A 138,752-nucleotide genomic window follows, 5' to 3' on the forward strand; every position below is an offset into this window, starting at 1 on the left:
CTGAGATGTGTGAGGGTTATGGTGTTTGTGAGGGCTGTGGGGTCTCTGAGGATTGTGGGGTCTGTAAGGGTTGTCAGGGTTATGGGGGCTGTGGGGTCTCTGAGAGAGCTGTTGGGGCTGAAAAGGTTTTGGGGGCTGAGAGGACTGTGGAGGCTTAAAAGGTTTTGTGGGCTGTGAGGGCTATGGGGTCTGTGAGAGTTGTGGGGTCCATGAGGGTTATAAGGTCTGTGAGGATTCTTGAGATTTGTGAGGGCTATGGGTGCTGTGAGAGTTGTGGGGTCCATGAGGGCTATAAGATCTGTGAGGGCTGAGAGGGGCTCTTGGGACTTAGAGAGTTATGAGGGCTGTGGGGTCTGTGAGGGCTCTGGGGCCCCTCACGCGCAGGATCCTGGGCACTGAGGATCATTCCTGGGTAGGTATAAGCAACATGCTCCTGGTGAGATGGTGGTGGTTCCTATTTTCTCCTCACAACCTGGTCATGGTTTAGCAAGGAGGCTTGAATCAAGGTTTCTGTCCTCCCAAGGGATGAGTGGGGCTCGTGACACGCCTGACCTCACTTGGAGAATTGCTCGTCATTACAGGTGATCTGCAGTGGCTTCTCAGGAAAAAAGGGATTTGCCCCCCAGAATGCTGAAGGGTTTATGCAGCCAGTTTCAGTGGCTGCAGAAATCCTCCCAGCTCTTCTGTTTTGTTTTGTGGGTTTTTTTGTTTGTTTGTTGTTGTTTGTTTTGGGTTTTGGTTTCCGGTTTTTTGTTTGGGGTTTTGTTGTTTTTGGTGTTTTGTTTTGTTTTCAAAAAAAGGAAATTTCAGTCCCTTCATTACCCATCAGAAGGGTTTTTTGTTTCAGAGATTTTTACAGAGAAGATTGTGGCCTCCTGTGCCTTTTTAAGGGAAGAGTTTGGGTTTCCCCCATCCCAGCTGTGATGGCTTGCACAAAATGAGTTCTCCAAGAGACCGGGAAATGCTGGTTTTAAAGTGAAATGTGGATGCTGGAAGAAAGGGTCACTTTTCTGAAATGATCTGATCTTGCTGTGGAGAAATGAGAAACTGAAAAATAGGGAGCAGAAAGGGAAAGCAAATGCTTCATGGATTTACATTTCAAAGCCAATTACTTTATTTTTTTTTCCTAGAGGATCTTAGATAGAGGTAGTTTGAATCCTCTTTCTTCATGATTTGGAAGCACAGTGTTCTCTCTGTAAGGAAATACACATTTGACAATCTGTGTTTTACTGGTTTCCCTTCTCTCAGCTTTGCTCCTACAGTGGATCCATTGATCCTGAGTGGCTTTAGACGTTTTTTCTTGTTGAAAATGAAAATCCTGTTATGTTTGCAGTCCCTGGTTATGCCTGGGAAGGTCACAGACTGGTGGTGTGTGGCAGCAGTGATGGGTAGAAGCCATTTTTCAGCAGGAAAAATATTTCAGAGAAAACGTGAGTTTCCTTAGTGTCATTTAGCACAAAATGGCTGGGGGGAAGAAGTTGGAGGACTCCTGGCTTTGGGAAAGAGGATGATCTGTGGGAACCTCTCATCTCATGAGAAGGAAACTTGGCATGTTATGATGTCACACCAGCACAGACTGATGTCCAGGGCCAGGCTGTCCAGGCATGGCAGGACAAGGACCTCAAGGAAGTAATTTTCTGGGTCTGCATACATTTAACAACTGTGCCTGCTTTCAAATCCCACATTTCCTCCCACACTCCAACATGGAGTATAATTTCAGGGATGCCCTGAGCCTCCAGCCATGACTGCTGTTGCTTCCCAGGCTCCATTTTTCCTTCCAGCCTGTAGAGTTCTATCTCAGCCATCAGAGGTTAATGAGGAGGTGCATGAGCATCCTGCCCCTGCCAGGACAGCTTTTCCTTGGAGGCTTTATTTTCCAGGCTAGGTGCTCCAGTGTGGCTGCTTTGGGGTAAGCATCGTGCCTCATCCACCCTCTGTAGGGGGGAAAGCAGTTCACATTTCCATAGGCACAGGGATTTACCAAGCCTTTAAGCACTTCACCTGAGGCCTTTGCAGTCCTGGAAGTCCCTTTTCTGCACCCAAAAGCTTGTTGCTTCTGCAGTCCTGAGCCAGGGTGTGTGGACACGGGCACATCACGGGGGGGAGAAGGGGAACTGTGGGTCCCCATAACCTCATGGAGCAGTCTTTTGAAAAGGAAAACAGTTTAAAATATTCCCCCAAACACTTTTTGAGCTGCCATCAAACTTTCCTTTTCCTCCTCCACCCCCACCAGCAGGTGGTTTGTCCTTTCTGGAGTTACAGAGGCCTTTTCCTCAGCTCCCTGCGTTCCGTGGGGTGAGGCTGGCAGGACACACCATCCGTGTGCCAGTTCATTAAAACTCCACTTCCTTGCTTTTCATCCCTGTCCCAGGAACTTTCCTATGACAGCAGAGCAGTTGCTCCATGGTTTTGTCAAATGAGGCTCTTCCCTTAGCTCCAAGGCTAATTTGGGACACAATTTGGGAAGCCCCGGTGACTCAAGGATCCCCAGCAGCACAGTGGTGGCCAGGAGTATCTGTCACCCCACATGGCAGAGCAGGCTGGTTCTCCACCGGTGGCAGGGGCAAGCAGCTTCCCTGGGAATTGCGGGGAGGAGATAAGGTATCAGTAAATCCTGCTTCTCCCAAGCAGCCAGTCCAAAAATCAGCGAGTCAAAGGGCGATCCCGAACATGACCCTGAATTGATGACGCAGGCCGCAGGCCGTGCTCGGCACCAGCTGGAATGTTAACCCTTGGTTTAGGGGTGCACGAAGGAAAAGGGGATGAAAGAGGAAAACTGAAACTCCTGAGATGGGAAGGAAAACGTCAGAGGTGATCCCAGCCTTAAATTCCCAACAAAGTGTGTGGATGCTGGAGGGAGACAGGGGTATGGCTAGTTGGATCTTTCTTCTCCCTTGCTACCACATCTAAGGGATGGGGTGGGTCCTGTAATATTTGGGAGGAGCAAACTGTCCAAACCCTCTGGATTAGGCATGCTTTAGCAGCTGGTGAATTTATCCAGACCCATCTGGGACTTGATGGAAAAGGCTTGGGTTTAACAAATAAAGCTTTTAATAAGTAAAAATACTATTTTATGCTTAAAATACAATCCTGTTCTCAAGTTCTTCTTCTAGCAGAGTTTGGAAACCCTGAGGAGCAGCCTTCTGTGAGGATTAGGAGCCATGGCCAGACTGGGAAGCAGCCATCATTCCCCAGGCTGTGGAATTCCATCAAGCCGTGATGAAGCAAAGAGGAGGAAAAGAGTCCTGTTCCCGAATTCCTCGTGCAGCAGAGCCGATCAGTGCAATCCCAGAAAGGTTATTTTAGAGAGGCAGGTGCTGGCCCTCAGGCAACCTAAACACGCCAGGGAAAAAAAAAAAAATTCTCTCACCTCTTTGTGGGGCAGAAATTACTGATTGGTTTCTTCTTATCTCGTGCAGTGCTTGACTCACGGGGTTATACAGCAACAATTGCCAAGCTCTGCTTTCCAGCTTGGGACGGGTCTGGAGGTGGGAGACGTTCCTCGGGCCGCTGGAACAGGTGAGGGAACTCAGGTAGGTCTGCACGAGGTCCCACTGGGATTCCATAGGAGGAATGCTGATTTCTCTCAGTGTTCTTTGGGTTGAGTCAGTGGGATAATGGACGCTGTCAATGTGTGTCGTGCTGATGGGGTCCAGGCCGGTGCTGTGAGCATCCAAGAGTGGCTGCCAGTGCCACGCTTGGAGAATAAACAAGGGAGGAAGGAAACCTGCAGTGTTAGCTTTGCTACCACTCGAATATCTGCTGTGTGAAATCCAGCCCTGATCACGACTGCTGTGGCTCACCAGGGCAAAAGAAGCTGATAAAGAAAGGTCACCTGGAGCAAGTCTAGGCGACCACTTGGCTGTCTGGGGATGTTGTTTCTCACTGCAGCCTTCCCAAGCCCACAAACCCCCGTTTCAGCAGTTGTTTTCTGCAGGTTCATTGTTTCCAGGGCACATTCCGATGAGGAATAACCTGAGGGCAGGAGCTTTCCCAAGCCCCCTGACAGACTCACCCTAAGGCAAATTGTTACCCCTAGGAGAATCAGAGGCTCTGCCTCACTCTTCCCTTCCTAATCACAGAATCACCACAGACTCACAGGCTGGTTTGGGTTGGGAGGGACCTTAAAGACCACCTTGTTCCACCCCCTGCCACGGGGGTGGATTTGTGGATTGGGTCACAGGCAGAGCGATGGGATCAGCAATAAATTCTATCTGCTAAGATATCTATGGAAACATCCAAAGCTGTTTTAAAGGTTAATTTCTACCTCACACAGGTGTTTACAGGAAAGGCAAAAGGCACACCTTAGCTCCAAGTGTCACTTCCCACTGGGCAAGACTGAATTTTTGGGTGAAATTTTGAGCTGCCAGAGCAGGACAAGTCAGAGAGGGAAACAGCATATTTTTCCCATAGCTGTAGTTTGCATCATTTTTCTTGTGGATCTTTGACCCAAAATAAACCTCTGTTTTTAACCCAAAATAAACCTCCCTTCTTTATAGAAGAAGGAAGAAAAATATCCCAAAGCAAGCTTTTTTATATGCTGAAGAAATCCAGCATCTACACAGGGGCTCTTATCTTGGAAAGCTGTCACAGCCAGCACTTTTTCCAGCCAGGAGAGATTTGCACTTGGACCTGCAATGGGCTGTGCTCTTCTCATGCTGAGGTTCCTAAACTGACCTTTATTATGGTGACAATATCGTTCTTTGACATGCTCTGGGCATGTGAGCAACTGAAAAGCTGTGAGGCTTCAGGCTGCAGCACCTCCTTCAGGCACTCAGTGAATGTGGGGTCTGGTGGAGGATCGTGGAGTTGATTTGAAAGATTCCTTGGGAAGGGCGAGCAAAGTGCTCTGGGAAACGTGGGGTCAGTGATTTGGGTGCTCACCCTGTCCTATCAAGCCTCGTGACAGGGAGTGATTGCTGCTCCCAGGAGATATATTTCTGCTGCCTTAAGCAGATTGAAAAGCCAATCTCCCCTTCCCATCCTTATCTCTGCTGCTCTGACACTGGGATGGGGGACACAAACCCTCAGCAGCTCTTGGAGGGCGCGCTGTGCCCAGCACTGGGGCTGTCCCATCTGTCCCTCTCTGCTCTCACAGGGCTCCCACCATGTCTGGGAAGAGGTCCAAGTGCTCCTTCTCCCGCCTGGAGGTGATCCTCATCGTCTGCCTGGTGCTGATGATCACGTTGACCGTGGTGCTGCTCGTCCTCCACTTCCTCACCAAAGACAGCGATGGCAAGTGGAAGCTCTTTCAGCCCCACCATCACACGCTGCTCCAGTGTATTGTGTCCAGTGCAGCCACTTCAATTAAAGAGACACAGTCAGAGGGTCACTGCTGAGCCTTCACCATCACCTCTGTGCATGGGCCTTTTGCCCAACCTCTGCAGCAGGAGCAGGGTGGTCAATCCCAGCAGGAGCACCTGCAGGGCTGCACAGCCCTGGGCACGGTGGGGCTGCAGGGACCCACACATCCTCCCTTTCCTGGCCCTACACAGCCCCTCCCTCCTGGCACTGCCCCAAGGGGTTTCGCAGCTCCTGCAATCCCATCACGGCCCATTCACGTTTCCAACCCCCTCGCCAGGTGCTGGGAGCTGCCCCGAGTCAACTCTGCCCCTGGGCTGGGCATCACCCCACGTGCCATCAGTGGGACCTTCCAATTTCTAGATTTTGATCTCAAACTGGATGCAGTTCACACTTCCTTTGTGGTTTTAGGTGGTAACACGTGAGAGTTTTGCACAAGTGATTCTCCTCTGTGTTACAGCGGGAGGAGGGGGAGGAAGGGTAGTTTTAATGGGTGGCGTGGTTCACTGATGATGATTTAAATCACAGAAATGGCCAGTCTGTGGCCAGTGTGAGGGTTTCACTTCTCTGGTTTCAGTGACAGCCTAGGAAAGGCCAGACTGGGAAGACCAAGCATCCCCTTATCCCAGTGTCCTGCCTTGAGAGGCAGCAGCTGCCTGGGGAAGGCTGTGAGAACAGAAACATTCAATATTTTCCCCCAGTATTTATCTCAGTCTCCAGTGATCTGTGGCTCTGAGATTTCCTGAGATGCAGATAACCTTTTTAATTTATTATTATTATTATTATTATTGTTTCATAACCCTCAATGGCTTTTCTCCCATGACTTTATCCATCCTGTAAGGATTTCTGCACCTTCATGATGGCTGGGGTGAGACACAACCTCCTTTGGGAGTACTTTGCCTCGTGCCTGGTCCACCCTTTACCCCCCCAAATGCCTCAACAGCCTCAGCACTCCTGGACCACATCGACAGCCCATTGGAAAACCCAAGCAGAGGACTCAGCTAGACCCCCTTGTCCAGGGGTCTGCTGAGTCCTCTGGGGATGTTGAGCAGGTTTCAGTGTGGATTCTCGTGAGCAAAGCTGGGCTGCCTCTTTTTATCTCCAAACCTGCTCCCTCGTGTGTCCACTGATCCACCGATTATTGTTCTTACAGATTCCATCAACGTATTGGAAACAGCAAACTACTTACTGGGCGTAGGTCGAGCTGACTGCACAGGACCAGTGGCACAAGTTCCCCTGGTAAGCTGGGGGGATCGAACATGGGGGCTGGCAAAGTACTGATTGTTCATCATCTAATGGGATTTTTTGCAGGATTTCTGGTTCAGAGCCTCGACAAGCGCGCGTCGTCCGCAAACATTCAGTGACGTTTCTCTCAGGCTTGGGGCAACCTGGTCTAGTGCGAGGTGTCCCTGTGGCACGGGGGTTGGAATGAGATGGGCTTTGAGGTCCCTCCCCACCCAAACCATTCAGATGATTCTTGCAATCACAGGGCAGGACAGGGTTGCAGCTCTGAGTGTTTGTGTTGGACGAGCCCCCCCTGACGCTCTGGCAAACCCACCCGGGGAAGTTCACGCGGATGAACACGTCACTCAGTGTCTTGGCTGCGTGGACGTGACGGAGCTCTTCCCTTCCAGATGGGATATGCCAACCCGGAGCAGGTGGCTGGTGGGCTTCTCACCCGCCTCTACAGCCGGGCCTTCATCGTGGCGGACCGCGATGACTCCCGGCGGGTGGTGTTCGTCAGCGCCGACATAGGAATGGTGTCCCAGAGAGTGAGGCTGGAGGTACGTGGCTGGAAAGGAGTGGCTGCCACAGGGTGGGCTGTTGCTGGTGTTTGCATGAGGGTTGTAGTTTCCATAGTGTGTTAATAGCTTACATATGTGTTAATAGTCATAGCTAAGTAACATTGAGCTCGGCAGCGTATCGGCCCTTCACTTTGGCGTTTGGAGGAGGATGAATGGTTGGTGTTTTTTTTTTTTGCAAGGGCTGGCACAAATCTCTATAGATTTTAGGCATGGAAAAGGGCTTTTTAGGACCACCTCCTTCCTCGTAGGTGCTCGAGAGGCTGAAGAGCAAGTACGGTGACCGGTACCGACAGGACAACGTCATCCTCAGCGGCACCCACACGCACTCGGGGCCCGGGGGGTACTTCCAGTACACCCTCTTCTGGATCACGAGCAAAGGGCTCATCAGACCGTCCCTCAACTCTATCGTGAATGGCATCGTGAAGGTCGGTGTCACCTGGTTTGGCTTGTCTGTGACTAACAGAGCTCTGGCTGTGGTGGTTGTGGCAGCACCTCTGAATGCACTTGGAGATGGGTTTATGTTTGCCAGAGAAACCAGATCAAAAAGCCATGAAATTCTTTCTTTAGAGACAATTGTGAGTAGCTTCAAAATATTACCATAGTTTTTTAGAATTTTAGACTGCTTAAGGAAAAAAAAAAAATCAAAGAAGCACCCCCAAACTCCCAAGTAAGGGTTGGGGACAGATAGGAAGGGTAAAAAAGAGAGAGGTTTTTCTGGATAATCTCATGCATGCCTTACAGACATGGACTAATATTCCCTGTCTTCCTGCTTTCCAGAGCATAGACATAGCACATGAGAACATGAAGAGAGGAAGGCTTTTTATAAACAGAGGCACTGTGGAAAACAGCCAGATCAACCGAAGCCCTTTCTCCTACCTTGCCAATCCAGCATCCGAGCGGAGCAGGTAAAAGCTCCTCAAGCAGGAGGGAAACAGAGCCCTGAAGGGAATCCTTCAGCTGGGACCATCTTGCAGTTGGTGTTTCTGGTCTTTCGTGGGAAGGTTGAAAATGTGGGGTCAAGATGTGGCAGAATGACGGTGCTGCCGTCCTGGGCTCCTGATTGTGTCCCCCATTTTGCATTTGGAGAGAGCTGCTCTCTCCGTCCCCTGGAGAAGCAGCACCTGAGGAAAACCATAACCCTTCCCTTCCCTTCACAGCTGTTTTCAGATGCTTCTCTAAGGCCTCACTGTGCTCTGGTAATACGTGGAATAACCTTTTAATTTCCTTGTCTAGCCCAGTGGAGCTATAACATGTTAGAGCCATGAGTGTGACTACAGCTCTGGTGCTAATGAGATTTCCCTGCTTTGTTCTCCTTTAGGTATTCATCCAACACAGATAAAGAAATGGTGATTCTGAAGATGGTGGATGAGGATGGACAAGATCTAGGCCTTATCAGGTACTGTCCACTAAATTAGCAAGTTTTCCTTCATATCCTCGTTCTTTTTGTAAGAATGGTGTTCCTTTTTTCCCCCCTTTTTTACATTGTTGACTCCTCCTTTTTTCTTTGATGTAAGAAAATAAAAAACCCCTTCAGAACATAATTCTCTGGATTAGTAAAAGAGTCAGTCTAGGTCTGAACTGCCAAATTCTTGTGGCCTCAAGACCTGGACCGTCACAGCCATGCACCCTGGAGAGGATGGGAATACTCTGCCCTTGTTAATCCATCCCTAAGTAGCTGGGGTCTGTGTTTGTATTCCTCCCAAAGAAAATTCCATAGGTCAACTGCAAACATATAGATTGAACAGATCAACTGCCAGCACACACAGCCTGAACAACGAGTGTCTTGTGACTTCCCCCTCAGCTGGTTTGCTGTGCACCCCGTCAGCATGAACAACACAAACCATCTCGTGAACAGCGACAACGTGGGCTACGCGTCCTACCTGTTCGAGCAGGACAGGAACAAGGGAATGCTTCCTGGAGAGGTGGGAGTGCTTCCAGGCTGCTGGAAACAGCGGGTGGAAAAGGGCTGCAGCACGGAGAGGGGGTAGTTGGTGCTTTGCAAGGACCAAAGCAGGTTCTTTCAAACAGTGGGACAGACAGAAAAAGGAGGGCAACACTGAGCTCTCGTGATTTAGTTACTTTCTTCCTCCAGAAAAGAGATGGAAGATGTTTTCTTGACTTTCCAAACTAGGAATCAGTGGTATTTATTTAGACTTAAGTAATAAACCACATTTGTTTTGATTAGACTACTGGAAATTGGAGAGGTTGTGGCTCTCCCACTCCTGCCAGAGTTCAAAGCTGGGTTGGATGGGGCACTGAAAAACCTGGTCTAGTTGAAGATGTCCCTGCCCATGGCAGGGGGGTTCGAACTGGATGAGCTTCAGCTCCAACCCAACCTGTTCCAGGATTCTTTACTAGCAAGACATGTGTGGGATCCTTGATCCAGAGGGATCCATTTATTGCATCTGTGGGGTGGCATCAAGCCTGTGCTCAGCCCCACTTCTTTCTCATGGCTTCCAGCCACTTCTGCCTTGTGATTTGCTTTTACCCAGAAGATTTGCCATCCTCAGAATGCAAACACAGCTCCTTTAAAAACCATTGTTTCCCCTGAAATGTGACTGTGGACACGAGCCCATCTCAGAGGTACTTTGAGTCATGAATTGATTAAGAGGCTGTCCTGGGTGTATCTCCAGCATGTACCTAGGAAGCTGTTGCTCAGTTTCTCTTTTAATACTCCGGGAACACGTGTGGTTCACAGCAAAAAATGGAAATTAGAGGAAGTCTGCCTAATTCCTGCTTGCAACTATTGCTTTTTGTAGTGGATTATCTAAAAAGCTTTTTACAAGACTCAGTTCTAGTGCACTGTTATAGGTGGAAGTTGACATGCTAACAAGTGTTTGCAGGATTCAATAATTGGCTGTATGGTCTGCTGGGCACATTGTATCTAAGAGCCTTACAAGAAAATGAGTTAAGGAATGATAATATATCGAAATAGTTGAGGTTGACATGTCCCAACTCTAAAAAATGGGGGGGGGAAATGAGATATCTGCAAGAGCTTGAATTCAGCCAGTGCTCAGTGTGCAACCAGCTTTGCTTCTGACTTGTACTACTTGATGTTAACTCCTGCAGATCCAGTAGCTCTCACCCTGTAAATCAGCCATGGTGAAAGCCTGGCAGGAAAAAAAATTTCTGTGCAAGGTGGTACAATGATCCCTTGACGTCTGATCAGTAACACGAGAAACTGGGGACATGGAGGGAAGAGCTGCCCCTGAGACTCGAGTAGGAGATGGAGAAACACTGTCTGGATACCAAAGCAGACTGAAGGCCACCCTGAGATGGCAATTGCTTCCTGTGTGTCCGGTTCTCCCTTGCTCTCCCTGCCCCTAACCCTTGGGATATGCCTAAATCCCCTCTCCAGTCCTCCCAGTCACTTGGGAAACGATAAGCAGCGCCACGCGCTCACCACAGCTCCAGGGAAAGCTGCAGGCGGTGTTTGCACCTCACTGCAAGGCTCCCAAGTCCCTCTGACCACCTCTGGGTTTCGGGCAGGGCTCTTTTGTTGCCGCCTTCGCCTCCTCCAACCTGGGAGACGTGTCGCCCAACACCGGAGGCCCGACCTGCGCCAACACGGGCGAGTCGTGCGACAACCCCCAGAGCAGCTGTCCCGTCGGAGGGGTGAGTGTGCCTCGCCTGCTCTGCCTCAGACACCCTTTTTCCCTGGTTGTTCAGCCCAAGTTTCAGGTTGTCTTGCTGGCCTGGGTAGTAACCCAGTGCCTAATTTTGGCACTGGAAGCCGTCGGTTCCCACAGCCCCCTGTGAGCTGTTCCCCTTGGCAGTGCCGCCTGTTCTCCGTGGTAACTGATCGCTGCCTCTTTCCACAAATTTCTCAACAGGCAGCCATGTGCATGGCCAAGGGTCCCGGGAACGATATGTTCGAGAGTACCAGGATTATAGGGCACAATATCTACTCAAAAGCAAAGGTAAGTGATATTTTGCTCTCCAAGTGTGTGTGTGTGAGTGCTTGTTATGACAGGAATGCATGTTCATTTAAACAACTCAGTGATCCCTTCCAGCTCAGGGTATTCTTATATTCTATATTCTGTCTATCTTTTGTGAATGTTTGTAGATGCAAATTACTCCAAAGTCCACATTGATATGCTTAAGGAAAAGTTTCTTGATTTTTAAAATTTTTTTAATGGGTAAATGAGGTTTTATTGATCTTTCTGGTCATCCAGAAGACCTCAGAGCCTGGAATTTGTTAAGTTTAGGACAGTGTATGAAATCATAATGGTAGTGAAAAACTTCTTCTGGTGTAACATATCTGACTAGACACCTAAATTTAGAGCAGAAAGCACACACTGAGATACATCAGCACACGTTCAAATACATTTTGGCAATGTTTCAGGGACAACAGCTTGTGGGACCTGGAATGTGTCCAACAGGGGAGTAAGAGCAGGAGGCTTGGTGGCGGTGGCATCCTTTAATCACCTTTTCAGATCGTTGCCCCGAAGTCACTCCAGGCTGATCGTGACTTGCAAGTGAAAGATTGTCCCAGTCAGAGTGTCCTGGTGTGTATAAAACACAGAGGGGAAACACTGCAGTTGTTGTCAACACCTCAGACTCCTGGCCTTCAAAGGCTGCGCCCTCAATTCCTTCCAGGAAAGTCATTAAACTGTACAACTCCTGGCAGCACTTTCTGTGTCCCAACTCGAGGCACCTGGGGTGGGAAACCAGTCCCTGAAGAGCTGACTGGCTTAGCTGTCAGCTGTGTGCTAAAGACATGGTAAAGTCCAGGCACTTCTGAGCAGTGAATACAGCTCAGAATAAAGTGCTGCTTTCTCGTGGAAAACGCTCCTTCTGGTTGGTCTAAGCTGCAAGAAATGCCAAAAGGTGGCACCCAGGAACAAGGAGCTGCCATCCTTGTGGAATAGGTGCCTGTTTCAGCTGTGAAAGAAAGGCATGGGTAAAACTGCTGACCACAGAGTGTCCTCCCTCCCTGAGACAGGGAGAGCTTGCAAGGCTCAGGTTGAGCACAATAAGGCTCAGGTTGAGCACAATGTAGAGATGGGGTGATGGAAACACCTCGTGAGCTTGAGAAATAGGCCTGGAAGAGGCCATGGGAAGGCATCAACAGAATGAAGAAATAATCCACGTGGCTGTATCCCAGCGGGGCTGGCTCCCTGACTGCTTCTCCCTCAAGGATTTCCACCTTCTGTGTCCCTTAGGAGCTGTATGAAAAGGCTTCCCAGGAGGTCACAGGGCCCCTGAGCTCAGCCCACCAGTGGGTGAACATGAGTGACGTGTCGGTGGAGCTCAACGCCACGCACACGGTGAGAATGGGAGCTGCCTGGACACGGGAACTGTGCAGGGAGAAATGTCACAGCCCTGCAGCAGGACCTGGCACGCTGAGGGGAGCTGGGTTTTATCCCTTTTTCCTTTTTTTTCTCCCTGCCTGATTTAGGTCAAAACGTGTAAACCAGCCTTAGGCCACAGCTTTGCCGCGGGGACGATTGATGGAGCGGGCGCTTTCAACTTCACACAAGGTAATTTGGGGAGCAGGTGCCGAGGTGGCTCTGTACAAATGGGGAGGATGTGGGGCACCCCCCAGACAGATTCAGCTGCTTGTTGAGCCACAGTCTCCAGAGGAATGTTTTTTAGGAAAGTGTGACCTTACAAACCCTTTACAGGTTTGTCTGTGTTGGTCAGAAAGCTTCTGGGGAAGGATACTGGCCATGCCCTGAAGGAAGGAGAGCACTGGATGGGGAGTGGGGAAAAGAAAGACCTGGATTTGGGACACTCTTTCTCATTTGTTCTCGTTGCCTGAAGCCTGCCAAGACGAAGCTCAGCTGAGCTAAAGCTCAGCTTTTCAAACCACCCCAGGAAAGGGAGTTGGTCAGAATCCACTGAGGAATATCCCAGCCCACCTAAGCAGGGAGGGGGTAGTGTCTGTCTGAGAGCTGCTGGGGCAGCTGATGAACAAGATATTTCCCCCTCAAGGCTCAGTAGAAGGTGACCCGTTTTGGGATCAAATCCGGGACCAGCTGCTGGGAGAGCCATCCAATGAAACAAAAGCCTGCCACAAACCCAAGCCCATCCTCTTCAGCACGGGAGAGGTAAGGACACACCGGTGTGTGCCCTGGGAAGTGCAGAGATTGCTGATCTGAGCCGGGATCAGCACTCCTTCACAGACCCACATTTCTGACAGATTCCTTAGGGAGCTGCAGGAGATGTCTGTGCCAGCCCACACAGTGAAGAACACGGAGGGAGAACGAGCTGCATGGGCTTTGAAGGAATGAAAATAGAAAGCAAGAATAAGTGTTGTCATTAGTTTGCATCGGGGTGAGAGAGGTGGAAGTTTTCTTCTCTCAGAGCATCTTTTCCACGTATCTCAGGAGGAGAGACCACACTTCCTGCCCTCATTAGGGCCAAAAAAATCTGATGTCTCTGCTCTCCTGTCACGTTTGTGCAAGTGTCTGATATTTCTGTGAGCTGCAACATGGACTGATGCCAGACTTGCTCATCCATGGGTAGAATCACACCAGGCTCAGGCTGGAAGTGCCCTTGGAGTGAGGTTGCCCAGCATGATCCCGCTCCCAGCAGGACCAACACTGCAGCTGCAGCAGGTTGCTCAGGACCCTGTCCAGAAGAGTTGGGGCAATCAGCAAGGATGGAGAGCCCTCATTGTTTGGGTCCCTATCCCAGGGGTGCCCTGCTCACACAGGGAAGGGTTATTTTTTAGGGCCAGTCTCTGCTGGTTGCTCTGTTGGTCCCAGCCCATCCCCACGCTCAGGGCTGCTCCATCCTGGGCAGGACTTGGTGTTTGTTCTTACTGAGTCCCTCCCAAAATCCTGCTTACAGCTTTAAACGAAAACTGATGCCCCATTTCCCACCTGATGTTCCCTTGGCATTAAGACAAATGCACTGTAGTGGAGCGGGATCATGTCCAAGGTCCTTTAGAGCACTTACAGGATGCCATCTGGATGATTGTTATCCCTTTCACCAGTCTCCTTAAAAGCTTTCCTTCTGTCGCTTTGTGTTCAATCAGCTCCTCACCTCATCTCCCCAAAAAGAGGTCCCAGCTCCTCCCACCCGCCTCCTCCATCTACAACTGTGTCACTGAGAGGAAATTACACTTTTTTTCTTACAACTTCATCACATTTGATGGGTGCTCTGGCAGACCTCCTGCTTCTGATGTGAGGTTTTTGTCATTCATGCTTTGACCCCAGTAAATTGCTCCTCAAAAAAAAAAAAAAAGAAAATCTTTTTGGCTCACTGCAGTGGGATTTTGCATTTCATTTGCTGGAGCTGTGCCAACTTCGAGCTCCTGTTCCTGCTTTCCTTTCCACAGGCTTTTCCATTTCTATCTAACTGGTTTTTTGCCATTGTTTTCAGATGAAATGGTGCTCTGTGTGTGTGTGTTTTGGCTGCTGCAACAATGCTGAGTCTGAGCACGGTCCCTGCTAAAGGGGCAGCTGGGAGTCAGGGTTAGGTTGAGGGTTCCCCCTCTGCGAGACCATGTAGTGACAGGATGAGGGGGAATGGCTTCAAACTGATAGAGAGGAGGTTGAGATTGGAAATTTGGAAGAAATCCTTCCCTGTGAGGGTGGGGAGGCCCTGGCACAGGTTGACCCAGAGAAGCTGTGGCTGCCCCTGGATCCCTGGAAGTGTCCAAGGCCAGGTTGAACGGGGCTTGGAGCAACTTGGGCTAGTGGAAGGTGTCCCTGCATGCCACATGGGATCCCAGGGATGGAATGAGATGGTCTTCAGGGTCTCTTCCAACCCAAACCATTCTGGGATTCTGATGAAGAGGGGACTCCCCTTTCCCATCACCATCAGGATCTCTGACTTCACTCGTTTGCTTTCGCTCTCCTGATCAGATCTTCAACCTTTTCAATCCCAGCTCTATCCTTTTTCTGTGCAGGTGAGGGGTTTATAGGTGCTACCCGACCTTATTTCACCCACTTTGCTTTAAGCTGTCCCCCTGGCAACACCCTGCTTGTTTTTCCAAACAAAGTATTTCCACGTGCCCTGTGTGACTGTGACAGTCAGACAACTTGCTGCGCACGTGGAACTAAAACACCTTCTCGTGTGTTTTACAAATGAATTTAATTTAATTTTCATGACTGGAGGAAGGAAAACACTCCAGCTATCATTTTTTCCCCGCTATCCTGAAGTTGTTGTATCCACTTTTTGTGCCCCTGCAGATGACTTGGCCCCACCCGTGGCACCCGGACGTCGTGGACGTGCAGATCGCCGCCATCGGCTCGCTGGCAATCGTTGCTGTTCCCGGAGAGTTCACGTGGGTATTCCCTCAGGAAAGAGATTTATTTAGTTATTCATTTATTGCAGCCAACAGCATTTCATTCAAACCCCCTGCAATAGTTCAATTGTGGGCAGGCAGAAAGGGAGAGTGAGATAAAAATTGTCCCCAAAATATAGATATAGATATATAAACTCACTGTGGGAATGAACAAGATGTAAACAGGCTTCCCAAATAATTTTAAGTGTTCATTGCAAAATTGCAGTTTCACTGAAGCAAAAGGAACTTGTTAACTCTGATTTGGTTTTTGATAATGAACTGCACTGACTGTTGATGGTACAATGGTGAGAAATGATTTACCCCCAGCACCTTTATTTGTGCCCCCTCCTGGGGTGTCTCCAGCCTCACCCAGGCTGTGATGACGAGTGAGAAATCTTTTGAGGTGCTTTGGTTGAGCTTATCTCAGGGGGTCCTTAAGGGATGCTGAGCAGTGCTGGAGGTGCTGTGGGAGTTTCTGGTGGGGTGCTGCAAATCCAGCCAGCGATTCCCGCTGTAGCTCCCTGCTCTCTGCAACTCCCTGACAGGACAGGGGAGCCGGGGGGGTCGGGCTCTGCTCCTGGGGAACAGGGACAGGAGGAGAGGGAACGGCCTCCAGCTGTGCCAGGGGAGGGTCAGGTTGGACATCAGGAGGAATTTCTCCCTGGAAAGGGTGGTCAGGCCTTGGCAGGGGCTGCCCAGGGAGGTTTGGAGTGCCCAGCCCTGGAGGTGTCCCAGGCAGGCCTGGCTGTGGCACTCAGTGCTCTGGGCTGGGGGACAAGGTGGGCATCGGGCACAGGGGGGATCCATGGGCTGGGAGGGCTTTTCCAGCCTAAATGATTCTGGGATTTTATGGTTTCTGGAGCCTGATGTTGTTCCCTCCACGCCCTAGGACCATGTCTGGCCGCAGGCTGCGGGAAGCTGTTAGAAGTGTAAGCTGCTGAGGAAGAGGTTTCTCCAGAGCGTGGCATGTCTGCAACTCCACATTTCCTGAGCCTTCTGCTTTTGCCCTTGTCTCCTCCTCCCAGCTGGGCTCATGGGTCTCATGTCTCACAGATGCCTCCTTCTCACAGCTGCTTCAGACAGACTTTGCACGTGCCTCCTGACATGCAGGAGAAATGAATATCTCCCCAAAAGATGCAAACCCATCGAGTTTCAATCCATTAGCCAGTACAAGCAGTACATTTAACGTACTGGAATGGGAGGTCACGTGTCCACTTTCCCTTTGGGAAGTGGATATGAGGTGTTAATAAAGGCAAATTGCATTTGCAGGTTTACCTTCCTGAGCATCCAGCCCTCTCCCCACCATAACTTTGTATTCTAGCCTGGTAAATAATCATAATAACAACAGTAACGATAATAATATACTAGCCACCATAACAATAATAACAACATTGTTTCAATAATAATAACAACAATAGCAATAACAACAGTATATTTGTGCATTAAGCAGTTGTTTCAAGGTAAGTGTTTTCTTTCCTTTCTTAGGAATTTGATTCCCATGGGACACCAAGGATGAACGTGGTAATTGCAGGCCTGTGCAATGTCTACACCCACTACATCACCACCTATGAAGAATACCAGGTAAATGTTAAATCTGTGGACTGAACGTGCTTAATCCAGTTCAGCTTTTGGCTGTATGGGGTGATAATTCATGGGAAATTATGTGTGTTTAGAGCACTTTGCCACAAAAACTAAAAGATTTGGAGCAGGAGGGCTGTAAGATGACCATGGAATTGCAGTGCCCCTTGCTGTGGAAAGGCTGACATGGTTTTGAGTCTCCACAGGGCAAAGTAGATGTTGTGCTTTGAAGAGGATGTGGACCATTGCTTGGACTACTTGAGTTTAGAAACCCTAAACTGGGAGGGGAGGTTGGAAGAACTGGGATTGTCCAGCCCAAAAAGTTGAAGCACCATGAGCCTTTAAAAGAATATGATCTTGTGATAACTGGGAGAGCAAACAGGTCCTCCCTGGAGAATGAAGAGTCACCTGAAACTGCAGCAGAAATATTTTGGCAAATTGTTGGGCAGTAAATAAACCCTGATACAGCGCTGATCTTGTCAGTGCAGTAGAATGGGCTGTTTAAACCACTCAAGAGTCCCTCAGAACCTCCTTTTCCCAATTTGTCCTTTGCCAGGTTCAACGATATGAGGCTGCATCGACTATTTATGGGCCACACACCCTCTCTGCCTACATCCAGCTCTACAGAGGACTTGCAAAGGCCATTGCCACGGTAATCAAACTTTTCTGCATGCCAGATGCTGCTGGAGACGCTTAAACCCTATATTTGTTCCTCAGTCAGGCCAAATGATTGCTGCCCTCTCCTCTCTTGAGAAACACTCATGTGATATGAAAATAGTCCCTGTAATGGGGGTCTCATACCACTTGAGAAATTCGAGGGGATTTTCAGTTCAAAGTTTGGGAGATAAGTACCTCCAACCTTTCAGCATGGCCTGAAGTTGCTGCTTTTTTTACTTAAAGGGAAAAAAAAAAATTCTTCTACATTTTGGCTGGCAACCTCCATGATCATTGTGATCATGTGGATGTGCAGGACTGGTGGGCAGTCCTGGGATATCCTGGTGGATGGGTTTGAGGGGACCCCAGCAACAGGGTGCCCTGCAGGGATTGCTCCTGCCTGAAGAGCGTGGGTGAAGATCCTCCAGTTCGGTTTTAGGCTCACTTTATTATTCCTAAAGTCTGTCTGAGTGGGGGTGTGGGATATAGAGCCACAGCAGGGATGTGATTCATCAGGGACACGCTGGTTATGCCTGTGTGTGTCAAACAAGCACATCTTCCTTCTCCCAGAACACCACTCAGGACTTGCCCCGTGGCCCAGAGCCCCCGTTCTTCAACGTAAGCAACCTGACCTTGCTGCCCTCTCTCGGCGTCGAGCGCGCGCCGGCGAACAAGACGTTTGGGGATGTGCTGCAAGAAGTGAGACAACGGTATCGAGAGGTGAGAGCTGCAGGGGTTTGCTAAAACCACCTTTAGGTTCTTACCCCTGTCCCAAAAGGGCTGTGCTCCCCAAAGGGTCGTGGTGCCCTCAGACCAAACGTTTCTGTTGGTGGCCATGGTTGAGAAGGCAGAGAACCGAGTGTTTTCATGCCAGTGTCACAGCACTGAATGTGATTCTAAGGGGTGAATCAAGAGGAAAATAAAAGCTCTTTATTCACCATCGAGTAGATTTCATCCTCTGCTTCAAAATAAAATACCGGTTGATTAAGTAGGCAAATATTGCACAGTGATTTCTCTACAAGGAGAAATCAGGTCACCTTTGATGCCTCTGCTATGGAATGTAAATGAAATGAAATTAAAATGTTGGAAATGGTTCTGTTTTCAATGCTCAAAATTTAGATAAGCTGTTCAGAGCAAGGACTTTCATCTCACTGCTGTCTCCAGCAGTAAGGCAGGGAGGCATTCTGAAGAATCTCACTTGTTTGCTCCCTCCTTTATGTGGAGTTTATCCAGTTTTATGGTGGAGTTTATCCAGCAAGTAGGACAAGCGGAATGGCAAGGCACAGAATTACCACCTCAAAGCATAAATTGTCCATTGCTGCTGCAACAAGTGAAATCATAAATAATTTCAAACAACAGCAAACCAAACACGCCAAGACGGCACAAAAACAACCAACCCCCTAAAAACCTCAAAGGATGTTCTTAATGTGCAGTGTGATAGTACAAATAATACAAATCTCAATTCCCCCCCCACCCAGGGAGAAGTTGCTGAAGTGATTTTCGTGGGAGCAAACCCCCGGAACTCTGCAGAGAACGCGGTAAATATGATGCAGCCACACCAGAATTGGGGATGTTTGGGGATTAGTGAATGTTTAACCAGTGCTTTTTCCTTTGCTGGGGGTTCAGAAGGAGGTGTGTGCTTTGGGAATTCCCACCGCCAGAGTGAGTGCTTTTGGGGCAGAGGACTGAATGTGGCCGTGTTGGGCCGTTCGTGAACTCTTCACACTGTTGAGGTCAGAGTCAGCCACGTCGTGTGTTAGGCCAGATGGCACTCTCAGTGCCATCCAGGCACAGCAAACATGGTCTTTAGTCTCCATCCTATCAGCCTGGTGCATTATTTTAATAAAGCAAAGAAAATTAGGAAAGCACTTCCTTTTGTCCAGTCAGTCCTCTTGCGTAGACACTGCTAGCAAACACCTCACCTGTCTGTTTTCTTTTTAATGGTAAGTTCTTTACCTCATTTATGTGGGATTTGGCAGTGAAACAGAAGTAAGTACCACGTTTGCCAGTGAAGCATGCACCTTAAAGTGACACAGGAGGTCGGGGCATGCCTGTACCTTCAGCATCTGGCTGACTCTGCTGTTTTTATTCCAGACTGAGCACAACTTCCTGACGGTGGAGAGATACATCAACACTTCAGGCTCCTGGCAAGTGGTGCAGAACGACGCCTCCTGGGACACCAGGTGGGTGCCCTAAGCAGATTTCACTGTCCCACAGACCCCTGGGAGTAACTTAAATTTATCCTCAAGGCCTTAACTTCAGAGCTCCCCGGTTTCAGAGTCTTGACCCTGCAGATGGTGCTTCCTGGGGACTGATCAGTCCATATTTGGGTGGTTAACTTGTCAAGACCACAAAAACTGGTGTTCCCCTTGGCTCGGGCATCTGCAACAAAGGCTTAGAAGTTTGGGGAATGTAGAAGGAAGGGCAAGAATTACAGAAGGGTTGGGGTCCAGCTTGTTCATAGCCTGTATCCATCCATCTGGCACACCATGTGGATGAATAGAATGCCAAATGGAGAATAGAAGAGACTCAGAGGATTTTCATCAGGAAAAGCTGTCTGGGTTTGTTGTACATCACAAAGGAGACACAGACAACAATTTAAAAGGTTTGCAAGAAAGAAAAGTTGAGGTTGGGGATGTCAGTTTTCAGCGAAAACACCCACTGAGCAACAAAGGTGGTGTCACCTTGCAGAGCTGCACAGTTTTTCATCCAGTCATGTTTGTAAATATTTATCTCAATCTCAGTAAGATAGGTATGAGAAAAAAAAATTGTTCAAGATGTTCTGTTCAGCTCCTTCCTTTAATTAAGCTCCTGAAATGGGGCTGCTTATCTCGCTTCTAGTGAATGTTCCTTCTCTCTGTTCAGCATTCCCCCTGCACAGGGAGGACTGAGCTGATGAATGTTGCTCACAGAGGTGATGTCATACAAGGGTGGTGACGTGGAGTTGGAAATGGAAGGACACGTGGGTAGAAATATTCTTCACCCACAGAAAGGACCCCTGACTTGTATTCCCATGTTTCCAGCTATTTTTCAGCCCTGCTGGGTTTTGGCTTGGCTAGTTGGCTGCTGCTCTGGTGGCCTAAATACATGAGGAAAGGTCAAAAAAGCTCTTAAAATGTACTTAACTGGAGTGCTTTCATCTCATTCCGCTTAGTGAGCTCTTGAGTCGTTGGAACAGGTGAAGAGTGGGTTTTCCTGCTGACTGCAGGGTTCTTGGCTTGTTTGCTAGGTTATACTGGACCAAAGGATCCCTGAATCAGAGCAATGTGACCATCCAGTGGCACATCCCTCGTGGCACAGAGCTGGGCATCTACCGGATACGCTACTCCGGGCACTACAAGAAAAGGCTGTCCATCATTCGCACCATCACTGTCCCATTCGAAGGCTCATCCTCAGCCTTTGAAGTCACAGCTCCATAGGTGATCTCAGACATTAAAGGAATTGTTTCCCTCCAGCAGCAGGTTTGATATCCTGGGAGTTTCTGTGCAGGGCCGGGAGTTGGACGTGGATGATCCTTGTGGGTCCCTTCCAGCTCAGGATATTCTGTGATTCTGTGATGTTCTGGAAGGGTTTTTTTTTTTTTTGTGGCACACGTGGCTCTGTACATCATTGCTGTCCCTTGAGCGCTGCTGGTCATCCTTTGCTTTGCAAAGCTCAGCTTCCTGCAAAGTTTTGACTCTCAGCTGCAGTTCAGTCTCCTCATGTATTCTCATTCAGGTGGTTCCTGTCCTGGCCAGATCTCGTTGCAGTTGATTCTTACTGTAATAAAAGATGTAACTTTCTCTTCAGTCATTAAACAAGTGCATACTGATGTTGAATAGGATCTTTCTGAGGGAATTAGTGCATATTGGGAGCTACTCCAGACCATAAAATAGTCCATAAAATTGAACCCAGTCCATAAAACTGGTAAGAACTCACAAGGCATCAGAAGAGAAGCCTCCTCAAGCGTGCTTGAAGTTCAAAGCTGACCTGTTAGGACAGCAAAGGGTTAAACAGAGTAGATATTCATCAGGAAGCTTGGAATACAACTTCATTTAATCCTTTGGAGGATTGCAACGGCAGCATGTGAACAGAATTGCCTGTAGCTCTCCATAAATGAGCGGTCCCAGTTTCAGAGGTGCCTGCTGAGAGTGGCTGTGTGGGCTCCTACCTCTGAGGCCTCAAGCGAGGAGAGGAAGTTCAATCACTCACGAAATTTGAAGCAGTTGGTATTTTTTTTTTTTTTCCACTTCTGGACTGTGTTATTCTCTTTCACCAGTGTCACTTCTGAAGTGACCTGCGTGCCGGGTGGGCTTAGCGCTTGCCCACCACGTGTGGGTTCTGTAACTTCAACTTGTTGGTCACCTCTGTGGTGTAATGTTAGGTAGAAGTAGTAGAGATGGAACAAGATCGAGTTTTGTCCATCTCTAAAGGGGGGGGAACTGATGCCTCAGAGCTTTATTTTTAAATTTTGTGTAGATTTTAGAAATAGATGTGAACGTATTTTGGAGGGGAAGGGCTTTCTTTCCTGCTTGGAAATGCATTCATTCGCTTGCAGAACCCCTGCGCTGGAATTGTCAGCCTGAGTTCCAAAACTGAATCCGGACTAAGATCCCTCAGAGGGAAAAGGTGCCAGCAGAGGAAGCTCGGTGTGTGCACGGAGTGCCAGGAGTTCCTCACTGTGGTGACTCAAGGGTACTACAAGGACACAGTTCAGCTCTGTTTGAGCGGGGGCAAACTGAATCCCGAGTTTTTTCATCACACGTAAGCGCTTCAACTTATACTCGGTGGAGGGATATACAGACTGCAGGGCGAGGGGAATGCTTTCCATCGCACAGCTGCACATTTTTCAAACCATTCAAACTCCTCACGAACCCATTTGCAACATGCTTGTTACCATCAGGTAACTGCCCCATCTATAGTCCCTACATGGAACTAACAGAAACAGTGGTTTTGTTCCAGAATTGCTTCTGGTCTCTCTGGTTTCATTTTGGCAGGGTTACAACTTCTTTTTCCTCTCTTGCTAAATCTCCGAGGTAGCCTGCTGAATTCCATGGTTATCTCTGGGGCCCCTCGCTGCACACCTGCTCCTACAGCCCACCAAGTGCACGTGGGAGATGGAGGGTAAGGGCTTTCCTTCTTCCCTGGGTGGGTTTGCTTCTCGCAGCCCTGCGCTGGAATTCTCAGTCCGAGTCCCAAAACTGAATACGGATGAAGATTCCTCCCAGACCAAAGATGCCAGCAGAGGAAGCTCTGTGTGGCCATGGAATGCCAAGAGTGGCCCAGTGTTGGGATCTAAACTCAGCTACCAGCAGAGAAAGAACTGACAGGATTAAGCAGCAAACCGTGGGCGGCCGGGAGGAACTCCTTGATCTGAGAGCCAAAAGCCTCACCACAAGAGATACCACGAAGAATGTACCTGTTAACATTTAACTCTGTTTGATGGCTCTGTCTCCCCTCAGCAAGATATGAAAAGGCTTTGTAGTGACGTTGCAAGACGGTGTAGAAGCCCCTTTTGTTGCTCTCCCTGTGTGGCCCTGTGCTACTGAGCAATCCTAACCAGCTTGTGTCATCTTAGCAGAGAATTGTTTAGTCATTAGTTAACATCACCCATCCTCTAATTAACATCACCCATCCTCTAGTTAACCTAAGGCTGCAGGAGGAAGGCAGAGCAATGTGAAAAATCCCCCCCCACCCCGCCTTGCCTGTGGGTGTGGGTACAGAAGTGGATACAGCTGGAGCAGGAGAGGCTTTGCTGACCCAAAATCTTGGATCTTCCCATGCAACTGGTCCCCTGCTGGGCAGAGGGATGGCTTGGTCCAGAAAACCTTCGCTGGCAGGAGCATCCCTGGCTTCCATCTGCTGTGCCTGTGCTGACTGCTTGGAAGGCTCTTTGAAATTCCTTTCCAAAGCAATTCCTAGTAAGGCTCAGGTGTTACTGACATCACACGGGCAGCCTCTGGACCGAGCCACGCTTCGAAAAAAGCTGATAAATTTGCCAATTTTTGAGTCTTTAGGTAAATGGTGGAGCTAGGGACACAGCAGGAGCGTAGCAAAACATGGATAAGTGCCTGTGACCTCTGCTAAAAGCTTTGGCTGCCTCTACAGCGAGCAAATGCTATTTACCTCCCCACAACCTCAGGCTCTCCCACTAACCCAGCTTGCCATCAGCACAGGGAATGCTTTTAAGCCAGCAGAGAGCTGGAGACCAGCCCAGCAGTTGTGAGACACTTTGTTCCCCAAAACACGGGCCCAGGTGTGGGAGGGGGCACATTTTAGGCACCTCCCTCCATGGTGTGCTGCAAGGAGGCTGTGAGCAAGGCTAGGAGAGGTGGCACCCACAGGCCCAGGCTGAGCTTACCTGTGTCCTTCCCCATCAGCTTCTGAAGATAAGAGGGGTCCCCAGTGCCACTTTATTGAAGATTGTGGGGGGCAAAGACAAACTGGTGGCACTTACATGGAGGGAAGGGCGGGTTAGGAGACGACAACAACACTGCTTTGCTCTCAGGGAGTGTGGAAGCTGCTGTGAAGCCATGCTCATGGAAAATGGGCGCTTCCTGTGGAAACTTCATAGATGTGGTGGTGGTGGTGGTGATTGATGCTGCTGTAATCCCTCAAATAATGCTTTATTTTCCTCTTTCCCGCTTTACTCCCTTTTAAGTGTCTCCTGCAGGCCTCTGGTGCTCACAGTGGTGGTGGGATCGCTGCAGAAATTTACTCGGTCCTTCCCCTTGTGTTTTTAGTGGTCCCTCTTGAAAAGTTGAACCCCAAACCCTACCACGTCACTCCTTAAAATACAGCCCCGCTGCATTCCTCTGGATCTTTGCAGTACTTGTTTAACAATTTACATTGTTAAACACTTGTTTTTATAACTGATTGCAAATTGCATATCACGAAAGTTATCCAACGGGAAATAATTTGAGTTGTATGTAGCTTTTCCGACTGGCTACAGTGACCACACACCACATCCTAATTAACCTTGTGTCACCATTAAGAGCAAAAGTACATAATATTAAACTCCCCGTTTTCAAGTGCTTTGAAAACCCTGCTTGATTATGAGGCTGCAACAGCCAAAATATTTGGGCGAACAAGACTTTTTGGCTTTAAAAGGGGTAGGAAAGACTTTGAGGATTGCAACTGGTGTGGTTGTGGTCAGTGGGTTTCTTGCTGGGCCAGGCTGGACAGGGCCTGAAACAAACCTGGTTGTGGTGGAAGGTGTCCTGACCGTGGCAGGGGGGTGGAACGAGGCGAGCACAAAGGTCCCTTTCAAACCAAACCATTCTGTGATTCTTTGATTCTATGAGATGGGCCAGGGCAGGTGTTTGTCCCCGTGTCACCCTTCCACACGGAATTGGGACTCTGGCTCTCTCTTCAAACACTGCTAACATCTGTTTTCCTATAGAAGGGAAAATACTCACACTCTTGGCCAAGATGGAGTGGGTAGAACAATTTTCTAGGAAAAGATCAGCTTTTTTTTATTCCCATGGGTTTTGGTGCTGGTGTGCCAGAGGGCTTTATCCCAGTCCTGGAGACTTGTTAGCTCGAGCTCAGCCAGTTCCCAGGCTCCCTGCCTGACTCACCAGCCCTGGCCCTGAGCTTTCTCCCCCCAGCTTTTCCTGCAGGGATAACCTCATGGCACAGCTGCTGTGGTTTGCCCAGCTGTGTCCCATTGCAGCTTCACAGCTTTTTTCCCCTCCATCCCTGACGGCTGGGCAGGTTATAACAGCAACCCTGCCCACTGCTGCTCCTTGGATGCTCCACTGCTTACCCACAGTCTGCTCCAGAGTGACTCCAGCGTGCCGTGGCTCCAGGATAGGTGTCCCTGTGCTTTCAGGAAAGCCTTGCAGGTTGATGTGCACGGCCCAGGGCAGCTGCAAGCTCTCCAGCAGGGGCTCGGGATGTGCAGCTGCAGCTCTGCGTGAGGTTTGCTGTTTGACCCAGTTCGGGGCTGGGATTTACCCCCCAGCTTTGGTGAGTTCCAAACCACTTTTTCTTTTGATTTTTCCTGGAGTCTGGGAAGTCACTGGGGCCCAGCAGTGAGGAAATACAATCTTTTAATTACAAATCTGCCGAGGAAGGAGAGAGCAGTGGCTTGATCAGAGTTCTGCCCCGGCGCTTTAGACCCGGCTCCCAGTGAGAGCCGGTGCCTGCCCGCGGTTTAGCCCCTCGCACGCTTTTGTGCTCTCTTTCTCGTGATAGTTTTGTCTCTGGAGCCAGCTGGGATAGACGGGCAGATAATGTTCTATCGCCCCGTTTGACGAGCGGTGTCCGTGCGGTCTCCCGAGGGCTGTGCGAGGCGTCCCGGGAATGGTGTGGCTTGCTGGGGAGAAGAAAACACGGGAAATCGGCTGTGATGGCAAAGGCTGGAGGCCGGGAGAGGATGGCATTGCCACCCAGAACGCAGCTCAGGGCGGTGAAGGGCTGCCAGGGGTCAGCCCTGATCCATCACAAATGTCCCACGCCCCTGTGTGCCGACTGTGGGACACAGGGTGGGATCGGAGAGGAATCCTGGCGTATCCATTGGATTCGGCTGCAGCCACTGGAGGTCACTGCCGCTCCTGGAGAGGCGGCAGGAGCCCTGCTCCAGCTCCTGGCTCTGGGATGCTCTGCCTCTCGCCCCTTGCAAGGTCCCAGGCAGCTGGGGTAGTGGCTGTCCTGGGGGATCTCCAGCAGGAATCAGATCCGGCACCCCACCCCTCCCTGTATATCCCTTTCATGGGATGGAAGGACCGTCTGGGGAGGTTGAGGGAGATGGGGATGTTTATCCTGGAGAAAAGGAGGCTGGGGGGGTGGGGTGGGGTGGTGGATTTTCTTACCCCCTACAACTTCCTGACAGGAGGGTGGAGTCGTGGGGGGATCGGGCTCTACTCCTGGGGAGCCAGTGACAGGATGAGAGGAAACAGCCAGGGGAAGTTCCAGCAGCAATGCAAGGTAGTAAAATCTCTCTTGAAATGTCCTCACCATTCCCAGCTCCAATCCCAGCTATAGGACCTGGCCCCTCTGGCAGGACAAGACTAGAAGTTCAAAAATTTAGGGTAAATCTCAACTGAATGACAAATTTGCCTCTCTGCATCTCATTCAGAGAAGGAGAAAGGGGAAAGAGAGCAATGGAAAAAAGGTCCCAAATGGCAGGATGGTGCTTCTTGGCTTTGTCTGAGGCAGCCCCTTGTGGGAACCCACTCATGGTCAGCCCTAAGGGTGCTCTGGGGTTGGTTCTAGGAGCAGAGGAGCCCTCACACCCCTGTTTTGGAGCCCTGATGGGGCATTTAGCCACATGTCTCTGGAGCACCCTAAATGCAGACCTAGAAAGTCCCTGGAGAGCTTTGGCCACGCTGTTCCTGCTGGAAGTGCTTCTCCCTTCTTCCCATCCGTGTGTCCAGACAAGTTATAAGAGTCGAACAGAGGAAATGTAAAAGCACATGGCATTTATTTCTGTACATAACCAAAGCACTGGTAATTAGTGTCCCCAGATGGAAAACCAAACAATTTTCCTCCCCCTAAACCAGGAGACTCAGTGTTGCACTGTCAGGCTCACAATTTAAACAATATACTCGATGTCCCTCTCTTTTTCACATAAAAAACATATTTTATAGCACAAAACAAAGGGCTAAAAATATTTCAAATGCAAACTTTTATCAGGGAGGAATGAAGAAATACTGCTCTTTCTTCCTGAGCCTCCCTCCAGCGCTGGAGAGGTGTTGGGTGGTGGTGGCTGATAACAATCCAGCTTGAGAGCAGAATGCAGAGCAGGAGAACAATATTTTCTCAAAGCTAATTGTGATTTTCATAAATGGTCACCCAAAAGAGCCCAAATATCCGCAGAAAAGGGAAGCTGCTGTATCTCTTTGTGGCTGGAACGCTGCCTTCCCCCATGCAGGGTGGAGGAAATCTCATCTCCATCTGCTGCCTCGATTAAAAGAGTAGGGGAACTGCTGTTCAGGAGATAAGAGAGGCCAGAGGCTTCTCCATTAATATGTAAACTTTGGATCAGAAATGAAGATGAGAGGCTGCAGGCAGAATTCACCTCTGGATTGATAGGTTTTGAGTCTGCAGGCACCAGCAGAAGGCACATCTAGTCTGTGCTGGCCTTGATAAAGAGGAGGAAGAGGATGGAGGTGTGATCCCACTATTTAACTTGCACAGTTTGGGCTGAATTATGTCCACCCTGAAGGATGTTTACTTGAAGTAACAGCTTTGTAATGTTTGTCCAAGCTCTTCTGTGATAGATTCTCACAATCCAGGAGGGACCGTGTCAGCCAAACAGGATCTTTTGCCCTCTGTGGCAGCCACATCTGCATTAGCCCCATAGGACGGGCTGCACCACCTGCACTCATTAAAAAAGTAATAATACCCAAAGGTTGGAGAACTTTTAAAACACCTTGGCAGCTTTGAAAGCATCTGGTTGCCCAGCTGAGTGTGGCTGACTTCAGATCCAGCTCTGTGTGCCACCTGTTAGAGCTGTAATTTCTCCACTTTCAGTGTTTTCACCCCATCCTGGGAGTCTTTGATAATCTCAAAACACCTTTTCAATCCACTCTTTGCAAACACTAAAATGCTTGTGCCCTTGTGGGTATTAATTACAAGGTGTTTTTAATAACCTCAGGTGGCTCTTGCAGCCCTGCCTATCCTAGAAGGAAAAAAAAAAATGTGGAAAAAGTCAGGTGCAGACATTGGAGCAGGAAGCCACCACCAACCACATCCCTGGCAACAGAGAGCAAAGTTCCCCCAGGATGAAGAGGATGGCACCAAGCTGTGAGGGGGGAGCTGGGTTGCCTTTGCATGCAAATAAATGCAAACACTTTCATGTAAGCCAGAAAGTAAAAACACACAACATGTTGTCTTGCTTCTCTGCCTCTCTCCCTGAGGATTATTCTGAGGTGTCTCTGAGGTTGCATTAACAAAAAGTTAAAACCCATCACTCTTCCTCCTGAGATGTTTTTTAAGGTGTTCCTGGATGATTTGGCAGCCAGAAAAGCTGAGTGTTCAAGGAGGGTCATCCACTCCCTCCCCTGGGGAACTTCCTCCCAGCTGGCTGCAGATGTGCTCCCTCCTGGCTGCTTTGGTAAATGGGGAGAAAAGGGGGCATTTTGGACTGTGGGCTTGTGGGTGTAGCTTCTTGGGCTCTGAGGAATCACGGTCCTGTTTTTCACAAGGATCAGCCAGCAAGGCCTTCCCCACGAAGGGGAAGAGTCCAGGTGGGAGAAATCTCAGCCTTTGGGGCGTGAGGGCAGGTTTGGCTCCTCCAGCCCCAAGCAAGGGGTGCCTCTGGCTGCTCTGCAGCACTTCCTTTTGTGGCCTCTTCTGATGTCCTTATTGCAGCACTTTTCTGATTCAAAGGTCCTTGTGGAGGGGTTGTGTGGCAGAGACAGGGCACTTCTGCAGTCCTGTAGTGCTCTGACTCACCTATTTCTTTTCCTGTGTCAGCAGGAGGTTGCAGACCTCAGAGTTGGTTTGGTGCAAGGCAAGTTCCTTCCCGGGCAGGGTGCCACGCCTGCCTTTCCGAGCGGTGCTGCTCCAGCTCCCGGCGGACTTGGAAACTGTGAAGATCTCTCTGTGGGATGAGGTGACAGCAAGATGGTCAGGAGGCCGTGGTGCTGGTGGTGGACCTCATCCATACTCACCATCTGGTCTAGGGATGGTGCTTCCACCCCTGTTGTCATGGACTTGCACTGTCCTTCCCCCATTCCCACCAGTTTCGACCCGCCCTGCTCAGTAAGTGCACAGCCATTAATTCCCAGCTCCTCCCAAGAGGAGCACATCGTAATGTTTCTCCAGCATCTGACTGTACCCAGGGACTCACCTGTATGGGGCCTGCTCCTGTCTCAGCTGCAGGCACATGAGCACGGGGCTGCTGGAAAACCTCAGCGTGGTGTCAAAGTGGATTGAGGTCTCCAGCTCTGCCTGGCTCCTCAGGGTGGCCTGGAGGAAAGGGGAATCTAGTTCTGCCTGGAAATCCATGGAGAGGCTTCCCCTGTGAGGAAGAAGCACATGGGCCTGGTCACCGAAGAATGGCCCAACAACTCCATCAACACCTTAATCTGAGGTCTGGCCATGGAAAAGTGTAACCAGGGCCTGCCAGGAGAAGAGCTGGGGGCTGTGGAAAGCCACCCTGGTGCTGGGTGCTGAGACCCCGGGTACCCCCATCCCCACAGCCAAGCAGGTCCCCACCCGCTCACCTCGCGTTGATGCCGGTTTTGAGTTCCTGCTCCCAAATGCCCACGTCCAGGTCAGCTGAAATGTCAAGCCCCAGCCCACCCTGGAGTTTGATGGTCACCTGGAGGCCAGACTGCAGAGGAATGACCTGGGAGAGGGAGAAGGCAGAGCTTGCTGTGACTGGGCACTGCCCTTGTGTGAGTGGTTGATACCGGCAGTGACTTGTGGCTGCCGGAACAATTCATCCCGAACCTGCAGCAGGGTTTGCAAGGGAGCAACTCCAGCCATGCCACTTATGTCCCATGGCAAAGCCATCCATCCACCCATCCATCCTGCTGTTTACCAAGGCCCAGACAGATCCAGCAGTGCCACCTCGCCCTTGGATCTGTATCTGCGGTGAGTAACAACCACCGGCTCACTTTGTGGGATTCACTAGGATTTGTCATGGAGACAGGTCACTGCTTCCCCCCCAGCCAGTACCTGGTGATGGTCCATCAGCAGGAGGTTCCCTCTGACCACGCTTGTGGGCTCTCCACTGCTCAGGAGGACCTTGGCCATGAGGTCAGTGTATCCCTGGAAGAAGACGACCGGCCGCAGCTGAACGTCGAAGAAGGTGACAGACATCCCGGCCATGAGCTCTGGCTCCTCTTCCCCATCCGAGACGGTCTCTCCCATCATCGACTCCATCCCCTGTGCTTCAAAGGTGACCTAGAACATGGAGGTAGACACATGCAACTGGTGCAGAGTGAAGCTGGAGAGTGCTTTGAGTCCCACAGCACTGTTTGAGTTGCTGTGCTTATCCAACCCTTGGGTGGGCACCCTCAGGATTGGGAGATCAGCCGTGGAGTGGGCTGGATGAGGCATCCAACCTGAGCACCCTGAGGTATCGGTGTCACATCCTCTGTTTTTTGGGGGAGAGGGGGGACTCCTTTTTTCAGAGCAGGCGTGCCCGGCTTCACACTGGTGATCTGGGTATGAATTTACCTATTTCTGAGGATCTCTGTGCACTGAGCGCAGAGGGGAGGTCAGGCACCCTAAGAAGGCTAGCAGGGGACACACAGACAGGGCAGTGGCACCACGGGGTTGGTGCTGTCACCCCCCAGCCCCTCTCCCAGCAGCTCACCTGAGCCGCGCGGAGCCGCCGGCTGCGGCTGAGCAGCGAGAACTCAGAGACGCTCTTCCTCAGGAATCCTCCCTCCAAAAACAGCAGGTCCAGCCCGAAGGTGGAAAGCAGGTCCTGGGTGACTGAAAGGCAGAGAGGTGCCCATAAGGATCCCTGGGCAGCACCTGGCACACCCGGTCTGGTGGAAGGTGTCCCTGCCCACGACAGAGGGGTCGGAACTCAATGAGCTTTAAGGTCCCTTCTAACCCGAACCGTTCCACCATTGTATGATCTCTTTTTGCTCATGAGTGGTGGTGAACCACAAATGCTCTGGGAGCAGCAGCAGGGGTGCAGGCTGACGTGGAAACACAGAGGCTGTGGGTGGGATGTGCAAGGCTGGGATCCCGGTGAGTGCATCCCCCGCGCCCGCTGTCACCACGTCAGTGCTCGGCAGGACAGGGTGGCTTCTTGGAAAAGCTCCTCCAGAATGATTGCAGGAACTGGGAGGTCACTAAAAGCAGGGTGCTGGTGGCTCCTTGGTCATTTGTAAGCTTTCTCAATAGAGGGTATGGCTGGTACTGTAGGAATGGATCTCCTGTGCTGGCCATTCAATATCTGATGAAGCTTCATGATCCAGAGGGGAAAACTGTGCACCTTCTCCTCCCATTCTTGCAATATTTGAAGGATTTAGCATTGCAAGGTTGTTTTTTATTTCCCCAGTGTTGGCTATTCCACCCTCACTAACCCCCACAAAGCTAGACTGAGCTAATTTGAAGAGGGACAGAAATGAGAGCTGGGGGATGAAGAATTAAGCAGATAATTTAGCAAGTGTTGCTTGTTGCAGTCTCTCTGAAGTTTGATTATTTTGTTGTTGTTGTTGTTTCTTAATCTCAGTATCAGGTTTCTCCTTTTTGAAGAGCTTATTAAAAATACCAAAGGAACTGAGGAATGGAGTGAAATATCTTGACTCCCACCTACTATTTATCATTGGTTTCAGGTCCAGCTGAAGCTCCTCTTTCAAATTAGCAGGATTTGGGAAAAGTATGTGGCACAGCCCAGCCCTCCTGCTCTAGGGGTGTTAGAGAAGGGTATGTATGTTTGTATCTCAGGTGACGGCAACCAGCTGGTGCTGGGGGACGTGCTCAGAAACCTCACACAGAGATTTTGGGGCATTCTATAGCGCTCAAGCCTTTCCTGGGAGCTGCCTTTCCCTGCCAGCCCCTCCTTTAGCCCTCTTAGGATCAGTGTCCTCTGTGCTGTCACCTGTCAGAGGTCCTGAGAAAGAAGAGGAGGCGCCAACTTTCGAGAAGAAGTTGTAGTTATTTATCTGTGGGTCTCTCATGATGTCTTTCATCATCTCCCTGGAAGCAAGAGGGAAAGGGTGTGTGAGCTCTGGGAGGGGAGGAAGGGAAAATGTCAGTGGTCATTACAGAGGGCTGTGCAAAGGAGGAAATATAAATTTCCAAGGTATTTCTCTTGGCTGCTGACTGACTGCCCAGAGCAAAAAAATGAAATGAGCAGGCGTGGGCTACCCTGGAATTCCCCTCTCCTCCGGTTTGTTAGGATAAACCAGTCAGATATCATAGCCCAGCTCTTGCTTAGCCCTGACAAATGTGAGTGCTTGGTTGGTTTTGTGCAGGTAGGGAGAGGGATGCAGAGCACCCTGATACACCAGGATGCAAATTGTGCAGTGCCCTGGCAGCTGGAGCTTTGGCCTCCGAGGCCTCTGCTAAGACCACGAGCCTGGGTCCCGCTGTCCCGGGGCAGGATGAGGAAGGATGCTGGGTTTTGGCTGGCTGGGGGGCACCTGCATCCCTTTTCTTCCCCCAGGAATTTCTAGGCAGCCCCTGTGCCAGCCCCAAGAAGTGGGGGTGGCACATTTTAAAGGCGCTCTGGTCAAAAACTACAGATGGAGTAGTTACAGGGGGGGAAAACAGAACCTTCCCCTCCAGACCCACCTTGCTGGGTGGTGGTGGGAGTGCAGGCTGTTCTGGACCTTCAGCAGCAGGAATTTTGCCATCTCTGTCTCCATCTCCTGGGTGGCCAGCAGGATGTTGATGACATCCATGGGTGAGGGGTGGTTATCCAGGAGTATCTCCGCAGCGGCCAGGCGACAGGTTTTCTCGTAGCTCTTCCTCTTCTCGTGGAAGATCCTCCTCATTGCTCGTTTCACCTGGTGCAGGAGGGAAAGTGAAAAGGGTGCTGTGATGTGCAAAAGCTCCCCAACAGCTCGGGGTTTGGGTGTGAAGAGGACACCAAGCCTCGCCAGCTGCGCTTCCTACCTTGCTGGAGATGTGCCGAGCGGGGAATCGCCGCAGGGCGGAGATGGCCGTGGTGGTGACAGCAGCAGGACCTTCCTCAGCGTGCTCCAGGAGGGTGGGGATGGTTCCAGGGAGCATCGCATTCCCCAGGGCCAGCAGGTAAATGACCACCTCATGCTCCTCCTCGGCACCTCTCAGCCCCCTGAGGATGGTTTCCACCCCACGCTCCACCTCCTGCTCGGGAGGGCAGAAGAGGTGAGGAGAAGGAGACATTCCAGGCACACCTGGAGTTGGGGGGTTGTCTGGAAAAGCCAACCCGTGAGGGTTTGCAGAGGACCCACCTGCAGCCCACACAGCTTCTGCTGGCACAGCCTGCCCACCAGAGAGCCCACGGCGACCATCCCCATCTCCCAGGTCTCAGGGGCCAGTTGCTTCCCAGCCAGCTTGTCCTGGGCATCAGGAAAAGGGGTGTTATTATGTAGGGAAAAAAAGAAAAGGGGGGGAGGAAAAGAGAGAGGAGGAATGTGTTTGACCTCTTATCTCAGAACGTTCATCACAAAAGTAAGGAAGAACTTGCTCTTACCTATCATAAAGGAGGCCATGCAAGGTTTGATTGGATAAACCACTGATTTTTCACAGTGGCTTTAATTAAGGTTTTATTATGTGCAATGTACTGCTAGGAAGTATCAGCTCCCATTACCAGTGTCCCATTAAATGCACATAAAATAACCCCCTAAGCAGGAAATTTTTTACTACAGAAAACATATTTTCCTTTTTCAGGAAAACATGCTTGGTCTTCCATCCTGCCTGAAATGGGTGAGGATCCATCCCAGGTGCAGGACCCTCAGGGAGGAAAAGAGATGTCCATACTTACTAAGACCAGGTGGAGGAGCTCTCCCGAAGGCCGGGCTGAGAAAGCTGCTGCATAGAGGAACTTCTCCAGGAGGGGCTTGGACTCCTCCTTGCCGAAATCCAGGAATTCTGAGAGAGCTGCCAAGGAAGCCACTGAATGTGCGGCCACTGCTGCCTCCATGATGAAGGGGCTGGAGCAAGAAGAGGGAGGTCATCAGTGGAATGACCCCCAAAAACCATGCAGGGCATCAAGGAAAAGCAGAGGACGTTGGCACCCTGTGGCTGCCTGGAGCAGGGATGGGGTAATGGAGCAGCACCAAATGACTCCAGTTGTCCCAGCTAGGAATGACTCTTCGTGCCAGGGTTCTGCATGCAGAGAATCTTGGCAAGAAAGCTCCTGGCTGTCTCACCATGTCTCCTCAGGTGCTCTCCTCAGCAGCTCCAGCACATCTCTCTTCTTGGCACTGCGCAGCATCCGGATGAACCTCTGGAACTGCCGGGCCGTCGCCACCTTCGAGGGGTCAGTTTTGACTCCCCGTCTATCAAGAGCCTTCAGGTGGGCTCTCAGCTGCAAAGGTGAGGCTTGTTAGGTGGGGTTTAGCCTCTTTTTCCCCCCCCCATTGTCATGGGATATTTTTTACACCAGGGAAATATTTAGGAATGGGAAGGGCCCACGGGGGGAGTCATGCAACTGCCTGCAGGCACCGACTGCAGCCTCACAGCCCCACTGCTGAGGACTTGTGCTGAAGCCCATACGCCCCAATTTGTGGTGAGTTCCAGGAAAGGAGCAGGAGCAACTGTGAGCATCGTTTTGGTGCAATTCCAAATTTCCTAAGTGAAAAACCTGGAGGATCTGGGGAGGCAGAAATAATCCCTGGTTTGTCCTCTCCAGCCTGGCCTGCAGCAGGAATATTTGCTGGCCTCAGAACTGTGATGAGTTCAACCCAGCTTTGTGTGCTCCTGCCCCTCCAAAGTACCACTGTGGTTTAACCCCCAAATCCTACAAGTGTCCAGGTTGTGGGGAGAGCATGGGGTGAGTTTTGGGGGTCAGTAGCATCACTGACCGACGGGCAGTCGGTGCAGACCCTCCTGAAGGGCAGGCTGGCCATGCCCAGGGGCTGGTGCCGTCCCTCTGTGCCAGCCAGCACATCCTCAAGGCTTTGTCCAGACTCCTCTGCTGCACCAGGCATTGGAGGAGACAGGAGCTCGAGCTGCTGCCTGTGGAAGGAGAAGAAACCATGGGGAAGTGCTTTGTGATTTACACCCTCTGTGGCTCCTGGCTGGGGGCATCACTCACCTTGAAGTGATCTTGATGCCAGAGCTGGACCTCAGGGCTGGAGCCAGCACATGGCTTTCCTCTGCCAGGGCCGACTGCAGGAGGTTGTCTTTCACCACATACTGGCTTCTGCTGCTGGGCTGCCACTCGACTCCAAAAACCTTGGAGGAGAAGAAAGGAGGAAAAAACGCAACCTTTTCTCTCTTCCCCTCTCCTCGGGGAGATTCCTCTCCTCTCCATCAGCAGCAAAAGAACTTTCCGGCCCACAGAGTCACCTGCTTGGCTTGCAAAATGTAGGAAAGGGAAATCCAGAAGAGCTCAGCTTCTTCCCAGGTGTGGGAGAAGGCAGCACCGGGAGAGGACCATGGCAAGGGGCATGCTCTTGCCTGTGGCTGATGTGGGGAGACAGCCTGGTGACACCACGTGGACTTTCATTATAGGGTGGTGTCACCTGGGCTCAGCCACAGCAGAGGGAGCAGAAGGTGCTCCTGCCTGGTGTGGGTGATGCCTGGAGACTGCAAACTGGGAGTGAATGCCTCCCAAAGCATTGCTCTTCCTCCAAGCCCATTCAACAGCGTCAGCTCCCACACAGCTGCACGGCATGGGAAGAGGAGTGGCCCTCAATGCCCATTCCCAGGGAGCATCAGCAAGGACACTCCCCAGGCAAAAGGGAAAGCAACAGCAATTTCCACCAAGCCGATGCCAAAAAATGCTCAACTTCCTCTCCCTGCTGTGTGGTGACCCTGGGGAAGCTCCCTGGATTTCCTCCTTCCAGAAGGAATGATGCACTTGCTTTAAACAAAACAAACAGAGGCCTTTGGTCCTGTCAATCTAATCCTCAATCCAACGAGTCTGAAGTCCAGAAAACATCAACTGGGGGATGGCCCTGATGCACTTGACATGAGCTGAGCCCACCACAGGGAGAGCAAAGGACTTGCTTTGTTTACAGAGGTGAATCCAGAGCTTGGCTTTGTGCAGCTGAGGAGATCTTTGGTCTTGGTGATGGAGTGGTTGGACATGGCATAGGTGACTTGGCAGCTCCCAGAGGCGTCCTCCTGAAACACAGATGTGAGAGAGCAGGGTGGGTAAGGGCGACCGGCTTTGATCACGCTCAGTAAAACAATCCGTGGAGAGGACAGGCACAAAGGACAACCTAACAAATAGAAAAATCACCAAAAAGCTGGGAAAGTGGGCTGGATTTGGGGGGATGTGGGATAGCTCCAGTTCCATCTGGGCATCTTTGCATTTCAGGCTGACACCATCAGCAGCATCTTTGTGCCTGCATTTTGGGTGCTGAGGTTACTCCACACTGTTCGCAGGTCACTCCAGCCTCGGTTGAGCTCCGGAGGGAGGGATTTCCCTGCCATTTGCTGGCTGCTGGCAAAGCAAATCCTGCTTGGCAGGAATGCTTGCAGAGGTTTTTTTTCTCCACTTTTCCTACTGTCCAGGGAAAAAACCATTATCTTAAGTGTGCCCATTCCTGAAAATCATCTGGAGATTATTTTAAGTCGTCTGCCTTTCCAATAGTCATCCTTGCTCAGTGCCCAGTTAAGCAACAAAGCCCGTGCTGTTTTATCCTGAATTTTGCCTCCTCTGCTGAAGCAACCTGGGCTGCCTGTGCTCCAGGGCCAGCTCTCCTGGTCCCTGGCTTTTGGGCAGGGTCTGGCCCCAGCTCTGCACGTACCTCCACTGTGGTGCCGGCGTGGGGCTGGAGCTGGAGCAGACTGATGATGCCTCGCTTCAGGTTGGAGACCAGGATGCTTTCTGCTTCATTCCCATACAAAGCTTTCACCTGTGGGGAGAAAGAGGTGGTACTTGGCTGAGGGGACATCTCTGAGGAGTCCATGCAGGCTCTCTGCTGCCAAAAGGCCTCTTCCCTGCAACCCGAGCAACACCCTGTAAACACCTGAAGAGTTTTCTCATGGAGGATTGTACCCCTCAATAGCAGGAGCTTTGTGGATGCACGTCCACAAAATTTCCCTTTCCTCCCCACCCTGGTTTTCCAAAGCCTTAGAGGAGAAGGTCAGAAAGGAGCTTGCATCCCATGGTTAGGACTGAAGAGCTTTTAACATGGGATGCTGCAGCCCCTTTGGAGGATGGGGCTCCATCTAGGGACATATGGCAGACCAGACAGCAAGAGTTCCCACAGGCTTCATAGCTGGGAAAATTTGGGGTGCATGCAGGAACGCTTTGCAGAGGGCACGGGCAAGCCCAGGAGGCGTCCAGCTGACCTTCCCGCTGTTCCAGGAGATGAACACCGGCTTCTGGAGCTCTGCCTTTGCCTCCTGGCTCAGCTCAATCTCTGCAGGGGGACCTCCAGGGCTATCCTGGCTCCTCTCCTCGTGTTGGGCTTTCAGGTCACGGATCTACGACAGCAGAAGATGGCAGAGAGCAGTGACCAAGCGTGTCACACTAAGGCTGGTGGGTATTTTTACCTGCAGGCAACGGGTTTTGGTCAGAGAGCTCGTTTTTCAGATGACTTGGGCTAGAAAGGGAAGGGGGCTACACCTGCTGGGGTGCTGTGATGGCTTTCCCAGCCCACACACCTGCACCTGGAGCAGCTCTTCCCCGCCCTGCTCCCTCCAGAGCCGGTGCACGTGGACCGACGCCTGAGCCCGCAGCCAGGCTCCCCCAGGGCCTGGGGGGGCCGTGTGGTGCAGCTGGACATCCAGGGTGTAGTGGTACTGATACAGTGTCCCGGGCTGGAAGGAAAGCGGCTGCAAATCCCCTGTGGAAAGATGTAAACGTTGAAGGGAAGCCGTCACGAAACTCAATCCCTCCCCTTGCTGCACCCGGCAACCTCCATCCTAGGGGGGCCCCAGAGCTGCAGGGGTGCTTGAGCCCTGCGTCACTCTGCCCCCAGAGGGGCCGCTCCTGTGCTGATGTGGAAGTGTAGCCCACGGGAAGGTTCCCATGGGAAATGATTTGTGCCTGGGTTTGGATATTTGGGTGACACCTCAGGCTTCCAGTCCTGCCTCAGAAGTGATGGCCAGAGAGGGAGCTCTGCTTGGGCACTTTCAGAGAGTGCCAGAGAAACACACTTTATTGCTGAAGTCAAGGTTCCTGAGCGTGCCCACAGATGAGAGGGATATCTCACAGTGCCTGCTCAGCATTAACTGGGGCACAAACAACATTTTTAGGGGAGGAGAGAGGCCATGTTCTTCATACTGTGTGTTACCCATGAGAACTTAATTAAATCACTGACTTAATGATAAGGCAAAGTGAAGTTGATGGGGCAGCTTTAGATCCAAGCTCTCTGCTTTAAACTTATTTATCTAGAATTATTTGGAGTCCCTTCTCTTGTTCATATACAAATATGGTTGTAGTCTGTGTAAGGGGGGTGTTGCCTCTGCCAGGACAAAGCCAGTCAAATCTATTTTCTGAAGTCACTTGAAATTCTCCTGCAAATCTGATGCACTTGCTGTGCTTCTGAAATGTTTGCTTTTGTTATAACAACAAAAGACAGGAATCAATGGAAATCCAGCTTGCTCCCTGGGGCTTTCCTCAGTGAGACAGACTGAAGAGTTTTTATAGTTTTGCACTGTGTGCAGTTTAAACAGTTCCAGCTCTCTGGTTTTCCTCATCCCCCAGGGAGGACTTCCAGGATCCCCAAAATTCCCCTGCCTCGGGAGATGCTCAGGCCGTTTGCAGTTTGGCAATCACTCCTCCCTGCCCAGCTGGAGACTGGGGAGATGTTGGATTATGTGGAGCCAGGGAGGCTCTTTGTGCCCTGGGATGAGCATCTCGTCCCCGTGGGCATCCAAACCCTGTCCTGCCCCTGGACCCAAATCAGCCCAAAGTCTCTTACCTTTTGCTGTGCCCGTGAAGGAAAAACAAAGCAGGCAAAAGCATCCCAAGACTGCCCGAGGATTCATGGCAGGCTCTGGGAGCTGGGCGGGATAGACAGGGAAGGAAGGGGGGTGGGAGAGGGACTGTACAACAAAAGTGGGCAAGATCAGCAGTGTCAGGCGATGGGGCCCGAGCGTCTCCCTATCCCCGCCTTACACACCCAAGGAAAAGCCAATAATTAAACCTTTGTACCAACCCCCCAGCAGCCATGGAGGGTTTGGAAATCAGCTGAGCTTTGCCAAAGGCCGGCAAGGGGAGGGGAGGAAAGCTGGAAAAAAGAGCTGCCAGAAGCGGTGTGTGGGGTGGGGAAACTGCCAGTTTGCCTTGATATGGGAGGGGAATGCTCAGAAAGCTGCTCTGTCCCTCAGTGATCCATGTCTTCCCACCACAAGTGAAAGGGGAAGAGACAGCTGCTTTCAAAAGCAAAAAAAAAAAGACCCAGAAGGGGGAAGGGGGGAAATGCTTTTCCATCCTCGCAGTTCGAGACTGGGATTTGCAGCCCGAAGGCTCAAGTTACTTAAAGGGCCAGGCTGGAGGGAATGGGGAGAGCCTGGGGGGGATTTGTACCATGGAGCATCCTTAGCCCCAAAAACAAGGTGGGAAAGGGATGAGCTGTGGAGCTCCCACAAGAAATCTGCATGTGGGGCTGTCTTGCTGTCGCTGTGTGATCTCTGTTCTAATCTCATCCTCATGACAGGATAGCAAAGGGCAGGGAAAGTCACCTGGGATGGGATTTATCTCTAGGTTCCCACATCAGGCCTCTAGACTAAACCAGCCATCTCAGATCCTTCTACAGGCAGCAGAAAGGGAGAGGGTGTCTTTGGAGGATGCCACGTGCCCCTGAGCTTGGGCACTGCCTTACTGTGCCCCTAATCTCCTTCTGATGGTATTTATTTCACTCCATCAGTTATGTAGGAAATTTAATACCTAACTCAGACTTTGATGTGTCACTTTGAAATGAATCCTATTCTTTGACGTGCAGCTTTCTCAGACAACTGTGTCAGTTTTCTCTGCCCTGAGAGAAAACTCCTGGGGGTTTGTTAGAGCTGGAGGGGAGACCAGGAGGCACAAGGAGTTCCAGTGCCTGTTTTCATCGAGTTTCTCTTCCACCAAACCTGGTTCTTGCTTTTGTCTGGGAGAATCTGTGAAAGAGTAAAGTCAGAGGGAGTTACAAAACGTTGTGAAGCATTCTTCCCAAACCCACCTGCCATGCTCTTGGAAAGATGCCTTATGGAACTTTGAAAACCTATGGACAGATGCACGGTCCTAAAATCGGTGCTGCTGGAATCTTGGGTGCTCCTCCAGCACCTTGTGTATCCCCCAAGGGACACGAGACCTCCCACTGGCACAACCTGCCGGCGCAAATCCGTAAATTAAAATCTTGTAAATTAAATCAATGTGATACGGTCAGAGATCATCACTTTCTTATTTGGACACTGTGCTGCTGATTGCCTTGGAAATGACTTGGTGGGAAGCTTTACAGACAGAACTGGGGTGCTGATCCCTCCCCCCTTCATGTTCCAGGTGGTCCCTGTCCCTCTGGTAGCTGCTGGATCCCCACTGGAGTCTCTGGCTGCGGGACCTGACGTGGCAGCTGCAGGATCCGTGGGCACAGCAGGGTGGTCAGCGTAACCAGGTCACCGTGCCCAGGTCAGGGAGGCACACGGGGACCTTGCCACCGAGCTGTGACGTCAGGGTGGACTTTGGCAGAGGGTGGTCAACGTGCCCACGGCTGAACCCCAGATGGAAGCGGGATGATGTTGCATCAAAGCCTGCAAGCCTCAAGCCGTGGGTGTTTTCGGGGCATTTTCACGTCCAGATTGTCATCAGAAATGTCTAGTGGAAATAATGAGACCCAAACACTCCTTAGCCAGGGCAATACCAGTGCCAGTGGCCAGTCTCTAAGCTTGGAGGCTGTTGCACCATCTCAGGGTTTAGCCAGCACTGCTCCTGGCTAGCTGGGGAATTTCCAGTATCTGATCACCTTGGGGCAGATGGGAGGGTGGAAGGAAAAGCTCCCTAGGGGTTCTGTTGCTTTTTTTTTTTTTGGGTACTCTTTAGTTAAACACCCACTCCAGCCTTTTATTATTCAAGAGTTTTTAGGAAAGACCTGGAAGCAAGTAGAAAAAAAACCCTCACTGATTAAACATGCAGCCAGAGGGGGAAGCAGGAGATAACTGAGTGCATAGCAGGCCCTGAGGGGGTAAATCTTTACGGGGGTGACTCAGTGAAAAAGAGCAAAGGCAAAGTAGCAAAGGAAAATAAAGGAAAGAGTCATTTTCCCAAGGGACACTGCAAACAGGACAGTTGGCAGCAGGTCCTCTTAGAAGTGAGGATGATTCACCACGGAGCAAACTGCCAAGGGAATCAGGGGATGCTCCATCCTTCGCTAACCTCAAAGCCAGGAGGATGGCTTTGCTGGAAGACATTCAACAACACGAAACAACCAGTTGAAACTCTCCAGCTCTGCTAAACACAGCAGATGATGCTTTATAATAACCTACAGTGGCTTTACATTCTGTTCAGTGCCACCCATCTTTTCTAATATGAACCAGAAGCTCGTGAAAGCAGGTCTGCCTGTCTGTCTGTCACAGCCACCTCAGCTCCAGCTCCATGGTCCTCTTTGCCTTTCATCTGCAGCTGCTGATGGATGCTGGTCCAGTCTCTGGGCTGTTGGAGTCAGGACTGTGTCAGCTCCGCTGTGTGCTGAGGCAGGACTGGGCTTGGGAGCCAAGAAGGGGGAAACGGCTGCTGGTCAAACCAGTTCTTGGTTTGGCCCCAGCCCCTTGGTTTGTGCTGCTGGAGGCTTTGAGTGGTGCAGGCAGGTTTCCAGGGCCACAGGGAAGGGTTTCACAGGCTCTGGAGTGTACAGGTCTGTACATGATACAGGGATGCATCCTCTGACTGAATTGAATTGACGTGTTTTCTCCTCTGTTACTTTCTTCCCCTCCAAGTGACCTTCAGCTGCAAAGCCTGCCTATCAGTCATGCCCCCCCGCCCCCAGCATCTTTGCCATCTCTCTTTGTGCCATTTCAGTGGCAGGGAAAGCACTGACTCTGCCAACAAGCTGCATCAATCCTTCCCTCCAAGAGAAAACCTAAAGGGACGTGAGCAGTTCCCACATAACTGTACTGGTGGCACTCAGAAGTCTCCAAAATCCCTGAGGGGAGAGATCTCCCCTCGTTTTTCAACCTTCTGCCTTTGCTGTCCTCCAGATTTTATTTCAAGCTTTATCAGAGCAATTAGAGGTGAATACAACCATGCAAGGGTTTTTGTCTTTGTTCACGTGCGCCTGATGGGTCCTTCATCAGCGCTCTTCTAATTCTTGTGTTTTCAAACGTGTGCAGGCTCTCTTCCTGCTAAAATCCACACTTTTGTGCAGAGGGAGACTTCTTTCTAGTCTCTGTTAGATGGGTAGGAACAGTATGTCCAGGTGCCCTGGGGTTGTGTGGGACATACCGGTCAAGGGGACCCAGGTGTGGCCAATGTCGACCCAAGGGCCCTAAAGGGCTTTAAGGGCCCTAAGGAGCCTCACCTGTGGTCTTCACCCACACCCTTGGGCTCAGGAGCATATTTAAGCTCAGCCTCCAGGTTAGGTGGCTTTTTCAGCCTTGGTGTCTCCTCTGTTTGCTCCTGGATGGATCCAAAGCTCTTTTGTGCCACTGCTGAGCTGGAGGATGCTGGTGGAGCCTTTTGCAGGTACCCAGCCTCAAATACTTCTGGAGAGACCCTGGTGGTGAGGACACTGCCTGTGCTGGCTCACCCTAACTCGTCCCCCTGCGCTGTGTGGGACCATGGATCATCCAAGGAGCTCTTCCCATTCCCAAAACGTCTGCCTCTTCCCCCTGCTGTGTCTCTGAGGTAGGTGGGATGTATTCTGTGACTCTTTGCTGTGCAATATTTTTTGCTGGGGAGGTGCCTCGAGCACCTGTGCTTTGACTCTGCCCCTAGAGCTCGTTGTATAAATGTCATGAGATAACAGGAGTAATACTTTGCAAATATTCTTTTTTTTTTTTCTGTAGAGCAAACAGCTTAGGGAGATGACACATATTCCTGCAAAGCAGCCTATCACCAGGGAAGTAGGTGGTGCTTTTGTTCAAAAAAACAGACAATATAAAGAAAAAGGTTGAATATGCTCAGTGAATATTGGGCTTTGAAAGGGTTGGAGCTATTTTATTGGTGAGTGTTATTTTTTTTTAATACACAGCCCTTTTAAAGATAGCTCACCTAAGCTGGGTTTGGCAACCAGAAATGCTCTTTCCCAGCCTGTTTTTTAGGCAATTTCTTAGGAATTTGCTACGAAAACACAGAGACTGTGCTGTCTGTGTGGAGGAAAACGGTGCACACCAGGGATGAGATGTGTAAAAAGAGCTACTCCCCACCAGCCCTTCGGAGAGGCTCACGAGCCCCCCATTTGCAAGATGCTGTCTGTGCCTTTTGTGTTTCATTGTGTGGAGGTTGCCAGGCTGCATTTTCCAGGACAGCAGCAGAGCCAGCCTCCTTTTTGTCTTCCTTTTTTCCCCTCCTCCTTGCTTGAAACGGGCTGTGAAATAACCCCATGGCTTGGAGAGTGGTCGGTTGCTCACCATAGCCACGTCTCTGGGGGAACTCGATGGTCGAGGGGAGAGTCTGAGCACAGCTAAGTGCTACAAGCTGGGTTTACATCTCAATCTGAGGTCTCTCAAGGCCTGGTAAGCTGAGGGAAAGCCTTTGCTGTGTTAATGCACCGTGACATTTTGTGCAAGTGTTGGAAAATAGGGCTGGGATCCACTTGGAGAAGTTGCCTGGCCCAATTCCCTGGGGCTGGCTTTGCTGTGAGGGGTGGTATCTGAGCTCTTTGCAAGGGGATGCTGACAGAGATTTCTCAGTTTCTGTAGTGAATTTGCCCCAGCACTTTAATGTTATAAAGAAGTCTCCTCTCGCTGCAGTTTCCCCCATTATTTCTAAATCTCCTCCTAGCTGACATGGAAAGCTGTTTGTTCATGAGAGGAATTTGAAGATGCCTCAGCTGCCCTTCTATTTCCTTCTCTCACCTTTCAGGTCCTGTTTTCCAGACCCTGTTGTTTCCCTAGAAACCCTTGGTAACCAGATCCCCAGTTAATGCTTTGTCATATCCTTGTTTTTCTACCTTCTGAGTGCTGTGGATGAAGGGTCTGGCTGTGGGGGAGCCCATCCTGCTCCCTGTGCTCAAGAAACCATCCCTGCAGTTATTTCAATCTCCCTCTGCTGCTGTTGTTGTTTTGGACTTTGAGGGCTTCCTTAGGCACTTGCTGTAATGAAAAAAATATCCAGGAAGCTTTTCCTTTTTTAAGGCTAGAATGGTCTCTGCAGGTCCTTGAGATGTTACCATATTTGTTAAAAAACCAACAAATTTCACGTGCAAATTCACACAGGTTTCCCTCCCCTGACCCCCCTGTGCTCTGTCTGCTCTCTCCACACTTCATTAGTTTGTAACCTCAACAATTGCTAAGGAAACCTTTCTAAACCTGTCAATTGGCAATGCAACTGCTTTTTAATTTAGTTTTAAAATAGTTTTTGAATGCTATTGATTTGAATTCTTGATCAGGTTGCTGCTTAGCAAGCTCTTTGCTGCTTTAAAGCCTTTCGCCGAGGGTCGAAGAATGACATTTAAGGGAGGGAAGGAGTGTTGCCCAGTAGCTGTTTTTTAAATGTAGTTCATTAAACTAGGTTTCTTTAAAAGCAGTTTTGACTTTTAAAGTGAAATTAGGGCACGTGAATTATATATGTACACATATATATCCTCCACTCAATTTTTGTGGCCGCTTTTCATCATTAGTGTGCTTTACACTTGGTTGGCATCAGAGGGTTTTCCTGAACTGAGGTCCCTTGAAGTGGTCAAGCTTGCAGAAACTCAAGAGCCTTGTTCTGTCTGTGAAAAATTGGTTTTGTTTTGGTTTTTGTTTAGGTTGGTTTTTGGTTGTTTGGTTTTGTTTGGTTTTTTGTGGGTTTTTTTATGATAAGGTTATATGTTTTAGAAAATCTTTAGGACATCGTGCACCTTTCCAGCTCTGGGAGGGAGGGGATGGTCACTTCTTGCTCTGATTGATGTCAGGGGAACAGACTGCCCACAGTGAGATCTGCTGGGAGCTCCTCTGCTCTGTGGGTGCCTTTCTGCAAATGCTGGGAGAAGTGTTATGTAGGATCTATGAAATATATCTTATGTATGTTTAATAATGCATATGTGTATTTAATAATGGTTTTAAACTGATGAGGTTTAGAAGTTCTTGACTGTGAGAGTGATGAGACACTAGCACAGGGTTGTCCCATCCCTGGAAGTGTCCAAGGCCAGGCTGGACAGGGCTTGGAGCAACCTGGGCTAGAGGAAAGTGTCCCTGCCTGTGGCAGGGGGTGGGGCTGGATGATTTTTAAGGCCAGTTCCAACCCAAACCATTCTATGATGTAGCCCCTGAAACTCAGTGACTGGGCTTGCACAAGCAGGAGTATCCAGAGGATGTGCAAAGCTTTGTCTCAGTGTTCATTCAGGTCCCGTTTGGCCATCAATTTTTCAACACACACACGATCCCATCAGCAGTGTCTCTGTTTACGTGCTGGGATGTAACTACCAGGTTCCCCTTTGTGCTGGCTATCCTGTTACTTGGCTGAGCGTCCTGATGTTGAAAGCAAGATATTGCATTGACCAGGGTGATCAGAGCTGGCTGGAAATGGGGACAGGCCCCACAAACAAACACCAAAAATGGCCAGAAAAGCCAGTGCTGGGATCATCTTCCAGTTGCTCCCAATCTGTGCTGTCACCAGGAGCATCACTGTCTCGCATAGTGAAGACAGAGAACAAAATCATGGGTGGTTCCAGGGGGTCTTGCTCTTTAACTGGTATTTAAATTGATATTCCTCAGGTGTAAGGGAATCACGGAGGCTTTCCTGACTCTGACATGTGTGTCTTGTTATCCATCAAACCACTGGTTGCGGCTCTGAGAGAGCCAGCACTTGCTTAGAATTAAAACGATGTTTTACAAGCCTCAAGTGCAGCTGAAGAATCTCTTGTTTCTCTCTTTGGAAGAGATATGTGAGTCCCGAGGCATTAGGCCAATGCTTGCTGCATTTTATTAACATTTTTACAATTAAACAAGGGGTTGATAAGATTGACAAGGAAGATATGACTCAAGAGCTTGTTAGACAGCAGCCTCTAAACTCTTTGGGCGATGCAAAGAGCAGTAGGGTATGAAGAGTGTTTTCCAGTGTGAGATTAATCAATAACAACATGCTCACTGACACAAAAGTCACTTCCGTAAAAGCAATTTATTATTCATTGAAATGCAGGAGGTAGAGTGTTTGACAAAGCCTCAGCAGAATGATGGAGAATATTCCTGCCTGATTTCTCCTTCTCTTGTTGTGCCAGCAAGAGCAATCAATCATCTTTAGGTTGTTTGTTTTTTTTTTTTTTTCCCCTCTATGATTATCTGTAGTTTAGGGGGAAAACAGTATCCAGGAGTGTTAATTATTTAATCTGCATTGCCTTTTTCCTCTGTGTGGGAGGTCTGGGTACTGTGCTGGGAAGTGGGGCCGATAGAATTTCTGGGAGTCGGAGCTTGAGCGCACTCTATTTTCCTTTTTAGAGGTTGACACTGGAGACTCAGCTCCCTCTATGGTCAAAAGAGGGGGAGACACCTGCCTGCAGGATGTCTTTGTAGAGGATGCTCTCCCAGAGTTGGGGTATCCTCTGTTTAGTAGCTGAAGTCTTGCCTCTCCCTAAAACCGTGGTGTAGATCCCACTTGAGGTGGGAAATCTCTCAAGTGTATGAGTTTGGGCCTACACACCTGCTGAGGTGTGAAAGGGTTTGTAAACGAGTTTTGAACCATCAGAATCACGCAATCATTTAGGCTGGAAAAGACCTCCAAGACTGAGTCCAACCTGTGACTGATCCCCACCCTGTCAACCAGACCAGAGCACTGAGTGCAGAGGGGTGTGGAGGTGGGATTTTGGGTTTGCATCCCCACCTGCTGGGCACACGTGGTGGGTTTGGATGCTCCTTAGCAGAGCTGTGAGGTGTAACACGGGCAGCAGCTCCTCCTCTGTTGCTTTGGGGGCTTAAATTGAAACCCTCAGAAGCTCCATCACCTCTGAGCTGCAGAGAGCAGTTGGTTGTCGACAGAACCAGGTCCCTTGTGAGGCTTGGAGATAGTAAATTGATACGTGTGAGGACATGCAGAAGATGACAGAATATGGTTCTCCAAGATGGGATCTTAGCTGTATTCCAGGCACCCATCTGGCAATCAGCTTTCTCAGGGGGTTTCCCCCATGCTGAAGCTCCATTTACTGTGCAATTTGGGATAGCCAGTATTTTATTGCCCTGTTCCTGAATGTGTTTGGTGTCAGCCTGCGAGGAAAAAAGAAACAAAGATGGAAATGCTCTGGCATTTACATGACATTGGAGAGGATTTGGGGCCTGCTTGGTAACAAGCAAGACTTTTAATTTCTGCTTGCTGCCTTGCTGTGCCGTGGGGTTTCTGTTTTGAAGGGAGAGGTTATTGCCTCCCTCTCCTGCCTCCAGAGGGGAGCTAGAAAGTTCTTCACTGACAAGCAGCTCTGAAGAAATCACTGGGAAAGCAATTGCAACACTGGAGGAGTTGAAATTGCAGACATTGCTACAGCCACTCTGAAGGCAGCAGCACGAGGTACTTGTTGCAGTAATCCAAATCCTGTTGGAAAGGTGCCTCTGGCAGGGAGCGGTGCTTCTACCTAGTCCTTGGCAAGCAGGATTTTCTCCTTGAATTCGAACAGCTTCAGCTGGAAAGGTGTTAGGAGCTGTCTGGGTTGTGGTCTAAATGTTTGGTAACAGCTTGCATTGCTTTCCAACCTGGACTGAGCTGATGGAGTGGTAAGAAGCTTGCATCCAACTCTTTGCATATGTAGTGGGCTGCTGCAGTCCAATGGTAGAACCATTGCCATTACACTGGGAATTGCCATCTTCTTGATTTTACAAGTCTGGCTTAATTTTTAAAGTCTATTTTGCAACTCCCAGGAGGATCACCTGATGCAATATTGAAAAACAAACAAACAGACCACCCCAAGGTATTCTGGAGTGATGCTGGTCTGCCTGTTGGGATGGCTGACCAAAACCACCATGCAGCAGGACGTGATAATTCACGGAATTGCTCCAAACTGGAGTTGGATCTTGGTACTCAGGGTGGTGAAACACTGTCAGAATACTTGTGCAGGCAGGAAAAGGAAAGCTGCAAATGTGTGAGGATCTCATCCAAACCTCCTCTGACGTGCCTTTGCATGCAGCATGTGCTATGCAGTGAAACCAGAACGTGACCCACTGGATTCCCTTAAGCTATTTTAGGGTCCCAGTGCTGGAAAGCATCTCACAGGTGACTTAAGCCAGACCTCTGAGCTCTTGCAGCTGTGGAAGAAAGTCCAGGGCCAAAACCTGTGCTCTGCCAGCTCCTGGGTGCCTATAACCTGTTACCCAGTGAGCCAGGGGAGGAGGAGAAGAGGGGATTTGTTAGGGGAGATCGCCAGGTGTCTTTTGGTTCTGTGGATGGATGTCTCAGGTCCCATTGCTGCCTCAAAAGAGTGGCACTAAGAAAGTAATAAACAACTCCCTTGCTTTGAGTGGGGACTCAGTGTGCTGCACCCAGAGCATCCTCAATGAAAAGGGCAGCAGTGTGGCACCTGAGGGCATCTGGGAGTGCCAGGACCTGCCTCCCACCTTAGATTTGTTTGGTACCTCTCTGGGCATGTCTAGAGGCTTTCCTGGGGAGGCAGAGGTGGGGCTGGATGGTAAAACCCCATGCACACAGATGCCCTGGGAAGACAGTGCTTACACTGATGCAGCTTGGTCCATCTTGTCCTTTTACGTCACTGGTCTGTAATAAATCTGGTGACTTTAGAAAGAAATGTGTGTTTTGAGCAGGGTAATTGCCAGACCTGTAGAGATCACAGGGATGTGAAACCAGACATGGAACCTGCCCAGGAACAAGGGCAGAGTCCCAGAGCAATGGTGTTAATGGGAGGGGCAGACTGGGGGGACCAGTGTGGCACTGGAGCAGATCTGAAACGCTGCAAGGAGTTGTCACCTCCCAGCTGGCCCTTAAGCACCTCCTGTGGGTGCTCACTGGGACAGGACTCAGGGTCCTTTGAGCAGGACTGTTCCCTGGAAAGGAAAGCTCGAATGTTCTTGCCATAAACATTGTCAGAAACATCCGGTGTGGGGTCAGCACGGGCAGGAAGCCCTCAGGATGCCCAGGAAATGTCGGTGTTGCAATCTGCTCCTCGGCATCCTGGGTAGCTCAAGGAGCTGAAAGCCTTCTGTTTTCAGCTCCTGGTAGATGGTGTCTAACGCAAACAGCTCATTTTTTTTCTTGAAAGGCAACAAGTTCTTCTGAGGAGCCTCACGTGGGCTGTAAAAAACTGGACAGGAAAGAGGAAAAATAATCCCCTGTATCTGTTTTTCTTCTAGAGAACTTCTGTTCTTTGACTGCTTTGCCATCTCCCAGTCTTGGGCTGCAGTCATTAAGCTAAGCCACTTCTGAAGTTTCTAGGAGAAAAATGTTGAAAATGTATTATGCTGTGTCCTTTAACTTCTGTAGAGTTTATATAAAACCAGATCTCTGTAGTTCTTTAATATGTACACAAGATGTACAGCGTAAATATTTATTTTCAAGGGCTCATATTTCAGCACTTTGAGTAGCTTCTGTCCTGAACAACTTGGAAATAAGAAATGAAATCAGATTCCTTTTAATTCCCTCCAATTTCAGGGCAATTTTCTGTAAGACAAGAACTTCTGCCGCCTGCCAAGTAGGAATAGTGTAGAGTTGTCAGGAGCTGAGCTCATATGTGCACAATACAAAGTTGCACGGATGAGATTGCAGGAGAGAACTTGCTCGTGTAGAAAACAGCTCCTGTTTTTGAGCTGTTTAGTTACAAATCAAATCCACTGGGAAATTCTGGGCTAACCATGCATCTGGGCTTGCACGTGCCACGGCCCCCTGCCTGATGTGAGCCGTGGAGCAGTGGAAGGGAAAGGGAGAAGAAAATGTTCTCCTTTACCATCAAATCTCTCTTGGCCTCTGCTCCCTCCAGACTTGCACAGAACCACACTAACAAAGCTAAATGACAGAAGCAGTGTGGCTTGGGCTGTGTTAACATCACAGGTGCTTGGATGGAAAATATAGGTCTTGATCCTCACAAATCACTTGTGGGGAACACTAAACTTACTTAGTTTTCCTGCTGCTTCTTTTTGTTCCTAGATAGCAGTCAGATTATTTTCTGAAAATGATTCAATTATGTCCCCAGGTTTTGGGGATTAACTGCTTGACTGATGAATTTCTTAGTCCCATCTGCACCACACTAGTTATGGATGCTTTTGAGGATTCTCAGTGTGATGTAACCTGTAGTTTCCAGGGTCATCCTTCTTACCCTTCTTGAAAATCAGGACAGTCTTTGCCAGCTTCCAGTCAGCTGGGACCTCTCCAGATTCCCAAGACAGCTCAAAAATCAAGAGAGGCCTTGCAATGACATCAACCAGCTCCTTACGTATTCTCAGATAAAACCATATTTTGTGGAGGGTGGCTCTGGCTTTTGAGGCTTGTAGGCTGGTTACTGCTCTCATGGCTACAAACCCTCTTGCAATTCTCAGGCTAACTGGGTTCAGGGCCAACCTGCACCCATTTGTTCTCGTGCCACCATTGTCCTCTCACTCAAATGGCTTCTCTCTCCCCCTGGGGTGGCTCTTCCTCTCCCACCCACATATTTACAGTGAGATACTGCCTTCTACCTGTGTTTTAGCCACATTAAACAAACCAAGCTCTCTGTTTCCTGGTATTATGTCAAGGTGTACGTGAAGATTAGCAAAGCTTGCAGTGATGCATCTAAAGAGAGGCTCTTTTCGGGGCTGAAGGAACAAACAAGATTTCCTCTCAGCCTCTCGAGACCAACATATTACTTAGACATAAATGTGTTTTTAAAAGATGTTTCCCAAACAGCAACATTTTTCTGGAAGACTGGGGTCCTCGGTGTTTGCACAGGTTTTTATAATCAGAAAACACAGCTCTTTTGGGGTTGTCTCGAAGAGATGTTTTCTGTCTTGCCAAACACGCAGGAAGAAGACTTACTTTGCGAGACTGATAGCGCGTTGCTAACAGATCTGTTTGTTCCCTTTTCTGCTAAAAAGAACATCTGATATCTAGGAATACTTCTAAAAACAACCCCACGAGGGCAGTTTGCTTGAGATAAAAGTTCTGTCTGGAGGCTTGTGCGAGATGCCATCTTCTGTGAGGAGACAGCTTGGGTGGCACGGTGACAGCAGACAAACAGTTACTGCTTGCGACGCAGCAAACTACGAGTGCCAAGAGCTGGTGCTTGTACATCTGCCTCAAACCAGGGTAAAAACAAAAGCGAGGGAGGTTAAGAGGAAAAATTTTTAAATGCTGCACCTGAATGCGTGTAAAAGAATGTACAGGTTTATAAATTCTAAAGCCAGGGTGTGTTGTGCAGATTAACCAGAAATGCTCAATTTTAGTTTTAATGAACCCAATGTCTTAATGTGGGTGCTTGCTCCTGTGGCCACCTCCCAGGAGATGGGCAGTTGCTCCAGGTAGTGTGTCAGGCAGGTGGCAGAGGCAGCACCCCATAACAGAGTAAACTTTAGTTGCTGTGTGTTAACTTTTGGGAAACGAACCAAATGCTGCTGTGGTGTTTGTTGAGTTCACACTTACTGGACAATGGTCTTAATAACGTGCTTCAGCTTTTGGTCAGCCCTGAAGTGCTCAGGCAGTTCTACTAGATGATGGTGTAGGTTCTCTTCTAGCTCTAACTATTCTGCAGCGCAATTGCTTCAAAATGTTCCTTTCCACCATGAAAATGCTCTTTGGATATTTGTCAGGTGGTGTTTGCCCTGGAAATCACTGTGCTTGTAGGAGGCTGGTCCCAAGCAATATTTTACTTACTGTGTTTGAAACCCGGCACCCATATTTTGTCTCATGAGGGTCCCACCTGATCCACCCAGAGCAGAGTGGATTTTAATCCACGGATTAACGGTCTGGAGTTTAATGCTATATCAACCAGTAGCTCCTGCCTTGTATTTTGCACAGAACAAAAACTCGCCTCAAAAAAAATTAGAGAATGGTTTGGGTTGGAAGAGACTTTAAATGATTGTCCCATTTCACGCCCTGCCATGGGCAGGAACACCTTCCACTAGCCCAGGTTGCTCCAAGCCCCTTCCAGCCTGGCCTTGGACACTTCCAGGGATGGGGCAGCCACAGCTTCTCTGGGAACACGTGGCAGGGCCTCACCACCCTCACAGGGAAAAATTTCTTCCCAATATCCCACCTAACCTGCCCTCTGTCAGCGTGAAGCCATTCCCCTTTGTTCTGTCTCTCCATCGCTTGTCCCAAGTCCCTCTCCAGCTCTCCGGGAGTAGCCCTGGGATTAAACTGTGTTATCAGCTATAGCTGATCTTGCACTGACCGAGCATTCCTCATGCACGAGGGTGTCAGTGCAGAGCTCTGGAATCAAGGGGTCCCTCCTTATGTTTAGCACTCAGACAGGGATCATTAACAAATCAGGACGGGCTCACAAGCGGCTTTTGTTTGTTTGTTTGTTTTTGTTTTGTTTTGGTTTTTGGTGAGGGTTTTTGTTTGTTTGGTTTTTTGTGTGTTTTTTTGGGGGATGTATTTTAACAATAACCGCCCCCCTCCTTTACCGTGAGGGAGCGGCTTCCCCGCCGCCCCTCCCCGGGGGCGGGAGCGGCCGCCAGGGGGCGGTAACCGCGGGGCGGGGCGGCCGCGCCGGGACCCGGGAGGAGGAGGAGGAGGAAGGAGGGAGGAAGGAAAGAGAGGGAAGGAAAGAAGAAGAAGGCGGCGGCGGCAGCAGGAGCGATGGTGAGCGGGGAGTGCGCGGGGACAGAGGCACAGCGGTGTCCCGGCGCGGCCCGTGAGGCTGCGAGGCCGGGGCCTTGTCCGGTGCGGTGGCCTGGGGGGGGTCCCGGTCGGGCCTCGGTGAGGCCCTTGCCTCTCCTCTAAACCTGGATGTGTCCCTCTTATCCAAGCACTGCTTCCCTTATTTCCCAGAGGTATCTAGTTTCAGGGCGGCGGGGGGGTGGTTAGAAAGGGCGTTTTCCCCTGTCTCTCTGTATTTGTTTCACGCAGCTGGTGTAGAAATCGTGTTTTCCTCTGGAATTTTGGTGAAAGTGCCTGTCTGGCTGATAGACATCCTGTTTGCTTATTGATTATTATATTTTTAGAGACCCTGTTTGCTTACTGACTCCTATTTTTTAGACACCCTGTTTGCTTATTGACTATCATTTATTTTTTTTTTAGCTAGAAGCAAACTTCAGGATTGCTTGGAATACAACCAGCTCTGGCATGCTGTGGCATGGCATGTATCTTCCAATTCCTCAAACCTGGAAGGGCCGCTAGGTGTTTTGGTTTTTGTTTTGTTTTGGATCCGTCAGGGGGGGTACCTTGAAATCACAGCTGCTGCTGGGTGATAGATGAAACAGCATTATCTGTGTCCTGCTGCTTTTTCCCCCGCTTGGTCACGGTCACTCCGTTCCCAAACACTCAAGTGCTGCTGCTTCTTCCCACTCTGGCGTGGAGCTGTGCCTGGGACAGCACGGCTTGTGTTCGGGTTGGTTTCAGCTGCCAGAATTTGGAACTTGGGTAAATGCGGCGCATCTTGTGCTCGGGGTGGTCCAGGCTGGCCTGGGGTTGCTGGAGCCGTGCTGTGTGCTCAGGCTGTTCTCCTTAGTTCCCTCCGTGCCAAGGCTTTGCAGGGAGAGCTGCTGCTTATTGCACCTGGAAGACCTGCTCGGGTCTGCTCTTTTATTCATTAGGCTGGGCAGTAGCTATTGCACGGGATTCCTGGTTTCTGGAAAGATAGGGAAGTTGGCTTTGTACTCAGGGGCCGAGTGTTTCCTCTGGAGAAACACTGACTCTTAACTTTTTTTCCTAAACTGTGGTTTTACTCAGCGATCCTTCCCCGACCTTAGCATAAGGGAGCACGAGGCACTGGAAGTGTTCTTACCTAGGTGGAGAAAAATGTTGCTTCTCCCATGTGCTGCTCACTTCCAGCCCCCTCGGAGTTTCCCACCCTCTTACTCCCCTCGGAATTCCAAGCTGAACTGCTGACCCGAGCGAGGCGGGGGTGGGGAGGGTCTGCTGAGGTGATTGACGCCTTGCTCCCTGCCCCGGATTTCTCCAGCGCTGTTCGGTGGTGTGGAGATAACCCCAATCACAGCGCTTGTTGTGTGTGGTTTGCCTGCCGTGGCAGCGATCACAGCCTTGCTGTGACTCCCGTGGTAAAAGGGATTCAGCAGAGCCCCTCTCTGTGTGAGGAGTTTGAGGTGCTGCTCCTCTCTTCTTCCAAGCACACAGTTCTGGCCATAAAAAGGTGTAGCTTTTACCTGGTCTCCTCCTGCACTGGCTGCTCCCACCACAGGCACCCCCGGCACGCACTGGGGGTTGTCTCAGAAGGCCTGATCTGTTCATAACACCGTTTTTGGAAATGGAGTGATGTGGTTTTTTACCTAGAAGTGCTGAGAAGGACTTTGAGGTGCTGGTGGGTGAGAGCTGGACATGCCCCAGCCATGTGTGCTGGCACCCAGAACCCCCCTGTGCCCTGGGCTGATCCCACAGCGTGGGCAGCAGGAGAGGGGGGGATTCTCTCCCTCAGGGGAGACCTCCCCACCCCTGCAGAGCTGCCTCCAGCCCTGGGGAACAGCACAGCGAGGACATGGAGATGATGGAGAGAGTCCAGAGGAGGAACCAAAATGAGAGGGATGGAGCAGCTCCACTGGGAGAGCTGGGATTGTTCAGCCTGGAGAGGAGAAGCTTTGGGGTACCTGATTGTGGCCTTCCAGGACCTGAAGGGGCTGACAAGAAAGATGGAGAGAGACTATTTCCAAGGGCCTGGAGTGCCAGGACAAGGGGGAATGGCTTCCCTCTGACAGAGGGCAGGGTTAGATGAGATATTGGGACAGAATTTTTGCCTGGGAGGGTGGTGAGACCCTGGCCCAGCTTGCCCAGAGAAGCTGTGGCTGCCCCTGGATCCCTGGAAGTGTCCAAGGCCAGGTTGGATGGGGCTTGGAGCAACCTGGGCTGGTGGAAGGGTGTGGAATAGTAGGGGGTGGAATGGGATGAGCTTTAAGGTCCATTCCAACCCAAACCAGCCTGCGATTCTACGATTCTGTTGCTCCCATTCCTTGCATCCCAGGCAGTCCAAGACAATTCCCTTTCACGTGTCAGCAGAACTTCCTCCTGGAGTGTTTAGTACTGAAATCTTTATATGCTGACACATGACTGTGGCCTGTACTGGTTGGTGGAGTGAGAGGGCATTTGGGGTATGTCTTAGTGCTGTCCTTAGAGCGTGGTGTGGACTGAGATTTAGGATTCTGTCCCTTGATCCAGTAGCAGGTGTGCTGGTCTCTTTGCTGTCGTTATTGTGGCACAGTCGTTGTTCCTTAAGGAAGATTTGTGTTTCCTGGGAATTCTCAGGTAAGAGCTGCTTGGAATCATTTGTGTTCTGAGAATTTCCTCTGCCTCTCCTGAGATCCACCTGTGCCACGTGAGGAAGGGCACGGGACGAGGTGTCACGGGGTCGAAGGGTTCTGCGCGTTGGTGTTTGATAAGATAATTTCTGAGGATCCTGCCCCGTGGACAGACTCGCCCAGGAGCAGGGCCCTCGATGTATAATGGCAGCATTCAGTTTGTGCTGATACTGGGGGCTTTGTCAGAGGCTTGCATAACCCTGCTGGGGAGCTGTGCCAGGGCTTGGTGCTGCCTTTGTTCGTGGATGGCCGTTCCCAGAACAATTGCCATGCCATGCTCTGCTTCCAGACAGCTCCCGCCAAGGCTTTATCCTTTAATGCTGCGTGTGCCCCTGGGTGGCACCCAGCTTACTCCCAAAATATTTCAAATAAACACCCACTTTATCCTCCAGAAGTGATCCACAGCTGAGAGGATGCCAAGTGGAGGGATGAAATACGTCCAGAGCAGTCCCAGCACGGAGGGAACCGGGCGCTTCGTTTATCCGAATTATCACGAGTGCAGTGAGAGGATGTTTTCCTTGAACATTCTTGGACCTGGTGGCCCACAGATGAGTTTGTGCCTGGCAGTGACTGGGTGGATCCTTGTCTGTGCTGCCTGGAGTGTGCCCAGATGTTTGCAGAAACTTACAGAAATTGATTTGTTGTAGTGAGCAAAGTGAACACTCACAACACCTTGTGCTGTCTTTTGGGTTAAATGAAATTTGAACTGGCACCTGATTTTGGAGTCCTTTGGGTGGGTTCCTGTAAAAACTGTCCATTTTTTGAACCTCAAATCAGCCTTACTCCGTCGTGTTTTGGTAGTTTTACATTCCTTCTCTGCAGTGGAAGCTGGAATGCTGCTGCTCTTACTCTGGGTTGCTGCCTTGTTTGTTTTCGTGCTGGAGCTATAATTAGCCATTGTTTAGCCACTCCTCTTGAGATCTCAGGGCCGGTGGGATAGTCTATACATACATTCATTTTGCTGACACTGTACGTGGCAGAAAACCCACCCAAAATTGCTGCTGTTCTGGGAAATGTTGCAGTGTGGCAGCGGTGGAAATAAATGCAACGCAGACAAAACTGGTGGTGCTGGGGAGCTGTGGTAAGGCATGAGCGTGGCCTGAATGTGTTTTTCTTTCCCGTAGTTCAGCCCATGCAACTGAAAGTTGATGATTTTTGATTCCTGAGAGATCCTGCATCCGCTGTTGCTCCACGTGCCCACATCCTTTGGTGATGGGCGGGCAAGGGGGGACGCAGCACGTGGTCCAAACTTCGAGCTGTAATTAGGAGCTGACTAATAAATATCCTCCGCCTGGTGCTTGTGCAAAGATATTTGTCACGCTGGGGGTGGCAGGCAGGCAGGGAGGGAGGAGCAGAGTCATTACCGGGGTGCGAATCAAAACGCTGCAGGCACACGCAGCACCCTCCCAGGCTGGGCAGGCGTTGCTCAATCCCATTCCCTGGCTCTCCCGTAGGAAGCCGCCGGGCTGGTGGCTGTGGTTACACCGTGTAGTGACAGCATCCTGGCCGTGCCCTTTGTGGCCAGAGCACGTGCAGGCAGCGAGGTGTCAGCTCGGGCAGGGCTAATTGAGCTCTTCCTTCTGCTCAGGAGCAGAATAAATAAGCGAAGCTGCTGTGTGGGTTGCTGGCTCTGTGAGGTTTGCTGCCAGTCAGGAAGCTTCTCCTTGGGATAACTTGTTGTCTCGGAGCAGAGGCTTTAATTACAGTGGCAGTACTGGTATTGCATGTGTTCCCGTCCTGGGGGTTGACCCGGCTGGTGCTGTCTCTGAGCCATCTCCCTTGGCCTTGATTTACTACCCACTGAGTAGTGTGACGTGCCACCTCCTTCCTTGGCTCTGGGGATGTGAGGGAAGGACAAACACCGAGGTTCGGGCATGGGGAGGTGCTCAGAGCGTCCCTGGTTTGGGAATATGCGTGGATGCAGGTGGAAGCTGAGAATGTGCTGTAAACTGACAGAGAGTGGGTTTAGATTGGATATTGGGAAGGAATTCTTCCCTGGGAGGGTGGGCAGCAGGCCCTGGCACAGGTTGCCCAGAGAGGCTGTGGCTGCCTCATCCTTGGAAGTGTCCAAGACCAGGTTGGATGGGGTTTGGAGCAACCTGGGCTAGTGGGAGGTGTCCCTGCCCACGGCAGGGGGTTGGAATGAGATGATCTTAAAGCTCCCTTCCAACCCAGGCCATTCTATGGTCTTAGCAGTTCCTATTGCACAGTCAGCCTAAGTCTCGTGGTATTGCACAAAATAAACTTGCCTTTAGAAGCTGCTTTTATTCTGTGGCCCCACTTTAAATGCTCTTCTGGTGAAAGGAAGATTGAGCTGATAAAACCTTTCTTGCTGCTCTTGCCTCAGGTAAGCTTGGTGCTTCCACTTTAGTGTCAGAAACAGGAGGCACTTGTAGCAAAAGTCTGAGGTCCTCAGTTTATTGCCTGTCTCTCTTTTTTTTTAAGTTTTTTTTTTTTTTTTTTTTTTTAAGCTGAGGAAATGCTGTTCTGGCAAAACTGCAAAATGTGCTCTCGTTAGCTCTGGCATTTTTCCCCCCCTCCTCTTTTCTGTCATCTGGGACAGAAGAGCATTACTGCAGTTAATTTGTCCTCTTTTGTAGTGGCGTAAGTGCTGTCCCTGGAACCAGCTCAGCAAGCTAATGGCTTTTAGAAATAAAGTACTAAGGATATACTCTTAATCTGTGGAGCTAAAAATTCAATATGTAAACGGCTTGGGTTGCTGAGTGCATTAATATGGGTACAAATGAACACTGCAAGTCCTAATGATAGCAATTAGTATTTTATCTGATACCTGGCTCTGCGCTACTGCTCTGAGAATTAGAAACAAATCCTCCAGTGGAGATTTTTTTTTTCCCTCCCAGCTTTTTGGTGTGCTCATAAATTGGGTTTTTAAACTGCTTCTGAAATAATCCTGTGTCTTGTGAAGCTTTTGAGCAGGGAAGGTTCTCTTCTGGAAATAAACCCAGCTTATCTACTCTCCTATAATGGGAAGGGAAACTTATATTTTTTTGATGCCTTCACCAATAAGCAGGTTATTGTTTTACATGAAATGCTGTCCCCTAGGCAGCTTTAAAATCAGGTCAACTTGTTTTCTTTAGGCCGGCTGAGGAAGCAGTAGTAGTTTTTCACTCTGTTATGAGCAGCACCTCCAGGGCTGCAGGGGAAGGGATTCCAATGGCTGGGCTAAACAGAGGCTGTTTATCCCCCCTGCCTCCTCCCTCTGGAATGAGGAAGCGCTTTGGGACTGCAATCCTGGAGAATCCCGGAATGAGTTGGGTCGTAGGGACCTTAAAGCCCATCTGGTTCTGCCCCCTACCATGGGCAGGGACACCTTCCACCAGCCCAGGTTGCTCCAAGCCCCGTCCAGCCTGGCCTTGGACACTTCCAGGGATCCAGGGGCAGCCACAGCTTCTCTGGGCAACCTGTGCCAGGACCTCACCACCCTCACAGGGAAGAATTCCTTCCCAATATCCCATCTAACCCTGCCCTCTGTCACTTTGAAGCCCTTCCCCCTTGTCCTGTCACCCTGCCTGTGTAAAAAGTCTTTTCTCCCTCTTTTTCATAAGCCTCTTTTAACCCAGCATGTTCCTGGCTGTGATAAAAACATTTGAGTGCAACCTTCTGAATGCCCCCTGCTTTCTCTAGGATTAAGTTCATAATTCAGAAAGTACAGATTGCTGGTACTTTGGGGCAAAGAAGCACTTGGGGAAAAAAAAACACCAACCTGAGTTCATAGTTAGCCAGGGATCTGGAGAGTTGTATTTCATTGCTAACTTCGCCTTCCATGCCAATTATTACTGGTTTTTTTAATCCCTGTTTTTAATATTCTCCTAAATTGGTCAATCTCATCCTTCAAGTTCTTATGAAAGTACAAAATGACTGAAGAAGGAAATTGAGAAATACAGAGAAAATTACTCAGTTCAAACTGTATTATTTAGGGATTGATTTCAGTTTCGTTTGTTTGTTTGTTTTTAAAGCAAAAAGAGAAAGAAATTCTTCAGTGGCTTGGAATTAACATAATTCAAATCTTCTCTTATTTGTTCAAAAACTCGTAATTGCCATTGAGCTACCAGGTTATCAGTGCTGGGATGGGGGTTGGGTTCAGTGGGGATCTTGTGATTTGACCACAAAACACGCAGTCAGCTGGGATCTTCTGCCCGGAGCTTTCTCCGAGGTTGTTGCAAACTCTCTGAAACTTAAGTACGGCCTCTGGTTAGCTGGGAAAGGTGGCTCTTCCCTTAAATTCCGGGGTTAAATCAGCTCGAAAAGGTGGCTCTTCCCTTAAATTCCGGGGTTAAATCAGCTCTGTGGTGAGTGGATTTGGAGGACTGGGCATTATTAGCTGGGACGTTGCCTAATTGCAGTGGTTGGTGTGGCTGCCCTGTTTTGAAGTGCCCGGTGTGTTTTTTAAATTGCCCTTTGCCAAGTGAAGAGGTGCTAATTTGCCTCCTCACAGCTGAGTGCTGCCCGGTTTTGCCGAATTCTGCCCGTGCTAAGACCTGGGGGAAATTACTCCCCTGTGAGGGGAAATGCTGTTGGTTCGCTGGGGTTTATGCTTGGGTTGCCTAAATTCTTTTAAACGCTGTCACGTTATTTGTTTTTCCAAAGTAGTGAGTATTCATTAGTGTTATGGTTTGGTGTTTGTTTTTTTTTTTGTAAGGAATCTTGCCTTCTTCCATTGATTATTTGGAAAAACGTGGCTCCTTTTAGGCTGTGTTAGTAGCCTCTCCAGTTGTATTGGAATGACATGTTACCCCCTAAGAAAAACCCAGTTAAATTCTCCTTCCAAAGTTTAGTAACAAATCTTTTCAAAGGTCCCATGTAGTACTTCCCCTGTTGTTGGGAGGGTGAAGCTTTCCAGTGCTGGAAATCTCCTGTGGAAAACTGGGCAAAACTAGGCTTGATGGCTGGTTAAAAGGGAACAGGGCTCTGAGGTCAGCTGATAAAGTTTTAAAAAGTGAAGTAAAAGGCACAAGGTTTTGTTTGTAACATGCAAAAAACCCCCTCAAACTGTCATTATTAGTCATAGCTCCAAACAAAGCATGGATTCTTCTTTATTCTTCCCTCTAGAAACCTTTTTTTCCAGAGAACTGGATGGAAGGACCCCTGTTTAGATCCCTTTCCTCTTGTGCACACCTGATTTTCTTCACCCTGTCCTGATGCTCTTGAAGAGCATCTGGTTTGAAGCTATTGATGATGCACTTGGGTTCCATCCTGTCAGTAATTCCTGTTTTGACAATGGAATTGTTATTGTATCACTATTTTCTGGTTTGGGTTTTTTTTTTTGATGGCAGGAGTGTTTCTCTTTTCCATCCTCCCTTGGTGTGCAACGTGCTACTTAGACTTTAAATTTAAGGAGTTGCTGAGTGTTTGCATCTTCCTTAAAAAGTCCAGCCCTGTTTTGGTGGCACCTTCACTCAGCACCTGATAATTCCTTGGAAATAAATATTAACACAGTTGCTTCTCTTGGGCCATGGTAAGGCCTGCTGGTTCTTGGGACTGTGCAGAGAACCATATTTCACTCCTCTGCTCTTGGCACTTCCCTCTCAGCATCTGAAGTCTCTCAAGGTGTGTATTTTTTATCACTTAACTGGAGGTGGCTGAAAACCATCTCCTGTTTACAGGAATTAAGGAGAGCGTGAGGTCTGCATGCTGGAAAGCACCTTTTTAATCAACAGTAAGACTTTTTTTGATGGCCCATTTGCGTTCAAATGGAACTTCTCTCAGCATCATTCCTGTTTTCCTTTACCCAGGATGCTGTTATTCCCTACAAAGAAATCCTCCACGTGTACTGGGAGAAAGCAACGGGCTTTGTGAACGCCCGATGTGCTGGACTTGAACCCTGGCAGCTCATCGGCCTGACCTTCTCCTCCACCCTTCTGAGTGTGTGGCTGCACGGCTTCCTCTTCCAGCCTGAGAGTGAGTATTTGAAAAGGAGGGATTTTCCTGTGTTTAGAGGGAAGGGGGGAGGGTTGTTCCCAGGTGTAGTGGAAGGGAAAGAGGGTGAAACGAGGACAAACACTTGTTAAAACAGACTTTCTGCTGTCAGCAAAGCCCTCTTCCAAATTAAGGTGAAGACTGATCAATGGAGCACCCCCATTCCTTCTGAGGGTGCAGCAGCCCAGCCTGGAATGTGCCTCTGTCTCCTTCCCTTTTCCTCATCTCCTTTTTTCTTCTGGCTGGACCATTTACTTGTTTGAGCAACACTCTGGTTGCTCAAACCCCGAGGAGGTTTATCCCAGAGTTCCTGGGAACTGAGTCACTGCTGCAGAGTGTCTGGATAACCCTTTGTTGCTTCCCTTCCTGCTGGGGGAGGAGACCTGGTTTTGATTTGGCGTTGGAGGCGTGTTTCATCTTCAGGATGTTCCAGGTAATTGTGTGTGGTGGTGATGGTGGTGTGAGTTTTGTTTGTTTGGGTGGTTTTTTTTGCTCGTTTGTTTTGTTTCTTTTTAAGTTTCATTTTATTTCCAGACTCTCTTTCTGTTTTGAGTGACTTCTGATACTGAGAGTGGGATCTCTTGTGGTGAACTCGCAGTTTGCCCTGGCTGTGTGATGGCCAGAGATCACTGCCCTGCCCTCAGAGAACACGGTGCTTTTCATTTCCCACAGGCCTTAGGCTTACACTCCAGTGGCAGTTTGTCAGAAACAGCCGAGTTTGTAACTTGATGTCAACCTCTGTGTCTCTGTTTCTCAAGCAGCCCTTTTTTCTTTGAACAGTGGGAATGTCTGTAAGGAACAAATTGGTGTGAAGGTTTTGCTCAGAACAGGCTTATATTATTTTGTTGGCTAGTATTTGTGCTGTTGCACAGTGTATTTTTTTAAAGTATTGACTTGGAAGGTTGTCTGGATTTTCCAGGAGTTTAAAGCCTTTTCTCACTGAGAAAATTAATAATGAAACTGTGCTCAGTGAGATGTGCAGCAGAACTGTTGTCAGAGCATTGAGTATTTGCTACAGAGTGTTCCAATTAGTGTCCTTAGGTAGCCTTTCAAACTGTACATCTGAAGTGGGAGGCAAAGTGTGGATAAAATCGCCAAGTCTTAAAAGGGTTGATTTTTTTTTTTTAAACTTTGATTGAGTTATTTCTTGGTGTAAGTGTCCTGTGGGTGTGCAAGTGAAATGCCTGCAGGACTTGCAAGATGTTTTTGGTGGCTGTAAAGCTTCTGTGTCATCCTGATTTCATTCCTGCCTAGAACTACCCTAGAAGTTTTCCAGTGCTTGTCATCAGTGGCTTCTCTCATTCAAGTGGTGGAACTTCTGCTTTTCCCTCTGTGCATCCCCTTTCTCTGAGTCACCTCCCACATCACATTTCCCACCTCTGGTGGCCACACATGGGGTAAATCTGTGTGTGTGCCATGGCTGGCATGGCCACAGATGTCCCTGTTTCCTCCTTTGGTCTGGGAGCCTGTTTCACATCCCGAGTGTTTTCTGGTGCTGTTCTGGCTCAAAGAGGCAGAAGATAATTTCCAAAAGTACCTTCCCTTTTTGCTGGAGACCTTTCCTTTTGCAAACCCTGAAATCCCCCTCCTTCCTATAAAATTCCACAGGTGGATGTGAACTCCCTTGTAAGAAAGCAAGTCAAATCATGGATTCCTGTAGATGGCTCCTGTTCTGCAGTCCAGATGTTTCCATAGCAAGGTCCACTCCTGAGCCTTGCTCTTCAATTTGCTCATCTATCCCCTTGGTCACCGTGTTATTTTAGCTTGGATCAGGAATGCTGAGCCTGGATTATGGGCTGCATAAGAAGTATTGTGCTCACAGTCCTTTTCTTTTTTTCTTGACTCACTGCAGATTCACTTCTAACTTTTCTCTTTCAGGTTTGACATCCCGAACTAAAAAACAGTTCTTTAAACTGCTGAGAAAAATGCCACTTGTTGGGGCCATAGTAAGTATTGGAACAACTACTTCTAGTGTTATCCCAGGTCCTTGCTTCAGCTCTCTTGGACAATGCACAGTTATGTGCATCTTTGTCATGTCATTGTGACCATAATGATCCAAGGATGCACATCTGGAAGTGTCTTCTGCTGCCACCTGGTTTAATGACAGGTTTAATTTCTGCCTATTCTTTTTGTCATAATATCAGAAACCTCAGAAAATGGAGGTGCCACCTTCTTTTAATTTACTTTTTTTAACCAAGAACGAGTGTGGTAACAGAGCTTTCCAGTAACATTTCCTCACTGTTAGGTTTCAAGAAAATCACTGTAATTCTGGGACAGGGAGGACAGGATTGAACTTGAGTTGCTCTGCTGCAACAACAAGTGTGAGATAGCCACGTTGTGCAACCTGGAAGGATATTTCTTTTAATCAGGGAACTGGCCATGATTAGTGTAGGGCTCAGATAACTATTAGCAGCAGCAGTTAGCATTACAGCACAAGGCTATCAGAACTTTGTGTAATCAATAAAATGACACCAGCTGTGGTTTGGGAGATGCTTTTTTTTTTTTTTTGCACAGGAACTTGCAAGCACAGGTGTCAGCTTGTTTTAGCATCATTAAGTTTAACAACTTAATGATGCTAAAACAAGCTGACACCTGGGCTTAATGATGAAGAAATGCCCAGCTGGGTTTGCTTCACCTGGGCAATGAGGGTATCACACCTGATGGCACTTCTTTCTGCTCACTGTGTTGGCGTATTTGCACACTGATTGGGGGGTCAGATCTGTTACAGGTGATTTTATCAAGAGAGGAGCACAGAGGAACTCTGCTCCTTTTGCTGTGGGCACACAAGGAGTTCTCCAAATTCTCCCCCAGCCCTCTGGAAGGGATTGGCACCCCTTCTTTATTATGTAAAGCGCCCCAACTTTCCCCTTCTGACCTGAGTAGCCCTTAATCAGACAAGTTCTCCTCTGCTTGTATTTTTTGCCTACCTCTTAGAAAAGGACACCTTGTACAATTCCTGTTGTGTCCAGGTTTTCCCTCCTTGGGGCTGACACTGTTCTCCTGTGCCAGAGGACTCCTGCTGTGCCCTATCTGTGTCCTGTCCTTGCTCTTTGGCAGGTTGATAGCTGATAACCTATCAGTAGCTCGCTGTGAGGCCTTGGCTTTGAGGCATTCCAATGTCCAAAAGTCACTATCCCAACACCTGTGTTGCCTGGAAGAAGAATCTTTACTTTGGAATGTGCTGTGAGAAGAAGTCTTGAGTTTCCTGGGTGGAAGGTTGTGAGTGGGAAGAAAGAAATCTCTGCACTGTGCCTGTGGTGTCTCTTGTTTTCATGAGTTTCTAAACTGTGTGTGTGGTGGCAGAGGAGAAGAGGTACAGGCCAGAACACATCTGAAGGCTTCTGCAGATTGAAAACTGACTTAGAGAGGTTTGGTGGATAAAAATGCAGTTGTCTCAAAGCTCCCACTGCTCATCCATGCCCAGCAGAGAACGTCCTGCGTTTGGATGTTGCAGTGGTGGTGTCGAGCAGCCAGGCAGGGGCCCAAGTGCCACTCTGCCATGGCTTAACGGGCACAGCTGTGGGCTCTCCAAGCCACCATTCCCACAGGTTTAGAGCCTGCTGTATGGCAGTTCACTGTTCCAGGCAACTTGTTTTTGGAGGGAGAGGTTGGCAGGCTCTTTGGTCACGGAGTGAGGCAGTTCCTGTCTGTTCTGCTCGGCACCGCTCACGTAGCCAGGAGGTTCTGTCCTGCACACGCTCCAGTATTTATAGTATGGCCAGTGCCACTGTTTCATAGGTTTTTCCTTTCTCTTTAGATTCAAAAGAAGATTGATGCAGCCTTGAATGATGTCACTTCCAGTTTATCCTTCCTGAAAGATGAAAAGGATTATATCAAAGCGCTGCCGGAGCAAGGCATGAGCCAACCCCAAGTGCTGGAGAAGATGAAAGAGTACAGCTCCAAAGGTGAGTCTGTCAGACACCTGACATTACACTTGCTCTCTAAAACGAGTTCCAGTGACTCCTGCTCATTGTTTTCCCTTAAATATTTCATCCCTGATGCTCTTTGCTTGCAGGTTTTTCCATTTACCTTCTGGAAGCCACTGAGATGGGTGTTTATGGCTTCTGACACTGTATTTGGGTGTTCACACTGAAATTCCATTCCTTCCCCAAGAATTCTAGATTGTATGGAGAGGTGGGAGAACTGAGGAGAATAGAAGTGTGGAAGAAGTTTATCTGAGTGCATTTTGGTGTGCATTTCTGAGCAGCTGCCTTGATGTTCAACTTTTACCAGAAATGCGTTTCAGGAAATACTCATAATCGAAAAAAGCAGCTTCCAAGTAGGGTTTTTAGGGAATTTCCAAGACTGTTTCTCTTAATTGGAGTCACATAATGGTTTGCCCCTTGAAAAAGCCTTTTAAGGAAGAAAGAGTCATGATGATGTTCTGCTGGCTTGAGCAGTGCTTGACACTTGATTTTAGTTGCCTCTCTCCTGTAAATATCTCTACCCTGCTTAGTGGAACTGTTACTTCTAATGAGCAAGTCTGGGTGACTTTCTGTCCAGAGGAGAAGATCACGACTGCCCTGCTCCTATTCCAAATTTGAGAAATGCCTTGAATTTTCTGTTACAAGAGTGCATCTACTCCAGATTCAGAAGCAGATTCACAGCAGAGTATCCTGTAACAACTTCCTTCTTTTCTGCTGGTGTGTATTGCTAGTGCTGCTTCTGTCTGTGTTTTCCCTTAAATTATTGTTTCCTTCCTTCACTGGGTTGTTTTTTCTTCTCCTGAGGCCTCCTCCTTCCCCCTCCACACACTCCCCTTTGGAAGTTGCCTGGAAATGCTGGTTTAGCTGACGTTTCATTGAGGTGCCTGGTGTGCTGGAGGTTTTAGCAGGACAAACTTGGCCGTCCCATCTCACCTCAACTTGCGGTGGCGACTGCTCTTTGACAGTGGCTTCAGTTTAGCCAATTTAGTGTTCAGCTGGTTGAGCAGCAGTTTGGGGAGACTGATGGGGATTAAGTGGATTACGTATTAATATAACTGCCTGCTGGCTGTGTGTTATGTGCTGACTCTTCACTCAGTGTTTACTCGCTGTTTGCCAAGCTCAGCCCCACGCACAGCTGCCTCTGGGGCACAAAACCCAGGGAGCTCTCAAAAAAGACGAGTCCTCACCTGCAGATCCGAGGGTGCTTTTCCATGCGCTTTTCCATGCTTCCTGAGAATGCCTGTGTTTGTGAATGTTGTGCCCTTCCCTCTCTTTCAGGAGAGGTTCGTTGGCAGGACGGGAAGGTCTCTGGCACTGTTTACAGTGGTGAAGAGAAGCTCACCCAGCTGCTCGTGAAGGTAAATTGCGAGCAGTCCAACCTTGCGAGTGTCCTCTGCGTCTTCAGGGTGACCAGAAACCCCTCCATGCTGTTCCAGCACCTCAAAATAAACAGGGAAGATGAAAAACTTAAGGCTACCTGAGTTTGTAAGCAACCTGGAGTAAATGTAGGAGGAATTAGTAGCAGGGCATTTGAGCAGCATGAATCTGGTCCCTGCAAAAACCCCTCGTAGAGGTAACTGGGCCAGTCAGGTGAGATGTTTTGAGTGAGAAGGTAAGAAGCTGCTTACAAGTGAACTGGAAGCTAAATCCCTCTTGCTTTAAATAAAAGAGAAGCTTGTAAAGTGTTTTTTTTTTTTTTTTTTGACTTGACTGAGTGGTCCAAATCTTAAACAATGGAGCACTGGCATGGTTCAGTGGTGTCTTTGTTAGGTCTGTTTACCTCCTGAGGAACTTATCCCTTTGAGGAGGCTGGAGAATAACCTGAACAGCCTAAAGGTCTGTTTGCAAGTATATTTCCTACCAGAGTTCTTTTGCTAGGAAAGGAAGTCCTGCTCCTGGGAACAGCTTTTGTAACAAGTGTAACGAGCTCTGTTTGGTGGTTGCTATTGCTGTTTTCTTCCTCCTGTTGACATTTTCTTTGCCACTTCAAGGGAAACATAGAGCTCAGAGCAGCCTTTCTGGAGGGGCCTCAGAGTGTTGTGGAAACATTCCCTCTGTTTGTGCTGATTATTCTGCTGTGTTTCTTTTAACATCCCTGTGGTTGCTTTTTGATCTGGACTGCAGGAGGTTGGAACTGGCCTGTTCCAGCCTTACATCCTGTGAGTCCACAATTGCAGAAAAGCATGAAATACTGGTTTCCACATCCACTTCTGCTGTGGTGTGGGTGGGCATTAGTGCTTTTTATTTTTTTTTGTGCTTCAGAATTCTCCCTTAATAGTAAACTTGAAAACTAGTTCTGTCAAAGGAAGCTTTTTGGCCTGTTTTGTGTGAAGCAATCGCAGGGTGCGTGCTGTTCCTTTTCTAAAAATTGTCTTTACAACAAGAGATGTTGATATGTTATAGAATCAATCCAGAGGTCAAAATGCCCTAGAGAAACATGTTTTATTCCTTAGCTTGTGGCATTTACTTTAGCAGGAGCAGTTAAGTCCAAGGAGATCCGTGGTGTTCTTATAGTTAAATGTAGCTAATTTACTCATGCATTGCACGTGGGGAGTTCTCAAAGCTGCACTGACAATCCAACCCTCCATCTGCAAGGCTGACTTTCTCCCTTCGTTTCCTGAAGGTGTATGAAGAGTTTGCCTGGAGTAACCCTCTCCACCCGGACATCTTCCCTGGCCTGAGGAAGATGGAAGCAGAGGTGGTGAGGATTGCCTGTACGCTCTTCAACGGAGGCCCCAAGTCTTGTGGTGCTGTAAGTAGCCTGTCTTAACTTCCTGAGCACCTTGGGTATTTTTAACTCTGACAAGTGCAAAGGCACTTTGTGCTCTGCAGATGAGACTGAGGTTGAGCTCACTCTGGGATATTCCATGCCAATTCTGTGTCTGTATGATATGATTGCTTAATTCCTCTTCTTGGCGAAGCTTTACGAGACAATTTAACTTGGGGAAATAGTTCTCTAGACAAGACTATTTACTTCAGCTTTTTTCCCACCCGCTTTTAAATGACACAGGCTCGATGGCAGTTGGCAAAGAGAACTGGTGTAGTGCAGCCTGGCTGGTGGTCCATGGGGGATGGTGAACAGAGCAGTGTTAGTTTGAGTAGCTCCCCTCAGTTTTACACTCTGGGCTGGCAATCTGTAGCCTGGCAGATTGCTGGGATTGAGGGCAAGGCCAGCTGGCTGGCTGGTCACCAACAAGCAGGCATGGCATGTGTTGTCAGCTGTCCAGCTGGAGAGCTGTGTTTCCAGCTTTATGTGGCCTTCCAGTGCACTGCAGCGGAAACCAGTTCTACAGCCTCGACTAAAACTCCTAGCAGGAGTCCAAATGTGTGCTCTCAAACTGATTCACTGTTGGTCGAAGAGCAAAAGATAAGAAGTTGCACGGTGAAATATTGTCATAAAAATAAATCCTGGCTTCTTCCCCTCCTCTCTCTCTCTCCTTTTGGTGAGGATCCTGAATTCCTCAGGGCAGGTTCTCTCTCCCTGTTTACGTGGTGTGTGGGACAGCGAGGCCTTATCTCCTGGCATGGTGGTTAGGTGCAGCTGGCAGACAAAGAGGCAGCTCAGTATTTGAGAGGAGTTAGTTGAGTCTGTGAGAAGAATCCAGATGAGGTTTCCCAGAGGCTGGCAGGGGTGCTTGGGGAGGGAGAAGGCTGGCAGTGGCTGAAGGTCACTTGGGAAGCCAGTGTTGACACAAGAGCTTAGGAGGTGAACTGGCCTTGAATGGGCTTTATCTGTAATTTGGAGGCTTGGTTGTGCTAAGGAGTGTAAGTACTGTAGTAGCCTTATAGTAGGCGTAGTTGGGATCAGACTCTAGCTGCATTGAAGCTGAAACTCCACCATGCAGTGTGGGCGAGTGTAAGATGTGACACCCCATGACCTGACTTGTCTTCTCAGGGCTGTATTCCCTGTGCCACCTTCAAGTGTACAGAAGGAATGTGCCTCTCTGCTTTTATAAGAAATGTTTAACCTCGCCTCAGCTCCCTCCTGGCTTGCAAGTGCTGAGAACAGGGGTGAGATTATCCCTGGAGTGGGGAGGAGGCTGGGGATCAAGCTGTTGAAACTGGTTTTTATCACCAGTTGGGACATCAGCTGATAAAGCAGGCAGATAGCTGTGTGCCACTGATGGATGCTTGGAGAGCTTTGCTTGCTGCAGCCTGCAAGGAGGGCATTCGGGTTCTGTTTCGTAAAACGCGTTGTAAAAGCGTCAGCCTCGGCCCCGTGTGCTGCTCCACTGAATCTGAAATGTAGAATTGCCTCAGAGGAGGTGAGAACAGGTAAAAAACTGCTCCAAAATAGTAAGACTGTGACACAGCCAGTGTGAGACCTCCTGCTTTTCCCTCCGTCCTCCCCTCCCTCCCGAGGATGGTGCCATAAAGCCAAGCAGAGCAGCAAAGCAGACACACAACCTGCCGTGGAGTTCCATCCCAGCTGGATGAACAGTCTCATGTGCAGGGTGAAGGGGAGGGCTGAAGAGTTGATTGGCCAGAAACAGAAGATTAATTGCAGCCCTGTAATTATCATGTCCAAACGAGTGTCTCCAGTGGACTTTTTGTCTTCCTCCCACGTGTCCCTTCCTGACTGGGAAGCGTCCGGAGTTGCTGATCTTTGACAGAGAGATGTTGGGTGGGTGTATGGAGGTCACACGCCCTTCAAGTAGCTGGCCTCAAAGACTTCTTATTTTCTTCTTTCCAAAGCTGAATTAACATTTCACAATAACTCCTGGAGGCTTGGACAGTGCCAAAGCCATTTAAAAGGAGCATTTTTTCCAACTGATGCAATGGTTTCTGTCTCGAGAAGGCCGTGCTGTGGCTCAGACTGCCACAGTTACGCTTCAGTAACTGGTGAGGCTGTAAAACAGGGGGTTTAAGGCTAAACCAGGGAGGGTGCAATGCTCTGAGTTATCTTTAAATTGATCTGTTCGTGAGGGGCTGCTGGCTTGTTCTTCTGAGAAGGCTTCTGGGTTACTTGATTCCACTTTTGCAGTGTTGAAAATTAAAACCACTGTTTTGTGGGGTGTTTTTTTCTTTTTTTTTTTTTCTCTGAGTGTCACCACTGCCTTCTCTGAGAAGCAGTGGGTCATAGTGCCAGCCTCCCTGGCCACTGGATTTAAGCAGCATGGACTGCTTGGCCAATTTTTTGGTGCCTGTTGGTGGTCCCTGAAGGCAGATGGAGCTTTGTTGGTGTTTCTGGGTGGTGTGTCTGTGGCTGTGCCACGTGGAAAACACCAAGAGTTTCTGTCTGGGCTTCTCAGTGAGGCACTTTCACTTCCTTTGTGCTCTGATTTCCACAGCATGTTGCAGAACAGCACTTTGTGGGGCTGATACTCTGCTTTCCAGTCTGGGAAGAGCAGTCACGTTTGTGCTGTTCCCAAGGCTTTTCAGCAGCCTGGGATCTCTCTGTGGTGCTGCCCTGTGTCATGTGGACACCTTCCTCAGCAGGATCTCTGGGGAGCAATCCCCTGCTCCCCCTCTCTGAAGGTTTTTGGTGTGTTTAATAAATGCTAAGCTGAAACCTGTCTTTTTTTTTAGGTTTCTGAATGTTAAACTAGATGAGCAACCTGTGTTATTTACTGGAGTTGCCTTTAGCTGAGCCATGTGGGCTGTAATTTTTTCTCTTAAACATGGGCATAAAACCTCTAATGATTCCCTGGTGGTGAGGGGTGCAGACATGCCTTTGCCTTAAGTTGCTCTGAGAGCTGTTCCAGGTTTTTAAGCAGTTTTAAAAGCAATCGTTTTCAGCAGTGGATGGATGTTTCCTATTTCTCACTAATTACTGCTATTGTTCTTACTTTTAATTGTGTTAGGCAAGAGCATAGAGACAGGAACTGGGGACTTTTGGCACCTGGGAGACTCTAATCACATTCTTGCAATGATTTGGAAGGACTAATTAAGCTCAGCATGTAGAGGAGGAACTGGGGGATTCATTCCTGTCTGTTGTGTGCATGTGTTCATGTTCACAAGGTGCTTTGTTTTGCAGTGCTGGCTCTGTGGATTTCCCCTGTAATTTGGGGAGAAATCACCACTTTTATGCAAGCTTCAATGATTTGTGTGTTCTAAGCAGTTTTTTGACCTTTAAAAAGAAAGGGCAGCTTTGAAGTGTAGAGAAAAACTGTGTCTGGGGGGTGTACATTTGTGTATTTGATGTCAGTCTCTGAGGGCAGGAGTGGGAGACAAAATCAGCAGATGCAAACCTAAACCTCCTGTAGAAACCTATTTTGTCTCTTCTTTAAACTCCAGGGCTTCCAAACTTTGTCCTGGTACCAGCTGCACATTTGAAGTAGGACTTTACAAGTGAAATGTGAGTGATGTGTCTTGAGGGGGGGGGCTTAAACTGTGCAGATCCCTCAGATTTTATTTGGAGCGACGAGCAGGTCACCTTGAGACGAGACACAGCTAGTGGAATTTACAACCTGCAGGTTTACAGGAGTTTTATGGGAGGCTGCCACAACGTTATGACCCCGCTGTGGATTGGGGTGTATTTTTTCATTCTGATGTTACCTCAGAAGTAAATTGTAGTTTGCTTTTTTTATTCATTGAGTAATTCAGCTCGATGAATTTTTTTGGTCAGCTTTGTCTCCAGGGCCTGAATGGAGGCGTTTCTTAAGGTGAAAATGCAAACAAAAACTCAAGAGCCCACGAACCAAAGTGGTTCTTTTAAGGTCTGACAGCTTAACAGTGACATGACCAGGGAAATCCTTTAATAAGGACTGCAACCTGTAACGTTGAGGGTCCAGAGCCAGTGGGATTTGGAGGGAGGGAGGGAGCAAGGGAAGGGATATATTTATTCCCTGTGCTCTTTCCTCTCCCCTCCCGTTTGGAAAGCAATAAGTAACTCAGGAACACAAAAAGTCTGTTTACTCGCCTTTTTTTTTACCTGGTTTTTGAAGATAGCACAGGGTTGGCAAACCTCTTAAAACAATGCCTGTTTCCAGCCCCTTTTTCCCCGCGGCACGGCTCGAACCTGCGGACTTTCATCTGGGGAGGAGGGAGAGAGGGATGTGTGCGAGCCCTCGGTGGTGCTGAATCACCGCGGGCTGGCCGGGTGCCGGCTGCCCCGGGCGCTGGGGAAGTGCGATCCTGTGACAGTGATTCAGGCTCTGGCTGTTTGCTGTGGGGAACTGAGCTGCCAAAGCCTCCTGTAAAAAAAAAAAAAAAAAATAGAAAAAAGAAAAAGAGCAGGCTCCATCCACAGGTACAATCCGTAGGGATCTGAAGGATTTGGCTGTGGTAGCTGCACTGGGTGCGTGTTCCAGGTCGAGCTGCTCTGGTGCTTCTCTCTGGTGGAGACTTGTGATGTGCTGGCTGTGGGCCAGTTTAGGAAGCTGAGCTGGCTGTAATTCAGCCTTTTGGGTGGATTTTCAGCTGCTTGAACAAGCTTTCTGTGTGGTTGTCTGCATGCCAGTCCTGCTGCCCCTGGTGGGGTGGCGGGGGGAAGATCCATCCTGGATGTTGTTCCTTATCCCGCACGTGACCGACTGCTGATGAGTGTTGACTCTGACCTACCAAAAACTCTGTGTGGCTCAGGATTTCCATGAAGGGGATAAACCAGACTTTGAGGAAAGCTTATATAGAAAGGCAAGATGTTGGTGTTTTGGTGGAAAGACTGAAATATGGGAATAAGGCTGTTTTTTTTTTCCCAGGAACACATTATCTAGATGAGAGGAGGGCCTGGTGTTCACTAACATGAATCCCAAGACCCCCAAGTCCTTCCTAGCAAAGTTTTCACAATCCTTGCAATATCTGTGTTGCAAGGAGTGTTACAAGTATGCAATAATCCCATTCCTCTTCTCCCACCAGTAGGAAGGCAGGCAGTCCCTGTTATACCAGCTGGGTTTTTTTTCCCCCCAATGGTAATAGCTGACAGCTTGACAGATCTTTTCACAAGGAGAGTTGAGGAGTGACACAACCTCATGAAAAGCTCAAGACATTGTGTTCCTGCTACCATCCATTTGCTTCACAATTAATGCAGCGATGTCTTTATCCAGTGTGAGGCTCTGTTAGGTTTTATCTGTGACAGCTGTTGCTTTTAAACTACCCAAAAAAAAAAAAAAGGGGGCAGAAATTGTGGTGTGACAGTCACTTCCACACTGCCTATGCCAGCAGCTGCTGCTGGCTTGGATCCTGTTAGGAACAAATGTGACAGGCTGGTTTTCTGTGCCCGTGAACTTTGTTCCTTGTCTCTGTACTTAATGTTTAGCCATTGTCACACTGTCACACTTCTTTGTATTTTGGGGGTTTGCAGCTATGTCAGCTGGGAAAAACCAAAGGAAACCCCAAACTTAGAGATGTCATAAGACACACAAGTGGGATTGCATCCTTTTAATGTTCTTTTTTTGGTGTTTTTTTTTTTTTCTGGGGGGAAGAGGTTAAGAGGGGAAGTTGCAGTTGGTTCAGCAGATCTGAGGATCAAAAGTAGCTTTGTTGTTTCCGTGTACGTGGCATAATTAATCTGTAATGCAGATAAACAATCCCCAGGTAATCAAGAGCTTAAGTAAGTGCTTGCAGTTTTGTGAGGTGCGGTGTGACTGTGCAGTGTGGCCCCCTCCTGTTAAGGCTTTGGAGTTGAATACCTTTAGTTTGTTTTCCCTTTCCCCCCACCCCGTTTAAATGGAGGGTTCAACATTTAAATGTGCCTTTTTCAAACTGAACGTCTGAAAGTTGCCTCGTGCTGTTCAGTGGCTTCTGCTGCCTTGGAACCCCGAGTTGTCCTGTGGCTGAATCCCTGTTTTTATGCTTTTCCCTTCTGCAGCACCCACGTTAAGCAGCTGTTTTAACTTGTTTGCTTCTTTCCTTCATGACAGATGACATCTGGGGGGACTGAGAGCATCCTGATGGCCTGCAAGGCCTACCGAGACTTGGCGTATGAGAGGGGCATCAAACAGCCAGAAATGTGAGTGGTGCCTCCACAACTCTTGGCTTTGGGGGGCTTGTGGGATTTACTGTCCCTCTTGAGTCGAGGTGGCTGCTGGACCTCAGTAATCCTTCATTTCATAGCTCATTGCCACCTCCTCCGTGTCCATCTGTGTCTGGAAGAGGGAACCCAGGGTGGAAAGAAGAGTTTCAAAGGCACAGGAAGCTTTAAGAAGCCTGGGGGGCACAAATGTTGCTGGGGGGCTGTGATGAGCAGATGTATTTTGGCAATACCTGTCTACTGCTCTAGATAACCTGCCCATACCAGCTTTGGGCCTCTCTTGAGCAGAGATTGTCAAGCCCTTTGAAGTATTCGAGGGTTTTGATTTATTCAGATCAAAGAGGGTTTAGTCTGAAAATGCTGGGACTAGTTGGAGCTCAAATGAGGAATTGTGCTAATCATTACACTGCTAATAGAGGATTTGCTGTCTCTAATGTGCTGCTTCTTTTCTAGATGGTGCAGCAAAAATATTTCTCTGGTTAATTGCTGATGAGGGGAAAACGTAGAAAGAAACGAAACACTGGTGTTCGTCTTCTGCTGAATTCCTGTGGTTCTTTTCTTCCCTCTCTAATGTTTAAGGCCCTGATAATGATATGAGGCCTCAGAAGAAAGGTTAATTAAGGCTGTTCAAACAACCTCTGCCCTCTGTGAGATGGGAGACACAAATGTTACATTCATGTGGTACATTTATGCTGCTCCTTCCTTTTTGTCCTCTCCTCTCGGGGAGGGTGGCTGGGGGGAGACGGTCCAATCCTGTTTGATACGACAGCAAAGTAGATTTCCTGGGAATTCTAACTCCTGGTTGACAGAAGACCATGCAGGGGGTTGTTCAGGATGGAGTGTCCATCATGTTAGTCCAGACCTGGTGCTGCCTGGGTTGACACACACGCTCTGTTCCTTCTCCAGGCTGGTCCCGGTGAGCGCCCACGCGGCGTTTGACAAGGCAGCACATTACTTTGGGATGAAGCTGATTCAAATCCCATTGACCAAGGCTATGGAAGTGGATGTCCAGGTAGTGCTTTAGGCAGCACATCGCTCTTTGTGTGAATAATTAGCACTGTACAACAAGCAGCAAGCAGTCTACCAATCCCGGGTAGCAAGAGGGATGAATGCGTCCTGGAAACAAGGAAAAACGGCACAAGGGAAGTGCCTCTCACTGCACATGAGACTTCAGTTGAAATAAGAGGATGTAAACCATCCCTCTTGTCTTGTTTGATTCATTTAGGATCAAGTAGTTTGTGTATTTCAGAAATAGCCCCAGACATGTTCCAGGATTTCCAAGTGGATGAGTTAATGCCCGACGGTGCTTGTGGCTTGTTGCTTTGCTCTCTGTCTGCTTTTTTGTGCGTTGGTTTTTTAAGACCAGACTCTGCATGTTTTCACCTTTTTATCTTTTTTGGCAGGGTGGCACTTGGTAAATGGAATGTGAGCATCTTCTCTCTTTAAATCTTCAGGCAATGAGGAGAGCCATCTCGAAGAACACAGCCATGCTGGTCTGTTCTGCTCCCCAGTTCCCACATGGAATTATGGACCCCATTGAGGAGGTGGCAGAGGTAGGATACCCCTCCCTCTAGGGAATTCTGTGTGCTCTAGGAATAAAAACAGCACCAGAAGAGCAGAGGATGGCTTCCAGGATGCCAACCAGTGAATTTGGTGGGAGGAACACACTGCTTGAAGGGTAGTACTGTCCTCAAATGAGGTGTCAACCAACAGCAGAGTATGTAGGATGCAATTTGGGAGTGAGGGGGAATATGTGACTATGAGACCAACCGGTGCTTCTTGTTGGTCTCATAGTCACATATTCCCCCTCACTCCTGATATTCCTTGATACCTGAAACAAAAGAACAGCTAAATAGTCCACCTGGTGAAAAGGCTTTTGGTTTAGGGCCTGATGGTTGTATCAAAATTGGTCAGGAGCTCTGAGAAATTGTGTGAGGGAGTTAGGAGTCAAAGGGCTGGGATTTTATTTTTCAGACACACCTCTAGATTTCTTCCCTCTCTGTGCTCCAGTTATTTATTTTGTGTGGAACCAGCCAGGGCCTCTGACCTTCTGTTCGTTTGGCTCATGCCCTTATACTGCATCGAGGATACTCCTTTCAGACTGTGTTGCCATATCCCTTTGGCAAACACAGCAGACTATGGAAATGCTGTGGTTTTGCTCTGTGTGGAAGGCAGGAAAAGGGGTCCCACAGGTGGCCAACCCTTCCAGATCTCCTGTCTTCTTGAGATAGGCTTGAGAGTGTCACGATGCTCCCGAAAGCTTCAGTGAACATTTATTTGTGAAATGGCAAGTGTATCTTGGTGACTGGAGTTCAGGTGCCCCAGCCACATCACTTTCTTCCCTAATCTCTTGTTCACACACAGCTGGCAGTGAAGTACAAGATCCCCTTCCATGTGGATGCCTGCCTGGGTGGATTTCTCATTGCTTTTATGGACAAGGCAGGGTTCCCTCTAAAGCGTCCCTTTGACTTCCGTGTCGAAGGTGTGACCAGCATTTCTGCCGATACCCACAAGGTAAGAAGAGGGTCTTCCAGTGCTTTCATTTTTGGGGTGTGATTCCTGTTGCCATCCCTGCCTTCAGGCATTTCTTCTCTGTGTGGGGAGCGCTGAGGTGCAGGGGTGTAGGGGCTGCTCTGTTGATGTGCTTTGTGCAATGTGCCAAAGTACAGAACCACAGAATCGTTTAGATTGGAAAATACCTCCAAGACTGAGTCCAGCCTTTGACTGATCCCCACCTTGTCACCCAGACCAGAGCACTGAGTGCCATGTCCAGTCATTCTCTGAACACTTCCAGGGATGGGGAATCCACCACCAACCTGGGCAGCCCCTGCCAATGCCTGACAGCCCCATCGGTGAAAAAATTCCTCCTGATGTCCAACTTAAACCTCCTCTGGCACAACTTGAGGCCATTCCCTCTCCTCCTGTCCCTGTTCCCTGGGAACAGAGCCAGACCCCCCCCCCCGGCTCCCCCCTCCTGTCAGGGAGTTGCAGAGCCAGAAGGGCCCCCCTGAGCCTCCTTTTCTCCAGGCTGAGCCCCCCCCAGCTCCCTCAGCCCCTCCTGCTGCTCCAGCCCCTTCCCAGCTCCGTTCCCTTCCCTGCACATGCTCCAGCCCCTCAATGTCTCTCCTGTTGAGGGCCCAGAACTGGGCACAGCCCTGGGGGTCCCTCAGCGGTGCCAGCACAGGGACAATCCCTGTCCTGGGCCTGTGCCCACCCCGTGGCTGGCACAGCCCAGGGGCCCTTGGCCTTCTTGCCCCCCTGGGCACAGCCGGGCTCATGTCCAGCCGCTGTCCCCAGCACCCCCAGGGCCTTTCCCAGCTTTCCAGCCCCTCTGGCCCAGCCTGGAGCTGCAGGGGTTGGTGTGACCCAAGGGCAGGACCCGGCACTGGGCCTTGTTGGAGCTCAGCCCACAGACCCAGCCTGTGCAGATCCCTGTGCAGAGCCTTCCTGCCCCTCAGCACAGCAGCAGTCCAGCACATGGTGAGTGCTTGGCTGTGTTCCTGTGCCCTCTTGGTGCTCTCTGACGCTGTCTGTGCCCCTTGCAGTACGGCTACGCCCCCAAGGGTTCCTCGGTGGTGCTCTACAGCGACAAGGAGTACAGGAAGTACCAGTTCTTCATAGCCCCTGACTGGCAGGGGGGTATCTATGCCTCCCCCTCCGTGGCAGGCTCCAGGCCTGGTGGGATCATAGCTGCGTGCTGGGCAACTCTGCTGCACATAGGAGAGTCAGGCTACGTTGAGGCCACGAGGAGGATCATTAAAACAGCCCGATTCCTCGAGTCAGAGTATGTGCCTTTGTGTCTTTGAGTTTGGGTTGTACTCTTCAATACTGTGCTGGACTCCTCCTCCCAAACTGCTCCTGGTTTTGTTTCCCTGGGGGAGCTGTGGCATGGGACCTGCTGGATAGGGACTTACTGGGCAGTTCTGGGAGAAGATGTTTTGTTTATGCCCAGAGAGGAGGGGTGCAGGCACCTTTATTCAGCTGGTTTTGCTTGGAGAATTCCTTCTGCCTCAGCCATGGCTGAGGAGGGAATCTGGAGGGAGGACAAAAGAAGGGTTATGCTCTCTTGTTGGGGTGCTTGTGTGGCTGTGTGACAGAAGCTATGTGAGCCTCTGCTAGTCTGTCTTCTCTTGCATCTTTGTCTTCCCTCTCTTCTATTTCTTCCTGAATTTACTTGACTTTGGGGTATGTCATGACCCGGGTCCTCTTGCAACTGCCACTGACCTGGGCTGGCTGCATGATTTTTGGGTGGGAATGTGCTGTCATCTGTTCCCTTCTGTAGCTTTTCCCTTAAGGCTCCAGCTAGGTGGACAGAATGTCTGAACCCTGGTCAGTCATTTCTTTTCTCCTCTTTCCATCCAAGGTTGAGAAAAATTGACAGCATCTTCATTTTTGGGAAACCGGAGGTGTCCGTGCTCTCCATCGGCTCGGACACTTTCGACATTTATCGATTGTCCAACTTTTTAGCTGCAAAAGGATGGAACTTAAATGTCCTGCAGTTCCCACCAAGGTGAGTGTCTGGAGGCCAGGATATGCAAGATGGGCATCTTCAGGCCACGCAGCTCTTAGGATTTGCTGAGTGGTGTTGTCCATGTCTTATAAATTGTATGGAGACTCGTCCTCTGCAGAGAAAGAATTGCTTCTGTAACTGCTGATATACAGCAGTGAGGAAAAAGCAATAGTAATTTTAATGAGCCTGGCAGAGGAACATATCTGAGGCTCACTTCCTATTTACCTCTAACGCAGGCAGAAAAAATATAAATAACCAAGGCTTTATCTCACATTTAGTTAACTGAGGGCTTATGGATTTATTTTTAGTATCTCCCTGCTGCCCATTGGAGATGAAGGTAATTGAAAGCACAGTGAAGGGCTGATCATTTTCAGTGATGGAAAATGAATGTTTGCCAGAGACTTTCCTTAGCTGGGTGGTTGGTTTTTGGTGGGTAAAAGGGACCAGTGCTCTCAGATGTAGCTGTACTGAAAAACTTTTGGACTGGCCACACAAAGCAAACTCTAGGGAGCCTGAGGTGATAGCCCAGAGCTGCATGTAGCCCTGTTCCTTGTGGTGGATGCCACCTTCCGCTCTGGGGGAGGTGATGGCTTGGAAGCTGCAGAGGAAGGAGAGGGAAATGATGGTGAGGATCACCATCCCTGCAGGCAGCTGCATCTTTGCTACCAGAGGTGCCTGGAATGAGGTGGGAAAATTATAGGCCTTTAACCTCATGGTGAAGTCAGGAAGGAAGGAGGAGGAGCTGACATGTTGCAGAAGAAGAGCTGAACTCTCCAAGCTTGGTTCCTGTAAGCATTTTGCAGGGATTACCCTTAGTGATGCTTAGGGAATGCTCTTTTAGGGACATACATGGTTATCACTGGCCGTGGAAGGACTAAAGTGCTGTCAGTTGCTTGGGAAATAGGGAGCTGTATGTTGTGGAGGTGGTTAATCTCTCCCTCTGCCCTGCCTGCCCAGCATCCACCTCTGCATTACTCAGCTGCACACGAAGCCCGGCGTCGCTGAAGAGTTCCTGAAGGATGTCAGAGACAGCATCGAGGACATCATGAAGGACCTCAATGCCAAGACCACAGGCATGGTGAGGAGCACACAGTAAAGGGGGTGTTCTGGGGGGGCTGGGCATGTTTCTTCTGTATAACAGCCTGCTCTTCTCCACCTAGGGAGCCATCTATGGAATGGCACAGTCCGTCCCAGACAGGAGCTTGGTAGCAGAGATTTCCCAGGCGTACCTGGATGGCCTCTACAGCACGGATGTTCCTTGCAGTGAAAAGCACATGAACGGCTCCCCCGGCCACCACTGACTGTAGTGCAACGATGGATGCCTTGCCAGCTGGCACTGGGGTGGTTCAAAAGGTTTCCTAGGGAAGAGATTGCAGTAAGCCTTTGTTCCTACAGCTGCGGGGCTGAGCGTGGCTTGATCTGGAAGAATTCCTTCCCTGTCCTAGGCTGTTCTGAAATCCACATTATTTTCACGGCCAACTTCATTTTTAGGGCTTTTCTTCCCTTCCCCCTGCCTGTTTTATCATGGGCTGTCGATGGTCAGTTGAATGTCCATTCCACAACTCCAGATTCCTCAGGTATTCTGCGTGTCACTTCATTCCTCGCTGTCCCTCCTCCTCAGACCTGGTGTTCAGCCAGTGTCCAGCCAAGTGTTAGATTTGAGTTCTCACCTTGTGTTCCAAAGCTTCAATCTTCCCAGGAGTTCAAGGTAGAAAATAAATTGAAAATTCTGTTTTCTTTTGAGTATTCCTCTAAGCTACTGCATTTAACAGACCGTGCCGTGGGAGCCTTATATCTGTGTAATGCAGAGCTGATGAATTGGCAAAGGGAAGATGGTCACGTGGACTCTTTTTGAAATCCCCTCTGGAGATCTCAGTGAGACTGCAATCAATATCTGCCGAGGGGGATAAAAAAACCAACACAAAATCCTTTTCTGGAACCTCTTGAATAGCAGCAGAAACAGAAACCCGAGCGGGTGGCGTAGGGAGAGGAGCCGGATGGTACTGAAGATCCCGGGTACATCGTAGCTGTTTTGCTCCCCTGCCTCTTCCAGAAGACAGGCATTTACCACCTGGAGGGCTGGTTTCTTTGTGTTTTTACCTTGCACAATTCTGGAGGGAGGTGCAAAACCGATTTCACTGCTCTTAACTTGAAGGTTTTCCACTGTCCCCTCGTGATGCTGTAGCACAGCCAGCCAGGCCCTGGATGTCACGTGGGGCGCCAAAGCTGACGGTTCTTTTTTTTTTTTACCGCGATCTTTCAGTATCCAAAAGGTGACTTTTTTTGTAATAGTAGTAATCTCAGCTCTTTGCACTGATTCTTTTAAGGCACATTCTCAAAAGGGCATTCACCATTGTGCCTTGATGCTTCTCTGGCTTGTTGGTTTTGTTGTTTTTTTTTTTGTGGGACGCCAGGGAGGGCTGGAGGGTTCAGCTGTTGGCCGTGGTCGTCTCTTTATGGTACTATGCTGAAAATAAACCTCAAAAACAGGCTGGCCTCAGAGGAAGGACACCTGCCTGTAAGGTAGGGTAGTAGTTGTATTGAGCCAAGTCCCTTCACAGTATTACAGAGATGCTGGGAGAGCTCTGAGAGGCAGAGGAAAGGATGCAGCAGGTCAGAGGTGGTCAAGCCTTGGGTGTAGGGCTCAGCCTTCCTATTTTTCTCTATTGTTTTTATGGTAAGAGAGTTTTTATTCCCAGTGCAGCTTGTGAGGCAGTTGTAGCCTCAAAGACAAGCCAGAATCTCCTTGAGTTATTAAATACCAGCAGAGTTACTCCTGCAGGGCTTTCCCATGTTTCCTCTGAGCTCTTTGCGTGGAACAGAGAGTTTCCCAGACAGAATTCCACATGTGGGCTCAGATTTCATGCCATGTCTGCACAGGGTGTCAGAGGACATCTCTCTGCTGTAGAGGGCCTGTTGCCTGAAGCTGACCCTTGCTGAAGCACACACTTGCACAGTAATTTTACAGAATGAGAAGGCCACTTACCAGCCACTGCACAAACCAGTGCAGCCCTGGGCCTGGCCACTGTGGGAAGAATACTGGCTTTCCAACAGCTTTTATTCTCAGTGCTAGGAGACAAAAGTATTTTGGCCATCTGCCCTGAAATTGATGACTTGATGGATGTGTCTGGGCCCTTTTGAAATCACTGAATTGCCTGAGAGTCTCTTGATGGGGTTATCAGCTCTGGCAGTTTGTACTGGACCTATTTATTCTGTCAGGGTCTTGCCAGTGTGACCATTACTGCACCTCTGAGTTCTGCAGTACTTTGGAGACAGCCTTAAGTGTCTGGCTACTGTGATGGTTCTCTTTTGAACTGAGATTTAACAAAAACAAAGCAAAAAAAAAAAAGAAAAAAGGGAGGTACTCTTTTTGTTCCTGCTTTAAAAGAAAGAAGGGATGGATTTTAGGGGTGGGCTGAAGGATAGAGGAAAATCCCTTCTCCTCCTTCCCTGGTTGCATTTTTCCTCCTGGGAAGTAGATGGATCTAACAGATCAGTGCTCGATTTCACATTTCTGGAAGTATTTGAAGATGTCATTTGTAAGTCAATGTATTCTATTCTGGGCTTTGCTTATTAATAATAATTGTGGGTTTAGTTGTTTCATGTGTGTTTGTTCTGTACTGTAAATGTAATCCTGTGGTCAGGAGCAGGCCACTGTAATTTACTGGTGTGTAGTCTTTATTCATCCTGGCCACCTCATGTAATCTGCATCTCCTTTTATCATGCCAAATGGTCTTAGAGAAATGGATTAACCGGCTGTGTGATTACTTAAAAGACAAAAAAAAAGAAGAATTTGATGAACTGGATTATGACCTGAAACTGGATGGTACTTTGGACCTGGAGGGATCTCCGTGATTGTCGATTCCCGTGAGATTTCCAGTTCTCAGGTTTTCCAAGCGGGACACTGAATTTGTTGCTTGTACAGAGCACTCTCCTGAGGGATTTGCCTGCTCTTAGGTACTAGACTGAAGGATATCCAGTGGGATGGACCAAGAAGAGATGTGTGTCTTCATGCCATGGATTTCATCTGCACTTTTCTGATGACTTGGGGGAGAGGGGGAGTGGAAGGGTTGCACAACACAATAATATCCTGCCCAGTAAATCCACGTGGACTTTTTAATGAACAAACAGGATGAGTTCACCTGATGGCAGTATTTCTGTGTTTCTCTGACTTGCCACTGTAAAACTGAAGGCTGAAATAGCTGAAGAGATGGTGAAAATGGGCCTAGTTTGTATTAAAACAGTGTGTTTAGCTATCTAGGCTCCTTGAGCTCTTATTTTCCTGTTTCAGTGCTCCTTTGAATGGCTGGGGACCTGTTGTTCCTGGTCTCTGCTCATTGCCAGCCTGGGCTGTGGCAGGGAGGATGGTTTATGAACCTTACTAACTCTGCCTGAGGGCTGCTCTGTCTTCCTGTCAAGATAAAAGGGGGTGTCTGTGGCTACGTCTTGTGTGATGTTCAAAGATGCTGAAAGCTCTCATTTAAGAGCTATGGGTTTTTCTGCTAATGCTTTGTAGAACTTAAAAGGGTTAAAAAAAAAGAAAAAAAAAGGAGGAAAGAAACCAGACCTGCATTGGGTGTTTGTAGTGTTTTTCCCCAGACTGATGTGCTGAAAGCAGCTGCTGTTGGCTTCACGTCAAGTTCTTTGTTGTGTTACTGAAGATCTTGTACCACCAAATCCACCCACAACCTCTTTTTGGGGATGTAAGCAACCCCTGGCCTGTTGCTGTGCTGCTTTGTGTACCTTCTGGTTGTCCCTTCCCTGTGTTTGTGCCCTGGCTGTGGCACACCCAGAGCAGTTTTTACCTGCCCTGGCTTTGATAATCTTCTTTTCCAGACCCCGATCGCTTCGAGGCCGAGGCATGTGCCGCTTCTCCACGAAGTTTTCCCTTGGCAGAAGCGCCTCCCTGAGAGCCTTGGGGGGGAAACCTGTTGGTGTCATTTGATCAGTGAGGCCTCTTTCCAAGCTGACATCAGGTTAACCAAGAAATTTATTGTAAACATTATCACTTGGTATCCTGCTAAAAGGCCGGTTCCAGTCGGGGTGAGACCACGTGCCTGCTTGTTGTAATACTGTTGGAGAGGGATGACAAACTGCCCATCACCTTGCTGGTTTGTTACAGAGAGACCAAGGGGTTCACAAAACATGTTTTAGGCAGAGAGCATGTTCTGGAAGCAACAACACAGTGGCTGGAGGGGCTCAGGCTCGGGAAAGATTTACTGGTGCAGTTGTGTAATGTGACTCTGGAAGGACATGGAGCTGTTGGAGCGAGTCCAGAGGAGGGCCACCCAGCTGAATAGAGGAATGGAACAGCTCTGCTATGAGGAAAGGCTGGGAGAACTGGGATTGTTCCAGCCTGGAGAGGAGAAGGCTTTGGGGTGACCTAATTGTGGCCTTCCAGGACCTGAAGGGAGCCCACAAGAAACATGGAGAGGAACTTCTTACAAGAGCATGTAGTGACAGAGACAAGGGGGAATGGCTTCACACTGACAGAGTAGGTTTAGATTGGATATTAGGAACAAATTCTTGGCTGTGAGGGTGGGGAGGCCCTGGCACAGGTTGCCCAGAGAAGCTGTGGCTGCCCCTGGATCCCTGGAAGTGTCCAAGGCCAGGTTGGACGGGGCTTGGAGCAACCTGGACTAGTGGGAAGGTGTCCCTGCCCATGGAAGGGGGTTGGAATGAGATGATCTTTAAGGTCCCTTCCAACCCAAACCAGTCTGTGTTTCTGTGACATGACTGACTCCTGGTGAAAGGCTCGGCACTCGGTGGGCTGGGAGCACGTGGCTAAGGAAGGTTTTGAGGATGGAATTTGCAAGCTCAGAGCTGGGTATGTGCACCCTGAGCGGGGCCTCCATCCAAGTGAGCTGTGGCAGGGGGGTCAGGCAGTCTGGATCCTGGGATGTAGCCTGGAAGTGGGACAAGGCTCTGGGGGCAGCTGTCTAGAGGCAAGACACGGGTTGTGGCAGTGGCACAGTGGCTTTTTGGCTTCGTGTCCCTCCGGTCAGGAGAGGGAAGCTGCGACCTGCTCGATGAAGCTGGCCAGGTTGATGTCCCGCTCCGACAGCCCTCCACACTCGTGGGTGCTCAAGGTGATGTGAACCTGAAGCAGACAGACAGACAGAGCAGGGATGGCTTCCCCCAGTGCTGTAGGTGAGGCACAGGTGGCTCCAGACTTGATAGCAACATTTCCCCGGGGTGGGAGAGGTGACCTGGCACTTCGCTGGTTTTCTCCTTCCTGCAGCTCACCCTGGCCACAGGCTGTGGCTGCCACCCCTGCCTTGGTCACAGCAGCCACTGTGCCCATTTCTTAACTCCCTCCTTCCCCAGAAACTTCTCCCCTGCTACTCCTGCTACTTCTGATATGACTTAAAAAAGCCACCCCTTGGGGCTGGCCAGGGCAGCTCCTGCTCAGCTGGACATGGAAAAAGGAGGAGGGAAAGGATCTCCAGTGAAAGCTGGAGGCTGCCTGGGATATGGGGAATTAGCACTGAGGGAAGAGGTCCTGCTGCTGGGAACAGGACTTGCTGCTCCTGTTTTATCCCTCAAAAAAAGGGATCTGCTCACTGAAGAGCTCTGTTTTGCCCCCACCAGCCCTGTTTTTTACCTTGTTGTACACGTTGAACCATTCAGGGTGGTGATCCAGTTTTTCTGCCTGTAGAGCCACTCTGGTCATGAAGCCAAAGGCCTGTGGAGTGAGAAGGGAAGTTAACTCTGAGCCACTCACCCTGCAGTATATTGCTTTTCACCCCACTGCTGTTAATTTTACACCACCTGTTTTTAGATAATCCAACCAAATGCAGGGCCTGGGATGTTCTGTGTCTTTGCTGGGGTTTCCTGTGGGTTTCCCTTCTTTTTTTTTTTTTTTGAGGAGTTTTTCCCCCAGACAAACCATGGGCCAAGTTGACCGCTGTAGTGTCTGGAGGAGGTTCCCTCGCTCAGCCATCCCATTTCAGGAGACACACGGAGGGGTTGCTGTGGCTGAGCCTTGCAGAGGGGACTCCCCTCTCTGCAAACCAGGTCTCCCAGTCTGTAAAACCCGTGCCACCGGTGCTCCTACCCGGTTGAAGTCCTTGAAGTGGAACTCCTTGAAGATGGCATCTCTGCCTTCCACCTCGTTCCACCCCACGGCTCTCAGGTTGGGCAGCAGCTGCTCCCTCTCTTCCGTGCTCAGCCTGTGGGCTTTTCCTGCCTGCCACCAAGAGAAGGGAAGGGAAAAGTGGATCAGCGTGGCACAGGTAGGATGGAGCAGCTGTTTGGAGCGGGATCAGAGGCATCCCGTGGATCCTGGAGTTACGGGAACACAGAGGCAGCTGCAGGGTGGGTGGGAGGGGTTGGAATATCAACGCTGCCCTCTGCTCCCTGCCCGGGATACATCCTGCATGTATCCAAGGTCCAGCTGGTCCCTTCTGTCCTCTCACCTGCAGCACCTCCCACAGTGTCTGCATGTCCGTGTTACAACCTGAGGTACTAAGCAATGATGCCTGTGGGAGGTTAAGCTCCAAAACACAGATAACTTTCTTGGGGGGGGGAGGAAAACCAAAACCTGAAACTCTGTGATGGCCTCCAGATCAGATAATTGCTTTAGGTTTCCCTGTTTTATACATTTATTTTTTAAATATATTTTTTTATATTTGTTTACTGGGAGCCTGTTTTAGAGGAAAGAAGTGGTGTGAATCAGAGATGAGTCACACTAAACTGCAGTTCAGCTCCTTTTCCTTTTCCATCTCCCTCCTATTACGATGGAGTTTAAGAGGCTGTTTCTGCCTGTGATGAACAAAGGCCCGAGGGGAAGGATTGTGAGTGAGCCTTGTCTTGGGCAGAGCTGCTGTTACTTGCTTTGTAAGGGGTGGTGGTGGGGAAGCAGCAATTCCTGGCTTTGGGGAATGATTACAGGCAAAGATAAAACTAAAATGAAGCTCTTGGGGATGGGGACCACCTGAGCCAGTGCCTGTTGTGGCTCTGGGGAAGGCAGGAGTGAGTGCAGAGGGGTATTGCTGTCTCTGAAAGGTCATGTTCTAGCCATGAAAATTCTTTCACAGAATATTCTGAGCTGGAGGGGACCAACAAGGATCATCGAGTCCAGCTCCTGGCCCTGCACAGGACACCCCAAGAATCCCACCATGTGCCTGAGGACGTTGTCCAACCGCTCCTTGAGCTCTGGCAGCCTCGGGTGACCTGATCCTTGCAGTTGGTGATGACAAAGATCAATATCTCTTTGCAATTTCCACTCCTTTCTGTGCTGCAGAGCAAGGTGTGGTAAGTCAGATGTGAGTCCCAACAAATCCAGACCACTTTTTTGGGGGGTGTTTGGGCAGCAGGGCCTTGAGACACTTTGCTTGGGCATCCCTGCTGAGAATTACCACCTTAAACAACTGCGGCAAATCATCCTCTCCTGTGGCTTACCTGCTCCCAGGGCGTACAGAACCAGAGGCAGCCATGAAGCTGATGCGTCTGGGGGGTGGTTCTTGCATGTTTTGGGGAAGATTGGAAAGATGATGCCCTAATCCCACGGCGGTGTGGGTGCCTCCCTGTCTGTGGAGCCGTGACCCTTATGCTTGGAGAAAGCTGCCAACTGCACGGGATGGAGAGGGCCAAGGTGTGCCCCGAACCTCAGCATGGGGTGGCTGGGTGTGGGATGCTTCCTGTCCCCCTGGCATCGCAGCTGCACGATTTTTGGGGAAAACCTTCCATGCTTTGTACATGTTTTGGACGGCCCCTTGCCCAGCCCCGGCTCTGCCACCTCCCTCCCCATCCCCCAAACGTCAACCCTGTCCTTCTCCGAGCTCCGGGCTTGGGGGGAAGGCGGTGAGTAAACATGACTTAGCACAATAAACCCGGAGCCGTTGCCCTTCCATGCCGATGGCGTGATAAGCCGGGCGCAGGTATCTTAGCAACTGGATAAGGTGGGGGCAGAGGATGGCTCTGCACAGGGTGCTGGCAGGGGGGCACCCACGGGAGCTGCCCTGGGGACTCTGATGGGCTGCACCTGGATTTGGGATCGGTGCTGAAACCTGTTGGTGTATCGGGTGCTGAAGGCTGAGTAAAGCTGGAGTTGTTGCTGGCAGCAGAGGGATGGGGATGCTGGGGGGCTGGGCTCCAAACCAGCCTCCCCTGGGCAGAGCAAGAAACCAGGCAGCTTGGGAGGGACGTGGTTTAATTGTTCTCTTGACCCCTTTTCTTTGCTGTGACTATGTGAGAGGATGGGCCCTGGGGCTCTTTCCAGGCTTTTTCCAGCTCCTCTGCCAGAGCCCGGCACCAGTGGGAGGCATGGCCAGGCTGAGGTTTGGTCCACAGACCACCGTGTCTTGTGATGGCAAACCCTCTGCCTGGAGCTGCCCCCCTGTGCCCTCCAACCTCCTCCAATCCCTCCTTCTCCACCCCAGCGCATTGCCCAGCCAGCTGGTTTTGTCAGTATGGCACTTTAATGCTTTCATGTCCACTTACTCCCTTTAAAACACATTCTTCTCGTTAGGGAAACGAAATTATTTTGTTTTCTTCTGCTGGCTCCCAACTGCCAAGGAGTTGGGATTTTTATTTTTTTGCCAGCAGGAAACCAAGCAGATGCATTGTGCAACTGAGGGGAAGGAACCAGCATGGGAAATTGGGAGAGCTTTGAGCTGTCAGGAGATGAAACAACCCTCTTTGCCCCAACTATAAGATTTTTTAGTTAGAGAGTCACAGTGTGGTTTGGGTTGGAAAGGACCTTAAAGGTAACCCAGTCTCACCCCTTGCCATGGGCAGGGACACTTTCCACTATCCCAGGTTGCTCCAATCCCAGTCCAGCCTGGCCTTGGACACTCCCAGAGATCCAGGGGCAGCCACAGCTTCTCTGGGCAACCTGTGCCAGGGCCTCCCCACCGTCACAGGGAAAGGACTCCTTCCCAATACTAGTGGTGACTTGTCACCTGCGAGAAGGTAAAGGGCACAGCCCTGGAACGATGTCACAAGGCCCACGGTCTTTTGCTGCCGTGGAAAAGCCGATTTCCAGCTGATCCGGGGTGCGCAGACGGAGCACGCACGGGGGTCGTCCTTGCCCTACAGAATTGGAGGGGGGGAGGTCATTGCTGACGGCCCCTTTCCCTCCCCCTCGCAGGGAGCCCGCAGGGAGCTGCGTTTGGTAATCCAGCAGCGGCCGCGGAGCTCCCGCGTTACTGATTAACCACAGCGCTCTGCTCCTTTCTCCCTTCCCTCCTGCCTCTCCTCGGGGTCTGGAGCTGCCGCCGAAACCTTCCTGCCTTGGAAAAGGCTAAAGAATCAGCCGGCTGTTCCCCGCAGGGACTTACCATGGCCCTCGCGTGTCCGTGCCCGGCGCGGCTCGGGTGATGCTCGGCGTGCGGAGCCCGCGGGAGCCGCGTTGTGTCCGAGGTGGCGGGAGGCGTGGCGAGGGAACCGGGTCCTCCCCCGGCCAGCACAGCCTTCCCAGCGCTGGGCACACGCCTGGGGGCCCCCACGGGGCTCTGGGGCTCGGGGAACGCCCGGACAGGGGCTCTCGAAACCCCTGCCCGAATCGATGCTGTGTGACCCGCGCACCGAACCCACCCGCCCCTCTCCTGCGCGGGGTCACTTTATTAACCTGCTGCACAAGGAAGAAAGGTGGGACGGGCTGGAGAGGGGCAGCTGAAGGAGGCACCGCCCGGTGCTGCCGGCAACACGTGTGCCGAGCGCCACGGTGATCCCTGGCTGAGCGGAGTGAATCCATGTGCTTCCCGTCCCTCTGAGCTCCGGGCAGCGCCAATCACCAGGTGCGTTGCCTGGGACAGCCTGGATTATATCGCAGCACGTGGACTAAGAGCCATGGAAAGGGGGGATGTGTGTGCAGCACAGCCCCCCTGAGCATTTCCGAGGTGTTTTCTCCCGTTGCTGGGGGAATGAGGGCTCCAGGATGCCGTGTGCTGATCCCTGGCGTTTTTGCTCTCCAGGCCCCCGGCTTTGTGCCCGTGTCCCGCAGCTCGTCGTCTGCTAAGCCCACCCATGTGATGGGCAGTTTGCCAGTGCTGACAACAACTTTTTACTGTGCTGCTTTATGTGGCAGACAGGAATTCAGCCTCCTGCTGTACCCTCGTGGTTCCTTTACTCTTGAAACAACTAATTCTGGATTTTTATTTTATTTTTTTTTTTTAAATATGGTGTGAGGTACATCCCTTATATATACCCTCGTGCACATTTTGTTTTCCACTGTAGGAGTTTGTGGGTACCACAGAGATGATTTATTTCTCCAGCAGGCAAGTTAGAGGGAAGCAAATTCTTCCTTTGTCTTGTCCTTTTTTTTTTTTTTTTTTTTTTTTCCCCCCTCCCCTCTATGTGTTTCCTTGCTGGGGTAATTGAAAGGAAAAACGTGCATCTTTTTTGTCCAGGGAGAAAAGACTTGGAGAGCAACGCAGCACCTGAGAAGAAAATAACTTGTGTGTGGATGTGAAGCTGGAAGCTCTGATACAGATGAAAGGAGGAGGTGTGCTGAATGGATTCCAGCAATGAAATCAGGAGGTGGGATTGTTTGCCAGGTAGGGAAAGGCCAGCAGAATATTTCCTTGGTGTAAGCTCCAATTGCAGGACAGGCAGTTTCATCAGCACAGCCCCTGTAAATATGGGCAGGTGGTGGCCCTGTCGGGGCCCCACGTGCTCCTGGGCTGGGTGACAGTGCCTTTGTTGGCCTCCCTATTGATTTGGAGAGGTGAAGGAAACAAATCCCCTATTTCTTGTGCTACCCTTCTGTCCCTCTGTTGGATTTTTGCTCCAGCCTGTCTGGAGCTGATCCTGTTTCTCTGTGCTGCCAGTCCAGAGCCCCTGCCATCACCTCAGTCCCTTGGAGGTGGAGAGCACTAGGAGAAAAGGGGTCACTTATCCTGCATCTGCCGATGGCTCAGCTCCTTTGGAATGGCCTTTTCTCTGCTGGGTGACAAATCTATCTTTAACTGCCGGCCTTTCCCGGGAGGGATGAGCTTGTCCAAAAGAATGTTAACAGGGCAGTTGTGGTTTTCCTCTCTCTGGGACGTGGGGCTGTGTGCAGGGCAATCCTTTGGCCAACTTCAACTCCTGAACCTCCGAGTGCACGAAACTCTCCCTCTGCGCTGCTTTAATTTCTCTTTTGGAAATGGGACCCTCTAGATCTGCTTTTAATTATTAATTGGGGGATGTTGGGCAAGCTGTTTGCTCAGATCAGTTTGCACCCTGTGCCTGTTTACTGGGAGCAGATTTGTACTCTTTTTCCTTCTCTCTTTGTCTAGTTTAGAGCTGTGCTCCTTTGATGAGGTCAGTGGCAGCTAAACCCACGTTGCTGTCACATACCCACAGGGGATTCTGCATATTTGAAGTGCACTTCAGTATCACTCACCTACTATTATTTTTATTTTGTCAGTAAGTTTTTAACAAGATACGTCTGACCCTGAAAGCTGCTTTGGTTGAGAGCCCTGTTCTGTCTCCCATCTCAATTTGCCTTTTGAATACCCCTCCCTTCTCATTTCACCCTCCCTGAAACATTTTGATGGTCCAATAGAGCAATGAGTGTTGTTTGGATGTGTTGTTTTTTTGTTGTTGCTTGAGTTTCTTTCTTTTCCCTCTTTATTTTCCTTCCCCATAGTCTGTGCTGGCTCCTCACTTAGGGGTGTGAAGAATGTGCTCAGTCATCTTCCTGCAGGTCTGCTTTTCCAGGTAACCCTTGGGATCCAGCTCTCTCCGAGCCCCTTTAGGAACTGGGAGAGGCTCTCAGGTCTCCCTGGAACCTTCTCCAGGCTGAACAATCCCAGCTCTCTCAGCCTGTCTTTGCAGGAGAGGAGCAAACAAGAACAGGGAGACCTGGGAGCCCCTTCCAGTGCCCAAGGGAGCTGGAGAGGGACTTTGGATAAGGGTCTGGAGTAACAGGATGAGGGAGAATGAATTCAAACAGACACAGGCAGGGTTAAATAGAATATTGGGAAGAAATTCTTCCCTGGGAGGGTGGGGAGGCCCTGGCACAGGTTGCCCAGAGAAGCTGTGGCTGCCCCTGGATCCCTGGAAGTGTCCAAGGCCAGGTTGGACGGGGATTGGAGCAACCTGGTCTAGTGGAACGTGTCCCTGCCTGTGGCAGGGGGGTGGAACTGGACTATTAATAATGTCCCTTCCCACCCAAACCATTTTAAATCCCGTGGTTTCCTGAGTTCAGTTCTGGCTGCAGTTTGAGAAGGGTGTGAAGCAGCCCCTGTGCCAGGATGTCCCTGCTCCACAGAGAAGGCCTTTAGGAAACCCAGGGTGTGCTGTTCGTTTGCCTCACCTTTAACTGATGCTCTTGTCTCTTCCTCAGCTCTGGCACCATCTGCCATTCCCTTTTCCCGCTGTTCAGGAGGGAGGAAGGCTTGATATGCTTGACTTCTTTTTCCTAAATGAGGAGACCCAGGGCAGGAGGACTCTTGGTCACCCACAAATTGGGGGAAGACGTTTTTGCCAGGTGGGTGCTGAACTGTCTGTGTATTTATGGCTTTGAGGTGGCTCCTGTGACGAGACTGAAACTCATGTGTGTGGGCAAGGAGGGAACAACTGCTTATTCAGCAGGGAAACAATTAACCAGCTGCAGTGCCTCAGGAATTCACTGGGAGTACATTCTCAGAGTTGCATCCGTGTTAATGGCATTAGAGGAAGCAGTCTGGGACAGGATCGCCACTCCCTGGAGAACCTCGGCCCCCAAACGGTGTTTTAAGCAGGGTGGGCCAAACTCCCTCATCATCTGATGTCTGAAGCAGTGCTCTCGTGGCACAAAAGATTTAATTAAAGAGTTTGTTTATCACTGGAGGGGATTTAGGGCAGTTGTGACAAGCCTAAGTTGACAAAAGGGCCCAATTAACAGAGATGAATCGTTAATTATTCCTGTGCGAGACTTCCTCTTGTAGCAGCGTTTTATCAAACTCAGGGCAGTGAACAAAATAAATTGGAGGCTGGCAGAAGCTGAGGGTGTTTGGTCTGCTCACACAGTGCTTGGGGTGAAGGTCCTTTGTGCCAGGCAGAGGGCAGGTCCCCTGGAGAAGGCTGAGATGAACAAAAATGGCACTGAAGCTGCTCAGCCACTTCTGACGGGCAGAAAACACGGACCCCAAAGTGGGAGGTGACTGTTTGCAAGGAACGTCACAGCATGAGGGAGTGAGAAATGTTGCACTGAAGGGAGGCTTCCCAGAGGAGGAGGATTCAAACCTGAGTCCGAAAGTGCCTGCGAGCACTTTGCCGTGGATCCCTCCTCCTGTGTCAGACTGGGGCTGGGACACACAGCCCATTCCCACCCCATGCAGGGAGAAACCCGGCATGATTTACGTGTCAAAACTCAAAGTGGGGCCGGAATAATCCTGTTTTGACTCTGTGTCTGCCCTTGAAACCTAGTGGCGTGACAAAAACGAGGGCCCTGGGTCCTGGCAGCCGATGTCCCATGTCTTGTTCTGCAGCTCCCAGGAGCTGCTCCCTGGTCCGTAGCAGGCAGGGGTGAGATCACGGAGTTTGTGGTCTTGCCAAGGTCACTCAGTTCCCTGCACCAGGATGCATTTGCCCCGGGGGAAGGTAATCCATCAGAACTGCCTTCTCCCCACCCCTTGTTTTGTCTCGTCTGCTGATGGATTAGTCCTGCAGCTCGGCTCCCCTGGGCACAGCTGGAGCCCGGGGTAAGGGAAGCTGCTCGTACTCAGCTTGTTTCCTGACTTTCAGTCCAAATTCGAGTGCCTTTGCTAAACAGGTTGGATTTTCCGGCAAATTTGCAGGGGTTGCGGAGGGGAGAGTATCCTGACAGATCTGGAAACCTTCCTCGCATGTTAAGGAGCGAGGTTTGTTCCTCGTTTACGCGGGGAGAGCCGGGCGCTGCATGTTAAGCGGCTGCTGTACAAGCCCCGTCTTGTCACTAGGGGTCAGGAAAATGCTGGAGAACGCGAGGTGTCCCCGAAAACCGCAGCCCCTGCGGGAAGGCACAGGGTGGGGAGGCTCTCAGGACCCCACCTGATCCCGAAAATCGGGAGTGGATGCTGACGTGGTCAGCTCTGCGGGAGCGTGGCTGCGCTCAGAGAAGCAGCTTCTCAGCTGGACCTTCCTGATGAAGTGGTTTCCCATGAGAAGCACCTCCAGGTCCTTTGGTGTGCTCCAAAGCATCCCACAGCTGGGACGTGCTTGCATCGAGGTTCTCTCTCCAACCGGATTGCTGGACATCATGGAATGGTTTAGGTTGGAAGGGACCTTAAAGTTCACCTCATTCCATCCCCTGCCATGGGCAGGGACACCTTCCACTAGCCCAGGTTGCTCCAAGCCCCGTCCAACCTGGCCTTGGACACTTCCAGGGATCCAGGGGCAGCCACAGCTTCTCTGGTCAACCTGTGCCAGGGCCTCCCCACCCTCCCAGGGAAGAATTTCTTCCATATATCTCATCTAAATCTCTCCTGTTAATTTAAACCATTCCCTGACGTTCTACCACAACACCCCCAGCTAAAAGTCTTGTTTCCCAGTTCATTTGGCTGCCATGGCTGTTTTCAAGTCCTGGAAGTCCTTGGGTTTTATTCCCAGCTTTCCAATAGCAGGAATTCCCCCTGAGGTGTGGGACAGGAGAGGGGCCCTGGGTGTGGATGCCAGGGCAAGGGCTGTCTGTACAGACCCTTCACTGGGCAGGGTTATGGAATGCTGGGAAGCTTTGGGGAGTACAAACCCTTCTCATCAGAACTCTAAAAATCAGCTTTCAAAGCCAAATGAGTTGAGAAGAGTTGCTGAGAGATTAGTGAGCTATTTAACACGTGTGGGTGTTTTAGAAGGAAGGAGTGACCATAAGATACAGGAGATGGTGAGAGGTGAGTGGAGAAGCAATGTGCTAAGGCAGTGATTTCCTTGGAGACAGAGAGGCAGTTTATGGGCCATGGAACACAATGAGGTGATAAAGGGGGCAGTGGCCAACTCCAGGAGCTTTGCTCTGTGGTGGAGTGGTGAATTTTATTTCCCAGATCTGCCTTTGGGAGGTGTTTCATAGTAGGTTTGTTTTTTTTTTAATCCAATCAGAGCTGAGAGAGCGGAGGGAGTGTTGACTTTTTATTTTTTATTTTTTTTCTGGGTGGTAAATGATCCCCCCACTGGGTGGGCTTTTCTCTCAGATTGTCTGTGGGAGTGTGTTTGGGTGCTCAGCTCCGTCTCCAGCCTTCCCAGGAGGGCAGTAGGCCAGCTGGGAGAAGTGTGGAAGCACAGGGTAATGTCCAGCCATAGAGTGTGGTGTACTGGGAGCTGCTGGAGTTACTGGCAAGCTTTGCATCTTTCTTAGTGCAGTACCTGACATCAGAAACTCGTGATATTCCTGTTAGGTACAGCACTGGTTATTTTTGTTTCCTTCTTAGCATTAAACATCCTCCTGTGATGAGGTTACTCTCTTATTTACATTACCACCTCTTTCTCCTGAGCTTAATGAGTCTGTGCTGCTGCTTACAAACTGAATTCATCTGCTTTGCTTGCTCTTGCTGTTAGTGGGAAGGACCACTGGCCCACACTCTCTGCACTGTTTGTTGGGAAGCTGGATCAAAATTAATGGGAAAATTGTGTGCGTGGCAATCTTAAGAACCCAAAATGCAACTGTGCCTCACCCACAGGGGCAGCAAATTAGATGATGTAGCAGCTTGCCTCAAAGTCTGGGGATAAAGAATTCCTGTGGCAGGCCCAGCAAGGAGGGGAGAGAGATGAAATACTACAAATTGTCATCGATTCACAGCCTGGGCTGGGAAGTTTGTGGGTGTGCTACAGCCAAATGGGGCTGGGTGTAATTCCAGCTGCTTCTGCTCCCTCCTGTGACAGCTGTGTCTTGGTGGGAAGGGGTTTGGGCTCAAAAGGAGGGACCTGTGACTCGTAGGGGTTTGTCTCTTGGACCTCTGCTGGCTGAAGGCTGTCTGAGCAGTACCTCAGACTGGTCTTGGGTGTTGCTCCTGGGTCCAGGCTGGGTTTGTGACCTTGTAAAGCTCGAGTGCTGGAGCTGGGAGGGAGGAAGGGGGAAAGGGGGTTGTTTATGACCTGAAGCGGGAAGTCACTGGTGCTGTGAGGTCCTGGGGGACAGTGCTTGGTGGCACCAGCTGTCCTGTGTCATTATCTCAGAGCCAGTGTCCTGTGGCAAGAGAACTTTCACTGGGTGCTGCTGCTTGAGGCACCGTCAAGAGTGAAGCTGTTGGTGACAGTGTTGTGGAGCTGGGAAGGAGGGTTTTTCTGGGAAAGAATGTGACTACTTTCTGGAAGGTGGTAGATCTAGGTTAGACATTAGGAAGAAGATTTAACTGGGATTTTGGGAAGAAATCCTTCCCTGTGAGGGTGATGAGGCCCTGGCACAGGTTGCCCAGAGAAGCTGTGGCTGCCCCTGGATCCCTGGAAGTGTCCAAGGCCACTTGGTGCCACTGCAGTTCTCTTGGTGCCACCCTCCTGGTGCCACTGCAGTTCTCCAGTGCACAGAGGGGGAAAGGAGTGAGAGCCCATGCACGGAGCAGTCAGGTATGTCTTACCCACCCTACCTGCACGGTAGAATTTGGGATCTGAATTTTTCCTTCATACTCCCATTGTGTTTAGTGGTGCGTGGCTTTCATCAATTAATGCTGTAAAATACCTGCATTATGGGCTACCCACCAGAAAAATCTGACTGTAGGTGCTGTGGTTTTGGGCCATGTTTTGTGGGGGTTCATCGACAGAATTCAATGGAGAGCAGGCTTTTTACTGTCTTTGTGCTACCACCTTCTGATGCAATTTGAGGGATGACCTGGCATCTACTCCAAGTTTAGTTTAAGAGATACTAGATTGGCTTTTATTTCACTTGCTTTCATTTACGCTGCTGGGAGATTTCGCTCTGCTTTAGCGCGTGGAGTTGTGGGTTTTCCTTGCAGAGCTCCAGAAATGGTGTTTTTAGAGCTTGCAGGAAACTTCAACAAACTGGGGGAACAGGCCAGGATCTTCCCCTTCTTTGCCCTATGCCCCTGTCTTCGCTGTGCAAAACCTACCTGTCTTATTTTCCAAATCACTGCAGCCACTGATCAAGTCTGCCATGTCAACAAAAAGCAGGGAGATCTCTGCTTTCTGCTGAGGCAGAACCGTAATTTGTGGCTGGGGCATTACCGAGATGTTAGATGTGGAAATTATGACCACTCTGTCAGGTTGGCTGGATAATTTTCACTCCTAAGCCTTGCACCGAGATGGTTTTCAGTGCTTGGAAATCAGTCTTACTCTGCAGAGCTGTCAGTGCCTCCCAGCTGTGTCGGTGTGTGCTCTAACAAATGTGTGTGTGTATGATGATACAGCTATTTCATCATCATTCCCTGCACTCCTCCAGACACCTGGGAACCTTATCTTAAGTGCAGCTCTCCTCTCCCAGGGGTCACTTTTGTTAATTCGTTTTTTTTTGGTTTGTTTTCCAGTAGAGTGGAAAACCCCTCTAACAAGCTGTGTGTTGTGGTGGGTTTGTTTCTTGTTTGTTTGTTTGGTTTTTTTCCCCAGGCCCTGTAGACACACAGAGAGGGAGAGGAATTTCATGTTCTGAGCAGATCATGCTTGAAATGGATGGGAGGGTGGGAGGTTTTATTTGTAGAGGTAGGAAACTGAATCAAGGAGAAATCAAGAGGTGTTTAAGACCCACGTCCTCAGCAAAAGTTTGTATCCTCAAAAAATCCCACTGGAAGAGCTTTGTGCCTTTGTGTTTTTGCAGTGAAGGTGAGCTGTGAGTTTACAGTTGCCTCATCTTTTTGGATCTGCTTCCCGACTGATTTGGGTTCTATTATTAGTAGCTGATGTGCTGGTAGAGTCACTCTCCTCCTAACTCTGCTAATTAATCAATGCCCCCCGTGACAGCTCTTGACCATTAAATAATATTCATTAGTATCCAGACCCCAACAGTATGGATGAACCCATCTATCTTCATTAGCTCTTGGATTTCACCATCAGGAGCAGGAGCCAAAAGGGACAGTAAAAGGGCGATTTCCTTCCTCATCCCAGTGAAAACTGACCTTGGTATTTTGCTTTCCTTCTTTCTTTCCCTCCCTGCCCCTTGTATGTTGGTTAAAGGAGAAAATGGGCAGTGGCTTCAGCTCCTCTCCTGATCTCAAGTGACTACCCTTAGGGGAAAAAGGAGACAGGATGCTCTTTAAAGGTAATAAATAACACAGGATTATCCTCATTTTGTAAGTGATCTGAGAATGCCTCCTGGGTCATGAAGGAGAGAAAGTGAAGATCAATACTTTACTGATGCCTGAATTACCTTCCTCCATACTAAAAATTAACACTGCCAGAGGTAGAGCCACATCTGCTCACGGGTAACCCAGAATTGGTCCAACCTATATTCACAACTCTGAAACCAGGGAGGAAGAGATACACTTTTTGGAAGTGTTTCCTGACCCAGCCAAACATCTGGTGTTTTCCTGGGAAGCCACCTCTGCGTGCTCACTCACCCTTGCTCCCCAAAACGGGATGGTGTCACTGTCCTTGCTCATCCCTGAGGTGATTTCCTGACTAGCACGGCAAATATTTGGGAAGTCGCGTCATTTCCTTCCTGCCAGGTGAATCTGCCCTGAGGCAGTTCCTCCTCTTGTCAGATTAATGTGATTTAAAGGACTGGAAGAGCTCGATGAGGCCTCCTGAGGTGCTGGCTGAGGTTTGTCCCTCGGTGTGGTCCTCCAATCCATCAGCATTGTGGTGGATTTGGCTCCTGTTAACAACTCCTCTTTCTCCTTCCTTTCTTTCCTCATGGAAAGGGTGGTCAGGCACTGTCAGGGGCTGCCCAGGGAGGTGCTGGAGTCCCCATCCCTGGAGGATAATTTCCCAGAGTGTCTCAGACCTGTTGGGGCCTCGCTCCCCAGGGTGGATGTTGGAGAGGAACAACAGGCGTTATTTTTTCAGCTTTTTTTTTTGGCTTTTGTGATTCCCTTTCTCATCTTGCAAGAAAGTTGCTCTGTTGTATGAATCCCATCTGTATGTTAAACCAGACTCAAACCTTAAAATTAAATGTATTTTCCCAACATGAGTAGGTAGCAAGGGCTCTTCCAACCAGCCAGCTTTGAGTGTTCAGCCTGGTTGGGTTTGCTTCTGGTTTCTAACTCCTCTGCTTCAGCTTGTGAAACAACATGTGCTTCTGCACTGGGAGTTCAAAACTGTACCTGCAAATGCTTGAATTGAAAGACACAGTGAAAATTTAATGTTTTTAAGTTGGCTCAGAAAGCCACGTTCTTAAGCTCAGCAAAGGAAATGAAACTTGAAAGAAACATAGTTAGAAAATTAAAAGCTGAAGTCTAATGAACTTAATTTTGGGAAGAAGTGGGAATTAAAAGAAGTGAAAGAAGATTCTGTCTGCATCTGCAAGTGAAGTGGCAAGAGAATGTTCCAGCTGTGGGAGCTGGGCTGAGCCCAGTGAAGAGTTTGGGTACCTAATCTCACCTCCTGTGGTTGGGAGAAATGGTTTGATCGAGTCTCAAGGGATGACTCAGGTCCTGTGTGTGTTGATCAGCCCCATGAGGGTCCATCCATGATCTCAGCTGGACCTGACAGTGGCTGGGTCTGGGAGCAGGGAGCTTGGAAATCTGGAATTGGGCAGGTGGAGTGGCTGGGCAGCGCCAGGCTGGCATTTCTGCCACCCTCTGGGAAACAGCTGGCAAATTTGGAGCCCCATCTGCTTGAGGGATTAAATGGAAAGGAAGGAGGAGTTGCTTGTGAGTTGCTGAGGGTTATTTCAGTGCTTCTGAGGTGCAGACACAGCCTCACCTTGGAGTAGCCCTTTCCCAGCCCAGATGTGGGGTCAGCACTGCTTTCTCTTGCTTTAACCTGGTTATAAGGAGCAGAGGAGAGGAATGAAAGGAAAAGGAGAGGTTGAGGAGTGGCAGGAGAGGGCTGTAGATGGGCAGTGTGGGTTGCTGGGCCGTGGGTCAACCCCCCACCTGACCCTCACCAGGGCTAATGTTTTCTCCAGCTCCTGCCTGCTCATTGCAGTTCATTCCTTGGCTTGGCAGAGCAAAACCAAAAGCAGTAGTGGCTGAGTGAGGTGAAACTCCATGTTTTAAACCATCTCCCTGGATGCCAGCAAGATTTCCTTCACCTTCTTTGGGGCTGGTTGCTGTGTCAGTGCCCTGCTGCTCCTCATTCCCCCTGCCCGAGGTTTGAGGGATGCTGAGGTCTCGTCTTTGACTCAAATTTGGGATTTTTCTCATCCTGGAGGCAGATTTTCCTGCTGGTTCCTGTGGCAATAAGCTTGAGCCAGAGTTAGCTGTAGAGTCACTGCAACAAAGGCCTCTGTCTTAGCCTATGCTGTAATTAGGTCATTAATTAAACACTCCCTGAATATTTCCTTTTCCCTTTTTTCTGAAATAAGGGTGGAGTCAGACTTTCATTTGGCTGAACTGTACTTGGTGGGGCTGAGTAATAAAGACACAGTGGCAGCTAAAGGTGATGCAGAGTCCTACCTCTGTGTCTCCCCACACGACTCTGAGTACTTTACTTCAAACCTCATTATAAATAGGGGCTTGACCTCTTTTTAACTGCAGTTAAAAGCAGCGTAGCCCCTTCCCAGCACTGCTGTGGCACAAGGAAAGGGGAAAAAAAAACCTCCATGGACTTCAGTGAACCCTTTCCAGGTGGGAGTGAGCTCCTGCTGTATCTAAAGTTCAGAGTGAAAGACTATCTCCATGCACTGTGTTTAACTTTGCCCAATTCCATTCCCCTTTTTCTGCAGCCATAAAACCGCTATTGCTCTTTCATCTCCCCCCCGTTTCTTCCCAAGTAGGTTCTGCGAAAGTGGTGTTTGGGGGCAGTAAATCACAGAATGGAAGCCTGCATTCATAAAATGCTTTATGCCTCCCTCCATCAATATTTCAAGGCGCAGCACAGACACCAGCATTTCATTTTAATTACGCCGCAAATTTCCCCGTTAAGGGAGAAAGCTGAACTCTGCAGGGCAGCCTAGCCCCGTCACCCCCTCACCATGGGATGGCTGCAACATCCAGTGATCCATAGGGTGTTTGTTTTTTCATCTGAGTCACTGTGTGTGCCTCCCACAGGAGGAACGCTTCCAGCTGGGCCTGGCTCGTCCCTCTCTTGCCGTGGGGTGAAGGGAGGTCTGGGATGTTTCTGTGGGAGCTGGCGCGTCGCCTGGAGCCCCCGGCGGGCAGGAAGGGCCATCCAGCACAAACAGAAGGCTTGGGAAGATAGGCTGTGACAGGGATTGGAGGCGAGGGAAGGCTTCCCCGCTGCAGCAAGTGTCCCATTTGTTAAATCTCTCCTTCCTGAGGCTGCATTAGTTGCAAGGACTGTTTCCATTTGCAGAAGGGGCAGAACGTGACTGAGACGTGCAAGTTGCCGAATAACGCCGGGAAGGCACCCCCTGCCCTCGTGTAGGTTTTTTGGGAGGCTTAAGGGATGCCCACTTGCAACTGAGTGGCAATAGAGGGGTCAATATGATGTTCACTCAACTGATGTGCCAAACTGCAAAATGCCTTGCCAGAACCATGGAATGGTTTGGGTTGGAAGGGACCTTAAAGTTCACCTCATTCCATCCCCTGCCATGGGCAGGGACATCTTCCACTATGCCAGGTTGCTCCAAGCCCTGTCCAACCTGACCTTGGACACTTCCAGGGATGGGACACCAGGGCCTCACTACCCTCACAGAGAAAAATCACATTGCAATATCCCATCTAACCCTCTTTTCCTTTTTATATGCCTGTATAAAAAGTCTCTCTCTCTCTCTCCTTTTTATATACCCCATTTAGGCACTGGAAGGGGCTCTAAGGTCTCCCTGGAGACTTCTCCAAGGTGAACACTTCCATCTCTCTTAGCCCATCTCCAGAGCAGAGGTGCTCCAGCTTTTGGGCCATTTTCATGGCTGGTACTGCTGAGTCTGCCCCCCAAAAAAACCCAGCAGATGTTGTCAATGTACAGCGTTCACAGGTATGTGAACTGGGATAAAAATCCCCATGAAAAAACGCTGCAGGAAAGGAGGGGGTCCCCTAATGCAAAGGAAATATGTCCCTCGTGGTGGTGCTGTTCCATCATTGTCAATTAGCAGGAGTGTTAAATCCGTAGCAGCTGGTGTGGGGTATGATTGGAGAGAGGGCACTAAATTGGATGGTTTATCAGGGTAATTCAATATGACAATTTCTGTGGTCGTATCCTGAAGACAGTGGAGAAGGTGGGGAGAGGGAGCAGCGCCCGTGACACACACAAATGCTAACTGGAAGGGAAAGAGGCATTCATTTCTTGTTAGCACATACAAAAGTGAATGTACTGATTTATGTAACTTCCCAAAGCCTGGCTGCTCTCAGTGTTCTTAAAACACACATCCAAATTAAGATGCCACGTAGCAGACAAATTGCTCTGTGTGGAAACTTTGTTTGCAGAGTCAACGTTTTTTTCCAACAGCTTATTTAAAGCCCTTAAAAAAACCCACAAACAAATTGTTGTGGAGAAACAAATATTTCTGTGTAGCTGCTATCAAGGTTTTGAGATGGTTTTTGAGGGAACCGTGGCAGGGAAAGCGTGTCAGGATGTCACAGCAGCCCAGTCTTGCAGGGACAAGGATTGGCATCTTTGGATATGGACTCCTTGAAATGATTTCAAGACCAGACAACAGCAAAGAAAATGATTTAACAAACGAATCGCCGGCCCGGCGCAGCGATTTGGGATTCAGTTAACGGAGGGCTACACGTTTCAAGCTGAGATGGGGAGTGTGGGATGTGTTATGCTTCACCCAACATCTTAATGCAGCATTTCCTCTGCAAGGGAAGGTGTGAAGAGTAAAGTTAAAGCTGTGATCTCTGTTTTTTTGTTGTTTGTTTTTTCCCCTATCCCTAGGACTGGTGTGTCTCCCTTTTACTCAGAGCCATGGCAGACCTGCAGAAGGGAGCTCTCAAGTGGTGTTATCCACAGGGTAACGGGCATCTTTCTACTCTGGATGGATGTGCAAAGGATCTCCTTGAAGTTCCTCCAACAGAGCTCTCCAGGAATCCCCCTTACACAGAAATTAATCTGTTTATAGTGACAGAAGATGGGAAGGTACGTGCAAGGCAGAGGGCCCTGAAATAAGGTTGATTTGCAGAAAAACTGTAATAGGTCAGGAGGCAAGTCTTCACCTGCAAGGCTGGAGAGAGTCATGTGAGCTGGGAGCTCTTAGGAGGATGTGCTTTGGGATCAAAACTAGGGACAGCACCAAAAAGCATTTCTGAAGAGGTGGGAATGGCAGCCGAGTACTGGATGGGTTAGCAAGGAAGATTTCCTTGCGTTGTGTTGAGATGACACAGACCACGCTAACAACCAGTGGTCTTAAACAGGAGAGTTTAAAACGGGCTGGAATTGATCTGTCCTCACAGGAAAGGAGTGCAGGGAGGTTGGGGTTGATCCAGAGGAGAAAAGAGGAGTGTCAGGATGGGCAGAGTTGTTTGCTGGGTTATTATTTCCCTCTGTGTGTGTGGTGCTGTAAATCAGTCTTAAAGAACCCGTGGCTGATGAACGGGGCCTGCACATGTGCAGTCAGCAGGGCTTTTAGGGCTGAGACATCTTTATCTGGACCCTGAACAACAGGACTTTTAGAGGGGGGGGGGGAAGGAAAATGGCAGTGTTTTCCCAGCTCCTGCTTCCCAAATACACACTGGTACCTCCCGATGCAGCACAGAAACGAGCAGGAGGGATCAGCTTTCCTGGTTACGGGTTTGCTGTCCTTGGATCCTGTTTGAATACACTCTATCCCAGAGTTGTTTTGCATTTCACCAGGGAGTCTTTTGTCTAAAGGGCATTGCTGCTACAGCCAAGTGGAGCTGTCCCTGCCCCTGCTTTCCGCAGTGGATATCACATTTCATTACCCTGATGAGCCCCAGCGAGCTCTCCCGCTCGCGTTAATTTGCCCACGAGCCAGCCCGTGTCACGGCTGCAAGAAGCTGGTGACATTTTCCAACCTCCCCCATCCCTCCTGGTTCCGAAACCTCGAATAATCATCGCAGCCTCGTCCCTTTTGCCTGCTTGTTGCCCCTGAAACGGAGGGGCCGAGACACCCCCGCGCTGACCCCCTTCCTGACCGCGCGGCCCCGAGCGGGGTGAGCGTGGGAGGCACTCGGCTCTCGGGGCTCTGTGTGTGTCCAGTGGAGCTGCCAGGGCTCGTGGCAGGGGGGGAACAGAGGGAGGTGCCTTTGCACGACCTCAATCTTTGCGGCTTGGAGCTCCTCAGGGAAGGGGTGGTGAGCGAGGCGCCCGTTCCAGCGTTGAGCTCTGCAACTTCCTCGGGAGGGGCAGGCCCTGAGCTCTGCTCCGGGGGGGACCAGGCACAGGACCCAGGGAATGGCCTGGAGTTGTGCCAGAGGAGGTTTAGGTTGGATATTAGAACGAGGTTCTTCCCCCAGAGGGTGGCTGGGCTCTGATCAGGCTCCCCAGGGCAGTGGGCACAGCACCAAGGCTGACAGAGCTCAGGGAGCATTTGGATGATCCTCTCAGGCACAGGGTGTGACTCTTGGGGATGGTCCTGTTGCAGGGCCAGGATGGACTGGGTGATCTTTGTGGGTCCCTTCCAGCTCAGCAGATTCTGTGATAAGTGCAGTGGTCTTATGGCCCTTGCCTGTGCTTTTTTTTTTCCCAAAACATGGGTGCACCCCTAAGGAAAGGACCACATAGCACTGAACAACAAATGCTTTAAACCCTAAACCTGGGATCTGGGATGCTGCCCTGCTCCTGAGTGCCCTGCAGGCAAGGCACAGAGGAAGGATTTACAATCAGATACATGGGGGCAGGTGAGAAGTAAACTATTTGTGTCTCCAGCGTGGCACTGCTCCTTCCCCACACCTTCAGTTTGATCTGTACTTTGGATTATGTTGATAGCACTGAAGAGTTCGGGTTCTTTTCCAACATGTTGGGATACAGAAGCCTGAAGTGAGGTGGTCAGGCACTGGAACAGGCTCCCTAGGGCAGTGGGCACGGCCCCAAGGCTGCCAGAGCTCAAGGAGAGTTTGGGCAATGCTCTCAGGCACAGGGTGGGATTGTTGGGGTGTCCTGTGCAGGGCCAGGAGCTGGACTGATGATATTTGTGGGTCCCTTCCAGTCTCAGGATATTCTGTTAGATGTGTTTCTGCATGGATCACAAACAGCATTGGGGCACATTCTTCTTACTTTAGATAATGAAAACTCTCTGCTTTTAACTAATGATACCTTTATATGATGATAATTTTGCTGTTCTAGTAGTGCTGAAGTGGAGCCACTGAAAAATTGGTGCCTCTTGTATCAGCTTAAGGACAGGTATTAATTTCTCAAGAAATCAGACAAGCTCCAACAGGAGAGAGAAAATTTAGCTCCTGCTTATTGGTACTTTTGAGAGAGATGGAGTCACACTCTTTTGAAACACTTCTGTGCTTCTGTCCCTCACCAAAGCATCCCAAGAAGGCAATTCAGCACTCTGCAAGGTTTTAGTCCAGAGTGGTTCTTAGGCCTTTTGGGTAACCCCAGTTCTCCGCATTCAGGTTTCCGAGAGGAAAGGCTGATGCATGTTGGCTCCTACCCAGCACTCTGGAGGCACTGAGAGGCTCTGTGTGGAGCACACGAGAGCCTCGGGCACGTGCAGGCAATGGCACTTGCACGTGGAGAACTGATGGAAAAAGAGTTTCAGGACAAGTGTGTGAAGGGGCCTTTGAATGGGTTTGGCTGTAACACAAAGCTGCTGCTGGAGGGCTCTTTGGCAGAAGGAAAGAGGCTCCCAGGAAGAACTGGTTGTGTGTTTATATCAAAGATGGGGGGTCAGCGATTGGAGTAAGTGGATCTCGTTGCAAATGGGTCGAAGAAATCAGGATATGGAAACCAGAGGGAAAGGTAACGGCAGGTGAGAGTGACCACTGATGAAACGTGAAGCCCTGAGCGCTTTGAAGGCAGTGAAGGAGGTCCAGGAGCTTCCCAGAGCCCTAAATAACCAGGCAACTGAGGGGAGTCCTCCCAGACGGAACCGGTAAGGAAGGAGACGTCAGTACAGGTACTTGCAGTGGATGCCCAGATACTCCTGGAGAAAAGGCTGGTGCCTGTACAACCTGTGCTCAGGTGGATGACCTGTTGCAGCAGGTGGCTGAATTACAAGAGGCAGGTAACAAGGCTGTGCAGTGTTAGAAGGGCTGAAACAGAGACAGATGATGTGGCTTTGGAACCATCCACTTCCAGTGGATCCCACGGGCACCTTGGACTCTGGTGCCCCACAAAAGCAGGGCTCTGATTCAACCTCCACCCTCCAGCATTCAGACCAAAACCAGGTGTGAAGCTTTGAAGGCTTTAGGCGTCCATGAGCGAGGCCAGCAAGGAGAAAGCGGTGACTGAGGAGGATGTTTAGGGTGTCCTGACTGAGGCCGCCTTCTGAGGTGTCTGCTCCTCCCTCCAGGATCACAACCTCAAACCTTCACCAGGCTGCTCAATGCCCAGGAACATCAACAGACCTTCCTGGGACAAAGTGAGACCTTCCTCAGCCTGAGCAGAGGCAGATGAGCTTCAGATGCTCCCAGCCTGGCCAGAAGCTGCTGTGGTGAGTGATTTGTAATCCAAAGAGAAATCTTTTCTCCCACCATCCCTCTGAGATGTTTTCCTTTGCCCTCAAAGGCTTCCTCCCTGCGTGTTCAGCCGTGCTCGAAGCGGTGCTTGTTAAATAAGTGCTGCTCAGCTTTGCTTCAAACAAATGCAGCTGATTTAACAGGGCTGTAGGAGGGCCAGGTATCCGTGTTATTTCAGAGTATTGGCACTTCCAAGGCCGAGTGCTAAAAGCACTTCATTTTTTGTTTCAACTCTTTAATTGAAAATCAGCTGGTCTGTCTGGCTCTCTCCACTGCTGCCCTCCCTGCTCCCTCTCCCACCCCCTCTCGATGGGATAAAAGCTGTTAATGTGACACCCTGCACAACGTGTTAGTCAAAAAGTGGCACGAGGCCAGGCTTTCACTTGTGGTTTATTAGTTTAATTAACCGGGGTCTTGCAAATGCTTCTTTTGTGAGGCAGAAATGAGAGGCTCTAATGTTCCTTGGGCTGGATCCTTCCATCATTTTTAGCCACCTGGTGAAGGCACCAAGGTAAAAACTTGGCTTCTGTGATTAACCTTGACTGAGTTCAATAATACCTCGGAGTCGCGTTATTGCTGACCTCGTGTTTTGCTACCTTCTCATCTTTCTAATTTGTCTTTTCTCCCTGCCTTTGCAATAACATTCAGAAGTGTTAAAGAAAAAAAAAAGATCTCCTGCTGCCTCATGGGAGAGCTCCTCTACTTGCTGTGATTTTTCAATTGTTTCAGTTTTACTTTTCAGTGTGTTTCTTGCTATTTGTGTTTTTCTTGCACTTGTGCACACAAACATTTGCATGAGAATAGCTACTTAAGAGTTGCCTGGAGGTGACCTTGTCGGTTGTTTTTGAACGATTTGGGTGATGATTTGCTGATGGTGCCAGTCATCAAGATAATTTGACATTTGTTCACTCAAAAAGAAGTTTTTCTCGTGTGCCATTCTTAGGAGATGATCTTGACGTGGTGTGTGAGAAAAGCAGTGGTGAAGGTGGGATTCCACAAAGAAAAGTCCAGATGCTGTATGGGTTTATTTCCAGAGATTTGCTATTATTTTAATTTCTTTTTCTTTTTTTTTCTTCCACCCCCCCTCCCCCCAGGTTCTTGCTAATGTATTGCTCTCTCACAATTTCAGTCTATGCTCCTGAAGGTGTGTGTATTATTTTGGGTTCTCACTATGAGAACTCATAGTGATCTCCAAAACATCTGGCATCACTTTAGAATAAACTGCAGGGTCTTGTTCAGGGGTATTTTTGAGGGGCTGCAAGCAAAAATCTTGCAGATCAAAGGTCAATAATTCCAGATCTTCAAATATTTTAGGGATTTTGAACACTTCTTTTTGCCCTATTCTGTAAATTCTATACTCTTCTGCTCCCTTTTCCTTTACTGACCCCTAACCTCATGCACAGCTCCTGTGGTCCACCCTGGGAGGTGGAGACAGTGACCCTTTCTTGTGACTTCCCAATGATCTTGAGGGCAACACTTGGGTTTTGAGAGGGAGAATACTGACTGTGGTTTTCACTGACAGCTCTCCCTCACCAGAATCTCTCCAAACCAAGCCCCTGGCAGGTCACATTCCCAGGGGCATTTCAGGAAGCGCCTGATCAGGCGGGTAAATAGTTCATTAAGATTTGCCTTCCCGCCAGTGAGTTTTCCACTGGAGTCCAAGATTCCTTGGGTTTAGGTGTGGGCAGGGGTGGGGCTGGCAGGATCGAGTCATTGCCTTCAGCCCCCTGTGTTTGTGGGCAGCCTGAGCAAAGGTTGAGTCCAGAAAGGTCCTGGGAGCTTCCACAGCAACAGGCACTGGAGCTGGACTGGCTGCAAGCAGTGAGATATTGCTGGCTATCCAAAATAGTACATCTCTGCTTGCATAACACTTCTCTCCTTGCAAATCACAGTCTTGGTGGAGTTTGTAGTCTGGTGGACTTGTTGAGGATCATCTCGTTTAGAGAGAGATTTAATCTCTCAGCAAACACTCTGCTGGACCCGTCTGGGGCATCACAGGTTGCAGCCATTTCTCTGGGACTTTGGGAAAGAGGTGTTTGCCAGATTGGGTTGATTATCTTTCATTGGGAATGGGTTTAGTCCAAGAATATATCAATACAGAATTTTCTACCTGCCGGTCAAGAGCAAGTCTACATATATTTTTAGATACGCAGACAGTGAAACCATTAAATTAATTTGTCTTTGCTTTAATAAAAGCACTCTGTGCCTTTAGAGAGTGATAATGGCACTAGATTAATGTATCCAGGAGCACCAGTGTGAGTGGCAGCTGGAGAATGAGAACTTGATGGGATCTAAAATGAAAGAAAAATGTTTGCAATCAGTTTTGTGCTTCATTCTTCTCTTACCCCGGCTACCTGAGAAGTTCAACACATAATTCTACAATTATGTGGTGGTTTGTGTTTTTTGGTGTTGTTTTTTTTTTTTTTTTTTAAGGGAAGGCATTGTAAGTCTTCTGTAAGAACCCTCAAGATGCCTATTTTCATGCAAATAGCTTTGTGTGCTAAATTGAGGAACTTAAGAACCAGGGAAAATACAGGAAATGTGGGCAGAATGCATTCGAAATGTAAAAGTTTCCTGGGAGTTGTCAACAGCTCTTTAAGAAGTCTATTGCCCAGCACCTTTTCTTTGTGATTGCTGGGGCTGGGATGGGGGGAACGCGACAATCACTGAACTGGAAAGGTTGTTTGTAGCTTGTTGCACTGAGGAACAACTCTGGAGAGTGATAAGGAACTGAACGATGCTCCACAGTTCTCCTTACTGGCTTTGAGGAAAATCCAGACGACAATAAAGCCCGATTTTTTTTTTTATTTTTATTTTTTTCCCCCTACTTCCCAAACTTACAGTAAGAGGATGCTCAGTTTTCTAGACAGCTTTTCTTCAAGGTTTCCCTGACACCTGCCTTCGTGCCTGTGCCTTTCCTTCGGGGCAACCCTAGCAAAGAACTCGGAATTTCCCGGTGGAAGAAAATCTTTCTGGCTCACACGTAGAGAAGCTGAGTGTATCAACCTTGATTCCCCAGGGCCAACCCAGCCTGGAAAGCATCCTCCTGAAATGGAGTGTGGGGTATGAATAAAGCCAGTGACTTTTCCACACCACGAAGATGAGCGCTTTCTACTTCACTGCTGCGGATGATTAAGGAAAACAATTGCACTCTGACAACACGCATTGACATTTCTAAAATGAAAAAGGAATGAAGAGCAGAGTCTGGGAGGCTTGCCATTGATGAGAATGGATTTCCCTGGAGGGCAGCCTTTTGGAAAGTCCGATTTTATTTATTTATTTATTTTCGTGTTTATTTATTTATTTGGTTTTTTTTTTTTTAGAATGCTACCCAGAATAGGCAATCCTGTCACAGGGGACAAGTGGTGGATCAGAGGAGTTCAGGAGGTGATCTGGGGCATGAAAATGGCTCTGTACACACACTCACCAGCCCACTGAAAGGCGAACAAGAAAAATGCCTGTGAGTGAAGACAAAGAGGGGAGGGGGGAGCTGGGCTAATGCTGATAGATGAATATTTGACGTGTAAGTTCAACTTCCATTTGCTTGCAAATGAAAACTATTGCGTCAACACCGCAGGAGATGGACCATGCGGTTTTTTTTTTATTATTATTATTCTCTCTCCCCAAAGGTTAATTCTTCTTTGATTTAAAAGAAAAAAAGAAAAAGTGAGAAAAATGAGGGGCAAACACACAGTATGCTCCTCATGGGCAGCACAGCCCTCCTCAGCATTTGGCAGGGGGCTGTTGATATCTGCGATACCACGGAATCCAAGGAAGAGCTTTCCAGGCAGGTGTAAAATGTGCTGCAGTTACACATTCCCAGAGGAATTTTTTTTCTTTTTTGCTCTTTGTGAGGCTCACTTGGTTAAAACTGGGACGTTTACAGCCCCATCCTTTTATAGGCAGCATGTGATAGGTAATTTGATGTGAAAAATCTATTTGATCCCCTGATGGAAGAAGTAAACTTAGGTGAGGCTCGTTCTCCTGAGAATTCTTGGCAAGCCATAACCCACCCCCCCCATTCCCTTGGAGCTCTCCAAAATATTAGCTGTAAAACTTGTGCCTTGTTAAAGTTACAAGCAGAGGACGTGGTAAAAGGATTTTTCAAGCACGCATTACCATGGACTGTTCATCTTGGGGCACTCGGATTTTTTGACTCCGTAGCGGCACCGTGCTTTGCCTGGCAAATCTCCTGGCGGCTGCTGGGGTGGAAAACACGCGAGCCCTCCTTTAAATAATGCATCAGTCTCCTGCTGTGCCTCTCCTCTGGTTCAAAGGCAGTCCCCCTTTGAAAGTTTTATCAGTAGTTTTGTCGTGGCTCACGGGCAAAAGGTACCGATCCGAAAACCATCCATCCAAATCCGGCTGGAGGAGGAGTTTAACGCTGGGGGGAATTGCACCTTCTCCTGCTGTTTTTAATTGATCCTTCCTAATGGCCTGTGCTTATTTGGAGGGTGGCAGGAGTCTGTGAGCTGCTGTTCTGGGCACGCATCTCCACCTCTGCTGAACCGTCCACAGGGGGAACCAAACTCTGGATGAACCTGTGCTGGAGCAGAGCAGGGAAAAAGGTGGGTTCTTGGAGGTTTGGTTGGATTTCTTCTCCCAGGCGGCTCTCCCAGAACTTTTCCTGCTCTTGCAAAATGCTTTTTGGCTTCTTTTCCTCATTTGATGCTCCTGCAACACCGAAGGAACTGGATATGGCTCGGTGCAGTGACTGAAAGGTGGATACGTTGTAAAAGGCATTGAGAGACCTGAGGTGTGATGCTTTCTCAAAACATCATTAATGTTGTTTTTCAGAGCAGTGATCACAGGCAGTGCTGCAGTGGGAGAGAAAGCACTGGGGGAATCATGGAATTATGGAATGGTTTGGGTTGGAAGGCACCTATAAAGCCCATCTTGTTCACTCCTTCTGCCATGGGCAGGGACATTTTCCACTAGACCAGGGTGCTCAGAGCTCCGAGCTGGAAAGGTAGAGGTAAGAAACACCAGCTGCTTGAATCTGGGCTTGTCTCTGTGCCTGGTGCTCTCTGTAGGCTTTTGGAGGTGTCTGTCTAACAGGAATGGTTTGGCACAGGTTCACAGAGGAAATTCGAGCCATCTCAGCCCAGGCCTTAATTTCCATGAGTACTGCTTGGTCTAGAGCCTGCTTGGCCTTTTGGGCCGAGACTGCATTAATCCTGGCTTTGTAGAGAGCACTTAATTACTTAAGGAGGATAATACCAATCTGTGTACTGGCACTGGAGCGAAAATGTTACCTCTTTGTAGCTTCTCTGGCTTCTCTCCAGGGGAGCATCCAAACAGTGGGTCGTTTCCAAAGGGGAAAAGGGCGTTTCCCTTCTTTTTGGAAGCCTGGCACTGTGGATACCCCGTGGTGGCAGCATCTCTGGGAGTCCCCTTCAGTCTGTCCCCGAGGGTGCATTAATGTTATACAGGTTATTGCTACCACCAAAACCTCTGCAAAGCCAGTAGGGGAGGAAAGGATCGTTTGTAACTCTAAATCACCAACATCCTCTGGAGTCTCCCACAAGCCTCAGTTTGGTTTTCAAAGCTGGCAAAACCAATTCCATTTGGGATGCTGTTGGTTTTGCCGAGCGTGTTCTCTACCCCACCAAACATTTCTCTTGGTCAGTCCAGCTGCCACTTCAGATCTCTAATTCTTCCTGTACCACTTTTCTGTTTGAAGAGAGATGCAAAAAAACCACACTGGAACAACCAGGGCTGGGAGGCATTTCCAGCCTTATGAATAAGTTGTGCAGGATTTTTCCTCTCTCTCTCTCTTTTTTCTTTTAATTCTTTTTTCATTTCTCTGATTTCTGCCTGCAGAGGTAAAGCCCAGCACAGCAAATACTGACAATTCAGCTAAAATGCACAGCATTTAGGCCTTGTATTGTTACCTGTAGGGAGGAAAGAGGCGTTTAGTACAGCTTTGCAGTGGATTGGTATGGGGATGGGAGCAGAGAAGTCTGATGTGGGGTTTTCTCAGACTCTTGGTGCAGAATTTTTATGCATGGCTTCCCGGGTGTCTGCACAGGTATTTATCCACCATATAAATAGGAGATTGACATCTTTATGGATCTGTTACAGGTGTGTTCTCTCCTCAAGGTCACGGTTTTCTTTGTTTCTTGTGTGCAGCTCATTTGCTGCCTCTCTCCCTGCCTTACTCTTGCTCTGGGACTGGCGATCCGTGCTCTGAGCTCTCCTGTCTCTCGTACTTCAGGGCCCTGTTCTGCTGTCTTTTAGCTGCAGGGATTTCTCCTGTGAGCCATAACGTGCTCATGCATTTCCTACTTGCTGTTGGTGCAGTATAGATAACATTTAAATATATATATACACATATACATACACGTTTAAACTGTGTAGATTTGAAGGTTTGGAGTGGGGTTTTCCCCCCTCGAATCTAATAAGTTTGAGGGTTTTACTGTAGCTGTGAAAGTACTGCAGGTCTTTTGTGTACCTCTTAATGGTGTGCCTTGATTAATAGGAAGGTTGGACTGGATGGTCTTGGAGGTTTTTTCCACCCTTAATGATTCCATAGGATGGGTTACTTAGGAAACCAGCTGGTTGCTACTTCTTTTAGCCTGAGCTTGATGCCCAACTCATGTCAGTTTGCTTGAAGCATCACAGAAGACTTAATTGACCACCCTCCCCAACCTCAAAACCTCTAATTTAAGGTGTGAATAATTTTTCAAGGAAGTACTAATTGCGATTCCTCGATTTAGAGGAGTAACTTTTTTGGACATCATTTGTATCATGAATGCCCCCTTCTGTCAATTCAGATTTCACTTGGCAAATGCTCTTTAATATTCCTGTAAAATTCACTTCCAGGAAACGTTCTGGAAACTGGAAATCTCCTGCAAACTTCAGCTGGTGGGCCCTGGGGAGAGACTGAACACAGGGAGAGCATGGAGCAAGGAATTCATGAAGGCTACTAGAAGGCACTCTTGGGAAGCTGCATTCAGCATTTGCCTGTGGGATGGTGCCAAGAAACCCAACCCCTTGACTTTCCAAGCTGTTTAATGGTATTTTTATGCAACCTCAAGGCTCAGCACCTTCCCTGCTTTTGTAACCTGCACCCCCCTGAGCCTTCACTTCCCTCACATCCCCGAGCAACCCCTTTCCCGTCTAACCTTCGAGGCTTTCTCAGCGGCAGGAATTCCTGCAGGTGGAGCTGGAATGACATCCTGCTGCTGGAATAAGTTATGAGGCAGCGGTTGCAGTTGCTTCCCCGTGGTGGTTCTTGGCTCTCTGCTCGCTCTCCACGTGCCTGGTGTGCACCCCGTGTGCCCGATGTCCTCGTGGTCCCTGGGGGGGGCTCTTGATAAATCTGGGAGGTTCAACATCTCCATGAACCTGGAACATCCAAGGATATTGTGCAGCAGTCGAGTTCATTTCCTTGTAACAGGCGCCCTGATTTAATTCTGACAGGAGGGAATCTCATTCCACCGCTTTTCCCCCAAGGACTTGGGATGAAAGGCACGGACTGGAGTGGAAAACAATTTGTTCCTGGGTCCAGCTGTTTGATGTTATCCGTGGTAAGGCTGTCCCCACTGTGGCTTTTCACTGATTTATCTAGGAAGGCCTCTGGGCTTCCCCAGTTGCTGGGCAGCCCGAGGGGGTGTGAGAACAAGAGATTCCAGAGCTTAGCTGTGCTGCTGGTGCCTAATTCTCCTGTTGACTGTTTTCTGCAGGTGGCTCTTGCCTCTGAAAGCTCAAGCTGGGGATGTGAGCCACTGGTTTGGCTCCCACTGCACCTTCCCTGTGCTGTTAGATCCCACCAGCAGAGTGTCTCCCAGGCTGAGAAATAGCACAGGAGAGCTTTAAGAGGTTTGGGAACGTGCTCAAAACACCAAAAAATAGATCTGTACAGGATTCCAGCTGTGAGCACCAGCATGAAAAAAACAGGATGGAAGCCTGCAGGAGAGAAAGGAGGCAGGGCTTGCATGAGATGACTGAAATGGATTGCAGGGGAGCAGCCCCTGCTCCGGTGAAACGTGGCCATCAGCCCTTTTATCTGCAGTGGGCACAAGCCCTGGCTGTGCTGAGGGCACCGGTGGGTCTCCAGCGAGAGGCAGGATCTGATGGCGTGCCTGGGAAAGGACCTGTGCCCGTGTTTTGCTCCCTCCCAGTCCGGGGCTTTTTGCAGCTTCGGGGCTTCCTGAGCTGGAAGTTAATCTGTAACTCTGTGTTTAACAGCCCTGGGTGGACTTGTGCCAGGTTGCTGGGCCCTTCATGTGCCCTGTTGTAAAGGGTTCATGCCTTGTGTGTCGGAGCTGGGGATGTGTTTCGGGAATACTCTGAAGTCTCTGTTTTTCCTGGTGCCTCGGGTTTTTGCTGTTATTTCTCAGGCCTGTGGCACCCCCTGACCTTCCTCTGGCAGGAGGAGCACCTTGTTTGGAGAGGGTGGTCTGTCCTTGGGGGGGCACCAGGCCGGGGCTGGGGGAGCTGCTGTGCAACCTGTCGAGTCTGTGCTGGGGTGTGGTGCGAGTCCCACAGACTCCGCTTAAAAAATTGTGCCTTCTCAGCTCTTCCCAGAATACAGGGCTCAGCTCGAACAGCTGAGCTAAGGCAACCAGAGCACTTTCTCCTTCCTTACTGCTCTGCTTTCACCGTGTTTCCCTGTTAATACCTGCTGGAAGAGCTTGTGTACGTCCCATCTCAGCATCTACCTGGGCATATCCGTGTCCCTCGTGTGCAAGAGCTGATGTTCTCACACTTCCCTCTCCTCTGGGTGTTTTTCTTTCTTCTTCCTTTTTTATGCTTTTTTTTTATCTCCTTACTGCAGGTTATTTTAGCACAGTAAACTTTTTTTTTTTTGACAGTTAGTGACATGAATAAATCCTTTTCCCCATCCTGCCCCTAGTTTATTATTTAAGGGGAGAAGATGGTTAAATCCAGCAGAGCTGATTTGAATTCTCTATTTGCAGGAGGAGGGGTGGCTGATGGGGGTCTGTCAAGCCACAGAGTTTGCCTTTATCAGCATCTTGGGAGAAACAGCAATGCCAGCTGCTTGGAAACATCTGGGGTTGGTTGTTCTCCCTCCACCTCCGCCCTTGCTTTTATTTTTTTTCTCTTTTTTTTTTTGAGAGTTTAGCATTGCTGACTCTAAATGCTGGATCCGTGGGGTGACAGCTTGGTCTCTCCTGTTCCACTGAGTCCCTGAGCCCAGCGAGGGCTCTGGGTTGGAGTCCAAGTGAGGGGCAGCCAGAGCAGTAAAAATCTACCATCTGGTCACAGGTTTCTGAAGGAGAAGCTTTTCCAGTTTGGGGCCAGGCTCCTGTGTGCCTGAGGGCCTGGTGTCTGGTTAATGTGATGCCAGCACAAAGCAGGGAGGGAACGCCAGGGCCTCTCTGTGCAAGGGGAGAAAGTGTTTTCCTAACCTCGGTGGCATGGAAACACAAGCAGTGAGAGCAAAAGAAGCCCCAGTAGAGTTAATTAAGCGTTGCTTTTAAAAGGTGGAATCGAATGGAATTGCTTTGCATTCATTGGAGTTAGTTTTCCCGCTCTGGAGGGTTGGAGAATGGGGTGAGGACCTGTGCTGTTCGCCATGGGAAGGCAATCAGGAGCGGTGCGTTGGTGTGGATTTGGCTGTGGGGTTTGAGGGAGCAGTTTTGAGCTCCTCTGAGCAGTGGTTGTGCTCACCATCGAGCCCTTAGCCTGCCTGACAAAGACCAGAGTGCTGTGTGTACTGTCAGGAAAGATGCAGGGGTGGGGGTCCCTCTTTTCTACCCCCTTTCCCATCATCTCGAATAAAAGATGTGTCTACAAAACTGGGACCTCCTGGAGACGGAACTAACCAAGCTGGTAGAGCAGAGTGGCATCCCGTGCTCAGGTCTTGCTTTGTCATCTCCCAGTGGTGCTCAGCCTGCCTAATTAAGCAGGAGCTACATCACAGAGTCACAGAATCATTTAGGTTGGAGAAGACCTCCAAGATCATTGAGTTCCACCATGGACTGAACACCACCATGTGAGCTAAACCATGGCCACATCCTGCTGTTTCTTGAACACCTCCAGGGATGGGGACTCCAGCACTTCTCTGGTAGCTTGTTCCAATGCCTGACCACCCATTTGGTAAAGAAATTCCTCCTGATGTCCAACCTGACCCTCCCATGGTGCAGCTTGAGGGTGTTTCCCCTTGTCCTGTCCCTTGTTCCCTGGAGCAGAGCCTGACCCCCCCGGCTCCCCCCTCCTGTCAGGAGTGAGAAGGTCCCCCTGAGCCTCCTTTTCTCCAGGCTGAGCCCCCCCAGCTCCCTCAGCATTTCCTGCTGCTCCAGACTCTTCCCCAGCTCTGTTCCACTCCAGCTCCTCAATATCTCTCTTGCCGTGAGGGCCCAGAACTGGGCACAGCCCTCGAGATGAACACAAACCCCATATAAAACCACAATATCACCCAGACAGCACCCTGTGCTGATGGTTTGCTTCTCCCTCAGCCAGAGGACTCCGTGGCTGGGCAGCACACACTTCCCCCCCGGGCTGTGGCTCGGCCGTCTCCGGGGTTGGGAACCCGACGCTTGAAATCGCCGGCGACGTTCCCTGCGCTCTGGATGCCATCGAGACTGCAGAGCTCAAACTAATCTTGTTTGGTGTCTGCCTGCACCTTGCTAGAGGGGAGTTCTGTTCCACTGAAAGCTGCACAGCGAACGTGTGCCAAGAGGAGCCGGTCTCTGTCTGACAAAGCAGAGCAGGCTCCTTCCTTCAGCATCCAGACCTTGCTCCTGCCTCGCCTGGTCACGTCCTCGTCTGCCGATATTTTAGTGGGATAGATTGTCTCGTGGTATTCTGGCACTAGAGGATGACTTGAAGGATTTCAGGTGTTCCCGAGGTTGTCCTTTCACCTGCCTGTCTTTCCCCTTCAGTCTCCTGTGCTTCTGATGCCTGAGTTTATCATCTTTGCTATTTCTAACCCTCTTCGTGGTCCCCGTTGGAGCTTGATTTCTGCTGGGGGGAAGATGGAAAAGGTCAGGCTCTCACTAGTGAAGCTTATTTAATTTGTTTGCTGCCTCTGTGGGCAAACTTGCATGTATGTTGCCAGTGTGACCCTCCTGGACTCATGGTTGCTTATTTATTTACCTCTCCTCTGTCGTTCTTTTCCGCCACCTGGCCCAGTATTCCAAATTTTACCTCTCCTACAAGGAAAAAAGAGCTTAGTGGATTCCAAACAGTAAATAAAACTGACATTTGCAGCAGTCAGTCTGATACAACGGGACTGGGATGCAGCAGCATTCCTTTGTTTGGGCTTGTTTCCACTCTTTATTTAAAGTCTCTTTTAATCAGGAGCTAATGACAACTTTTGGTTGCGAGAGCTGATGCACAGGGAAAAAAACCCCACAACCACCAGTTTGCATTCAAAATAATGCAAACCATTCTAAATAGGAAGATCTGCAAGGATATAATCAAGCTAAATTGCTCATTGTTGCTCTCACCAGAGATGATTTCTTGCCTCTGCTCTCTGAGTTGGGTTGTCTGGCTTTAGGGAAAATGTGTTCTCTCTTTATCCCAGTTATAAACCTATGCAGCAGCAGCAGCTGGTCGTTGCAAGAGTGGGTTTTGCTCTGGGTTTTGTGCAGATCAAGAAAATCTTTTGGTGGCTTGGATATCGCTGTTCAAATTGTGGCAGGGAAATCGTCTTACAGGTTTCTGCTCCTCTCCTTCTGCAGTCAAACTGACCCTGTAAGGTGGACCCATCTCCTCTGGGACTGTGTTGCAGACAGGCACAGAGATGTCTTGCAACAGGTCAGAGCAGCAGCCTGCCAGGCAAACAGGGAGTAGAGAACACTCTCTGCCTGCAGATGGTATGCAGTAAGCTCTGGATTTTTAGTGACTCCGTGCAATTTACCCTATTGAAAGTAGCTGAGCCTGGGAAGAATTGGTAGCTGATGCTGAAGCCTCCAAACAGAGCAGAATGTGTTTAATCCTTGGGTGGGTTTTTTTTTTTGTCCTCATTTTCCTCATCTGTGCTGTGCATGAATGCAACATTAAAGCTGCACACTTTTCCATGCTTTTATTGAAACAGTCTGTGGAAACATGGAATGGTTTGGTTGGAAGGGACCTTAAAGTTGATCCAGTCTCACCCCCTGCTGTGGGCAGGGACACCTTCCACTAGCCCAGGTTGCTCCAAACCCCATCCAGGCTGGTCTTGGACACTTCCAGGGATGGGACAGCCACAGTTTCTTTGGGAAACCTGTGCCAGGGCCCCACCACCCTCACAGGGGACAATTTCATCCTAATATCCAATCCAAACCTTCCCTCCTTCAGCTTAAGGCTGTTCCCCCTTGTCCTGTCACTCCCTGTCCTTGTGAAAAGTCCCTTTACCTTTGGGTGTTGTGGAGATGGCTTATAAATTGGGCAACAGTATTCTGGCCTTTTGATTCTCCTACTAAACAATCTTTTTTAATTTTTTTAATAATAATTTGATTGGCTGTTTCCTCACTGGGCAGTCCTCTGAGAAGTGGAGGTGTCTTCAGCTATGGCATGGCAGTGAAACTGGCCACAACGTGACAAAACTTGATGGTTATGGAAGGGAAACGTTGCTTGATGATGTCACTCTTGTCCCAAAACACGGCCTTTGGCTCATTTATTCTGCATGTGTCTCTCTCTTAAAAAATGTTCCCCTCTTTCTTCACTGTGTGCAGAGCAATCTTTGCTGAAGAATGGGAACGTCCTGAGGGTTAAGTGACCTAATTTCATCTGTGCTGCTTTCGTCTTTCTAACCTCAGAAGGCAGAGACCCTGAACTGAAAAGTATATAAAAAGATTCTAATTAGCACAGGACATAGGGCCCAGCTTGAAAAAGGGATTGATTTTAATTTTTTTAAATTATCAAAAGGCTGGAATCAGACCAAACAGCAAGTGTGGCACCTACTTGAATGCTCCACAGCATCCTTTTTTTTTATTTTTTTGTCCCAGTTCTTGGTGGGAAGGCAAACTCCTGGGTGGAGCTGTAGCTCTCATTGCAGAATTGTCATTGCCCCCTGTAATGCTGATTTTTGGGGTGGCTCTTGGAAAAAAGCCCTGTGTTTCTGGGATTAGCCATTAGGACATCACAGCTTGTAGCCTCCCTGAACCCCTTGAGCTGGTGAATTTTTTGCCAGGTTGAGAGGAAGAGTTTTGCTGAGTGCTCAGGGAACTCTTCCCTCCACCTGCAATTTTTCATCAGAACCTTTCTTCTTCTTTATTGCTGTTTTTCTAATTCTTCTCCAGGCTCCTAATGACAGTGATTATGCCAAAAGTGGCACATTTCGTGCACTGTGGAGATGATTTTCAGACCCAACCCTCAGTGCTTAGAGGATCGTTAAAAATCCGGCTTTTCAGAAGGAAGCTTTGCTGCTCTCCCCACTCTATTTCCAGTCCTGTGTTAACCTGCAAAGTAGTAAAATTGCTGACTTGATTATGTTACATTAATTAATTATCTCTATAGCAACATGCACTGATGTCACAAATATGGGAATTCAGCAACACAGCTGGATGGAAGAGGAGCTAATAGATAAATGGGAGAAAGCCTATTTTTAAATACTCAAATATCTGCAGTAGTTAAGTAAACAGGTTGCTAATAAAGTAACATTTTGCTTATTTCTCTTTCACTGCCCCATTTAATGAAACCTTTTTCTGTTGCGTTGGTCCTGTGTGTTCCTCCCAAAGAAGTTTTCCAAGCTGCAGGTCCAGCTCTCCACCTGCTCAAAGCACTGGGTTATCCCCTGCTTGCTTTTGTACTGACACATGGAAACTCGGGCAGCAGGGCTTCTCCTAGCAGGAGCAATCCCTTCAGCAAAGCCTCCCTGCTAGGGATGGTTCTCCAGGGGAGGGCAGGGCACGGATCTTGAGAAGGGAGTACAGTTCATTGTGGCACTGTGGGAAGAAGGGGGGTGACACAGTGTGAGACAGGAGATGGCAAGAGGCAGAGGAGCTGGGAAAAGTGATTTTTGGCTCTGAGAAGGGTTGGGATGCTCTGCTCAATGTGTGTGTGTGTGTGAGCAGTTGTGACTTGTCTGGCTTCTGGGAGTCCTGGGTTATCTCTGGAAGTCCTGGCTGTGCCACTGGCTCTTCCCTGTTTTGGCTCTTGGATGAAGGGCAGCAGAGAGGTGCTTGTGCACTGTGTTTGCCCTGAGCCCTCAGCAAAGGGGCTCAGAGAGGGACTCTCTCTCCCCGTCTCCCAGGATTTTGTTGCAGATGTGGCGTCCTAAAAACTCAGCAGGAATGGTTTGTGATGATAGCTGCAAAATCGGGCCGGGAACAGAAAGAAGCAGTTGTTTCAGAGGAAGAGACGTGGTAAGAAGAGCCTGTAATTGCACTGCAGGTCTAAAGCTCCCAAGAGGTTGAGATCTGGTGCTTTTCTTGCTCTTTTTTTTTTTTTTTGTGTCAGGAAGTCTATTCCCTGAATAATTTTGCTCTGCTGTTTGTTTGCCACCACGGGCTGTGAAGCCTGATCAATTCTTACCAGTCCAGCACAAGGCTCGAGGAGTAAAAGCAGTCTCTGGTGAATAATTTATTCAGTTAATCTATTTTGATTTTTGTCATCTGACAGGTCCCAGGCAGGGTACGACACGTCTGTGTGGAGGAGTCTGGGTGTGCAGGGCTGCTATTTATACAGCACCCTGGCTGCGGGAATGCCGGGATGTGCTTGGCGGGGTGAGGAGCTCTCTGATCTCGGAGCACTTTGGGATGTCAGGCACTCCTGAGTTCTGCTTCACGCAGAAGGTAAAAGACCTTCGGGGTGTTTGCTTAGTTTGGCACTGAGGTGGAGCAGAGAGAATTCCCGGTGTGGATGTGATGGACAGTGATAGGTGAGCTCCAGGGGCAGTCCCTTGGGGTGGAGATGTTGAGGGTTAAAACCTTTCTTTGGAGCAGCCCAGATCATTTGCCACCCAGAATACTCTGGGAAAAGAGGGCCCAAAAATTTTGCTGGTCTCTATATTTAATTAATTGCTCTGCCAGGGAAGGCAGGACACTGCCACAAACCTCACTTTAACCATCAGTGCTCTCTGCCTGGGTCATGTGCAGAAAGGGTTAAGCTGTAAAACAACCTACCCTTTTCTGTATAAATTAAGCCCCCTGTTAACGTGGTAATATTTTGATTTCTGCGGAAGAGTGTTTATTTTGGTAGCCTGTACAAAGTTTCAGCTGTTCTAAAACACTGAGATTTCACAGCCGAGCTTTCATGTTCCCAGCAGAGAAGGAGGTGAGATACTCAAAGAATCTCTGTTCTTATTTCAGCACTGCACTTGCCAGCCAAATTTTCAAAAGAGCCCAGTTTGCTGACATAAATGGGGTTGCTGATGTGCCGAAAGAGAAGGAAGCGCCGGAGAACATATTCCTTCCTGGGTCCAAGTCTCTCCCATTTTATCTTCCCCTTCCATATGTTTCCTCTGTAATGAGAGGAATTATTTATCATTAAAGTGATATATAATTTAAAAATTAAAGTTAATGAATGCTTAAATTAATTTACTGACAAAAACAAATGTCTGTCCTTCAGATCCTATAATTTTAATTGGAGTGGGGCTACAGCTTAATTAACGTGTATTGATTGTAGTCCTGAGTGCATCTATAGGTGGGTGGACTGTGTTGGGAGAAATTCTCCTCGGAGATGAAGGTGTGTTAAGATCTGCTGATAACATTCTGAATAATTGTCTTGTGAAGAGGCAGAAGAGCCTTTGGTCTCGAGCTGTTTCCTCTGCAGAAAGCTTAAACAAAAGCTGTTGTTTAAAAGTAAGGCTGAGAGAATTGGCACGGCCGCTTTATAGATGGGAAGAGGATTCTGCTGCAAAAAATATTAATGAATTGAGTCATTAATTAGGTGCACGAAGAACACAGAAAACTGGAGGAGAGTTGGAGCAAATACGGAAGCGGATGCAACTGGAAGTTTTGGGGGAGTAAAAGGTAGGCTTCAATTTGGTCTCAGCTCCCTGCACTCCTTCCCCTGAGCAGGTGTCCCCTGTTCTGTGGTGGGTGGTGGTGGTGAGGAGTGTGACAACCTCTTGGTCCTTTGGGGCAGGTTTGGGTGCCTGCAAGGGAGAAGCCCATAAGCACATCCCTCTTGTTGGGATGAGAGAAAATGGCCTGAAGCTGCACCAGGGGACGTTCAGGTTGGACATCAGGAGGAATTTCCTCATGCAAAGGGTGACCAGGCATTGGAAGGGGCTGCCCAGGGAGGTGATGGAGTCACCATCTCTGGAGCTGTTCAAGAAACAACTGCACGTGGCACTCGGTGCTCTGATCTGGTTGCCAGGTGATCAGTCACAGGTTGGAGCTGATGCTCTCACAGGTCTTTTCCAACTTAATGATTTTTTTTGATTCTATAACTCTGTTATTCTCTCAGCCTTGGGTTTGAGAGGTTTTTCTTTCCATAGCACAAACTCCTTCTTCTCCAGACTGTTGTTTCTTTTTTTTTTTTCAGTTGAATCTTATAGGGGCAAAGTAAAAAAAGAAAAATAAACCCACCCTCTAGAGTTGACTCACAGCAAAATGTTTATAAATTCAGATTCAGGTTGCAGAGAAAAAGAGTAAAACAGAGGAAGAGAGAGTTTCTTTAGGGCTTTTCAAGTCCCATTTTCCCCTAAATGGAGGAGATTCAGCTCCCCAGCTCCATACAGGGGATGAGGAAGGAGCAAGCTGTGATGCTCTGGGGAACCCTCCACCCTCTCTTCTGCACCCAAACCCAACTTGCAACTCAAAGTGCTGTTTCTTAGAATCAGAGAATTGTTTGAGTTGGAAAAGACCTCTGAGATCATCGAGTCCAACCATTAACCCAGCAGCACTGCCACACTCACCCCTAAATCGTGTCCCCAAGCACCACCTCTGCAGGTTTTTCTGACACTTCCAGGGATGGTGATTCCAACACTTCCCTGGGCAGCCTCTTTCCAGCCTGTTTCAGTGCCTGACAGCCCCTTTCAGTGCAGGAATTTTTCCTGATATCCAATCTAAACCTCCCCTGGTGTGACTTGAGGCCATTTCCTCTCGTCCTCTTGCTTGTCACCCCGAGAAGAGACCGAGCTCAGCTGGCTTCATGCCCCTCAGGAGGGATATTTTGATCCATCCAGTGGGGCTGTGCAAATGGAAACTCCTCTTCCATCTTGTCAAGCCCACCCCTTGCGTTGTCCCTTTTTTATTAATGCGGTGCACAGGCAATGCCTTCCTGGAGACCTTTTCTTTCCTCCCATATATTGAATAAATTCTCCATCAGGAAGGAAAGTAACTTGCGATAATGAACCATCAGTGGGTATTTAAGGTTGCTTTAATGGGTCACATTGATGTAATCTACACTTTTTCCTGGGAAGATCATACTGGGCCATAACCTCAATTCATATTTATGTCAGGGGAAAATATACGGTGGAAAGAGCTCTTCAGAAAGAGCTTTTCCCCTGCTAAGCAGCCAGATATAAAAATGTATAGATTTGCTGGAAATATATGCCAGGGTTTGAAGGGGGCTGAGGAAATATCAGGTGTTGAGGTCATTCTCTCTTGCATGAAGAAGTTCCTGAAAACTGGTTTCTCACCCCAGGATGTGACCCAAGAAGGTGTGTGCTCACGGGCCCTGAAGTGTGCAAGGCTGAGCAGCTTTAAGATTACCTTTAGGAGCACCTTCATCATCCTTTTTCAGTGCTCTGCTTTGCACGTGGCTTCAAGAGATGTGTGGGTATGGGAGGTGTTTGCAGTTGTGCAGTTTGGCTGATTTAAAAAAATTTTGGAAGGGGAAGAGAAATAGGGACATATAAATAAAAGCAGTGGAGATATATATATATATAAATATATACAGACCCATATATACAAATACACACAAATATATGTATATACAAATTTATACACATATATATACAAGCACACATAAATATATGCATAAACTTATACATATATATACAAATACATACAAGTATATATATATATATAAAATCAGGAAGGCTTGACCTTCCAGTCATGTCCTTGTGCCTGTTATTCCTTGTTGGTCAGACTCCTCTGAAAGCCAAAAGCCTGCCCAGAATGGGGTATTATGCCCATGCAGGGGGAAAAAATGATGAAAATTGTGTTTAAGCCCATTCTTCTTGGCCAGGCCAAGCAGTTCCATCTCGATCTGCCCCTGCAGGGAGATGAAGATAAAGTTGCAAGTTCACTGGGTCAAGACAGATGAGGAAGGACAAACGTGACCAACGCCCCGTGAATGGATTTGCAGAACGGGATTTTCTTGGGCAAACTTTGCCTCTGTTGGAGGTAAAACTGTCAAAGGGCACAATGCAAGTTTTCTGATGTGCTCATGAGTCAGAATTATTTAATGAGGAAACGGAGCAGGCTCCCCCAGGCACCTGGAGCCGGGGGACTGACGCTCCTCTTGGCGAGGAAGGAACTCCAGTGCCAGCCCCAAACAACGAGGTCACTCCGAGCTCTTCCAGGGAAAATCAGGCTCCTTAATTTGTGGTTTTTTTGGATCACAGGGAGCACATATGCCATGCCCTGAGATGGGAAACCTAACTGCAAAGAGGGCTTTGGTAATGCAAGCGTCCAAGTGTTGATGTCAGTGTTCTGTTCCTATAAATGTTCCTGGTGGTTTGTAGCTATACATACTTTATATTTTTCTTTTTTTTGATACATCACCTAATTTTCTTGTTCTTTCTGGCAGCCCTTTTGATACACCTGTGAGAAGAATAATTTATTCAGCCATTTGTTCGGTGGGATTATCTCTAGTAGAAAGCCAACAACTGAAAATTAGCAGTTTTGCACAAATACAGGCCAAAGAACTTTCTTTCCTTCTTGCTTTTATTTTTTTAAATTTTTTTATTTTTCAAAGCCTACGTTTGCTGAAAATAGCATTTCAGGTCAGCTGAAATTATTTGTGTTGAACTCTACAAAAAAAAAGAAAGGGCAACAGAAAGTAGCAATTGGAAAAAAAATCAAACCACTTCTTTGTGCGTTTCTGGAATTAGATGCTTTGACTTCTACTTTTTGAAGCGATGTTTGGAGCTAGAAGGAAGCTAATGCTGACTTTAAAAAAAAAAAAAAGATGTTTGCAGCTTCCCCAGTGAAGCAATTCCCTCCTCCCCCCCCAACCATTTTCTCCTTGCTTTAAATTTTGTTTAGGAAGAAATAAGCGTGTTTGTCTTGAGCTGGCTCGGGATGACCCCTGTCTCCCTGGCCGAAAAGAAGTAAATCCGTGGATCACACGGTTATTAAGCGGTTGGAGTCCCCATGAGCCAAAAAACAAGGCAGAAGGAAAGCTGCCAAGTGTTTGACATTTCTATTCTAGCAAATATTTGCCTTTTTTTTTATTTTTTTTTTTATTTGGTCAGCAGAGCTCTGGTTTGGGAGAACGTTCCTTGTGTGCCTAATGATGAGCGAGGACTTAAATCCCTGTGGCTTCTCCCCTTCCAGGTGAGCGGGGCCACCTCCCCTGGACCAGGGATGGACCTGCAGAGCCGTGGATGAGGTCGAGCTGGGTGAGTCCTTCTGTCTCAGAGCTCCATCCCCTCAGCTCTCAGGTGCCTGCACAGCTCTGTGACCATCCTCAGGGATTTGGGATGAATCCGTGAAGTGCAACTTGAATCTTCACTGCTCTGAAAACGGAGAATAAACTGCTGGGTGTAAAACCAGGAGAAAAGGGAAGCAAAGTGACATCTGAGCAGTCTCCAGGCTGTCCTGGTACCCAAGAGGAGTGCCTAAGGTGACTTCTGCAGTGTGGCAGAACCTGGAAGTGTCTTGGATCCTTCTTGGGACACCAAAAAGCTGGATGTCGCAGAGGAAGAGCATCCAGAGGGGCAGCGGCACACAGCCTGAGCTGCAGGATGAGGCACCAGCAACCTGCATTTTGCTGCACTCCTGCTCTGAGATGGCTCTGAGGCCTCCTCCCTGCTCACTGCAAGGGTACAACTCCCTTCAGCACATCCTGGGAGCAGCAAAGCAGCTCCTGCTTGCGTGGAAGTGGCTGCTTGGAAGCATTGAGGGAAGCAGGACTGCGTTCTGCCTCGCTTTGCCAACCAGGAGATTCATGAGGTGGCCGGGTGAGTTGAAGGGAACTTGCAGTCTTTTCATCATATTGATGGGTGGATGGATTGTGTTGCTTGGAGTACGTTTAGGACTTTAATTAAATCAGGACTGCACTCTCTGCAGTGCTTCCCTGCTGCTTAAGGGGATCATTGCCAGCCTCTCAAGGCCTCGTGTGGTGGGGATGGCTCTGGCTGGATGACACATGCCCACCAAAGCTGCTCCATCACTCACCTCCACAGCAGGGCAGGGGAGAGAAAATACAGTGAAAGGTCAAGATCAGGACAGGGAGGGATCACTCAGGAATTACCGTCACGAGCAAAACGGTTCCCACTTGGGGAAATTAATTTAATTGATTGCCAAGCAAATTGGAGTAGGGTAATGAGGAATCAAACCAAATCTTAAAAACACCTCCCTGCTCCTGCCCAGCAGCACAGGGGGATGAGGAATCAGGTTGTGGTCAGTTCATCACACATTGTCTTTACCACTTCTTCCCCCTCACACTTCCCCTGCTCCAGCACGGGGACCCTCCCATGGGAGAGGGTCCTCCATGAAATATTCCAGAGTGATTCCTCCTTCCCACAGGCTGCAGTTCTTCACAAACTGCTCCAGCGAGGGTCCCTCCCATGGGTCACAAGTCCTGCCAGCAAACCTGCTCCAGTGTGGGTTCCTGTCTCCATGGGGCCACAGGTCCTGCCAGGAGCTGCTCCAGCTCAGGCTTCCCATGGGATCACAGCCTCCTTCAGGCATCCCCCTGCTCTGGAGTGGGGTCCTCCACAGATTGCCAACGCATCTCTGCTCCACCACGGACCTCTGTGGGACACCCTGGTCTGCGTTGCCTCTGTCAGACGCAGGAGAAGCTTCTGGAAGCTTCACAGAAGCCACCCCTGTTAGCCCTCTGCTACCCAAACTGGGTCATGCAAACCCACTGCACCTTGATTCATTACTCAGTGTTAATTTTGCAGCCTAAAACAAGCTCTAAAGAATTGCTGTTGGAGAGATTAAACTTATAACATAAACAAACTCATATGCATGTTGTTGTCGCACAGAAGAAGTTTTTAGTATCATATTTAATGTTCCAAACAAAGCCGTTGCTTATGGTGTTTTGCAGCCTGCACGCCTTTGAAAGGGTAGATATGGACCCTGTTTGATCTTGTGCTATTTGGGGCTTTTTATTTGCATTTTGTGGCTCTTATCTCGTAAACAAGGACTCCTTTCTCCGTCTGTAGATCAGGATTTCTCCCACAGAACTCTGCAGAAACGGGAGATGGCTCCGGAGGGTGCAAGACGCAAGTTCAGGGGCAAATGGAAATTAGGGATGGAGAACACTTTCCCTTTGAGGTTTGGCTCGTTGCAGCAGAGACTGGAGGTAACTGTTTTGTTTTCCCCATGTGCCATTTGAATTTTTTTTTTTTTTATAATTTTATATATATTTTTTTAGCAGCAATTCCAGAGTGCACCTGGCAGACTGGGGAGGTGAATTGGCTGGAAAATGGCAATGCCTCCCCAAAATGCAGAGAGGTGCCTTTGGGTTCTTGGCCTCTGGGCATGGCCACAATGCCAGGGGCCAGGGAAATGAATCCCACGTGCAGAGCTGACTTCAGCTCTCCCTCAGAGGGCAAGGAGAAGAGGCAGAGGGCAGTGGAGGAGAGACCTTGTTCATTTGTTGGCCCAAGGGACGAGCATCCCTTTGAGCTGCAGGTCAGGTGGGGGTGGTTGTTGGGGGAGGGCTCTCAGTTTATTGCAGGCTCCCAGTGATTGAGCTTGTGTCTGAGAGCACTCAGGAGGCTCTCTGCTGGTGGCTGGTGCCTGCTGGAGAGGAGAACACAGCGGGAGCAGCGGGGAGACACTGAGGGTGCTGCTGCTGCTGCTGCACAAGGCGCTTTCTGGTGGCCTCCAGCCCTTGAGAGCCGCTGCCCAGTGGTATGGGAGACCTGGTGCTCTGAAAGGCAAAACCCACTTCCAAAGCCACCCCTGTGTGGTTCAGTGCTGTTTTGTGTGGCTCTCACAGTGGCAGCCCCAGCAGCAGCAGCTCTTTGGGCACACGTGCGGGAATGAATCAGGCGCTCGCTGCTGCTGTGTGTGAGCAGGTTTTTCTAATGTACTTATCTCTTGTTTTCTGCAAAGGTTATAAAAGTAAATAATCCTGCTGTAACACAGTGTCCTGGCAGTCCCTGCACAGCTCCATGGATAACTCTTCCTAAGGCTGACTCGTGGTGATTAACACGCTACAAAAGGAAATTATTTTTTTTTAAGAGGGAGCGAAGAACTGAAGCTGAGAAATGTGCCTTGGAGAAGCTTGCTCCTCTTCATGCCCCCTGTCCTCGAGGCTGATTAGCTTTTGTTTCTTTCTCCAGATGAGGGAACTGGTGTCGTGCTTTTCCCTCCTGCCCCTCAGTGTTGATCCCTGGCACTGCGAGGATCGGCAAGTGGCCAAAAACATCAGGAGGTGACCTTGCTCTGCCAGGAGATCCCTCCTTGCAGGTCTGGACTGCCCATGGGGAAGCTGGCAGCAACCCCATGGAGCAGGTAAGCAACATCAAGCTTCTTTCTGCACAAAATATAATATGTGGAGAGGGGCTGGAGAGGGAATGTGAGCGGGGATGAAGCCCAGAGCTGGGCAGGAGAGGCTGAAGTGTATCTGCCCCTCTCCCTTCCTGGCAGTTGTGCTGTACTGAATTCATATTGATGCCAGTCCTGCCTCTGTAATGGGTCTTTTATCACTCTTCAGAGGGCTGTGGTGGGTAGTGCCTTGGGCTGTGGCCAAGGAATGGGAGACCACTGGGATCTAGGTTGGTGCTGCCCAAGGTTTCCCTGAACAGCATGGCAGGGTACCAAGTACATGCAGTCCAGCTGCCAGGGATCTTCCATAGCAGTGCACCTCTGTCATGTTCACTGACACATTAAGACTAATGAAAACTGTCCCTTTTTCTTGAACATTTTCAGTGTTGCAGCCCTCTCCCTCCATTCCATATCCTTGAATTATCTTCCACGGGATTAAAGTTTTACGTTCCCTCATTTTCCAGAAATGCTTCGTGGAGCACAAATCTTGCCCTGGGCCGTCCAGCCCTATTTGCTCCCCACAGATGTGGCTTCTCCCAAACTTACCCCTTAGTGGTCAAATCTCCTTGGAACTTTAAAAGCTCAGGCTTGGGAGGGAAGTTTTTCCACCCCAGGATGGATGCCGCTCCCTGTGCTGCAAAATAAATCCCACCACGAGGAAGGGAGAAGCATCTAATCTTGCTGCTCCCTAGATTTAGCTGTGCCATTAGCCTGGCCCCTGCACATAAAGCTAATTTTATAATTTGTAAACGTAGCTGAGTGGGTTTTATAGAGGAATGTCGGGAAGTGATGAAATACCTTCAATAGATTTATAAAGAAGTTTAATGCATAAAGCTTCCCCCCCCCCTTCTGTCTTGGAGTTGCATACAACAGAAAACATGGCCATGGTAAGGGCTTTGTGGCCAGCACTCAAGCCTTTAATTTTGCTTTTACAAGACAGTTTTATAACATCAGAAAGAATGGAAAAGCTGCAAGGCACGCACACTCAAGGCGCTGCGCTCCTGGAAAGTTTTGGATGGACTCCAGGCAATGTCTGGTGGCAAAGAAAGATGAAGGTCTTGGAAAGAAGAAAAAACAATCAGCCAAGCCCTCATCCCGCAATATTCCTGTTTCTGTGAGCTGGGAATGCCGTTGGAGCACGGGAAGGACGGGAAAAATGTGTGCCTGCAATCCACGTGTCTGAGGGTGAGTTTTGACTGCGTCAGTAAGAGCTGCTTCTGTTGAATTTTCCTGGTGTCATGAAAATAAGCCATCCTATGATCTGCAAGGCTAAAGAGCAGGCTTTTCCCTTGCTGTGGGGCTCTACGTGGAGTTCCTGTGTGGTTTCTCCCTGGAGAAATCCCCAGTCGCTGGCTGTGCCTCTGAAGCAGAGAAGTGTCTCCCCTCTCTGCTTTCACCAGGGGGGATGAGACTTGTGGGACCCAGTGGGTGTCACAGGGGATCTCTGCGGAGTGAGGTTTTGGATGGAGCTCAAATGGATGGGAAAAGGTTATGGAAGGGAAGGACAGGTGGATGTTGGGACCATGTGTACCCTGATTCCTCAGGTAACCGGGCTGGCAAGTGTGGCCTGATGGGCCACGAGAGCCTCGAACAGCCCTGGCCCCATATGAGGGATTTACAGGGTCAGGGAAAGGGGTTGTGGACTTAGGGCTCTGAATTGGCACGGCAGGGCCAGGCTGATAATCAGCATTCACGGAGCAGCCTTATCATAACCAGCAGCAGCTCCCCCTTCTTTATCTCTCCCAAGGGCTGAGCAAGCCTGTTGGCCGATGTCCCTCCATAGCTCTCCACTGGGAATTATCAGAAGATCTCTCTTCTGGTGTGGAGAAGGCTCCTCCCAGGCCAGTTTGCCCAGCTCTGGCTCAGCATTTGCAGACTAATCTCTGCATTAAGACTTCACATACCTGAGAAGCGTCTGAGGCTGGCTCAGAGCTGGAAGTGGTTTTTTTTTCCCACTCCATCTCTCTATTTTTTATGTTCCTGGTCGTGTTTTCTTTTAACAATTTGTAACTTGGACTCTCTCCTGAATTTTCTCCCCTTTTCTTTTTTTTCCCTTTTTTTATTTGTTTCTATTTTTTTTTCTTTACTGTCTTTCTATTGAACGCTGATGGAAAAAGAGAGTTCTTTTCCTCCTGCCTACTTAAATCTTTGGCTGAGTCGCACGGAAAAACAGTCGCACTTATTGCAGCTCCCAAAGCCCTCAAATCATCGGCAGAGAGGGGAGGAGGGAGCTGCAGAGGGAAGGAAATCATTTGTATAGGCGTAGAGTGAAGAATCACCTTCCTTTAAACTCGTGATCTGTCTCTGTTCCCACAGATTGCTGTCTCTGATCTTTTTTTTTCCCTCTGCCCAATATCTCTTTTTCTGTTATCTTTGCTGTGATGTGTCTGTGGTGTGTCCCTCTTGCTGGGATGTCTGGCTCCCAGGAGAGTTTGACTAAGAACACTGGGACTTGAAGATCCAGGTTATTGACAAGAAATCATTACTAAAACCTTTTAATGCCTCTTCTGTAATTGATACAGAGATGAGCAGGGTGGATTTTCCTGTAGACACAGGGCTTTTTCCCTCCCTCCTAATGTCTCTAAAAGCCCTGAGTGTGGTGTCCTCCAGCCATTTACTAATGGGTTAAAGCCTCTTGGTGCCAGAGGCTTTGGGGTCTGTAAATATTGCCCTGTTTGCAGATGGATACACTTGCAGGGAAGCAGATGGAGCCTAAAATACTGAGCAGCAGAAGACCCCAGAGAGCTCACTCCCAGCTAAGCACCATCCTGTGTGTGATATTTGGGGTCCCTCTTTTTGCTAATAAGCTCTTTGGGTGCCCTTGTAATGCCAAAGCCCAAACTGTGGCCTTATTGCCCCAAGTGAAGCTGGGGAAAGAGCAGGAGAGGAGCTCTGAGTGGGGCTGAAAACACCCAAACCTCCTACCCAGGCCACTGGGGGTAAAAAGCAGCCTGGCTGTGGCGAGGGCAGTGGTGTTGGTGTCTGTAAGGAGCCCAAGGAGGGGAGGGATGAGGATCCATCGGGGTGAGACTTGGCAAAGGCCCCCATTTCCTCATCCAAGACTGTCTTCTCATCATCTCCCTTGGTTTTTGTGCTGGCATCTGTTGCTAGGAGATAGAAAGCACAGTCCCTTTTGAAGCATCTTCAGCTGCCCTCTACCTTCCTGGAGAGCTTCAGCTCTGCGCAGTCTCCCTTCTCCTTTCCCCCTCCTGGACTCATCCCTTTCATCTTTCTCCCCTCGGCTCTGCACTCCGGTCAGGAAGGACTTGCCACATCCGTGCTTGCTGTAGGGTGCTTGTTTCAAACAGTGCTGTGAGCCCCACTCCCCAAATCCTCTTGTTTTAACTAGCAGGGGATTCAGCAGCAGACTTGTGTCTGTGAACTCACCTCCTGTTCCAGATGTTCCTCCCTGAGGATGGAGGAGCCAGGACTGAGGGAAAGCAGCCCCTCTGGCACGTGTGCAGCTCCTTCTGCATGCAGGCAGCCTCCACCACCTCCTCGGGCAGGACTCTGCCTTTGGGATGTGCAACAGCTTCTCAGCTTCTCTGTGCAGGCATTTCTCTGCTCCCTGGGCTTTACTTGGGCTTCAGCTTCCAATAAAAACTTGATTGTTTCCCTTACAAGATAAAATAAAAAGAGAGGTGAAGGACTCTGCAGAGGCACAGATGAGAACAGGGATGAGTAATGAGTAGGGGTGTTTGCCCCTGGTTCGGTCTCTAAATCACTCAGTGTGCCTTTAAAAAAACCCCAAATCAAACCAAATGTATAAAAAAAGGGGAAAGCTGTTCTCAGCCTTCCAGCCCTGCCTCACAGCCCCTCTCCCAGAGCCGCAGAGCTGTGCACGTGGAGCAGGTGGGCACCGAGGGCAGCAAAATGTTTAGTGATTGCTGAGCGAGGAAGTGACATTTCCCAGCTTGCCTAAGGATGCAAGAAAAATGCATCTGTGTCTGCAGCAGGCCCACGAGCCGGGGCTGACCTACATACATGCCAATTATACACACAGGCAGATGCCCACTTCCCACCTTGGAGCGAGGGGCTGAGCCCGGGCGCAGCCGCGGGCCAGGACGAAAAATAGCCGGCACGGAGTTTTTCCTGAGAAAAGTTCCCCCCACAGATCCATGGATGTCATTGGAGGGTGAGAGCTCAGGAGGAGCTCCATGTTGGACTGATGTGTTTAGCTGAGATCTTGTTTATTTGCCTTTGGAGCGAAGGATGCAGCTGGTTGGGAGGGAGCAGTGAAAATTCTTAAGGCAGTGTCCCCGCTCCGCATCCATTAATGCCCACTGAGCCAAGGGCTCCCACCACGACCAGACACCTGCCTTGAAGGCACCAGGGCTGCTCCCTCCTCCTCCTCCTCCTGTCCACCCTGATTTCCCATTTCCCATATTTCATTTCTTTTATGGCCCGTGGCAGCCACGTTTAGTGATTGCTTCACACATTCATCATGCTGTGGGTGTCACAGTGTGATGGTTGGGGCCTTTGTTTGATTTCCAAAAAAAAAAAAAAAAGTCCCCTTAAACCACCAAACCCCAAACCAGTTTTAACCTGCCTTTAAAACTGAGATTGCAGGAGAATTTTCCACGGGATGCAGGGTGGTTTTTAGTGATTTCTTTCTCTTCCCCTTTGCAGCCTCGCTGCAAGATTCGGTTTCAGCACTATGGGCATTGAGTTCTTGGGAATGCTTTATTTTGGAGTGATAGCAATATGGAAATGAAAAATAAGGATTGATTTCTCAAGACCTAAAGTAAGCTGTGTGAGTTAAAACCAAAGTTTTCTGGGAACTTTTTCCCTTGGGGGCCAGGCTGTGCAAGTGTTAACTGGGGATGGTTGTGGTCAACTCAGGCTTTGTCCCCAAGAGGTCCTTTTCCTCTACCACGCCTGGCCAGCATCAGCTGTTTGAGCCTTAATTCCACCTCTGCTTCCTGTATAGAGAAGAGAAAGCTCACTGTAGGAGGAGCAACAATAAAAACAAGTCATCCTATAAGAAGGGGCTCATCCTACCTGGCTCCATAGGTGTGGTGCAACACCCAACCCTCACCATAAATGCAACACCTCCTCCTGCTCGCATCGGACTTGAGTGAGACAAACCACCCTTCTGTCCCACTTAACCGCTCTGGCTAACGAGGGAAATCAATCATGCTGCCCTGGGGCTGGCCATCCATCTCAGCCCCTTCCCTGGTTGCACTGGAAGAGCCAGGGGAAAGCTGGCCAACCCTCTCCCACTTGAAGGAGAAGGGCTCGGGTTGTAGGGAGTTGCCACGCTGCAATTAGAAGTTAATATTTCAACAGTGCTGGATGGTTTGCTGTCGCTCTCTTGGTATTAATAATCTTCCCTTAGTTGGGAGGTGTTTGTGCTAGATCTGCCTGTTTCTAGCTGAGGGAAACCCCATTGCAAGACCTCTCTGAGTCCTGTGTAGTGGGCACTTCTCTCTTTTAGCAGAAATTGTTGGCTCAGAAAAGCCCCAGCAACCCAGAATCGTAAAATCACAAATGAAGTGTGCTGTGTTGGAGGATTCTGGCCACTTGCTTAATTTTCATCACCCAGTTTCTGCAAATCCCCCGTGGAGGTGCTCGAAAAAGAACGTATTTCCCCTCCTCCTTTCCTGCTAGTTTTGTCATTCTGACGAATGGTTGATGTGTTGGTTGTGTTTCTAACGCTGCTGGAAACGGTCGTGGCTTTCGTGTTTTGGAGCCAGCACGGCGATTTCCACAAAAAAAATGAGAGGGATAGGCTGTGGATAACTGTTCCTCTGGCTCTGTTGCACCCCACTACAACTTGCTTTCCTGCGAATAACACCTGCCTATTTTACATCTCGACAACAGCTTTCCTTATTTATTGGAAGGCTTGGGATTCTTGGAGGGTATTTCCATTTTTCTCCGCTGCTTCTGGCGGTCGCACTACAGCAAATTGGTCTCCAGCTGCACCTTTTCTCCTCAGCTTTGGCTGTAGGGAGCCTGTCTTGCTTGCTGGGCGATCAAAAATCATCCCACGAATCTTGTTCCCAGTCCTGCAGCGAGCGGCTGGGGGGTGCAGTGTGGGGAACAAACAGTGCCTTGCTCAGTCAGCAGTGATGGGACGGCACGTGGGGGGCAACGCCGTGTTCCTCTGCGCTGCCTCGGAGAGCAGTAGCACCTCTCTGGGGTTAGTGGCCTCTGAAACACTGCTGTGCCCCTTCACCTCTGCTTTTGATGACGCCAGGGGCGGCTTTCACTGGTCAATGTCAAGAGGAGACCGAGGCGAAGCACGAGAAGTTTGTTATTCTGCGTGGAGTGCGACAAAGCTGCTGTTGAGCTGGAGAGCTGCTCGGGGTCATCCTGAGAAGCGGAGAGAAGGTGCTTGCACAAGGCAGGCACCAGTTTTTGCTGGGCTAACAAACATTATCAGATGGGTTGAAAAGCAGAGTCGCTCTTCAACAGGGTCCTTTTTTAACTGTCAGCCTAATACCAGCTGCAAAGGCGGTATTCTGAGTTCCTGTGCCTCTGCTTTCCTTGAGCTGTCATATCCAGAAACCTCCTGGAAAGAGGATGGCGACTGCCTCGCAGCCAGGTTTGAGCCATATCCTGGGTGAGTCACAGAATCGTGGAATCATTAAGGCTGGAAAGGACCTCTAAGATCGAGTCCTCTGGCAGTTGGCTGCATTTATTAATCTGTCCCCTTTTCACTCATATTGAAGGAAATACCAACATCTGGTTAGAAAATGAGAAATATCAGTGGCATGAAATATATAACCTTATTAGCATTGTTATATTTAAACAAAATAGAATTGTAGAACATCTTAAGTTAGAAGGGACCGACAAGGATCAACAAAGTCCAGCTCCTGGCTCTGCACAGGACTGGCCCCAAGAATCAGTAAATTCTACCACCCCAAACCAGTGTAAAGTCAAATTCGGTTAAAACTCTGTGGATTTGCTCACCATATCCTATGTGTGTATCTTTATATGCATGTTAGCTTCTTCCACAATTTGAAAGCTTTTCTGGTATTCTGGCTTTTGCTAAAATAAGCTTTAAAACAGCTCAAACAGCTCCTTGAATAGTTGCCTTAAAATTCTTGAATCTGAGTTCCCTGGCCTCTGTCACCTCAGTATATCTTATGGAATCGTGGGATATCCTGAGTTGGAAGGGGTCCACAAGGATCATCCGAGTCCAGCTCCTGGCCCTGCACAGGACCACCCCAAATTGCCACGTTTTGCCGCTTTTTCATGATCTTCAGTTGTTTGGATGATGTCCCTGGATTAGACTTCCCCAAATGCTCAGTGAGGCAGCAATATTTCCATCCTGCGCAGTCTGCTGTCGACTTCTCTCTTCCCAAGGAAAGCAGGAACAGAACCTCCTGTTGCCCTCCCCTCTGCTGGCCACAGCTTTCTCCTTTTGCAATATGAGCTGCTGTCTGACACCAAATAGGATAATATTTAATCCGACGGACATCGCATGGTTTCACAAAGTGCTGTAGCATAATTGGAAAAAGAAGGACTGGTTCAGGATTACAGCAAGACAACTCGGCCAAAATGTAAACTGAACACGCTGCAAAGCACTGCGGGACCTGCCCGTGCTCCAGAACGCTATTTATGATCTTTAACTGATTCAAAATAGCTGACAGGATAAAAGACGAGCCTGTCTCTGTTAGTTTGCAATTAGGCACTCGGCTCACAAGCATCCGTTTTCCAGGAGAGATCACTGCTGGTGATTGGGAGCCTCGTGTTTTCCTCAGAGCCAGGGCTGGGAAGGGGCTGCTAACACGATGAAAGAAATGGAGCTCGTGTGTGTTTGGAGGGGAGACGAGGAAAGCCTGACTTAATTCAATTAGCCAAATGAAAGCTGAGGAAGATAGCTGCCTATAAATACACTGGCGGAAGATGGGGAGGGGAGAGCATCAGCCAAGGAGAACTATTTATGCCCGAGGATAGTGTTGGCACAAGAACAAATGTACGTAAACTGGCCCAGAATAAATTCAGCCTGGAAACTGGAAGATCGTTTGTGACAATTAGAGAGCGGTCGGGCTATGGACCAGCCTTCCTGTGGGAATAGAGGGGGACGAAACCCTTCCTGCTTTTAGCAGGAGCTTGCAGGAGGGCCGGATCCAATGACCCAGGGATGCCATGCAGCCCAACGCTCATTCTCCTTCCCTTATTTTCCTATGATTTCTGCCTCAGCCTCATATTTATGCCAATTCTCATCACGTCCCACCCTCCTTCCCGTCGCCTGATATGTATCTCGGTTGCTGGCTTCACTCCCTTCTGTTGCAGGTGGCTTTCTTCTAAACAGTAATAACTTCCCCACATGGTCAGGAGCCTGCAGGATTCTTGGTGCTTTTGAATTGATTTATTTTTTTCCTTTAAATCTGTTTGCCCAATCCCTCTTTGTCCGTTTGTCCTTCTTTCTTGGAGGAGGCCAGACGGGGGGCAGATGGTGTCATCCAAACAAGGCGTCTCTGCCGAACCCCCCACAGGTAAGAGACTCCCTGGAGTCTTGGACTCTGATATTTCCTGCTTGGGTTAAGCAGGCACAAAATGGTAATCAGAGCCTGCTTCCAGCCCTGGCACAATATGGCCTCGAAAATAACTTTTCCCACTGATGGAGAAGGGCTTCCAAAGTATTGGGAGCCGTGGATGCTGCGCAGCCTCGGGGAGGCTGATGGCAGCAGTTTGCAGTCTGAGCTCTGGGAGATATCCCATTTGCACAGCTCTTTCTAGGGCTGGGAAACAAGAGGTGCTCTGTGATAACCTCGCTGGGTTTTGTGTGCCTTTGCCTGTTGTGAAAGGGATGGGGTAGCGAAGTCGCTGAGCTCACCTTGTCTGCAGGGATATCCCCAGGAGGGCACCAGGGATGCTTTTGGCTCATGGGATTGGATGTTTCTGTTTGGTTTAGGTGCAGCAATGGTGCAGCATTTAAGTTGACTGTTTGCTGAAAGTATGGGCAGTGGAGGGATGCGAGTGGGCGTGAGGAAGAAAAGTGGTTTCCCTGCTTGCAGGTTGTAGCCATTCCACTAGTCTGGAGCCTTTTTTTCATTTATTACCATAATAGCTAGGAAATGCACCTTGAAACTTCCCAAAAGGCTTGGAGGCCTCGCAAGGAGAAGGCTAAGACCAAATTTGTAATGTTGGATCTCAGGAAAAAAAAGAAAAGGAAAATTAAAAACCTTTGTTGGGTATTATGTCAGCTTTCTGGATTATCTAAAGAAATCTTTTGAGCAAGGTGGTTGAAATACTGGGTTTTCAGGGGAATTAAGTGCCTGCCTGTGGGTATTTTGGGCACCTAATTCCTCTAAGGCCTTTAAAAACTCTCGTGTTCATTCATATTCCCTGACTGTCACTGCTTAACCAGCCTGAGCCTTATGCGTGCTCCATCAGATATTCCAACAATTCCTCTTGATGAGGGAGCAAAGCTGGGTGCCAACGCTCCCATTCTGCATGCACACAGCTCTGGCAAAGGACTAGCAAGTGCATCTGTTTGAACTTTACACCACCTTCGTTTAATTTCAATTATATGCTTAGTTATCGGGATCAGTCTTATCACATGGGGAAACCGGGAGGAGGGGAGGATGTGGAAGTTCAAGGCAGCCAAAATAAAACCCCTTTGCCGTGATGCTTCACCTCGTTTCCTAATCTCCTGCCTCAAAAATGTGCATTGCTAACCCCCTTAATGCCCATCTGTAAAACTCTATTCCCCTTCCCTGTCATTATTGCAGGTTTTAGATTCGTTCTTATCAGCTCTTTTTTTCATACAGCAAAGCAGAGCAGATATAGGATCAGAATGCATTAACAACAACAACAACAAAAAATCCTAAACAATACAACCAACCAAACTAATTTAGTAAAGCAACAGTTTGCACACATCAAGGTTTTTTATTCTCTTAATGCTTTGATGTATAATTGGGCTGCAGGTAAATC

General features: G+C 49.3%; 4 protein-coding genes and 1 long non-coding RNA gene across 7 annotated transcripts; 3 read left to right on the forward strand and 2 right to left on the reverse strand.

Moving 5' to 3' along the window:
* Positions 1–2,636: 2,636 nt before the first annotated feature.
* ASAH2 (N-acylsphingosine amidohydrolase 2) lies at positions 2,637–21,465 on the forward strand. 3 transcript variants are annotated; one of them, XM_050305627.1, is made up of 22 exons: positions 2,637–2,866; positions 3,102–3,533; positions 5,099–5,235; positions 6,455–6,540; positions 6,936–7,085; positions 7,355–7,531; positions 7,884–8,011; positions 8,425–8,502; positions 8,908–9,028; positions 10,596–10,721; positions 10,940–11,026; positions 12,272–12,376; positions 12,508–12,589; positions 13,044–13,159; positions 15,251–15,345; positions 16,235–16,274; positions 16,831–16,926; positions 17,480–17,575; positions 18,148–18,297; positions 19,056–19,115; positions 19,672–19,760; positions 20,807–21,465. In XM_050305627.1, the coding sequence occupies exons 3-22, from the start codon at positions 5,109–5,111 to the stop codon at positions 20,994–20,996; spliced, it is 2,199 nt and encodes a 732-aa protein (XP_050161584.1). In that variant the 5' UTR covers positions 2,637–2,866; positions 3,102–3,533; positions 5,099–5,108; the 3' UTR covers positions 20,997–21,465. The 3 variants fall into 3 exon arrangements, with proteins under 3 accessions (XP_050161584.1, XP_050161583.1, XP_050161585.1); XM_050305626.1 differs by having other exon boundaries at positions 2,637–3,533; XM_050305628.1 differs by lacking the exon at positions 5,099–5,235 and having other exon boundaries at positions 2,637–3,314; positions 3,420–3,519.
* A 7,494-nt stretch (positions 21,466–28,959) lies between these two features.
* Positions 28,960–48,774, reverse strand: LOC126634898 (microsomal triglyceride transfer protein-like). Its single transcript, XM_050305766.1, has 18 exons — positions 48,763–48,774; positions 37,747–38,007; positions 37,432–37,566; positions 36,885–36,992; positions 36,139–36,255; positions 35,222–35,361; positions 34,989–35,142; positions 34,335–34,492; positions 33,947–34,115; positions 33,414–33,521; positions 33,094–33,306; positions 32,770–32,984; positions 32,075–32,172; positions 30,833–30,954; positions 30,190–30,417; positions 29,733–29,857; positions 29,357–29,527; positions 28,960–29,107 (listed from the first exon to the last, which is right to left on the reverse strand). The coding sequence occupies exons 1-18, from the start codon at positions 48,772–48,774 to the stop codon at positions 28,960–28,962; spliced, it is 2,682 nt and encodes an 893-aa protein (XP_050161723.1).
* A 4,064-nt stretch (positions 48,775–52,838) lies between these two features.
* SGPL1 (sphingosine-1-phosphate lyase 1) lies at positions 52,839–83,121 on the forward strand. Its single transcript, XM_050305649.1, has 14 exons — positions 52,839–52,915; positions 61,335–61,500; positions 63,397–63,464; positions 65,276–65,423; positions 66,723–66,802; positions 68,068–68,196; positions 74,246–74,334; positions 75,262–75,367; positions 75,810–75,908; positions 76,720–76,869; positions 77,901–78,139; positions 78,719–78,865; positions 79,823–79,943; positions 80,026–83,121. The coding sequence occupies exons 1-14, from the start codon at positions 52,913–52,915 to the stop codon at positions 80,164–80,166; spliced, it is 1,686 nt and encodes a 561-aa protein (XP_050161606.1). The 5' UTR covers positions 52,839–52,912; the 3' UTR covers positions 80,167–83,121.
* A 716-nt stretch (positions 83,122–83,837) lies between these two features.
* On the reverse strand, positions 83,838–89,336 carry PCBD1 (pterin-4 alpha-carbinolamine dehydratase 1). Its single transcript, XM_050305692.1, has 4 exons — positions 89,149–89,336; positions 85,923–86,054; positions 85,470–85,550; positions 83,838–84,965 (listed from the first exon to the last, which is right to left on the reverse strand). The coding sequence occupies exons 1-4, from the start codon at positions 89,149–89,151 to the stop codon at positions 84,867–84,869; spliced, it is 315 nt and encodes a 104-aa protein (XP_050161649.1). The 5' UTR covers positions 89,152–89,336; the 3' UTR covers positions 83,838–84,866.
* LOC126634862 (uncharacterized) lies at positions 89,320–92,280 on the forward strand. The gene is made up of 4 exons (XR_007627461.1): positions 89,320–89,607; positions 90,220–90,349; positions 91,443–91,513; positions 92,142–92,280. It is a non-coding gene; the product is annotated as an uncharacterized LOC126634862 (long non-coding RNA).
* The last annotated feature ends 46,472 nt before the right edge of the window (positions 92,281–138,752 follow it).

The sequence above is a fragment of the Myiozetetes cayanensis genome, unplaced genomic scaffold, assembly GCF_022539395.1.
Source record: "Myiozetetes cayanensis isolate MyiCay16 unplaced genomic scaffold, myiCay2020 scf10, whole genome shotgun sequence".
NCBI lineage: Eukaryota > Metazoa > Chordata > Aves > Passeriformes > Tyrannidae > Myiozetetes > Myiozetetes cayanensis.

Excerpts from the sequence above, each read along its gene's own strand:
- ASAH2 (XM_050305628.1), top strand. The coding sequence starts at position 3,162 with ATGGCCAGACTGGGAAGCAGCCATCATTCCCCAGGCTGTGGAATTCCA. Across the intron at positions 7,532-7,883 it reads TCGTGAATGGCATCGTGAAG|AGCATAGACATAGCACATGA; the intron begins GTCGGTGTCACC and ends CCTGCTTTCCAG. Across the intron at positions 8,503-8,907 it reads CAAGATCTAGGCCTTATCAG|CTGGTTTGCTGTGCACCCCG; the intron begins GTACTGTCCACT and ends CTTCCCCCTCAG.
- LOC126634898 (XM_050305766.1), bottom strand. Across the intron at positions 33,522-33,946 it reads AGCTCCTCCACCTGGTCTTA|GACAAGCTGGCTGGGAAGCA; the intron begins GTAAGTATGGAC and ends CCTGATGCCCAG. Across the intron at positions 29,108-29,356 it reads CAGGAGCAGGCCCCATACAG|AGAGATCTTCACAGTTTCCA; the intron begins GTGAGTCCCTGG and ends CTCATCCCACAG.
- SGPL1 (XM_050305649.1), top strand. Across the intron at positions 61,501-63,396 it reads CTTCCTCTTCCAGCCTGAGA|GTTTGACATCCCGAACTAAA; the intron begins GTGAGTATTTGA and ends TTTCTCTTTCAG. Across the intron at positions 66,803-68,067 it reads TCACCCAGCTGCTCGTGAAG|GTGTATGAAGAGTTTGCCTG; the intron begins GTAAATTGCGAG and ends CGTTTCCTGAAG.
- PCBD1 (XM_050305692.1), bottom strand. Across the intron at positions 85,551-85,922 it reads ACTTCAAGGACTTCAACCGG|GCCTTTGGCTTCATGACCAG; the intron begins GTAGGAGCACCG and ends CTCACTCCACAG. Across the intron at positions 84,966-85,469 it reads GGTTCAACGTGTACAACAAG|GTTCACATCACCTTGAGCAC; the intron begins GTAAAAAACAGG and ends TGTCTGCTTCAG.